The 137605-nt window shown below is 43.1% G+C and overlaps 10 protein-coding genes across 20 annotated transcripts in view; 7 read left to right on the plus strand and 3 right to left on the minus strand.

Annotated features, from left to right (window-relative positions):
• Nucleotides 1-3031, minus strand: part of leng9 (leukocyte receptor cluster (LRC) member 9) — an 11351-nt gene extending 8320 nt beyond the window's left edge. Inside the window, exons 1-2 of one of the 2 annotated variants that reach the window (XM_080767596.1) lie at nt 2990-3031; nt 2460-2576 (exon numbers count right to left, since the gene is read on the minus strand). In XM_080767596.1, coding sequence (XP_080623722.1) covers nt 2460-2565 — 106 coding nt within the window. In that variant the 5' untranslated portion in view covers nt 2566-2576; nt 2990-3031. Of the gene's footprint in view, nt 1-2459; nt 2578-2989 lie in introns of those variants that run through there. The other variant, XM_080767597.1, reaches the window with a different exon arrangement.
• A 122-nt stretch (nt 3032-3153) lies between these two features.
• Nucleotides 3154-27109, plus strand: flcn (folliculin). 3 transcript variants are annotated; one of them, XR_013964442.1, is made up of 13 exons: nt 3154-3440; nt 4578-4784; nt 6038-6196; nt 6696-6917; nt 8937-9103; nt 12879-12970; nt 18053-18219; nt 19122-19235; nt 23155-23278; nt 23947-24075; nt 24210-24312; nt 25618-25906; nt 25990-27109. XR_013964442.1 is itself a non-coding variant. In XM_080769177.1 (12 exons), the coding sequence occupies exons 2-12, from the start codon at nt 4578-4580 to the stop codon at nt 25835-25837; spliced, it is 1704 nt and encodes a 567-aa protein (XP_080625303.1). In that variant the 5' UTR covers nt 3154-3440; the 3' UTR covers nt 25838-27109. The 3 variants fall into 3 exon arrangements, 2 of the variants coding, with proteins under 2 accessions (XP_080625303.1, XP_080625304.1); XM_080769177.1 differs by having other exon boundaries at nt 25618-27109; XM_080769178.1 differs by having other exon boundaries at nt 6038-6184; nt 25618-27109.
• Nucleotides 27110-29037: 1928 nt separating this feature from the next.
• On the plus strand, nt 29038-34440 carry LOC308318068 (uncharacterized protein). The gene is made up of 5 exons (XM_080767445.1): nt 29038-29637; nt 29974-30086; nt 30410-30478; nt 31117-31263; nt 32601-34440. The coding sequence occupies exons 1-5, from the start codon at nt 29625-29627 to the stop codon at nt 32961-32963; spliced, it is 705 nt and encodes a 234-aa protein (XP_080623571.1). The 5' UTR covers nt 29038-29624; the 3' UTR covers nt 32964-34440.
• Nucleotides 34441-37734: 3294 nt separating this feature from the next.
• On the plus strand, nt 37735-47668 carry grwd1 (glutamate-rich WD repeat containing 1). Its single transcript, XM_080769251.1, has 7 exons — nt 37735-38059; nt 39932-40049; nt 40461-40632; nt 41084-41294; nt 43317-43462; nt 44958-45149; nt 46801-47668. Exons 1-7 carry the CDS (start codon nt 37798-37800, stop codon nt 47107-47109), a joined length of 1410 nt encoding a protein of 469 aa, XP_080625377.1. The 5' UTR covers nt 37735-37797; the 3' UTR covers nt 47110-47668.
• Nucleotides 47669-48414: 746 nt separating this feature from the next.
• cdc42ep5 (CDC42 effector protein (Rho GTPase binding) 5) lies at nt 48415-53066 on the minus strand. 2 transcript variants are annotated; one of them, XM_080767783.1, is made up of 3 exons: nt 52924-53066; nt 52224-52302; nt 48415-50507 (listed from the first exon to the last, which is right to left on the minus strand). In XM_080767783.1, exon 3 carries the CDS (start codon nt 50503-50505, stop codon nt 49498-49500), a length of 1008 nt encoding a protein of 335 aa, XP_080623909.1. In that variant the 5' UTR covers nt 50506-50507; nt 52224-52302; nt 52924-53066; the 3' UTR covers nt 48415-49497. The 2 variants fall into 2 exon arrangements, with proteins under 2 accessions (XP_080623909.1, XP_080623908.1); XM_080767782.1 differs by lacking the exon at nt 52224-52302.
• Nucleotides 53067-58547: 5481 nt separating this feature from the next.
• leng8 (leukocyte receptor cluster (LRC) member 8) lies at nt 58548-82049 on the plus strand. The gene is made up of 16 exons (XM_080768548.1): nt 58548-58654; nt 58807-58930; nt 61704-61842; nt 63502-63690; nt 64274-64351; nt 65722-66223; nt 66881-67037; nt 68305-68475; nt 69013-69285; nt 70316-70480; nt 71838-72150; nt 72940-73041; nt 73397-73465; nt 75026-75155; nt 75710-75917; nt 76589-82049. Exons 2-16 carry the CDS (start codon nt 58893-58895, stop codon nt 76749-76751), a joined length of 2697 nt encoding a protein of 898 aa, XP_080624674.1. The 5' UTR covers nt 58548-58654; nt 58807-58892; the 3' UTR covers nt 76752-82049.
• A 5097-nt stretch (nt 82050-87146) lies between these two features.
• Nucleotides 87147-104441, minus strand: rbfox1l (RNA binding fox-1 homolog 1, like). Of its 5 annotated transcripts, none has more exons than XM_080768809.1 (13): nt 103975-104441; nt 98759-98998; nt 94036-94218; nt 93596-93649; nt 93378-93470; nt 93029-93098; nt 91608-91673; nt 90852-90993; nt 90196-90235; nt 89718-89788; nt 89065-89146; nt 87922-88627; nt 87147-87845 (listed from the first exon to the last, which is right to left on the minus strand). In XM_080768809.1, exons 1-12 carry the CDS (start codon nt 104059-104061, stop codon nt 88583-88585), a joined length of 1173 nt encoding a protein of 390 aa, XP_080624935.1. In that variant the 5' UTR covers nt 104062-104441; the 3' UTR covers nt 87147-87845; nt 87922-88582. The 5 variants fall into 5 exon arrangements, with proteins under 5 accessions (XP_080624935.1, XP_080624931.1, XP_080624932.1 ...); XM_080768805.1 differs by having other exon boundaries at nt 87922-88678; nt 103975-104440; XM_080768806.1 differs by having other exon boundaries at nt 87912-88678; nt 103975-104440.
• A 1911-nt stretch (nt 104442-106352) lies between these two features.
• rps9 (ribosomal protein S9) lies at nt 106353-109261 on the plus strand. Of its 2 annotated transcripts, none has more exons than XM_080767534.1 (5): nt 106353-106376; nt 107361-107473; nt 107750-107872; nt 108064-108250; nt 109013-109261. In XM_080767534.1, exons 2-5 carry the CDS (start codon nt 107377-107379, stop codon nt 109188-109190), a joined length of 585 nt encoding a protein of 194 aa, XP_080623660.1. In that variant the 5' UTR covers nt 106353-106376; nt 107361-107376; the 3' UTR covers nt 109191-109261. The 2 variants fall into 2 exon arrangements, with proteins under 2 accessions (XP_080623660.1, XP_080623661.1); XM_080767535.1 differs by lacking the exon at nt 106353-106376 and adding an exon at nt 106421-106466.
• A 575-nt stretch (nt 109262-109836) lies between these two features.
• mboat7 (membrane bound O-acyltransferase domain containing 7) lies at nt 109837-121686 on the plus strand. Of its 2 annotated transcripts, none has more exons than XM_080767114.1 (9): nt 109837-109953; nt 110491-110574; nt 112127-112256; nt 112961-113087; nt 113662-113818; nt 114973-115168; nt 115760-115912; nt 116298-116474; nt 117609-121686. In XM_080767114.1, the coding sequence occupies exons 2-9, from the start codon at nt 110499-110501 to the stop codon at nt 118051-118053; spliced, it is 1461 nt and encodes a 486-aa protein (XP_080623240.1). In that variant the 5' UTR covers nt 109837-109953; nt 110491-110498; the 3' UTR covers nt 118054-121686. The 2 variants fall into 2 exon arrangements, with proteins under 2 accessions (XP_080623240.1, XP_080623241.1); XM_080767115.1 differs by having other exon boundaries at nt 109852-109953; nt 110494-110574.
• Nucleotides 121687-123943: 2257 nt separating this feature from the next.
• Nucleotides 123944-137605, plus strand: part of tmc4 (transmembrane channel-like 4) — a gene marked incomplete at both ends in the record, with an annotated part of 29598 nt that continues 15936 nt past the window's right edge. The window contains 10 exons of the mRNA XM_080768347.1: nt 123944-123992; nt 124800-124980; nt 126262-126410; nt 127058-127210; nt 128866-128951; nt 129825-129970; nt 131093-131240; nt 131840-131998; nt 133504-133661; nt 134613-134739. Of these exons, the coding sequence (XP_080624473.1) occupies nt 123944-123992; nt 124800-124980; nt 126262-126410; nt 127058-127210; nt 128866-128951; nt 129825-129970; nt 131093-131240; nt 131840-131998; nt 133504-133661; nt 134613-134739 (1356 nt within the window). The remainder of the gene's footprint in view (nt 123993-124799; nt 124981-126261; nt 126411-127057; nt 127211-128865; nt 128952-129824; nt 129971-131092; nt 131241-131839; nt 131999-133503; nt 133662-134612; nt 134740-137605) is intronic.

The following is a 137605-nucleotide window of genomic DNA, read 5'->3' on the forward strand; positions in this document are numbered from 1 at the left end:
GATTCATATGTAGCAGGTGAGGGGGGGAGGCAGAAGCAGCAGTATTATGAGCACACCTCACATCGAGGCAAAAAAAGGAAAAAGGATGGAGAAGACTTGTCAGACTGGGACTCTGACTGGCATCTGGTTTATTAGCCAGGCTAAGGGTCGATTCATACTCCTATTTTAGAGCCGAATAAAAGTCGGTTCGGCGCTGTAGAGCCTACAATTTGACGTCATTTGAGGTTCGGGGGGGCGGGTACCGTCCTAAAGTCGGCTCTTCGGTGCTACTGAAAATTTCTGACGAGCCGAAATCATTTCGGCACTACAGCGCCGAAACAGGAGTATGAATCGGCCCTAACCCCGACGCTCGCCCCACCAAACCGCTACAGTGGTGGCAGAGTAGGGGTCAACAGTACCGTGGGGATTTCCATGCTGAGCAGTAGAGCTTTAATTTATTTTTAAGTCTGTTTATATTTTCACTTTCTGCAGCTTTATTTTAGGGTATTTCAGTGTTTTCCAGAGATGGAAGTTACTCACTCGACTTGAGTGCTACAATTTATAATGCGACATAAATCTCATTCAACACCCTACCACAGAGTTCAGAGGGGTGTGTTTCATCATCTAAGCAAGCAGCTTATCAACATGGAAGTGTATGGCAAGACAAGGTAGTCCACTACCAAGTGAGACCCTTCAGTGTGGTCCAATTAATCAACGTCCTTGAGTTTACATTCTCTCTCCTGTGTGATAATAACACACACACACACACACACACACACACACACACACACACACACACACACACACACACACACGTCAGTCCCACTGTCTGTAAATAATATATTATTCTAATTCTAATAAGCTGTTGCTTTTTAAACAAGTGTATTGTAAATCACATCCCACCATCATAGCCTCGTCAACAGTTTGCATAGCTTGCTGGGAAATTCCCCAAGAAAACCAAGCCTAAACATTTTTTTTTTATTACCAACTATAAAAGCGTCCAATGGCTGCCAGAGTCCACTGTTTCCCCTAACGTCGCCTGCCCCTCTGACCCCAAATGTTAATCTTCTGCAAGGTGAGGTAATCTGCAAGGTAAAAATATGTCCCTTCCCGACTCCACCCCAAAGTACTTGAGCTCACCCCCCACTCCATTAACCCTCATCCATCCAGAGCCATAAAAATACTGTGTAGACTAGAGAATCACTTATTTGGCCATTATTTGCATTGTGGTTTGCGTGTGTGCCGGACTGCCGGTGAAACCCTCGACTGATTGTGTACTTTCTTTTCCTGTAGTGTACAGGTTTAAAACCGCAGGAGGGGCAAAACATTACAGGCTAATTAATCAATGCAGCTGCTGGGCGGCTAATACAATTAATAATGGGTGTGTTAGATTTAGGAATGCCCAGAGTCATGGGGGTTTCAGTGAGAATGTGCAAGCATGGAAATGAAAGATAGAAAATAAAAGGTAAACAAATGGGTCTGGGGTATTCCCAGGAGGTGGAAATTCCGCATCTGTTGCCCAGCCTACATACAGTAACAAAACATTCAAATGTATGCCAAAATAGTTTCTAACCCACCCTGTTTAGTGATTGTTTACAGAAAATGACTGTTAAAGAAAGCTGCAGTCTGTAAATATCTATCATGTCCTACCCAAGATACTAACCTGGATTCACCGTCCAACTGACTACATTTTTACTCTTAAAGTAAGTTTGGGTCCCCAAACGTTGTCATTTCAAGGACCCCCTTAGCTCTCAAGACTTTATCTTTCCGGTGATAAAATGGCCACCAAAGAACAAGATTCCTATACAGGATCTCCTCACTGGTCAACATAACACACCTTGAAGACCCTAACAGGAGCCCTCGTACAAGGAGTCTTCGACTATGCATGCACCTCTTGGTACCACAGCACCTCAAAGGCAGTTAAAACAAGGCTCCAAGGGGGCACAGTTGGTAGTGCTGTCGCCTCACAGCTAGAAGGTCCTGGGTTAGATTCCCGCTCGGGACGCTGTGGGTGCTGGCGGCGTCTTTCCTCCTCCGCGTCATAAGCGCCCATACCAGAGGCGGGTGTAAAAATTATAGAGAAAAAAAAAAACAAGGCCCCAGACTTCCTAAAACAAACTGGTCAGGGGCCTAAACCTGGCCTCACTCCCCTAACCCACCTCACCCCTGCCCACTTTGACAGGCTGGAATGGCTTAGGGTTGACCACGACAGAGTACAGCTCAATGTTTGCCTTTTAGCTCATCTCTACTATGGCACCACATCAATAAATACAGCATGCAATTGTGGACAAAATCTTATCCAACAACAAAATAATATATACCCATATTCATTGTCCCGAATAAATATAAGATTTTTTTTAAAGGTTATTTCCATTGGAAAAAAATGTAGTCTTATATTCTGGCCAATAGGGTATATATATAATATAAGTTTTGGGTCTTTGAGGTTAGATCTCATCTGAAAAGGGTTGAAAACCACTGACCTGAAGAATCATCTGCCTGTGGGCTGGGCTGGCTGTCTTCTCCAGTCCTTTGCTCTGGTGCTGATGGATCCAAAGCCACTGTGCTGGACTCATCTTCTGAAGACATACTGACTGAACCTAAAGACAGTACATACAAAAAGGTGATGTGAATGCAACAACACTTTAATTACAGTGTAATACCTACCTACCATATTATGCTCACACTGGCTCGTGTGTGTGTGTGTGTGTGTGTGTGTGTGTGTGTGTGTGTGTGTGTGTGTGTGTGTGTTGGGGGGGGGGGGGGGCAGACAACATAAAAGTAGAAGAGTAGATACAAATAGAACAATGATATGCAAAAACTTATAAGGAAGTGGCTGGCTGTCTCCCTTATAAAGAAAAGGCCATCGAATTGGGGAATAAAAACACAAGCTAAAAGAAAATAGCCGAATTCCGCTAATGTGCGTTTGTTTCCAATGATACTGTATCATATTTAAATGTTAGAAAAACAACGGCGAACGAGTTTTATTTAGCGAAGACGGGGCGAACATTACCTGAAGAAGCAGTCTGCCACTGACTGCTCTGTACTGTGTAGTGTTGCTATCAGGCAGGGCGGCGCGGGGCATCATGGGAAATGTAGTGTTTGTTTGGTCGGCGAGTTCCGTCGTCACGAGTGCGTGACAGGAAAGAGCGTGACTCCGCGTCACGTGATCCCGGGTGTTGTTGCCCAAACTGACTAGCACTGCTGCTGCAGCTTGTAAAGAAGAATATACAATACACACACAAATGGTATAACCACCGAGGATTGGCAATTATGGGATTTCGAATAAACGAAGGAAATTAACTATTTTATTTTTTAGAGAGTGTACTAGTGTCTCTGTCTTGTCAGTTTTTGTCTGATAACATTTGGAGTGATGAATGTCCTTCGCTGAAGTGTCACGCGGCGGATCGCCTGTCATTTGGTCAGTCTGAGGCTGAGTGACCGCTCCGGTTCTGGTCCTGAAGGTACGATAGTTGTTTAGTCACAATCCACATGTACCCTAAAAATATCCCTATTGTGGGCTTGATTGTGATAATAGGCTAATTATAGGCGAACATTCAGCATATAGTAGCAGATCTACAGGCTCACAACATTGCACGGGGATGCCCCAGTAAAAACTCAAAGCCCCACCCCCCCAAAGACCTCTTTACTATACACATTATTTATTTTGAGTTCTAACCGTTTGTATAATGTGTTTTTGCATAGTACTTTATATTTGTATGTCGTTGAATGTTCAGAATGAGTTGAATATGAGGAAAGGACCCTTTCTTGGGCTATATTAGAAATCCTCTTAGCAGATGGCTTGTATTGAACTGTACTTTTCTGTGCTTTTATCTCCTGCAAACTGTTAATAAAGTATTCAATCAATCAATATAGTTAATTCGGTCAATCAGCTTGTAGAACGGCAATTTTAGTCAAAGAGGTTTGGAAAGGAGGAGGGGTCAAGTATAGATCCCTGCGTGGGGGTCAACAAAGTACATAATGAGAAGGGTTTAAGAAGTGATTTAAATTGGTCTAATACACTGTAATGATGCAGTTATGGTATATATATATATATATATATACACACAATATACACACAATAACACAACTGTCAATCACAACGGCCAGGTCAGGAGTCATCGATATGTTCATGTAATTTACATAGCATGTATGTAAACATAGTACTAATATCTGTACAGTGTGAAGCTATACAGAGCGGACAATAATATTACCAGAAACGCATAAACTATAGAGCTAGCCCTGATGACCATAACAGGTCTGTAACTCTTGAGAGTGAGTGTACAAATGTGTACATTTGCACAATCTCAGAGTTATATGGGAATACAACGTTTACAGCTGGAATACAACCACCAACCAGTGGACTCCTATATGCCATAGAGTCATAGTAAATCACTGTCATACTGTACATATTCTGAAGGAAACCCGGAGACTTGACATTCAGTATTTGCGTCTTAATAAGTACATTATAATGGTGTGTAAAGAAGAAAATCTAAAATGTACCGCGGACATGTCTTTGCCAGAGACACATTTGTCTGTGTACAGATGCTGATGAGCCCGGGCCCTGACCCAACTTGATTGTCATCTCTTACCCCCCACAGATGAATGCCCTGGTGGCTCTCTGTCACTTCTGTGAACTCCATGGCCCTCGCACTCTGTTCTGCACCGAGGCCTTGCACACACCGTCCCCTCCCCCGTCCCACTCGGGGGGCCCGGCGCCGGGGGACCGAGACGGGGACCGCGAGGGAGAAGGACTGACCATGAGGGCCAACAACACCTCCGCGTCACAGAGGGGTGACATGTGCGAGGTGAGGAGCCCGAGGAGGACAAGACTGTCCTCTCTGTGACAAATGTCAGCTGGCCTCCGCAAGGTCATGACTTCATTTGACTTGAATTGAATATGTGCTCTCCTTTTGTACATGCTCTACAATAGAGAAAACCGCATGGACGTCAATTGTAAATTGTGCAAAGAAGTGGGGCATGGTTACAGTTCAACTTCAGAAAATGTTTGGGGATAAATAACTCTTTTTATTTTCTTCCTAAAACTATCATACCAAACGTTGAGTCAAGGAGAACAAAATACTCAAATTTTACATCACAAAACATTACCGCTTGTGCGTTTTGGTGAATTCAATTACATGTTATTATTAAAGTGCGCGATCACAACAAGTTGTCTAAAGAGTGATACACTTGTAGAGACCTGACATTGTCCCACCCTGAGCAAGCAATTTATGTGATAGTGGCAATGGAAACCTCCTCCTTAACTGGAAGAAACATCAGGCAGGCTCTAGGGTGTGCTCAACCATGTCGGGAAGAGAAGATAAGGAGAGACGATAATCGGAAGGCTCGCTTTAAAACACGATCGCTCGCCCTTTTTATTTATTTTTGTCCGCCGACCGCACGCCGAGCGCTTGGTGGGGCGGTTCTTGTATTCATTCATGTATTTGTTTTACTGAGGATAAGGTTATATGACTACGTTTAGGGTTAGGCATAGTTTTACCGGGGTTACGTTTAGGAATAGGGTTACGTAGGTTTTGGGCAGTGTTTTACTGAGGCTATGGTTAGGAATAAGGTTTAATAATTAATTAATTAATTAATTAATTTAATAATTAATAAACCGTTTAGGCATAGTTTACTGAGGTTATGTTTCAGAATACCAGGTAGAGACCATTCTACAGTTCTGCCGGATTAACGCCCGAGGCGACTGTGTTTTGAACGAATAGTTTATTTCGGTACTTCACAGTTAGTTAGAGAAAGAGAGAGACGCAAGCGATGCCTTTTTTTAAATATATTTTGGAAAATATCTTTCCTAGCACTCCAATGAAGCACAACCTCTTTTTCGAACTATAATACACCATCTTAGTCTATAATTGAGTCTAGGCTTTTTTTTTTTTTTGCTCAAGGGCATATTGACACTGAATGTTGTACAGTTCTCGTTCACTTTGTCCAATGAGACCTGTCCTCGCCACTCTTGAGGACTTTGAACCAACAGCGTGTCAGCCAGCCCCCCACGGCTTATTCGTGTGTAACATGTATGTCTTTTTTTGTTCTCGTCCCACAGGGTTGCCGGTCACTACCTGCGTCTCACCCTGGCTTTGTGAGCGTGGACGACGAGACGGGCATTCGCTTCCTGAGCCACCAGCACCCTCGTCAGCCGCAGCTGTTCAGCGTGGTGCGCCAGGCCTGCGTACGCAGCCTCAGCTGTGAGGTAAACGACAATGTACGTCTGTGTGTGTGTTGAGTGAGTCCCGTGTCTTTAACCCCTTTAGACCCGAGAGGACGATTCTACAAGTGTCTTCTAAATCCTGACGGTTTTATGAAAAACCTCACTTTTCCCATGTGTCAGTCGTTCTCAAACACTATACACAAAATATATGAAATTGTGCCGCCGACCCCCATCTGAAAATATCTTGCGCGGCACTCGGTGCTGTGCTATGTGAGCTTGTAGATCTGCTATGTTTCAATAGCTAAAGTATAACATAATGCTTAAAACACCTAAAAGGGGTTCCCGACCTAAAATGGATTAATTGAGTTACGTTTACAGAGGAAATGAAATGAAAGAAACTACCGGCTAAAAAACAAACAAGCAAGACAATCAGAGAGACTCTTTTTCACGCTGCATGTGCTAACTCCCTCCCTCCCTCCCAACCTCCTCCTCCCCTTCCAGTCCTCACTCACACTCCTCTTTTTTTCCCCCTCGTTTTGTGTGTTTTCCTCAGGTTTGTCCGGGCCGGGAGGGTCCCATCTTCTTCGGAGACGAGCAGCACGGCTTTGTTTTCTCCCACACGTTCTTCATCAAAGACAGCCTGGCCAGGGGCTTCCAGCGCTGGTACAGCATCGTCATGGTGGCGATGGACAGGATCTACCTCATCAACTCCTGGCCATTCCTCCTGCGGCATCTCAGACTCACCATACAGAGTCTGCAAAGCACGGCCCTTAAGGTAGCCACATGTGCACGGTGCACGCCACGCACGCACGCACACACACGCATGCACGTACGCACGCACACACACGCATGCACGCACACACGCACGCACGCATGCACGCACACTCAAATTTCAATTCATTCAGATGGCCCATAAAGCTGGCAGCTTTATTGGCGGGCGTCTCTAAATGCTAAAATAGTTTGTCAATGGTGAGTCAGCATAGAGATACGCATCACATTTGTGATTTATGTACAGATGGTGCGCCTGTTGCGGCCACTATGTCTGTTCAGCGATGCCGCATGCTGGGGATGATTTAAGCTCTGTTCGGATGGGAACTCGCTTGAGTTTGAATTATTATTACAGGACAGCTCCTGGTATCAGCGACCACTTCGCACAGGATGAGAGTTCTCTAGAAATCTTGCCAGTGGTTATGAGTATGACTCTGAGCTGGACTTGACCTCAAGCGCCTGCTGCGCCTCCATGTTTGATGAAAAGAGAGAAAGCAGGTGTGAAAGCTCCTTTCCAACGAATGGACACATTCACACAGGACTGCTATTGTCAGCCAGGGCTTATTTTTTATAGGTCAAATACACCTGAATCTTTACTGGCATCATGGGAGCACGCCATCCATTAGAATGTCTGACGTGACCAATTACAGCAAGATTAAGAACCACAGAGATGCTCTGGTATTAATTACATAATTGTGATTGATTGATTGAAATATGTATTAACAGTTTGCAGAATTACAGTGCATTTCAAGCACAAACTCAATACAAAGACTGTTAACTGTGAGTGGACGACCCAATTAAGCATTACACTTGTTTACAAGAGGGTCCACCTTGTTCAAGTCATCAAAACATTTAGAGACGTACAAATAGACTATATAGTCAAAGCACAGAACAGGAATTCATCATAAAGGAGGTAAAAAGGGGAAATAAACATATACAGTGAGGGGAAAAAGGGGTGGGGGGGGATTCAGATTTTACGGGGGCCAGTTTCAAATTGCAGCCGTCCTTAGGTGCCCTTTGAGAGCGTCTTTTTGTCCCACCACCTCCCCTAATAAAACTAGTCCCTTCCAAATAGGGCCAAAGTCAGTTTTACCTCAACGTGGTCAATTATTAGCCCGGTAAACCACCCCGCGGTCGCGGAATTTAAATGTAATTAGAATTCCGCGACCGGGGTGGTTTACCTTACCAGGCTAGTAAATGATTTGAATGTTGCTTTGAAAGTGGAATTTCCCTTGAAGTTCTAATCTGTAGTACAAATACTTTAGAATAGATAGTTGCAGCACCTTCTCCTGATGAAACTATCGGGTGAAAAGAAGCGTCTGGTGATTGTGTAACAGAGGAGGCATGCGGTGGTCAGCGTTTCCCAAACACTGGGTCAGGCAGGAGTCAGGACCCATGTTTGGGACGCGGACCAATTTTGGGAGGAAAAAGCGGGAATCTAAAGCCTTGAGCTTTGAGTCATCGCAGTCTTTCATACTCCTCTTTTACCGCTGTAGTGCCGAAATGATTTCGGCTCGTCCGACATTTTCAGTAGCACCGAAGAGCCTCAAATGACGTCACATTGTAGGCTCGACAGAGCCAAAGCGACTTTTATTCGGCTCTAAAATAGGAGTATGAATCGCGCCTTAGCCTGGCGTCCAGCCGTCCACCTATGCTTTCTATGGCATAGGCAGATCCCGGCAGGATCCGCCGGGAGAATCTAGACGCAGCTGCATGACATGACATGAGACTAATTAATTAGACCGACAGAGAGAGAGAGAGAGAGAGAGTGTGTGTGTGTGTGTGTGTGTGTGACTGTGTGTGTGTGTGTGTGTGTGTGTGTGTGTGTCTACGTGTGTGCGTAAATTTAACAAAGGTGCAGACGATCAGAAATCAGTAGAGACGCTTGCGCTACTCAATGTCGAATTGAAGTGGAACTCGGCCCTAGACTTTTTTTTTCTCCTACTCCCTGGAAATAAAAACGGCTATCACAGTCTTAACCCGGCAACCTGGCATCATGGTGCCTGTCCTGTCCCGTCTCTTCCAGGTGTTTGACAACGAGCAGGGCGTCTGCCCCCAGCGAGCCGTGAGGATGAACAGCGTGTTCTCCCCCGCCGTCTTCCCCCACCAGAGGAGTGGCAACGCAGCGCGCTCTCTGACCTCGCTCACCCAGCACCCGAACCTCTGGGCCAGCCTGCACTCTTCCTTCAGCTGGTGAGTGCACTGGTTGGAACTGGTTGGAACTGGTTGGAATAACGTGTTCCAGGGACCCCCCCCACCCCCCCTGTCAGGTGAAAAGAAGCGGGCGGCTTGGACGCTCATGCACTGAAGGAAGCATGAGGTTAGTCCGTTGCTCTCCCCAGGTAGGCGGAGGGAGTGTATAGAGCCCAGGATTACATTAGATAATTGACACTGGGTGACAAAAATGGGTTACAAAATCGTTGGGATAAAAATGATAAAATAAAAGAGAGAGAGAGAGAGAGAGAGAGAGATGAGAGCGGGAACACGGTTAGCCCTGTGCCCAACTAAGCCTGTCACAAATATTGCATAATCGCCTAATCACAATTATTAGATCGTCGTAATCGTTTCCATGTTCAGATATTTTCATAAAATAGAGGAAATAGCCGATCTACAACCTTCTTAGACTCTTAGAAATCTGAGTAAGGAAGCTGGCATTTCCGTTCACAAAAAATATATATTTTACAATATCTTTACATTACATTTTTTAACCTCTTTTAGTGTTTTATATGTTATACTTTTAGCTATTGGAAAAATAGCAGATCTACAAGCTTGTAGCGCGGCACCGAATGCCGCGCCACGAACTTGTGGATCTGCTATTTTTAAAGAATCGTGAAAATGTGGTGCAAATCTTTGAATATATATTCTTTCAGAGCGAACGTTTTAAACTAAAATCTTAGCTTCTGGGGGGGGGTCCCTGGAACAACATATTTTCAGATGGGGCTCGGCGGCATATTACATAAAAAAAATTGGGGTCCTTGACATGAAATATTGACCACCGAAATAAATAACATAAGTATTTCAGAAAACTGTCAGGATTTAGAAGACATTTTTTTTATTTCGACGTCAGGCCTAAATGGGTTAATATCCATTTCTACTGCTAAAAGCAGCAAGCTGTATAATGCTTAGATGATTTTGATTTATACTAGGATGAATTTGTGCGACTGTAAAGACGAAATATAGAAGGAGCCGAGGAGGCTTCCACTTTCACTTCCATGATCCAAGCTTCTGTGCTCCAGACCGTACTGTATAAACAGAAACATTTGAAATGTGTGGGAGGCAACAGTATGTCCACGCCAGACTAATCTACATGCAACACGGCACGTTTTGAGCTTATAGATTGGCTATTTTGGGGCGAGGGTATTTGGTGTAGAGCCGAGCGAAAAGAGGAAAGGCCCTATTATAGAGCTCTGGGCAACTTAATATTTATAACAGGTGGCCCCGGACTGCTGGCTTAGCGGTGACTCATCATCTCTCTCCCCCCCCGTTTCCTGCATGTGTATTAAAATCTTTGATTTATTACTATTCCATTGCCATTCTGTTTATCGCTTTCGCTTACTTTTGTGTAATATATGAGCTCCTGAGATTGCTGCTTAATTGTAGCCTGATTATCAGACTGTAGCTTTCTTGTCCACTCAGAGAGTGGGGTCTTTGGGCTGGTTCCAGGCTAGCTTAATTGGGCATAGTATCAAGACAGGCTAGATTAGACATTCTGAACCATTTTTGCCCCATGTAAAAAGTTATATATTCCGATGAAATGCATTTGGGGCAGGTAAGCAAAGGTTATACTTTTATTTTACACACAAACGGTCAACTTGGAAACTCTGAATCCATGTAATTGCAGTCAGACAACATGACTGTCAATATGTGCTTTCTGGATCACATGTGTTGACTTGTCCTGACAACAGAGTCACCAGCTACAGTATACGACTGCTGATAATGTCCCTGGTAGAAACTTCCTATCCAATCCGGTACACTTAAGCTACTGATATGATATGTCCCGGTAACCGGAAGGCTCACCCCAAAACACACAGTCACACCCCATTTGTTTCTCCGCCGACCACACGCTGCTAGGGCATTCACTTCTAGTACTTTTTGAGTGGTGCAACCACTCCTACAACCAGCAATGTCCGTGTACCTGTGTGTAACGGCAATGTCCGTGTACCTGTGTGTAGTCATGAGCACGAGTGGTGTGCGCATGCGTGAAACTGACTTATTAATACCAGTAGGGGGCGCCAGAAACAGAGAGAGGGGTAGTGCTGTGCCTGCTAATGAGAGAGAGAGAGGGGGGGGGGGGGGGGGGGAATTGCACCACTCAGTTGACGGGTGTGATTTTTACTAGTTGACTAGTTGCCTAGTTTACTAGTCGATTAGTTGTTTAACTACCTATTATGTAAAAAATATATATATATTTGTACATTGTACTGTGTACATTGGTGACTATAACTATAGTCTTTCTTATCAACTAGTCAACTATTACCAACAAGGTCGACTAGTGGATTTACTATTCGACTAGTTGAATAGTCGACTAGTTGAATAGTCGACTAGTTGCTTAAAGACCTACCACACGCGGGGGCGGTTCTTGTATTTGTTTCACTGAGGATAAGATTAGAACAAATTTGAGGGTTTAGGCTTAGTTTAACTGAGGTTACGTTTAGGAATACCAGGTAGTGACCGGCGTTCCGAGGCTGCCGGATTTGCGCCCACCGGGGCGAGTGTTTTGGTATTCCATGTCCCTGGTAGAAAGTTAGAAACGTCCTATCCTATCCAGTCACCCCACGGTATAATTTGGCTAATTTATCCCTGGAAGAACCCTCGGAATCACATGGCAGTGTTGCTTGCCAAAAATAACTGGTTTCATGTCTGAAGGCTTCAGAGCCACACTTTATTCTTGTATCAACTCTGGATTTCAGTAGTCTCCCTCTACATCTGAGGACAGCTACTTGTAGGCACTTGTAGCTTTTAAGTGCCTATACTCAAAACATACTTTTATTTTGCTGAGGCAGATATTTCTATTGCATTAATATTCTGTTAAATTGTTGCCCTTTTACATTTTGTCTTTCCCTTTTATTATCCATATTGTGTTTGCTAATGTGTCCCTTTGGTTTGTTTGTTATATTCATAATTTTCTATTTCATCTGTGCACTGATAACAAATTGTCTTTAAAAAAATGGAAAATAGCAAGGGTCATCAACAAGTCCGTACACGAACAATTGTGTCCGCAATACCACTTGTGGTACTCAAATGTTTTATTTGCAAGGACACCCTTAACTCTGAGAGTGTACACATTTTTGTACACTCTCAGAGTTACAGACCTGTTGTGGTCATTCAGGGCTATCTCTTCATGCCTTCCTGGTTATTCTCATTTTGTGTGTCTGTCTGTCTGTCTGAGGCAATAATAGAATCGTAGTGTATGTCATTGTGTAGTTGTGTACTTAAGTTAATGTTTCCTGAAGATTCTTGTAAACCATGTATTTTCTGTTCTATGGACCCTATAGAACACATAAAAAACGGTTTAGTGTTTTTTTGTGCATAAAAGCTAATGACCTAATAACAATAGCTAAAGCTAATAACAGACCTGTTCTGGTCATTCAGGGCTATCTCTTCATGCTATAAGCCATTTTGGGAGAGATTTTTTTTTGGTGTTTTAAACATTATGTTATGCTTTAGCTATTGAAAAATAGCAGATCTACAAGCTCCGAGTGCAGCGCTACGAGCTTGTAGGTCTGCTATTTTTGAAAGATCGTGAAAAGACATATAATTCAGGGCGTCCTTGACATGAAATAGTTTGAGAACCACTGACATAGAAACATAGGGTTTTTTTCAGAAAACTGTAATGATTTAGAAGACTTCTGTAGAATCGGTCTCGGTCCAAATGGGATAAGCCAACATGGCGACGACGACGACCCCCTGGTAACCCAGTGATAATAATAAGAATCCACTTGGTGTGCTCTGCTCTTTGTACGCTCAGGTTGCTGAAGGCCTGTGGAAGTCGCCTGACTGAGAAACTACTGGAGGGAGCCCCGACCGAGGACACTCTGGTCCTCATAGAGAGACACACAGGTAGGGCTGACAGGACTGCTCCTCACAGAGATAAGGGAGTTATTAAAACAGTTTAAGTTTAAGACGAGCTGAATCCAATTATGCACTGATTGCCATGGACGATAAGACGAGTTTTTTTTTGAAAAAAATTCATATTTTGAAAATTCCTCTAATCTGGTGTACAGGTGATGACATGCACATTACATGCATAATATAATTACATTTTCTTTCTTTTTTTATAATTTGCGAATTGGCAACCAAAGCCTAAACTGGTGACCACCAGGTGGCGCTGTTAAGGCCCCATTTACACTGGCAGACAAATCTAACCTGGATCAGATCTGTGCCACATCGAGATTGAAATCCCGAATTGGTTTAAATGAGTCCAGCATGTCACATATGACTCATTTAAACAAATCAGATTCCAATCTGAATGTGGCTCAGATCTGATTCAGGCTGGATTTGGCTGCCAGTGTAAATGGGGCCAAATTTAGTTCACTTGAACTAAACTAAATAACAAAAACTAGAATTAAAAACATAAATAATAATGAATTAGTTCACTGATATAAAAATAAATACAAAGCTTTACAACAACAACAAAACTATAACCTACTCGACCGGCATTGTGCGTTTATAAAACTAACTACGGTAAAAGCATTGAGAAAATGTCCTTGGTTTTAGTCTTTGTGTTTATAAAACTAACTAAACGCATTGGGAAAATGTCCTTAGTCTTTGTCAAAAGAATCTGCAAATGCTGGCCGCATGTCACATATAGGGTTATAGGCGCATGCTGCGTGTTATTTATATCCTATCAATAAAGGCAAACCCACCCAAAAAATTAAAATAAAATAAATAAAACTTCAAATGTGACATATTCAGAGCTTGTAGATCTGCTATTGTTTGGAACTTGTTGAATACCGCCGCGCCCCTAACTATTCCATCTATAATACAATAATAATAATAAAAAAAAACGCTAAACATTTTGAACTAATAAAAAAATGTAACTAAAACTAAGCCTTTTCACAAAATAAGAAATAAACTAAACCTAAAAAGGAATGAAAACCAACTAAATTGAAAATATGAAGTGAAAAAAACGAATGAAAAGTAAAAAAAAAAAACCGAATGTAAAATGTATGTATCACCTTGCTCAGACAGACTTGATTCATACAGAGAGACAGACAGGTAGACATACTGTTCCCGTAGTTCCAGTGCTCATAGTAGACACCTGACCGTATAATGGTCATAGACTGACTGAGTGTGAGTGCTGCCAATACATGCACTTGATCTCACGCAAATCGTCCAAATGAGTCGTGAGACATAATGATTGTACATATTTTTAATTTGTTCTCTACAGAGACTCGGCCTGCCCCGCTATGAGTAAACGGTTGACAACAGTGGGAAGGAATGCCCGTTATTTAATGCATTCTTCTTGCTAGCACTTCCACACAGAGGTTGAGTCAACCGCACTATACCAGAATATTGAACAACTTGCCCTTATTCCTCCCTAATAAATCCCCATCATCATTGCTAGACTGTTAGACATTATTATGTTAACTCCTGCTTTTTATGTTGCAACACAGACTGCAATATCATCACGATGACAATTCCTTCAAAACCCGTTCAGCTCTAATCGCATTAAGCCTGTTTCAAAGTAATAGTGTCTTTCTTTTATCATGAGGAATACAAATCAAAGCAAAGGGGGTACAAATGTATATCTAGTGAACTACAGAATAGTGGTGCAAACTGTTCAAATATACTTTTAAAAAAACTCCCCATTGTGGCGGTAACATTCCTGCCTAAGTGTTTTGGCGTGACATTCTTTTGTCTTGACCACAATTGGGAGTTGTAGCTTTTTACTCATCGGAAACGGCCTCGGTTCGCTCTGTAAAATGATGGTAAAAAGGCTGAGCAGCTGCAGTTGCTCCCTTAATACAGAGGAGGACGGAGAGAGAGTAGGATTCTGAGGGATCCGTTGTCTTGTCTTTCCGGGCAGAGATTGGCTCGACTCCTTGAGGTTCATGATGTCATTCCATGTCATGTGGTGTGGACAGAGGACCAAGAGTTGAGACATCAGACTGGACACACGTGTGTGTGTGTGTGTGTGTGTGTGTGTGTGTGTGTGTGTGTGTGTGTGTGTGTGTGTGTGTGTGTGTGTGTGTGTGTGTGTGTGTGTGTGTGTGTGTGTGTGTGTGTGTGTGTGTGTGTGTGTGTGTGTGTGTGTGTGTGTGTGTGTGTGTGTGTGTGTGTGTGTGTGTGTGTGTGTGTGTGTGCTGTGCACTGCCTCTGAAGACTTATTCACAGCCGTCAAAAAACACCAGAAAAGACGGTGATTCACACCATGACCAGTCGGTGACCGCCGCTTGTTTTCCCGTGACTTTCCTGGGATATTCCCAAACCGTCCCGAAGCAGCACAGTATAGGAATGACTGGTTTCCCAAACGCTGAGTCGGGACCCGTTTGTGGGTCCGCAGACACATTGTTTATGGGCCCCTGTTATTCTTATTTTGTTTTTAATTATTTATTTCAAAACATTTTCAAAAAGCATTCCCCCCCCCCAAAAAAAAGGAACATCTTTCATGAATTAAAAACAAAATTCAATTGTTTTTTTTCAGTAATTTCACAAAGATATAAAATCAAAATCAAAGAAATTTGATTAATTGAAAAAAACAAATGTTTAAGAAGTGATGAAAATAGCCGATCTACAAGCACACAATGCGATGCGAATCGACGCGTTGTGAGCTTGTGCATCTGCTATTGTCACTAGTTTGGGTCCCGCCGGGGCAAACGTCTAATCTCTCTTTTGCGTCTCGACCAGAAATGTTTGTTGAACCACTGATATAGATCAGGAAAATAATACTGTACATTGGTGTGAAAAAAAAATGCATAAATACGGTATGCTACGGGGCGGCGGTGGCTCAGGGCCAGGGGGTAGAGTGGACGGAAGGTAACCGCAAGGTTGCCAGTTCGAACCCGGGCTCCCCCCAGAGTTAGTGTCGAAGTGTCCTTGAGCAAGACACTGAACCCCTAATTGCTCCTGATGTGCTGGCTAGTGCCTTGCATGGTTTCCGCCGCCATCGGTGTGTGAATGTGTGTGTGTGTGAATGTAATGCACAATCTATGTAAAGCACCTTGGATAAAGGCGCTATATAAATGCACCATTTACCATGTATTTACAATTCATGCTACCCTCTGACCAATAATGGTATAGATATTCTCTAGACATGGTTACAGTAGTTCTGTCGCATCATGTGTGCAATATGTGAAGTTCCCTGGTTTTGCTTTCGTAACATTCCTTTTTGTTGACATAAATAATTTAGCAACAAAGGGTGCCAAAAACAACAGGAAATAGGAGGCTTAAAGCATTCCGTATTTTTGGCAAGGTGCAAAGCAGTGTCATGGAATTTCACAACCGCCGCGTGCTGACAGTGCTTGGTAAACCGAAACCCAACATGTTGTCTTATTATCCCATTCTGGGCGGGAACCCCTTTTGGAGTTATACTCCAGCTATTGAGAAATAGCAGATCTACAAGCTTTGTAGATCTGCTATTTTTGAAAAATCGTGAACATGAGGCACAAATCTTTGAATATATATTCTTTCGGAGTGTTTTAAACTCAAATCTCTGCTTCTGGGGGGGGGGGGTCCCTGGAACAACCTATTTTGAGATCCAATTACATATACGGTATAATTCTGGGGCTCCTTGAGTTTGAGAACCACTGATACAGAAAGATAGGTTTTTCAGAAAACTGTCTTGATTTAGAAGACATTTTGTAGAATCGGTCTCGGTCGAAATGGGTTAAAACCCACAGTTGTTGTTACTCATTTAGAAGTATGCATTAGAATTATTCAGTACGTTTCATTAATTTCATTAAGAAAAACAGTTTGGTGTTGGTTTTCAGTGTATTCTTTTCTAGGGATGCACGATTAATCGGTAGCATAATCGGAAAATGACACGTATTTATTTTGAGGAAAGCCTCGATTTATAGAAAATGAAAAGGGTAGGATGAAGGAATGCATGCCATCTGTTGGGAAAGCTATAGCGAAGATTCTATTTAATTTTTTGTTAGTTAGTTTTCTGAACCTGGGATTTTCAGTTCATTGTCCGTTGAAACCGTGTCAGACACTATACAGACAGTTGGAAAGCTGTAAAACATGCGGCTCGAAGGAAATTGAAGCTTTGATCTGGAAGCGTGTGACTCCAGAAACAGGAAGCCGGGGAGGACCCAGTGTTTATCTTCCTTTAGTTTAACCCATTTAGGCCAGACGTCAAAAAAAAAAAAAAGGCTTCTAAATTCTGACGGTTTTCTGAAATACCTCATCAGTGGTGCTTAATATTTCATGTCAAGGACTCAAAAAATTATATGTAATTGGCCTCCGACCCCCATCTGAAAATATGTTCCAGGAACCCCCCAGAAGCAAAGTTAAAAACGTCCAAATTCCAAATTTGCGCCACATTTTCAAGACTTTTCAAAAATAGCAGACCTACAAGCTTGCGCTTGCGTAGATCTGCTATTTTTCAATAGCTAAATTATAACAATGTTTAAAACACCAAAAGAGGTCCTCGCCCAAAATGGGTAAATATTATTTTCCACCAACCTAGTGTGGGCATACCATTATAGGAAAACAAGCCAAACATATTATAAAATGTGAAAGAAATATTTTTGGAAAATAGCCGAACCACATTTGTGCTTGTAATTTCATCGTACATATGAAATAGAGCTCAAGCATTTAACCCATTCAGGACGGGAACCCCTTTTGGTGTTTTAAGCATTATGCTATACTTAAGGTATTGAAAAATAGCAAGCTAGATCTACAAACTCATAGCTACGAGCTTGTAGATCTGCTATTTTTGAAAAATCGTGAAAATGTGGCGCGAATCTTTGAATATATATTCTTTCAGAGCGAACGTTTTCAACTCAAATCTTTGCTTCTCGGGGGGGAGGGGGGGTCCATGGAACAACATATTTTCAGATGGGGGGGTCGGTGGCTATAAATTACATTAATTCGTTTTGGGGGTTCTTGACATGAAAATGTTTGAGAGCAACTGACATAGAAACATGGGTTTCTCAGGTCTAAATGTTCAACACAGTTTCATGTTTGTTCCTGAAGAACAAGAGGAGGAAATGAGCTGCTGGGAGGGAGCTGAAGAAGGCGGGGCCAGACCACAGCGCCACCAATCAGAGACGGATCTGTACGGGTACTTGCTGTCCGGCGACGACGGGAAATTTGAGGACTTTCCCGGTCCAAAGTTCAGGTCCCTCAGACATCTGAGGCAGGTGGGGTTACTGTTCTCGTTATACTGTTTGTTCTCTGGTTATTATACCTCAGTGCACGCATGTTGTGCACGCATGTTGAGTCATATCACGTCAAACATTGTCCATTGTCTATTCAGTGCTCGGCTCACCGTCTCGCGATAACTACATCAATATTTTTTACTGTGTGCGTGTGCGTCTGTCTGTCTGTCTGTCTGTCTGTCTGTGTGTGTGTGTGTGTGTGTGTGTGTGTGTGCGTGTGCGTGCGTGCGCGCGCGCGCGCGCGTGTGTGCAGGAATGTTATCAATATTGTGCTGTTCTGCTGAAGCCTATTGCCTATTGGCCCATGTAGGACTATTAGACTAGTAATACGACTGTACGTATGCGTGTTATGATCTTATTGAGGCATAAAATTAAGTGGAGAAGAAGGAGACATCATGTGAACGACACAGGAGAAGAGGTTTTGGTTTTCAGTGCTTCCCGAACATTTTAGTTCAGGACCCAAAAAAGAAATTAAACGTTTGCCCGACACCCAAACTAGTGAAAATGGCAAGATCTACAAGCTCACAACGCGGCGCGAAGCGGTGCATTGTGAGCTTGTAGATCGGCTATTTTCACTACTTCTTACACATTTGTAATTTGTGGGATTTCTTAGATTTTTCTTTGATTTCTTCATGAAATTACTGAAAAAAACATGTTTTTAATTCATGGAAATTTTAGTTTTTTGGGGGGGGGAAAGTCCTTTGAAAATGTTTTGAAGTAAAAAATAATAAAAAACTAAATTTAGCAAACAAAAAATTAAGGCACAGATTAAAAAAAATGACCCACAAATGGGTCCCGACTCCCGAGCCAGTGTCTGGGAACCAATTATTTGACATGGACGTTTACCAGCCTCACGTCGCTGCTGTCTATTTGATCCCTGACAGGTCCTCGGGGCGGCTGAGTTTCGTCAGCTGGCGTGGCACGTGCTCATGGGGAACCAAGTCATTTGGAGAGGCGCCGACCCGGGCCTCATCCAGTCGGCCTTCATCACGCTGAAGGTATAACTGCCCCATGCCATGCCTAGTACAGTACCTAGTACAGACCTACAAGCTCGTAGCGCGCCACTCGGTGGCGCGCTATGAGCTTGTAGATCTGCTATTTTTCAATAGCTAAAGCATGACATAATGCTAACACCAAAAGGGGATCCCGCCCCAAAATGGGTTTTAAAGGAGAATGTTTGTAATGTGGCCAAATGTTCGATTTATGGATTCGGTTTTTCCTCTACTCGGAATTGAAATGCTCAAATTCTCTCAACTTTCACATCAGCTTCACGTCACTTCATCATAAAAGCAATTTGTCATTCTTTTGAACAAATTACAAAAGCCTTTTAGCACATTCACGCAAATGATTATTTACAATTGTCTGCTGTTTCTTACATTATCAGTTGCTTATGTCATAATTATGCAATATAATATAAATCTATAATGGTGCATAACTTCCAGGTATGACGATGACGTCACGCGTAAAACCCTCTATTGACAACATGCTGTAGCATTTTGACTATCTTGTTAGTAAACAACGATGCATTGACCTGCCATTCGATGTCACTGACATGTTTGTTGACTTTTTGAGAGATAACCACTCACTCATAAAAGACATGAAACAAAGTACAAAACCCAAAAAGCACAATACAAATGGCCCTGGGTGAAATATGCAACACCATGGCTGAAACTCTTATCAGCAATATCAAATGACACACTAGATAAAGTGCTTCCAAGTGTCTCAGAAAACGCTGCGCCCTATTGCACAAATATTTGACCTGTTAAGTGGCCTGCAGTGTTATATTTATAGTCTTAGGAGGCAATCAGTCAAAGACGGCTTCAGGGTATGTGTACCACTACTGGAATCTGGATGTTCTGGTTCGGAAACAACTTTCAAAACCGCATACTTATTGTTATTGTGTAGGTGTAGAAGAATGCTCTGATAATCCACTGTTTTACAAACACTGGGTCGAGACCCATTTGTGGGTCACGGACAAAAACTCGTAGAGCGCTTTTTTCAGTAGTTTGGGTCCCGACTCCCGGGATAAACGCCTAATCTCTCTTTTGGGTCTCGACCTGGAAGGTTTGGGAACCACCGTCTACTCTAAATCTAATAAGTAGACACCAAACAATACAGGATTAGAGATTGAAGCAGAAAACACTGTGAGACATTGTAAGACCTTTTGCAGATTCTAAAACAGAGTCCTATCGTTCTACTGTGAGATGGACATTTTTTTAAATCATACATAGAACTTACCAAAGCCTATTGTGTGTTGAGAGCTTGCTCTGGATTACCCCTGCTTGCCTAAGTGAAATGGAGCATTTACCGGTATACATAGTTTTGAGGTTACAGAGACGCCCTTTAACCACTTAAGACCCATATACTTCGTTGTACAATAAATAGCTATGATGCATGCATCATACTGTAAGTCTGTGTGTTAACTGGTATGTCAACACTACCATAAAATGAGACGGGTCTACTAACTAGCCTATATGAAATTTGAAATATGACTTAGTGGTTTTGGTCAGTGGGGATAGTGAATGCCTTTGGCACAAGGGGAAAGTGTGAAAGGGTATGGGTTTGGTGAGTTTGCCAGCCAGAGGTGCTTGACATGTAAACAATTGCCAGTGAATGTATGCAATGGTAAAATAAATACTTGTTTTACTGAATTCCATCATACATTTCCTTGTGCAATGCTATATCACATATTTTCTACACTAGGGGTGCATACTGTATACCTTTTTAATAATAATAAATAATTTTTTGGGGTCCTGGCTTACATGAACTGGAGCTGGAATCTGCAGGAGAATCGATTATTTACTACTATATTTACTTGAATGAAATTGAATGAATGAAGCAGTTGGCGATTGCCAACCGTAGAGGTGTTTTGCATATTAACCCATTTTGGGGCGGGATTGCGGGAACCCCTTTTGGTGTTTTAAACATTGCTATAATTTAGCTATTGAAAAATATCAGATCTACAAGCTCGTAGCGCGCCACTCGGTGGCACGCTATGAGCTTGTATAGGTCTGCTATTTTTGAAAAATCGTGAAAATATTTCTTTCAGAGGTCAGGCCAAAGTGGGTTAAAAAACTGCTGGTGAAAAAAGAACCTGCTGCAAAGGTGATATTCGTGTACAGTATGTAATGTTAACCCGGGACATAGCTATGTTTTTTCTTTCTTCCTTATTTTAGAACTTTTAGGGTTTAGAAGGCGTTTGTAGAAGGCATTGCTTACACACATTTCATAATACGTTTCCATAGAATCTATGTACGTAATCGTATTAGCGTTGTATTACAGCTTTAGGGTATTTCCAGGGGATATAGGAAACCTTTTGTGTAACATCTTGAAAGCAGAAGTACATGTTGTGTAACGTAAGGTAACTACGTTGCCAGTATAATAACATAATAGTCTGAAGGCTCTGGAGCCTATACCGTTTTTCAAAAGGAGAGGGTCAATTATATAAGAGGGTCATCAGTTTCAAGTAGAATGCTTCGGGTTCTATATGTACAGGCTGTTGTCAACGGACCCGGAAATTAAGACCCGGCCCTAACCCGGCCTGGCACGACTAATTAGCATTACATTTTGGTTTGGGTTTGAGCAGAATTTGAGAACTCTTATCACAGAGTGAAAGTGAAATGCCCAGTCAGCACCGTCTTCATAACGGATAAATACACAGACGGAACAGAATTATTATTGTTATTTTTAATGTCGGGTCGGGTCGGGTTCAGTCAGAATTTGAGAACTCTAGGTTATAGGCTAAATTTGAAATGTGTGTTTTGGCACGGTGTCACAAATGGATTGATAAACACGCGGAAAGCTACAATATTATCACATTTTCGAGCACTAGGGGATTCTCCCTAGATGGTAAATTTGTGGTCTCAGATCAGGGGTTGACTCGTGACCCCTCGGGGGGTCGCCAAATTGTTTTGCGAGGTCCCTACATTATTTTATTTTTTTAAGAAAATGTAATTGCATGTAATTGTTTTTGCAAACTGAATGGCTGGGGAAATGGAAATGAAGAGTTTTCATAGTACACTGTACACATAGTACATGCATAAACTTTCCTTAATGATTATATCTGGTTTCAGTATTCATTTATGATATATTTCCTCTATTATTAAGGTTATTTTTACAGTCAGTTTGTATTGGGTGGTGGGGAGGGTGGGCGGGGCGGGGGTCGCGAGACATGGCCCAAGCATTTCCGGGGGTCCCACCAGCCAAAAACGTTGAGAACCCCCTGTCTTAAATGACAGACTACATGAACTGGGGGTGGAACCTTCATGATATGATATTATTTATTTATTTATTAGCGATTCTGCAAGCCATAGAGGTGCTTTGCATGAACGTGAAAAAAAGCCCCTACTGCAAAGGTGATGGCATGTACATTATGTAATGGTAGAATTAAAGTTATCCTATGCATTTACTCAGAATCTGTGTATGTATAACACTATTAAATCTTTGGGTTATTTACAGTGTAAATATTTGTGTCAAGGCCGTGTCCACACCAATGATTCACAGTACTTACCGTAGTTGCAACTACTTGCATCATCACTCATCAGTCCAGAGTAGACCGCTGCAATTTCCTTGCTTCATCTTTCATGAAAACAGAAGTGCATACTGTGTAATGTATAGTCAATATGTTGCCACTGCCAGTAATAGATGACATTTCTAGACCATGTCCACTCCACACGTCGTACGGTCTGAATGTGTTAACCACTTCAAATCACATTTCTTTCTGAGCTATTTTGCTTACCATTTTCCAAAGAGAAAAGGCTCAATAATACGATGTCGAATGCCTCATTCCATTTAATAATAGTGTGTTTTCGGCATGTGGTTATGAATGGAGAAAGTCACCACTGCTGCAATGCTATCACATAACGTTTATTATGTTACGTTTGCAATATTAACTAACGCGCACCTGTGTCCCATCAGGCCCTGCTCCCGGTTGGCTGTGTGCGCTCGGTGCCATACAGTGCCCAGTACGAGGAAGCTTACAGATGCAACTTCCTGGGTCTCAGTCCTGACGTGTCCGTCCCCGCCCACGTCAGTTCATCAGGTACGGGGAACAACAAAGGTCTTTCACGTCAGAATCTGGTCATTTACGGCGGTAGCTGCTCTCCTGAATTACCTCGGCACAATTCAGGAGAGTAGCTACTTTGCACTCGTGCGTCGCTGATGGTGGTCAGTACCTGTCCACCATCACAGAGAGAGTCCAGGGGTTGGAAAGTGATGTGTCCAAGGGGTTGGCCGAGTGTCTACACTACACGAACATAATTGACAGTGTGGTGAAGATTAACCCATTTTTGACCTGAGATCAGATTCTAAAAATGTCTTCTACATCCTGACAGTTTTCTGAAAAAAATGTTTCTATGTCGGTCGTTCTTCGATTTCTTAAAAAACAGCAGACCTACAAGCTCGTAGCGCGCCACTCGGTGGCGCGCTATGTGCTTGTAGATCTGCTATTTTTCAATAGCCAAAGCATAACATAATGCTAACACCAAAAGGGGTTCCCACCCCAAAATGGGTTAATTGGCATAGTGGCTAAATTGGGAGAATGAAGGGTTAAAAAAATACTTTGAAAGACTTCATTCCAAAAGACAAATATCTGTGGAAGAAAAAAACGGAAAAAAAACAATCTCAATTAATATATAAAACTGATTTCAGAGCATTTTGTCACATCGTTCGGGGGTAAAGCTCTTGGTTTGTGGTGTTCCTTCCCCCCAGAGTTCTCAGTGCTGGTGGATGTGCTGAACGCAGAGAAAGGACGTCAGTACCTGGCCATGTGTGAGCACGACGTGGCCTCCGTCTACCAGTTCGCCATCAGCAGTGCCAACACGCAGCCCACAGACAGGGGTGAGGAATCCTATACATAAAGTACATGCATGTATCGATGGTTATCTTTGGTAAAGCTCCTCTGTTGCTCTCAAGGTCTACACTCCAAAAGGCTTATACAGTATGAGTAACCTCTCTCTCTCTCTCTCTCTCAGGTCCTACATTGTTGAATAAGCTGGAGGTGGCGTTGTCTAACGAGAACCTGTCGATAGACGTGGTGTCTCACTGTCTCCTCTGTCTGAAGGAGGAATGGATGAAGTGAGTCAAACTAAGCCTCTGCCTCCTCCTCTTCTTTTCACAGAATAACCCATTCTGACCTGAGATCAGATTCATACGAGGTTTCCACGGGACACACACTGGTCTGATTAACCCATTCTGACCTGAGATCAGATTCTAAAAATGTCAGTCGTTCTTCGAATTTTTCAAAAATAGCAGACCTACAAGCTCGTATCGCGCCACTCGGTGGCGCGATATGAGCTTGTAGATCTGCTATTTTTCAATAGCTAAAGCATAACATGATGCCAACACCAAAATGGGTGCCCGGTCAGAATGGGATAAAGGCGCCTTTCTTTGTGAAGAATATTGCGCCACGCCCGTTTTAAGATGTCTGTTTCACTTAATCGCGACTAATACAGCAGACTGTATTAAACGGTATTAATCACTCCCCCTGGCCAGCCGTTGGGGCGGCTGTTGGAGGGGAAAGGAACTGGTTGGAATAACGTGTTCCTTCCACGCGCTATACGTCCAACCAGGGAAACCCCCCCCCCCCTGTCGGGTGAAAAGAAGCGGCTTGGACTCCTCATGCAGTGAAGGAAGTATGAGTTCCCGTCCGTTGGCAGAGGGAGTGTAGCGCCCAGGATTACATTTAGATAATTGACACCTGGTGACAAAATGGGGTTACAACATTAAAAAAAGATATGAATCACTTAAAACCTACAAACAAGCCGAGTGTTTGCGGGGGTTCATGTGGTTAAATATCTTGTCGTTTTTTTTTTTTTTGTCTAGTCTTTTTGCACGTAACACGTAGGATTACAGTAAAGACTTTTACATTTGATTCCACGTGACTCTTCACTCACCATGTATCTCTCCATTGTCCTCTCCTCTCTCTATCCCTTCACCTGTATCTCTGTCCCCTTTCCCCTGTGAACCACCTCCCTCCCTCCTCTGTCCCTTCACCTGTATCTCTGTCCCTTTTCCCCTGTGAACCTCCTCTGTCCCTTCACCTGTATCTCTGTCCCCATTTCCCCTGTGAACCACCTCCCTCCCTCCTCTATCCCTTCACCTGTATCTCTGTCCCCTTTCCCCCTGTGAACCACCTCCCTCCCTCCTCTATCCCTTCACCTGTATCTCTGTCCCCTTTCCCCCTGTGAACCACCTCCCTCCCTCCTCTATCCCTTCACCTGTATCTCTGTCCCCTTTCCCCCTGTGAACCACCTCCCTCCTCTATCCCTTCACCTGTATCTCTGTCCCCTTTCCCCCTGTGAACCACCTCCCTCCTCTATCCCTTCACCTGTATCTCTGTCCCCTTTCCCCCTGTGAACCACCTCTTCCCTGCGAACGCAGCAAAGTCAAAGTGCTGTTCAAGTTCTCCAAGGTGGACGGCCGAGGCCGGGAGGACACGCAGAAGGTGCTGGCCCTCCTGGGGGCCACGGGCCCCGGGGAGGAGGACAACGTCCGGCTGCTGAAGTTCTGGATGACGGGACTCAGCAAGACCTACAAGAGCCACCTGATGACGGCCGTCCGCGGCGGCGGCGGTGGCGGCGAGCGGAGCCCCAGCCAGTGAAGAAGAAGAGGTGGAGGAAGGCGGTAGAGAGAGGCTCAAGAGGCTCCGTCTCATTTGGATAGGATATATGTCCTCCCTAACACCTTGGTAGCGAGTTAGGAATGTTTCTACTTATACTGTGCGCAGTCCAAAAGAACAGCCTAGAAAGTCAGCGTCATGTATTTTACCTAAGACTCAATCCCGTGTCCGGTTTTCCATCGCGAGACAAGCCTCTCTTGACGCAACAGGCGAACTGACCGACACCAAAGCACGCCGATGGCAGACATATACCGATACCGATACAAATGCGACTGTCGATGATGTTTTGAAGCTTTTGACCTAACTTCACTTTATTGTGGAGAAGCTGAGGCTAAGGAAGGGGACATTTTATAAACCATAAACCTGCTGTAAGGGATGGCTGTTTGGCCGCACGGCCATATGAGACATATTTGATGTTTCCTCAAGCATTTTGCCACATCGAGAAACCTCACTAGGATCAGGGTGTACCCTATTCTTCCTACTGACTTAAGTGGCCATATTTCCTTAAAAAAAACGCGGTCTACCTGGGAAGCTTCCTCACAAATAAGAGGCCAAAGACTTGCCCCGGTCGACCGAAGAGGTCAAGGGGTCACTCCCCACCACAGCTGTTACGGGAACGTCACGAGGTCAGCATTGGAGTTATGACTGGTTCACTGGGTTATTAACTTTAATTAGGTCACTGCCTCGGTCCCCACACAAACCGGCAGCGCCAGGAAGACGGTGGGAGACGTGGAGGAGGGGTAAGGGAAAGTGGCAACAAAAGACATTCCCGTGTCGGAAGGGTCACGGGGGGTCGCTCACTGTGGTCCTGTAACTTAGTGGTACTAGAGAGGTGTTTTTGGTTAATCACAACGATGTCCCATCATGAACATCTGAGCAGCTATCAGCTGGGTGAAGATTAATAAATGTCAGAATTTTAAGAACATGCGATACCGGCCAACAAGGATGAGATAGCGGAGAGAAAAAGGAGGGAATGATTCTTTTATCATCACTTGACGAGTTTGTCAATGGAAACAGAAGACACAGCTGTATCAGCTTATCAGTGATTCTCTCACAAAGTCTTGAGAAATGCATTGAACGTGAATGTGTGTTGAAATGCACTGAATTATATCCCATCGCTATATGTCGTTTAATTTCCTATGCGATTCTTATAAAATGTGTGTTTATACTAAAAAAATGTAAGTTATTGCAGAATAATGAATGGTTTGTTAACTCACTGTACATAATGTTTTAAAATTAAAGTAAAAATTGCTTAGTCACGCTCCTGTTGCGTCCTCTTGCTCTTTATGGCGCCACCTGGTGGAGAACTGAGGGAATGGGGATGGTGGGAGCAGCCAGCGCTCACTCATCAAGCCAGAATGTACATAGTCAAAATGAGCAGATCTAGAAGCTCACAATGTGTCACGTACGCCACTCATTATGAGCTTGTATCGCCTTTCCTCAGGCATTATATTTCCCTAAACTTCTTAAGGGAACAAGTGGGCCATCGGCCAGGAAATTCTTAAGCAATGAAAGACAACTCTCTCAGGTCTTCTGGGGTCCTGAAACGGTCGGAAGGGGCCTTTGTTGTGTAATGAGCTCTGTCTCGCTGCAACGTTCTTGAACCGCATCAGCAGGGATTCTGTGCTTTTAACAAGCCAGCAACACTCTGTCCCTCTAAATAGCTGCATAGTTTTAGGATTTGTTTTTGCTAGATATCTGAGCCTGTTGCCTTGCTGAGTGTGCACAGGTCGGACAATAAAATTCACCGGTATGCAGCTCGTTGTTTAAATTGATGCCATGCTAGCCCCCCAGTCCCCTCACCAACAACTTCATGTTTGCAGCACTGTGCATTGGGTTTTGTCTCATTGCACGGTAAGGGGGAATTTGGTGGATATCATTAAGGCTGACTCTTGACCCGTTAAACTATAATGTACTATTGAGCATTTGCAGAACAGCAGTGTCAGGCTATACTTAACAAAGGGTTAACTGTTACTGGTGTCTTTCCGGCTTCCCACTCAAATATGACAGCTGCATTATGCAAGCCTCTGTAATACAAACAAGAGAACAAGAAGAATGTATTCCAGTGCCAGTAATCAGTTGCACATTTACTTAAAACTGTCTTGGCTTGGGTTAATAAGCAACTGCATGCAGCAGACTTTCTTAAGGGACATAGTGGACTTTCGCTTTTCGGATATAGAGAACTTTCGGTTTTGATGATACCTCGGGGAGCGGCAGAATGCTGTGTGTTCTAGTTTGTCTTCGCTATAGGGACTTACCCCTCTGGAAAACCACTGCACTGCTTGTCTTGGCAAGCGTCCACCACTAAAAGAAGGATATACTCTAAAATGTATTTAAGATTGACATACAGTAGGGGGAAACACCTTTCGACCTTCCCTTCTGTTGATGAACTTGTTGTATCTCCCTGAAGTACAGCTGCGCGTCAGCACAACACAATGGGGCAGTTTCAAAAGGGCTATATAAATAACCAGACAGACAGACGGGCAGGCCCGGGCCCGGAGCCCGGGGAACAAGACGGGGCAGGAGGAGGAGGAGGAGGAGGAGGGGAGTGCATGGGCCACGGCTGCGCACCAAGTCGTGTTGTCTGTGAATTATAACTATGTCATCAGCACATGACTCTAACATCACACCCGCAACTGGAGCTCCATTTGAACATGTTGACTCCTCTCTCTCTCTCTCTCTCTCTCTCTCTCTCTCTCACTCGCTCAAGATTAAGATTTATTAACTGTGGCTGTTACTGTAAGTTACAATCCTTGTCCCGTGTCCGTCCGTCCGTCTGTCCCATTTAAAAGACCCGTTTCTCTTGTCATGGAATGACTAAACAGGATGGGTAATTTACTCACGGGCACTGGAGGAGGAGGGGGAAAAGGAAACACATTGAGAATGGAGACCCTCGTGTCGCAGTGGTGTGGGACGGTGTGGGGGTGTTGAGAAGAGTCCGGAGGCCGGTGGGGGGGGGGGGGAGAGCAAATGAAAAACATACGCTCCAAATATATGACTAAGCCCTAGGTTGGGGGTGGGGGGGGTTAGGGGGGTATAAAGGAAAGAGAGCAGGGGGGAGGGGGCTAGAGACAGTCAATGGTGAGGTAAAACGTGTGGCGGTGGGAGGGGCCCACACTTAAGGGGCTAGACAAGCGAGCAAGCAAGCACTTTCACTTTATTCGACCAGCCTCTGTCTCTGAGTGAGCACGCCACACTCACACTCTCTCCGGGCTGCCTAGAGGGGAAGAAAGAGGGAGAGAGAAAGAGAGAAGAGGAGGTCTGTGTGTGTGTGTGTGTGTCTGTCTCTCGCTCTATCCATTAACAACTTGTCTATAGAGCGAGACGGAGAGGAGTGACTCGAATTAGGCCGGTCTGAAAAATACTGGGTCAACAGGGGGAAAGAAAACAGGGACACAGATAAAGGGGGTGGAGGGGGGGGAAATGAGATAGAAAAGGAATTGGTACTGGGAGAGTCTGTCTGTCAAGCTTGAGTTGGGTAAATCCAAAGTCTGGAGGAGCAATAAGAAGATAAAGACTTGGGAAGTTTCAAAGGAACAAAAGGAGGACTGTAGATAAAGACATGTCAACAACAGTGCTGGGGGACGACTGAGAGGAGCAGCAGAGAGAAGAGACGCACGCAGCAGCAACGATCTTTGTGTCAAAGACCTCACCACCACTGAGGAGGAGGAGAGGGGAAACCAGACTGACACCGCAAAGAAGCTTTCTGCAAAGCGGCGACACGCGACAAGAGACATGGACAACTGTCCCTTCTTATTCAGATAAAAGGATGTTACTGCCAGGTGAGAAATGATTCACGTTGTGCATGTTCACAGCAGGGTTTGCAATTTTTTTGTTCTGCAGATGTATGGAAAAATATTAATAATGAAAGTTGCATTAACTATGTTTTCATATATATATATATATATATATGCCCATTTTATTTGCAATTTTAACTCCATTAGTAATTCCAACAAATGTGTATTGTAATTTAAAAATATATATACATACAGTAGATGAAGCAGGGAGTACTTTGTGTGCGTTTACCATGTTGCAAACCACAGAAAGTTTCCATTTACCCTATCTGAAACTCTCTCTCTCCCCATCTCTCTCTCTCTCTCTCTTTCTCCATCACACAGTTTTATTGTTACTATCACTCTCGACAGTCCAATGTGGGGTCTGTGATTGGGACCCCGACCGGGAGAGTTTCGAAAGCATGAAGTCAACCATCGACTCCAACCTAAATGGATTTGTAAGTAAAGTGTGTTTTATCATTTAATGAACAAGCAGGCCAGCTCTGTTATCTGCCATCTTTGTTATCTTATTGTATCATTGTAATTTGTTATCTGAATACGTGTGATACATGCTGCTAATGACCACTCCCCCTAGCCTAATAGCAGAAGGTCATGCTGGGCTATAGGGTTGGAGTTAAGACACATTTTGGCTGAACTCTGTGGTTTGATTGCTTCCTTCCTACTTCCTATAGTTTACCAAAAATGTGCATGTTTTTCCACTTGTCGTGCTCACAGTGTGAACATTTTACCTGATTCTTCTGTTATCCGTTTCCCCGTCTAGCGGACAGTGTTTCCTAAAGATTACCATGTTGACCACCACTACAAGGACAGCATGCTGTGTGCTGACCGGGTAAGTTTATAATTAATTGCATGTCAGCTGCTGTTAAGCAGTAAATACATGTGAAATGTCATGCTTGTGCCTTTGTGTGTGTGTGTGTGTGTGTGTGTGTGTGTGTGTGTGTGTGTGTGTGTGTGTGTGTGTGTGTGTGTGTGTGTGAGTGTGTGTGGGACCGGGTGTGGTGCGAGTGTGCATGCGTGCGTGAATGCGTGCATGTGTCACACTTATCTTGAGGAATGTCGGGGCATATCACAATAGTTAATTGCTGCAAATATTACTGGAACATTAGCCGATGCCAGAGATGAATGTGAACACAACACTTAATGTAACGTATGTTCTTTTCCTTGACCTCATATAGGGAAAGTATATGTTATCTCTCGCTAAATGGGATCCACGCCGTCGACTTATGGGAATCGTTCTCTTCCTGTCGTTCTCACGCCAATGTCCACTTTAGCACCGTTTGTTTTCTCCGGGGTAAAAGAAATAAATATAACACGATTTCACACAGGAAAACAAGTTACGCATAGACATGCTGTTTCTATGTGCAAGGCAAGGGTCGAAATGGACAATATTAAGTGCAGAAAACAATGGGCGAGTCTAAATTGTGTTTGCGAGTGTGTCTTAGTTTGGTGCTCTTGTGTCTTCTGCAGTGCTGCGTGTTCCCAGCTGCGGTTATCCTGTCCTATTCTTGGCAGACGCTCCTGAGAAACCTCTGGGACGAGCATCTGAACCACTCCTTCATCCTCGACATCAAACAGTCACTGGATAAAATCGTACAAAGAAACGTTCACACAGAGGTATGTCTTTAAAAGAAAGACCTTCAGGTGACAGTTTAACCCGTTGTTTCCTCAATTGAAACTACTGCAACCACAGCTTAATTTGACCTGAGTGTTTTACTGTGCAACACAATTTGCTTTATGTGATCAAGTTGTTTCATGTGATCCTTTCTGTTGTGATCGGTGTATGGATTCAATCATGACGGCTTCTTTGTTGACCTGTAGATCAGTGTCAAATATTGTGACTTGACTCTTTGTAGATTATCTCAAATATTTTATAAGATCAGATAAAACTTTATTGACCCGCAGAGGGAAATGCATGTGTCACAGGCTGCAGCAACAGCGGTGAGAATGAGACGCAGGGAGAGGCAATAAAAAATATATAAGAGTAACAGACAACTATAAAAGCAAGATAAATTAGAATAAAAAGATAACATACTGAGCTGCTCGCTCCTATATGTAGAGTGAATGACCACATGAACAGCTATAGAATAACTATAAATGTACGGCGAATATATGAATGGATGGATATACAGTGCGTCTATTGCTGTGCATCTGTCTATCGCCGTTTGAATATTTGAATGAATATATTTTATGTACAGTCTATCAACAAGGAGTAGTATACAGGTGGTCTATTAAGCCTGCAAGACCCGGATATATTTCTAGTTGCAAAAGAGAAATTTCAACCTTACTACTACTTTGTATACTACTAGGACTTTGCAGAGGAAATTATGTTAAAAAAATAATAATAAATTATGCATAAGTATAGGAGGGAGCATCCGGATGAATATCGAGTACAATCACACCAGTGTTGTTTTTGGCAGCAAATTTCTATTTTAGTTTAGTCATAGTCTTTGGACTGAAACTTAATTTAGTTTTAGTCACATTTTAGTCACCTGGAATGTCTTAGTGTTAGTCTAGTTTTAGTCGACTAAATGTCATAAGATTTTAGTCGAATAAATCTACAGTTGATTTAGTCGACTAAAATGTATTTTGGTGGTTCTTGATGCCCGTAATGAGTGTTTTTACACTTGCTGAAAATAGCCGATCTATAGTAGATCAGCTATTTTCAGTGTAAGTGTAAAATGACTTCTACTGGATCTCTTGTCCACTAGTCCCTTCCTAACATTTTAGTCTAGTTTTTATTTGTCGACGAAATTGTCAGTATATTTACTCTTAGTTTTAGTCATCGTAGCTTAGTTTTCATTTGTTTTTGTCAGTGAAAATAGGTAGTCGACGAACATTTTTCGTCTTCGTTTTAGTCGACGAAAACCACACTGAATCACACACCGACCGAGCGCATTCCTCAACCTCTCTGCCCCCCCCCCCCTCCCCCCCTCCTCCTCCTGTCCCCACAGAGCTTCCAGGAGGAGATCGGAGATCTCTCCGACCTGCGTCCGGTCCGTTCCTCCCCGGAGGAGCTGCTCCGTCTGACGTCCCGGCTCCTCTCCAGATGGCTGAACGTGAGCTGCGAGTCCTCCATCGCGACGTGCCCCATCCCCAGCTTGGCCCCCGCCGCCGCCGCCGCCTACGCCTTCGAGAAGACGCTATACACCGCCCCGAGAGCGAGGCTGCTCACCACCCGGGAGGTCCACACCGTCCACGACGTGCCGGAGAGACTGTCCAACGGCGCACGTCCGCCGCCATCATCCCTGACACTTCCGGATGTTTTTTCCGCCTGGATTCTCTTGCTCTGTGGACGCCACCTGTTGCTGTGGTAACAAGAAAAAAAACAAGAAGGACTCGGTTATAAACTGCCAGGTGCAGAAATCTCTATTTTTATGAACATCTGCAGTGTAATCAGTGTGTGTGTGTGTGTGTGTGTGTGTGCCACAGCCTCTGCCATATCCGCTCACGGCTTCACGTTTGCGGCGTTCAGAGTATGGGTTTTATGCCGTTCGGACTATGGGTTTTATGGGCAAGTCTCCCATTGGCTTAGAGGCAGCCAATCATGAAAAAGTGTCCACTACGGTCGCTACTAGAGGTGGTAGCGAATGTAGTCCAGGCGCTGGCAAAAAAGAAAAGGCAGAAAATTAGGGGTGTCTTCTGTGACGCACTAAATGCCGAGTGCGGCGAGCCTGACGAACATGTAAATTACCACCTGCCTCTTATATAGACTACGTTCAGAAGCCTGCCTTTTCGGCGGAGGACCAGAGATGAGGGCATGTACATACACATGGCTACGAGACACCGACTGGCCATCTGACGACGATGCATGAGAGAAGACGACGACGAAAAATGCGGAAGAGATTTCACTGAGTGGCACTGAGTGATTTGTCTTTGATTATACTGTGTGCATCTGTGTACTCATAATGCGTCACCCAAGCTTTAATATGAAGTGAACATGCACAGGTTACATTAAATGTTCAAAAGGTAGTTCAAATTTAGGACACGACAGCAGCGCTCTGTCAGGGTCGACGTCACAGTTTAAATTTGCATATCCACACTGTCCAGAGTAAGCCATGAAATCCGCCTAGCTAAGCTTTTTTCTGCGCTAACAAGCTGAGCAAGCCACTGCACATAAGGCATTGTCTCTTTCGTGTGAAATGCATTGTTTACAATGAATGTCATGTAAATGTACGTACGTGTATAAGACATTTTGGACTATGAATGTATAATTTTGTACATACCAGTGTACATACAAATTAGAGCAATTTACATACAAATATTGTCTGTCTGTTGCTTCTTTGTAGGTTTAATAAACCCGCCTAAACACTTAGTTGACCGGCGTTGTCTCCCCAGGTGTCTATAGTAGGCCCTTTCCCCCGGTCCACTAAATACCAGAAAATAGATGATTTGCAATCTCACAATGCGTTCTATGACTGTGACACATTGAGAGTTTGCAGATTTTTGCCCCAGAATAGGTTTCATGCAGGGGTTAAGCTGTCTTTGCATTTGAAGGTAGTGTAAGTGATGTTTTTTTATTTTTTGTCAAAAGGTTAAAGCTCTATATTGTGATGGTAATCATTGCGAGTTTGTTTAGTAAACCGTTCTCGCCAGCTATTTAATACAAAACACATTCTCTGGGTGGGTTGCCGGCCGCTGTCAGTTTCATCCAATTGGGATAGCGTGCTCAAATCAGTCTCCCAACTGAGGCTCCCAACTGAAGCTGACAAAATGTCAACTTCAGTTACAATTTTGACAGCTCATTTCTGTCACCACTTGTTTATCCTGTATCTTGTATGAGGTCTCTCTCCTGATTGGATGAAGAAAATGCATTTTCTGTTTACTAAACGGGCTGGCTGGAAAGAAAGGGAGACCCCTGTCACTGAACAAAACACTCGCAATGATTACTATGAGAACGTTATGGAGCAACTGTATCACTTACCAAAACGTTATCACATAATGGCACCTTTCGCCTTTTATTTAAACACATCATCTAATTCATTGTTTCCCAAAGACTGGGTTGCGGCTCGCGGGTGGGTCGTGGGAGCTGTCAATTGGTCACGATTTTTTTGGGCCCTAGGCTTCATCTGTCGGCCCGGTGTGTCAACTGGCCAGCCCAGGCCTGCCCAGTGTATCCGAGACAGACTAAAACGCCTGTGGTCCCCGAGGCTAGCTAGCTACTGACGGACGGAAGTCTGAAAGACGGACCGCATGAGGGAGGACTGCACTTCACATGAAATGTGGCTGTGGACCTGCGACGTGAATGCTACCACAGTCTGCTACACAAATACAATCTGCAGCACTTACACAATACACATGCATGCACATGTGATGATACGTTAATGTGATGTATGTCACGCACATAATATCTTCACGGGCGCTCCCGAAAATACTGACTTCAAACACTTCCCCTCAAGCATTTTATGTTGAATTGTTGCAAAAGATTATTGAGAGGAGGAGACTGGATCAGTTATATACAGTATGGTGTGCTGTGACAGGTGCTTTTGCACTAAAGTTGGGATATTTTGACTGGATTTACTGAGCAACTATATTGTTTGCCTCTGGCATATCTTAGGCCTCTTCACCCCACATTGGCACCAGTTAATTAATTACATTGTAAATATTGGCCAGATACAGTTATAGTTTACATAAACCTCATACATAAATAAATAAACAATACACAAATAATAATCATTATCTAAACCTAACTATATCAATAAAGGCTTCCTAAGATAAAATAAAAGAATAAGATTATAAACTTTTATTTGTATACAGCACTTCATACATGACATCCACAAACAAGCAAAGTGTGTAAAACACAATTATAGGCGATTCAACCCAACGGTAAGTACATTGAAGTAGAAATAGAATGTAAGAATGAACACAGTCTATAGAAATTAGTTTTTAAAAGATAAGCTATGATGTGTTGTCCGGCAAGCAGTAGTATACTGGTATGGCCTATGTACATTCTGTACATAGGCCTACAATATGATATACAAATAAGCAATTTCTTTAATTTTAGGTTATTATTCTTAGCCTATTACTCAAACACCACATGAAATGTTCAACATTTAGCAGTAGGCTATACCAGCGGGATGAGTGGGCATTAGTCTATGTTGTCCAAAATGTTTTTAAAAAAATGTAATATTTGGGATGTGAAGTACGGTATACAAACATGATTTGAAGATGATTGAACATTCGACAATTAAGGCCTATAATATTTCTACAGTCGCTGCAAAACCTGTATATTATCCAATTATTTTGGGCATAAACAAGATGCTAAGGGTTGGTCTGTTCACATCATGTATACTTAGTTTACATTACTTCATACAATTTTTCAAATATATATAGATTCATTCTTTTTTTATTATCATTTTGACAAAATAGCCAATTTTGCATCAAAGTGCCTACTTTTCCTTAGTGCCCAGACTGCCCACTCTTCGAGTTATGTACAATAGGTAGCTATACTAATAGGTAACACATTATGTAGGCTACAGTAGTTAACAGTTAATCACCTTTCCATAACTATGCCAGGAATAGGCCCCTTTCACACTTGTAGCCTAGAAATGAAAGTGAAAGTGGTCACACACACACACACACACACACACACACACACACACACACACACACACACACACACACACATGCAGTATGCACTTTCATTGGAAGTGGGGAGAAAGCAAGGGGCTTTTATTCCCAAGGGGGGCTTTTACTTAGTTTTCTCAATGCATCTCCATTTTTCCTGTTAGCGGGGCAGGGGCTGGACCGGGCTGGATGCGCCCAGCACCATTGTCAAGCAGTCAGCTGAATTCCAGTAAATGAAAGCGGGCGGGAGAGGCAGAGAGAGGGTTGGGGGGGGGGGGGGGGGGGGGGCGGGGGAGTGAGAGAGGAGGGGGAGAGAGAGAGGGAGAGAGAGAGAGAGAGAGAGAGAGAGAGAGAGGGAATGACATGTGAGTAAAGGGCCTGCCCGGCCTGGTGACGAGAGGTTAACATGGGAGGGAGCAGGGAGGACAGGAGAGAGATGGGGGGGGGGGGGGGGGGGAAGCTGAGGATGTTTAACCACTTAAGCTCTGTACTTTATTGAGAGTATAGATCTGATCTACAAAAAACAATAATCATTTGTTTGACATTATTGGAAATAATTATCCTATGCCACCAAAATGTGGAACGCCCTACCAACAGTCATTAAGACATGCAAGTCCCTTGACTCCTTCAAAACCGCTCTCAAAGGGCACCTATACGGACGGACGGCTGCAATTCGAAACTGGCCCCCGTAAAATCTGAAGCTCCCACGGCCCACCCACCCCTTTTTCGCCTCACTGTATGTTTTCTTTTCCCTTTTTATCCTTTATGAATGATTTCCTGTTCTTTGGCTATATAGAAGTGTATATTTTTTTACGTCTCTAAATGTTATGATGAATTGAACAAGGTGGACCCTCTTGTAAACAAGTGTAGTGCTTTATTGGGTCGTCCACTCACAGTTTTTGTATTGAGTTATGCTTGAAATGCACTGTAATTCTGCAAACTGTTAATAAATACTAATAGTATACAGTACAATAGTGCAAATGTCAGATGAGATATAATGTGATTTTGTAGTTATTTTATTTTTGGAAATTCTGGGAGTGCCGGAGGGGGATTGTTTTAATTAATTCATTAATTAATTAATTCATTCATTCATTCATTCATTCATCCATTCATTCATTTGCAACGATGCCAGGAAAAAGTCCCAGATCAGTAGGCTGAATAGCCTCGGTCCCAGTCTAGCCTCGGTCCCAGCCTTACTCATCTGCTGGAAGATGATTGATTGGCTTCTTGGTTGTCTAGCAACAAAGGACAGCCAGAAAGCTCCGCAGTAGAAAGCCTGGTTTCAATGGCATCTGCAGATCCGATCTAGAGCCCGCCTACTGTATCCGCTAAGTTTCACACACACGGTTCCGTCTCCGCTCTGGACCGGATCAAGAACTTACAACACAAATTGAGACCAAGACAACCCACCAGGCTAGCCAATCACCACCACAGATATGTGAATTCTGGCCAATCACAGCGTCATTCTCTGCCAGGGCTATGGGATCACTATGACGTTTTTAAACCACGTGGAAACACGACAACACCACCAGAAGTCAGCAAACTGCTGCAGGCAGCTGTTTCTCTCTCTAAATCCAATCCAAGATGTCTGCGCCCGGGAAAGACACGTTTAGCGAGGAGCACGGCGGCGAGGAGATGGACGAAGTGGACGACATGGACGACGGTGACACTGGCAGCAGCGATGAAGAAGAAGAAGAAGAAGAAGACGAGATGGAGGAGCAGGAGACCAAGGAGGGGAGAGACCCGGACGACAAGGTGTACGTCCCCGGCGTACAGACGCTGAGGCCCGGACAGGAGCTGGAGATGGACCAGTCTGCCTACCGCATGTACCATGAGTGCCAAACAGGCGAGTCAGTGCATGGCAGCGTGGTGGAAGCTAGAATATGTAGCGGATATACTGTCTGTGAAGACAGTACACAATGTTTCACAAACGGTGGTCCGGGACGGCGGGACCCATTTGTGGGTCGCGGTTGCGAACCTCCAGTTTGGTTACCACTGAACTAGAGCATAACCGAGGATCGAACTTAGCCCCTGGTCCAGTGCGTTAGACTAGAGACTCGCTACAAATGCTGCTCTAAACTGCTCTATAAAATTGTAGTAGACTAGGTTGTGTTTGAAAGTTGTGAGGGTGAACACTGGGACTTTCCCTATTCCCTTGCCTTAGTGTGGCTGGGAGACTGTTCCAATTCATCTACACAGGCTGTAGGCCTACTACTTGTTTACCAGTCTAAGAAAAAGAAAAAAACACACCAATACAACTGCCATTAATGGGAATAATGGTTGCGAGTATAGTTGCAAGGAGTTGCATGGCGACCCTCTCGTGTGGTTAGGGCTTGAATTTCTCAATGGAGTAGAGAGGGAGCCCTTACACTGCAGATGGGCTTGTAACAAATGTAACCAAATTACTAATTTGTTACAATTGGTTACATTTGTACACTGTAGGAGTTACACATTGTTTTAAATAACATTAATTGAGGCTTTCACTCTTACTGAAGTAGGCTACTTGCATACCGGTATTTCAACTGTTATATACCACAAGGCCCTTTCTTTTTATTTCAAGGGCCACAAATTTGATATTATGCACCAGCCTATTTGAAGTTGAACTGATCAAAAATAGACATTGTGCATTCTCTAGTAGTATTTACCAGTGCTGGATCCGCCTGGGTGACAGCAGACTGCTGGGCGAGCACTGGCGCTTTTGCATGGGGAGCCAGATCGACATATGGAATCAATTCTGTACTGGCCACATATGGAGCGTGTCTTGAGTGTACAGGGTTTGAGGAGGTCAGATCAACATATGGAATGCCAGAACGGGTCAGCTCCATATATGGAGATCTAAGGCTGACAGCGGGGGCAGTGTCTTGTACAAGGTTTGATGAGGGCCCAGGTGGGGGCAGTACTTAGTTCAGACTAGTCATTGGTCCGACAAACGGCAACCCACCTCAAACCCTAACCTAACCACAAGCACGGGAGCAGCGCATGTTCGACATGCGGAACGCATGTCTGAGTAGTGCTCCGTCGGAAATCGGAAATTACGTGCGGATCCCTGCTCGGGTAGGACCGGGCCTTACTTTTCAGGCCTGTTGACGTGTTGAGATTCAGAACGTAAATATTGATGACATCAGGAGGTCGCATTTACTATGACATCGGGGATCTTCATCACTGATGATGTCACAAGACCTGGGCACCATGGGCTTTCCCATGTATGGTTGATTTTGAGTGATACACTGATGGACAGGAAATGCACGATTCCATAGTTAACTTCGACCTTTGGTCGCAAATACTTGTAATAATGGTGAAGATTAACTATCCACCTTTTAGCTGGGGGTCCCAAGACCCGATGTTGAGAACCACTGCCATTTTTACCCTCTCCGAGTTAAGGCTCATTCATACTTCATAGTCTGGATTTTCGGTGGTGAGGTGACCACCCCTCCGGTGGTGAGGTGACCACCGGAGCTGAAATAACATTGAGCGGTGGTCACCCCTCCGGTGGTGAGGTGACCACCGGAGCTGAAATAACATTGAGCGGTGGTGAGTGAAAACAGAGAAGGGCTGGAGTGGTGGTTTGCTCTTCACCGCGGCTCGTGACGTCATGTTGTAGTTCGGTGGTCACCTCACCACTGACTAACGCTTTACAAAAGTTCAATGTGTGGGTATTGCGCCAATGGGTATCACCAGGAAATCATAATGCTGTTAATTGATTGTTTATCCCTCATAGGTTCTCCCTGTTTGAGCTTTGATGTCTTGAGAGATGCGAATGGAGATGGCAGGGAACAGTATCCCTTGTCAATGCTGCTCTGTGCTGGCACTCAAGCTGACTCTGCTCTCAGTAATCGGTAAGATATAAGACTTATTTGTAATAATAATAGTAAGTAATGCATGCGTAGGCTGTTTTCATTACTTAACACTAACACTTGACAATCAACATTGATTTGGCCATGATGATGGCCAACTACAGTTGGCTGTATTTGCAGCTTCACTGGAGCAGTCGCTAGTCAACCTAGTACCCCAGATATTCTGTATAGGGTTTAAGACAGTGGTTAACAGATTTCTTTATTTCTGTTTCATACGTCATCATTACTTTATCCATTTAGCAGCTGTAGCTATCTTGCTACTGGCCAAATGTCACCTCGGGGATCAATACCGTTTAATGAATGCGGTTTTATTTAATCTTGAGCTTTTCTATGACCGTCCTAAGCTGTACCTGCTCTGCTCTGCTCTGCTCTCTCTCTCTCTCTCTCTCTCAGACTTCTTGTCATGCGCATGCGCAACCTCCACGGAACGCAGGTGGAAAAGGAGCAAAAGGACGACGACGAGGAGAGCAGTGAAGAGGAGAGCGAGGACGAGGAGGAGGAGGAGAAGAAGCCTCAGATGGAGCTGGCCATGATGCCTCACTATGGAGGAATCAACCGAGTCCGAGTACGTGGTCCCGCCCTGCCTCGTCCCCCAGTATCCACACCTCACGTCGTCTGCGTTTGCTTAGTTGTGCTCTAGAAGTCTAGGTTAATTAATGTAGATGCCAAGTATAGATCAGTGCTGTCCAAACCGTAGAACCTTTTCACAGCAGACATTTTGACAGATGAAGGCAATGTAATTATTTGTGTATACGTTTCATTTAGGCGTTTCTGTGTGCCAGGCATGGAGTTAACTGTACAGCTGTACAGAAGCTGTCCATTGCTGGCACACACACACACACACACACACACACACACACACACACACACACACACAAACTATACCCACAACAACAACTATAATATTAATATGAATGACAATTCATTGTTGAAAATGAGCGTACCAAAACAAAAAAAAGTACGCGTATATTCCTGGATCATTCCGTCATAAAAGCGTTCTGTCTTTTTGTATCCAGGTGACGCAGCGTGAGGACCAGTCTTTGGCCGCGGTCTGGTCGGACAAGGGTCAGGTGGAGATATTTGACCTCCAACCTCAGCTTCAGGCGGTCCACAGCTCTGTCGCCATGGCGGCCTTCATCAAACAGCAGAAGGAGGCCACTCCCCTCTTCAGTTTCTCTGGTCACATGACGGAAGGCTATGCGATTGACTGGTCACCCAAAGTACCCGGTAAGTGGGTTTGGGGGCGCTACGTTGAAAGTTGAAATGTTTTTCATGCATTCTTGCATATCTAGTAGATTAACACGAGAAAGACCCGCTTGAAAATCATAAGTGTTCGCGGCTCGTGCATGTTTAACACATGCTTTAGACAAGTATGCTCGTCCAATTATTAAATCAATTATACGTGAGGCGCTCTTGGCGAGTATACAAGTCTTAAGGCATTTAATATTGATATAAGAACGCCTCGCTGTTTTCCATTTTTGGAATCGCTCCGGTTGCTAGGGCCTCGCTTGCACTGCGTCTGTGCGACCCAAAATACGGCGCTGGTGTTTTCTGGTGTAAGGATGGGCGTCGCCTTGCCTCACTAGCATTGGCGTTATTGCTATTAGCACGCGCGTCATGGTGGAATTGCTTCTCATCACGTGGCACCCAAGTGCCCACCACTTTTGATTTGTGAGCAACTTTCAAAATGATCACCTCAACAAGATCTACCCACCAAAAAAAGTGATATCCCTTGCTGAAAATGTATAGCGGCACATTTGGGATGGGAAATAGAGGGGAGGAAATGGAATTAGTAAGGTTTTTTTTTTATATGTAACTAACTTGATAATGCAACTGACGTCTGCTCAACACTCTTTCTTAAGTATAAGTATTGCATTGTGGGTTTGAGCTGACGGGCCCTTTTTTTTAGGGGCATGCCATGTGGTCTACCTGCACAGCCTTTGTGATCACGATCTACCTTTTGGGCACCCCTGGACCATTAAGATGTCTAATATATTTCTAACCTGTGTAAAGAGTACATTTCAGTTCACTATACAATTGCAAAATGCCCTAAACCTTTTCAACACATGATGCAGCTCAACACATGCTGACACATGTTGCTCTAAAGAACAAAAACAACCCGAGTGCGCTCGAGTTCGGTTAAAGTTCAAAAGGTGCCAACTCCAGTCCAGGTGGTAAAGCGGTTTTCATGAAGTCAATAACAAGTCCTACGTGTAAGGAACCCAGTTTTTAGTTTTTTTTTACTTTTACTATTGAGTCAATCACATGTACAAATCCTTGTTACAAATACATTTTCTTTTCACATTTGTTTCTCACATGTTTCATCATGTCACTGTTGTTAGCTGACTTTGACCCATCTTTTCCCCCTTTTTTTGTGCATACATACAGACATACATACATCCCTTCACCTATTTCAAAACACAAGAAAACACAAAGATATTAAAAGAAAAAGAGAAAAAAGAAGAGGGTAGGCCCATGTTAGACTAAAAACTTTAATTTAATTAATTTATCTGTAGACCTATAGGGGTAAGATACATTTAATGCAAAATATACAGACAGAGAAAAAACTAAATGAAAGGAACCCTGTTAGGCAAACTTTGTGAACTCCAAGCATACTCCAGACTGGTCCATTTAACCACACGCTGAGGAAGACTCATGCGGGTCGCTTTCTTAAACCTTGACCTAAGTTTTCAGAAAAATCTTGCATTCAGCATTCCCCACATTCCCGGCTTGAAAGGTTTAGCAACGTACAGGTGTAACTGGTCTAAATGGGTTGTTAACCTATGGAAACTGGGAAAGCGTCTTACTGGGATAAAATCGGATTTACGTGATTAATCAAGAAAGACGACACTTGTGCCATATCACAGATATCCTCACGGTGACACCCAGGTGACATTTAGTCTCATATCACATTATAATATATATATATTACCAGTCCTAGTTTGTCATGCCCATAGAAATTAAATAACGGATCATAAACCCTTAATTAATAAATTGGTCATCTTATCTCGTGTTTATGGGGATTAAGCTATGAATGCAAATACTGAATGCAAACATTCTCAAACGGGTAAAGAATATCACCTCTGTGATTGCTGGCCCTGAGAGGACTAGGAAGTCTTATTAGGTGAACTCCATGCACACTCCTCCACACTCCATGCACAAGCAAGGAAAACAGTTTTTTTTCCGTTTGATTTAAAAAGGCAGTATGGTTGATGATGTGTTGACTCCATTGCTGTGTTTAAACAACAGGCCGTCTGGTCAGCGGCGACTGCAAGAAGAACATTCACGTGTGGGAGCCCCAGGAGGGGGGCACCGCCTGGAAGATTGACCAGCGGCCGTTCAGCTCACACAGCAAATCTGTGGAGGACCTGCAGTGGTCGCCTACAGAAGCCACGGTACGTCGTCGTACGCTCAAGAAGCAGCTGCTCTGATTTATCCCATTCTGGGCCGGGAACCCTTTTTGGTGTTTTATGTGATTATATGTTATGCTTTTAGCTATTTAAAAATAGCAGATCTACAAGCTCATAGCGCGGCACTCGGTCTGCTATTTTTGAAAATGTAGTGCAAATCTTTGAATATATATTCTTTCACAGCCAACGTTTTTGAGTGGTGCAACCACTCCAAGGAACAGCTTTTGTCCTAACCTATGTGACTATGTCCTGATGTTTAGAGTACCAATGGGGGGTGCTGTTGCACCACTCGCTTCAGACTGTTCTGATTTTTAACTCAAATCTTCGCTTCTGGGGGTGAGGGGGGTCCCTGGAACAACATATTTTCAGATGGGGTTCGGCGGCGAATTACATATAATCTTGGGGGTCCTTGACATGAAAATGTTTGAGAACATTGGTTTTTCAGAAAACTGTCTAAGGATTTAGAAGACATTTGTAGAATCGTTCCCAGGTCTAAATGGGTTATTATAGCAATGGATCATGCTTCTAGTGTTGCTTAGTTTCTACCAATAGCACTTGCCATCAGATGGCACTGTTGCCAACTTCCATTGGTAGATTCTAAATCCTTTACCCACCAACCCCGGTGTGCTCCACCCAGTTCCAATATCTCTTAACTATAATCCAAGACGGAAATAGCAAGACATGCCATCTCTGGTTTACTTCCCGTATCTGCGTGGGTGGACACCTTTTTTTTTTTTAAGGATATGGGAAGCAGGTTGGAGTCCAATGGAAGAGTGAACGTGAGCACAGCTTCTGAATCATTCTTTAGCTCCATGGATACTGAACAAAAATATTGGACCCTGATCATCACCAGCCACACGACATTCTTAAGCTTTTCATACAAAAATGCCTTTTTTTTTCTCCAGAGAGACAAATCATGAGAAAACCTACTGTATTATAGACCTTTCTCTGTCCCCAACAACACACTATTTTCTTAGTGTGAGGCAGCTTGGTGTGCAAGTACACCTCTTGAACATGATGATGTTATGTCACAGGACTCAACTCCCAATCACGCCCGTGCTGGATGCCATGCAGGGAGGCACTGCGTACCATTTTTAATAGTCTTTGGTATGACTCCGCCAGGGATTCACTGCAAACCTCCCAGTCCCCGGGGCGGACGGTAAAGGATCACACATGTACCATGTTGAGCATTGTCCATCACTACTTTGGTGTAGTCTAGTTGACTTACTTCCTGAGTCACTGGTATATATATGAGAGACGCCCCAGAGCTTGTAGTCAACTTTTCCAGTCAGACGAAATGGGTTGGAAGTTGGTTTAGGTGGAACTAAATGCACTAAAACTAGATTATGTGGAATGTTCATCCACGTATTGATGAGATTCAGTTCCTTGTTTAGGATGGCTAGGTGAAAAGCTACAGGGTTTGTTTTTTTTGCTAGGTGAAAAGCTACAGTTTTGTGCTACTCTCTCCTTTCGCTCCCAGGTCTTTGCATCCTGTTCAGTGGATCGATCGATCCGTGTCTGGGACGTCCGTGCCCCGCCCAACTCTCAACTTTCGGCCAATGAGGCACATGCCTCAGACGTCAACGTCATCAGCTGGAACCGGAGTGAACCATTCATACTGTCGGGAGGCGACGACGGCGTCCTAAAAGTCTGGGACCTTCGGCAGTTCCAGGTAAAACGACCATTGACTCTCATTGTAAAGTTACATGTCAAGAGGGTATAACACCATACGATATGTGAAGCAGAATTTAGTGGAGGTACTTTGGCCTTGTGGCAGTGTGCACAAGACATTTGACAGTGATCGGTCCAGTGGTTTGCAAGACTGGCTCCGGACACACATACAGACACACACAGACTGACCCTCACCTCTCATAGATGGCTAGACTCCTGCAGAATCACCTTGCATCAGATATTTGTAACAAAGGTTTGCAGAGACTATTTCATCCATCTCCAACATACTGCTCCTGACCCTGGGTTGTTGACACAATGGGCTATATCTTGTGCCAACCCTTGACCCTAAACTAATTTGCCAATTTGCTTTTAAAATAGTTCAAATAGCCGATCTACAAGCTCACAATGTCTCGATGTAGATCGGCTAGTTTAAATATTTTAAAATGTTTTTCAAAATGGTAATTAATTGGCAAAATGCGTTTTAGGGATAAGGGATAAGGGTGGCGCAAGATGGTGCCCAATGTCTACACCACGATCTAATCTCATCATCTCTATCTCTCTTGTCCCTGTTACTCAGTGGTTTAAACACACAGGTCCCCTGTTTCTATCTTCACTTGCCATGAAAACATGATAATCGTGAAGGGCGTAAGGTTGCAGAGTTTCAAGAAAGCCAGTCCCCAGATAATGGTCTCTCTCACTGCACGCAGCGGGAAAAAGATGGAGAAGATATTGTCCCAGTCGGTTTATCAGTCTTGATCAGTTTAGGTGTAAAGCCCAGCTCGGAGCCTAGCTGGAGTGGAGTGAAACTCCCTGTGGCTTATTTGAGTTGAATTCATAATGTAGGTCCTAAGGATAGAATTAGTAGCAGTAGCAAGTGCGAGTATGTCCACTCACTATTAACAATAATGTTTTTTTGTTTTGTTTTTGTACAAGCTGTTGGTCCATTCCGTTCCCATTGTGTATGACGTAGAAAGTGATTTGGTCGGGGGACTGCATTCAGTGATAATAAGAAATATAAACACATACAGTATATTAGAATATTTCAATCATTTGTTAGTAAAACATTCCTGTGTGAATTGAGCCTCTTTTCATCCTCCTGTTTAATGCATTAGCTTGTCTATCAACAAAAATGTAATTTTCACATTTTAACTGAAAATGGTGTCGAATCGAACAGATGGTCTGCAAAAAGTGGACCTAGGTTTTTACGGCACGTCTCTTGGGAGGCGAGCTGTCTAGAAGTGAGTCTGTCTTTCAGGCTACCCTCGCAAAACCATTGGACTTATGGGAGTATGAGTCAGTGCCACATTTATTTTGAATGGTGCAAGTACCTTAGTGACGAAGGTACTTGCTCTGTACATTTGCAAAATGTGTGGACTAGTACAAGGCTTATTCCACACATTTCTTTTTCATGTTTAATATTTTTTTTAATAAGTAATTGGATCAATTTGAGTATGGATGAAAGTCATTGTGGCTCGGCTCGGGCTGAAACCTTGCCCAAACATGGAGTCATGTGCCATGGATAAATTAGAGATGACTGATGTCATAACTTGGCCCTATGCAAGTATGAGATCCACATGGAAGCCAGTCAAACCATCTTTAAATAAAGATGTCTGTTGTGTGTGTGTGTGTGTGTGTGTGTGTGTGTTTTTTAGTCGGGGCGTCCCGTGGCCAGCTTCAAGCAGCACAGCGCGCCCATCACGTCGGTGGAGTGGAACCCCGTGGACTCCAGCGTGTTCGCCGCCGCGGGCGCCGACGACGTCGTCAGCCAGTGGGACCTCTCCGTGGAGTCGTGCGACGTGGGCGCCCGGGCGGAGGGCGTGAGGAACCTGCCGCCGCAGCTGCTGTTCCTGCACCAGGGGCAGTCGGAGGTCAAGGAGATCCACTGGCATCCACAGCTACCGGGGGTCATGATATCCACGGCCCTGTCAGGGTTCAACTTGTTCAGGACAATATCGGTGTAGTGTGTGTGTGTGTGTGTGAGAGAGAGAGAGAGAGAGAGAGAGTGAGTGTGACAGAGAGAAAGTGATTGTAAATTCATGCCAGCAAATTAAGGTTTTGAAGTGTGTGTGTGTGTGTGTGAGAGAGAGAGAGAGATGTGCGCATGCTTGATAATATGTACAATATTGTTGTATCATATTGGAGCTTATGTTTAGTCAGTCACTGCCTGGCTGTCTACACTTATACTATACATTAGAATCTTCATAATATTCAATCTGAAAGTCAACAATGATTGAATTATGAATTGTCTTAAAACGCAAAAGGTTGTTACTGTCGTTTTGGTTTCACAGGACAGGATAAGTAAACGCATTGGCTCCAACTAACATGTAATGTATTTTTACATTAAAATTAAACACTTTTCCAACACTATTCGGTTGTGTGAAGAGCTTATTGTACCTGGAGGAGTGCACCTTCCCTGCTTTTCAGCATTATGGCTTTGGTTTTATGGCCACGGCCCACAGGTACGTACTTTGAGTAGGGCTGAAGAGCTGGTTTAAAAACCTGGAAGAATTCCAAAGGCCCCTGTGGCCCATAGATGATTGTACTTTTTATGGATCGTTACTTTGCTGATGTAAAATGTGTTTCATGTGACGGATTTCCACGACATCCTCGCCGTAGAATAATTCTGGTTCAAAATCCGTTAGTATGTTTCCCTAAACAATTTAAGCCCTCGCTATTAGTATCAGACCAATAGTGAAAACGGCCCGTCTACAAGACCACCACAATGCAAAGCATTGCAACTAGTGATGGGAGATTAATCAGGCAAACACATCGGTATCGGGCGATTTGAGTTTTTAGATTAATCAGACCGATTAATTGGCCTGTCTTTACAGATAAACAAGCCCAAAGGAACAGCTTTGACAGATCTACAAGCTCACAGTATTAAATGTAAAGGGATTTAAGTTCAATCTGATTTGCCTAAGCCTGCAGTGCAGATACATATATCGGCCAAAATGTCTCATCGGCACATCCCTAATTGCAACGCTTTGAGTTTGTAGATTGGATAGCTTTTTTTGTAACAGCAGGTGACATGCAGCAAATGTTACGGCTCGTAAGGAATCGAACCGGAGCCTTGCCGTCAGGCATGTGATTCCATTATTGGGTCTCCGGCGCCGCCCTATTTTACGTTTTGACATGCCTAAAATCGTAACGGCAGGTTGAAAGTGGGCAGTGTTGGGAGCTTCCCCGCGTAGACACGTCTATCCAGTGAGGTATGCTTTTTGTTGGGACAAGAATAAAGACATGGTAAACCAGATCTATTACCAGTTCTGTTGTTTTATTGATTCGATTTCTTTTCCACCCACAAAATAACATGTAGGAAAAGGCACCATTTCTCCAGCATAGAAATACTCCCAGTTTGCCAGCATTCCCAACTGGATCAATTGAATGAGATGAACATCGACTGTTCAAATGGTCCAAGAAGAGGCATCATGTGTAAGCTTGTGCAAAAATAAGCGCACTATTGGTCCCGATATACAATTGAACATTGTAGTTTTACAGATTACTTTGAGATTGTCAGTGGTCATATGTGTTACCTACCCACCCCAAAAAGAGAAAAGCTTTGTTGGGCCATTTTGGTAAGTCTACCAAATGCAGGCAGACTGATCATGACTCAAGACTGCACACAGATTTAGAATGTGACTAGTTCACAGTAATATAAAATACACAGGATATCTTTATTTTATGTAATATCACTTTTTGGTTTGAAAGTCACAAAATTGGAAGGCTAGTCGACTGACACAAACATTCTCCAATCTGGACTAAGATAAAAACATGCAATATGAAAAGAAACTTAAGACAACATAATAGCACAGTACATAATACAGCTCCCTTTAAGGCACATTATATATAAAAACTCTTTTGAAATAAACTTTAAACCTGCTAAAAATGAAGCACAAACACTAGACCTGCTTCTGACTTTAAAATGTCACAAGCATCATTCAATTTGCCTGAATCAAACTTTCCACTGAGCATCAGTTCTACAGCGAGGCTTCCAGATGCCTGGAATGAATCAAAAGTGCTTACAAAAGCTATGCTTTTGTTCTGCTTTGTTTAAACCGACAGGAGGCAATACTTTATATAACGTCTCTTATCAAATGTAAAGCTTGAAGATGTGTTTTCCAGTTGAAGAACTTCGTCTGCACGTTTGAAGGTGAAGATTCAGGTCCCCGTAAAACACCTTTGATTGTCATGTCCAGCTTTGTGTTCGGGAATATTCTCCACGTAAACCTAACCTCCCTTTTGTATGACATGGAAAAATTAGGAATCGAGAAACATAATGCTACTATACTATACAAGATTCACTTTTGACAGCAAAAGACGGCTTTTCACGAGAGCCACGCGGATTCCCCCTATAGGCCGATCTCGTCGTCAAACTCGTCCTCAAACGTGTAACCTCTGCTGTCGTCCCCCCCTTCCCCCTCCTCCTCCTCGTCGGAGTCAGTCTCTGAGTGACAGCTGTCAACCCTCCTCCTGTCCAATGGCGTCACTCCTTCATATTCCGAGCTGTGCGACGACGAGGCGGGACTGGGTGGCACTTCCGCTTTGTGATTGGTCGCCTCCGCGTCGCCTACTCCTCCTCCTCCTCCTACGCTGCTGACCGGCGGGGGGTGAGTAGTAGTACCGCGCTTGACCTCCCCCGGCACGGTCGGACTGCCGCACTCCAGCTCGCCGTCGTCGTCCTGGAAGTCAAAGCCCTGGCCCTCCTCTTCCTCGGAGGCCTGGCGAATGATCTCCTCTCTCTTGTCACTGAATCTCACCTTCGGCCGCAGCCCCTTCGGCTTGGTCCCGTTCTCCTCCGCTGTCCTACCCCCGTCGACCGGCTCGTCGTCGTCCACCGGCTGATTCCCGTTCAGCTCGTTCTGCGCGCCGCCCATCGTCGACCCCTCGTCGGACGCCGCCTTGCACGGATTTGTTTCAGGCGTGCCGGCGGCACCGCCGTTGGGAGTGAACACCTCTTCTTCGTTGGTGCTCGTCCAGTCAGAGTCGAGGCCCAGTCCGTCCATCACCCCCAGAATGTCTCCGAGCATAGACGGGCCCAGGTCCCAGTCCAGGTCATAAGTGAAGGAAGACACGGACCCCGAGTGCTGAATCCCGTCGCCTTCCAGGCTTCCAAGGTCATCTGCCGCTTTTGGACCGTCGACGTCGACCGCCGTCGTCGTCTGAGAGTCGATGGCGCCCGGCATGTTCCCCGGAGCATTCTGGTCGGGGCCCGCCGGGCCGTGACTCGACAGGAACGAGGTGTCGCCGAAGGCGTCGCCTCCCCTGCCGATGTGCATGGTGTGGCGGAAGTCGCCGAGGGGGGCCGAGATCATGGTCGGGTCCAGGCGAGAAGCCCGGGACGACTTGTGGAGTGGCATGACTGGAGGAACAGAAAAAGGGGCATCATGAGTAAGGTCACAAAGCAAATTGTAATAGTGTACGATAGAATGTGTTTGAAATAATGGACTTCAATTGGATGACGAGTCTGTCGAAGCAATGTAATGCAAATCAGCAATACACAGTTTAGACTGTTGCTCAATATATAATGTGATGTCAAGGAACTCTATCTGCTCCAACACGTATTCTCCTGCTGTTATGTTTGGCTGAGAGAGTGCACTCCCACGGTTTTCCCAATACGTAGTTGCGATTGTGCCATAAGGTAGACATGATGTATTGTGAGGTCTATATTTATTTGAGATAACAGCAGTAGAGAGGACAACCATCCTATCACACCTATCTATATTAAAAATGGCTATTATGGGAGGGCGAAGGTGCGAGGGCTGTGTGTGTGTGTGTGTGTGTGATACTCTCCATCGGCCCAGACTCTAGATGCGAGGTCTGCATAGCGAGCGGCCCAAACCTCTAGAAGGCATGTCACATGGCATTACGTCTGTCTATCTTCTTCGGAGCGAGAAAGAAAACCAGTTGCTACTTGCTATAGTAAATGTTATATACTTGCTGTCTTTGACATCACACTTCACAAACATGCCGTTAGCAACAGTCTAAAAAGACTGTACCCACCACAGACTGCATTCCTTTGCTTTACCAAGCATTGATAATAGTGTTGAACTTTTGACCAGAGACCCTGAAATAATTGCTTCCACATTGATTGATCCAAAACACATTCTTTTCTTTTGATGGGGGCAAGGGGTATACAGAGGGATAGAAGAAATGCACGCGCAGAAGAATATTATAAAGGAGGGGGGGGGCATTTCTGGCTGGAACATAAAGTTCCTACGTCGATGACAGAAGGGAATGAAGCTATTTTGTAACATCTGTGTTTTCCCATTATAATTAAAAAAGGTCAAAGCGTATTCATGCAGGCCCAATGCCAGGTTTACTGAATTCTCTCTCCCCCCCCCCCCCCCCCCCGACAAGATCAAAGTGCAATCTGAAAGTTCAGAGTCAGACTAGGGTCTCTCTACAGTAGACATTGTCCTGAATTTGCACACCTGAAATAACAAAATTGGATCACAGATATAGGCTACAGACAGTAGAAAGAACGCAAAACCATTACATCTGTACTGCACGTCTTCCTCCATGATCTTTATAGAATCACAGATGCCATATGGCTCCGAACCACACACACTCCTTTCTCTAGGATTCCAATGATGTTAAGTTCCTCTGGGAAGCTAAATATATTAATGCCATGTAATGTGACATCACGGTAGTCCAAAGACCACAAATGCACGTCTCTTGAGCTTGGGGGGGGGGGGGGGGGAATGAAACCCTTAACCCTAGACACTGCAGTATTCGTGTTCGTTACCCACTGAGCTACACAGGAAATTATCTACTATATATAGTACTGTTAGCTTATTGTACGTCACTCCGAAATGTACATTAACTACTGAAATAATGAGTGGCTGTGTTTCAGAAGAGTGTGTTGTGTGAAACTGTTGCAGCAGAGCTGGACAAATTGACAGCCATATGTTAACTGGCCTGGCTGCAATGCAGTGACAGGCCAGCATGGAAACATCAAGTATGTTGTGCAAGAGTGTGTGTGTGAGAAACCAGAGAGCTTTGTGGATCTGATACTGCTGTGAAAACCATGCTGGGACTTGTACGTGAGACACGCGCATGCAACGCAAGCACATACTTCTCTCTGGATTGTTACCCCGAGGGTCTATAAGGGAGAAAACAGGAGACGAGGCCTTTTCGCTTCAAAAGACTATCACCTGGTGGTAATATTAGAGCCCGTATTAGGTAATGCAGTTAGTGTGTACCATCTGTGTTGTCACATTAGGTATAGCATCATGTGTGATCAACATCAACTAAACATACAGCCTTTTAGTGTCAAGGTAAGAAATAGAAAGCACACCATAGTGTAAATGATATACGTCTATATGACATAACCTAAAACAAAAAAGTTTAACAAAAAATATTTACCAGTCAAATTGTGTTGTCAGAATGTGTCCATACTCTGACTCTGTACTACTGTACTGTACTGTGTAGTGTACTTGACTACTTGTGTCTCTGTCACAGTTGTGTGCGTGTATTTTGGGAGGGGGGCTCATTGCTTAGTGCTTACCCCCTTATCCTGCCCCCCCACGCCCACCCCCTTCTTTCCCCGCTCCCTCCCTCCCAATTCCATTTCTCAATCAAATACCCAAAGGAAAGACATACATGATAATATATTGTACAACTTGGATGCGAACCACGGAGCACTACTACTGTAACACTTAAAGCATGAGAGACTCATAGGAATAATCGGTGGAAATATCAAGTTACTGTGTGTGTGACTGTTTACCCCCCTAAAAAGAGAAAAAATAAACACTGAAAGTTTTGGGAAAACTTACTTTGAAGTGTGTACTCTGGTATTTGGCAGCCTTCTTCTTCGATATCCCAATTTTCATCTGTCTTTTTGGAGTGTCTTTCTTTCTCTTTCCTCAGACTCGGCTTTTCTCTCTCTGCTCGCTCTTTTTCCTCAACGTCGTTTCACTCTCTGGGTGAATTTTCGTTTCTTTTTTTCCTAAGGGATGGGCAAAAAAGGCTGAAGCCGGATTATACTTCGCGGCGGGGCGGTATCTTGCGCCGAGAATAGCCGATCTACACGCTCACGACGCGTTGCGTCCGCGACGCGTCGTGAGCTTGTAGATCGGCTATTGTCGGCCACGCGACACCGCTGTGCGACGCAGTATATAACTTAAAGGCTGAGGAAGTGACGCCGACATTTAATAGGGAGTGAGTAAGAAAGTTCTGAACTGTTTGGAATTCTCAGGCCTATAAAATGATCATGAGCCCTCCCTTGGATTATTTTATTTGTACCAACATACATAACTGCAACACACATAACTATATTATTGTGTTGTTAACACATTTACTGTTTTTGATTGTCCTTCTTTGACTCTCATCATGTTCTTTAATTATTTCCAAGCCTTTAGTCAGTGTATTCTTTCTTGCACATGTATCAACATGCATTATGCTATTTATATTATGTAATACATTTTGTACCAACATACCGGTAACTGCATTATTTAATTTATATTTTGTAATATATTTATTTCTTGTGTAATGTTTGTGTTAATTATTTTATATATTACAATAATGTAAAGCAGTGAAAGTACTTATTTGCAGCTCATGAATTAAATGTGTTTTAGTATAAAGACTAGTTTAATTAACTGATTAATTGATCTAGATTTAAAAGTCATATAAAACAGGATAAGCAGTTTTCTCAAAACATAGCCTTACCATTATTGTCTCAAATTATTAGTGTATATAACTTTGACAACACTTGCATGCTCACTTGAGTTTATTTATAGCACTATCTCAAAACAGTGAATATATATTGTCTAGCTAACCTACTACTCAAACACAACGTTTTCCTGTAAAGTGTTGAATACCACTGGGAAAGATGGGCCCAGAGGATTATTGTACTTTCCCATATCCTGTGCCTAGTAATCACAGATCGTCGTTCACAGATGTCGTTATGGATAAATGAGAGGCCTATGGAATTTTAACTGAGGGTGGATATATATTGAAGAGACACTTCACCAAAGCTATATATATATTTCAGTCCATGGTTGAAGCTTAATGTTATAGCAGAAAACCATGCCAATTCTGAGAATCTCACATAGGCCTAATTACTTGGGGTTTGACAAGAAATGGACTGCAATTATGCTTTATTTTTTTCTGGAACACTGTGAGTGAAGTGAAGTTTACCAAAACCACTCAGTGACAACAGCACAAATTTTGGTGTCACTGCAGGGGTCTAATTAACACTTCACTGTCAATAATTGGAGGAAAAAAAAGGAGGGGGACTTTGAAGAAGTCCTCAGTCCGGGTTTAGGGTTAGACTGGGTGATCAAGACATGACTACTTTAACCCACCTGATTCCAACTTCCTCCCATGGGACAGGGATAAACAATAATGTGAGCAAAGCGCTCAAACCCCAGCAATCCGTACAATGGTGCAGGGAAGTGAGTCATTGTTTGTCGGGTAGCCTCATGCATACTAAACATATTTGTGTGATGATGTGCCCAGAAATACTATAGTAGGCCTACAGTAGGTTCATTATGATGAATTCCTGTTCTGTTCTTTAGCTACATAGAAGTGTCTATTTGTATGTCTCTAAATGTTTTGATGAATTGAACAATGTGGACCCTGTTGTAAACAAGTGTAATGCTTAATTGGGTCGTCCACTCACAGTTAACAGTCTTTGTAATGAGTCTGTGCTTGAAATGTACTGTAATTCTGCAAACTGTTAATAAATATTTCAATCAATCAAACTCTATTCCACGACACAGTCACGTACGGGACGTTTTGGAACTAATATACTTTTGCTATACTGTATGCTCTTTCTATTTCAACAACTATATAAAATGTATGGATTTAGTATATACTGTAGGAGTTCTTTGTTATCTGAAGGTATTGGGCAGCAAATGTAAACTTTTATTTCTATTGTTATACCGGAACGAGTCCTGCCTGTCTTCATTACATGGGCCTCTCCTGTTCCGTGTTACTCTCTGCTGTCTGTCTGTGTCTGAATAGATTAGGAATGTCCTCTGTGATTTAACCAGGGGCGTCGCCTATATTCTGAGGTGAACCCTCAGTGAAAATATCCAATCTACAAGGGAGCTGACAATGTGTTGTAACACCATGTGTTGTGAGCTTGCAGTTTGGCCATTTCCAGCTAAAGATTTGGTTTAGTAGAGGGAACGAATAAGGACCCTGGGGGGTGGAAGGATTCAGTCCCTGGGGGAGTGGGACCCCAGCCAACAAAGTAGGGTGAGGAGAAATATAATAATAAATAACCATGATAGGGGGTGCATTCATAACTTAACCACTTAAGCCCTCCCCTATATACTTTGATGAATAGCAAATAATGACAATCTATTTACAAGCTCACAAAGACCTGGAAGCTTGTAGATCCCATTTCTTGAAAAAGGCAATAATGACATGCCCAGAATAAGGATTAACAGAGGTATAGTAAGCATGCTGACCTTTATACTTATCATAAAAGGTGGGATTAGTTTATCTTTTTGTTGTTTGTCTGGCAAGGAAACATGATCACTGCATGGGCTCCCTGACAACATGCTACAAGAAGAAAGCAATTACACTGCAGAAATATCTTAAGCTAACTCACAGTTACGCTGGTGAATTAGCTGAAGTGAAAGTATGATTGGCTGTCTATCAAACATAGTTTAAATTAAATTCATTAGGCCTTTATTGATTTGACTAATTTCCTTCTCTCCAATTGAAAGACAAAGCTCAGCACACAGCACTTATGGGTTTGAGACTGGAGTAAGATTAACCCTAGGAAGCCCCGTACTGCACTGCAACGAAACACATCAGAACACAGTGTTTGGTGACTTAATTTTACCTTCTGTACACTAAAAAGACAGACTGAGTAGATTGATTAGTAACATCCGTTTGATATTCATTAGGCCACGGACCCCCCATTTTAAACAATATATTTCTGGGACCCTGTGTACTACACTGTACTAATATCCTCAGTGTTCATTTAACTATGAGAGTGTACAAATGCCCGGATAAGCGGTTTAAGATGGATGGATGATACAAATCATAAAAAAAAAAAAAGAGTTACAGACCTGTAAGGGTCCATATGGTTCCCAACTATCAATCGTTTAGCTGGGGATCCCCTAGCTGGAACCCCACTGGGGGTCCCGTGACCACACTTATAAATAAGCAGGGCAAAGGTTAAAGGGTCACTAGCCAAAAGAAGAGCACTAGGGGTGAAAAGTAAAAAGAATACTAGCTTACTTATAGGCCCATGTCTATAGAAGTTCCATCATGCATTAGTTACAATTTAGTCAGCCAATGACTTAGAATTCCTTTTTATCCACGAAAGAAAATTATCTTTTAGTTTTACAAATGATTTAGCAAATGTGCTACTTTTTCTTAATCAAACCATTTGAAGCTGCAATCTGTGTAGAACACAACAATGACATAATTTGCTGCATAATAAGGTCTCTATCCAATCTAATAATATAGCCTTTCAGTAATCAAGCCTATCTGCCTGTTTGCACAGAGGCCCCTCTGGGCTGGCACGTGACAAGGATGATATTCCGAGGGCTCCAAAATTTGAATGTCCTCAATTTGACATCTTCAAGGACTCCTTTGCTTTAATAATCACGGTTTTCTTACCCTGTCTTCTCTCAGCTGCACACACACACACACACACACACACACACACACACACACACACACACACACACACACACACACACACACACACACACACACACACACACACACACACACACATCCTGCAGCTGTGCTACAGGAAATTAGAATGGGAAATGAAGAGTAGAGTTCTCATCAGGCCCGAAAATTGAGGCCCGGCCCTAACTCAGGCCTGAGGCCCGGCCCGAAATTAGCATAGATTTTAGGCCCGAAAACGTCGGGTTGGGTCGGGCCTGAAATAAAACGTCCGCGTTTCCGAGGCTAGGTCGGGCCTGGTCGGGTTTGTGGAGAATTTGAGAAGTAAAAGTGAAACGCCAGTCAGCACCATCTTCATAATAGATAAATTAAATACACAAACGATTATTTTTATTATTATAAACAGATTCAATATATATATATATTTTCATGGAGCCCAAGGCCCGGCCCGGCCCGGCCCTAAAACGTCGGGTCGGGCCTGGTCGGGTTCGGGCAGAGTTTGAGAACTCTAAGAAAAAGACATCAAATGTCCACAGTAGGCTATAATATAGCGGCCTACTGTGGAAAGCTATATTATGGTCTTGTAGCATTATGTCATGAATTAAAAATATTAATAAAGAACATTTATAGTTTTATGTTATTAGTGCATCAGGTGGAATGTAATAGTAGGGGCGGTTCCTAACTGCCAAGTGATATAGTTTACCAGAGGGGGGGATCAAGATTATTCCACATAAACATAATGAACTAAATGACAATGTTCTTGGTGATTAAATGAGGTTGAACATGCAGGTTATTTGTCTGTCATTCAATCAATCACAATCAAGTCAGTGATGACCTTACTGAAATACATAGGGTAACTCTTGCCTGCAAGTTAAGTCTTTCAACACTTCCTTTGAACACTTCCACAATTAGTGGATTCTTATTTAAATATGTATATTATTACTACTAATAACGATTCATAATAATATTAATTATTATTATTATTATTATTATTATTATGCACAGGGAGCCAGGCAGCCAAGCAGGCACGTGTAACCCCTTGACTGAAAGCCAAATGTAAAACAAAAGTTACGTTAATAAATAAAACATGTTTTCTCTGTTATATTCATTGTGATTTTAAAGTCCGTTTGAACTGGTCACACCTGTAATTTGTTGTAGAAAGCATAGAGATACTATTATCAGGCCCGGATTTACCATTGGGATAGGGTGGGCTGCAGCCCGGGGGATGATGAAATTGAAAGTATTGCAATCCAATTCAAGTGAAATTTGTGTTTAGCTACTACTGTAAAGTGTGTGAATCCAAAGTCAGAGTTCATGCCCCCTCTCCGACTGCCTTATCTGTTGTATGAGTATGACACTATTATTATTACTATTATTTCAATATCCTGGCTGATTAGTGGGTAGACAGACTAGACATAGAATATATATAATGGTAAAGAGGCTTTCTGGTAATCAGAAAGTCACTGTCTGAAACTGAATTTTCAATAAAAAATGTACCGGTATTTGAATAATAATAATAATAATAATAGTAATAATAATAATAATAATAATAATAATAATAATAATAATAATAATAATAATAATAATAACAATAAGCCCAATATTGTTATTATTAATAATAATATTATTATAACAACTTACCTTTAATTTAAAGTTTCAAACCAAACTGTACACTTGAAAAAGCCACAGCCCATTTTAAAGTAAGAATGAAAGGCAAAACAATTACCCAATGTAACGGAAGGCGTGATTACGTTTCATGTCTCTCTCTCTCTCTGCTGCTCTGCTCTCTGCCATTTTGTGCCACAGACACACACAGCCCAGAGAGGGAAGTTACTTACTAGTACGCGTTGATGAAGAACACAACTAAAATAATTAAGATTTGTCGTCATTTTTACCTCATTTCAGATGGTGCGTTTTCATCGGAATATCTCTTAAGTCAGTCCGTTGATATATTTAGTGTTGTAAATTTCGGTAAATTATAGATAATTCTGGTATATATATTTTTAGATAACTAGAAACATCGGGTCGGGCTTCATCTTGTTTACGTTTCGCCATTGCAGCAGCAGCAGAGAAGCTAGGTTAACGTTAGCCTGCTAGCGTTGATCATCCAGCACTGACTCACTGCAGCCAGCAGGTCGGCGGTGAAATGGCGGCCAACGCGACCAGCGCGCCGACCGCAGCCTGGTAGGTGTTAGTTTTCAATGTTTTGTCGTGGTTGGTTGTCAATCATCATCCAAGCATTATTATTAACTAATAAACAACAACACACACATTATGATTAACTATTTAAATCCCCCGCTGTGTGCTTCCTCGTACGACGGTTTCGCGCAGAAATAACGAAAACAGCCGATCGGATTCTACAAGCAAGCCCACGAGCGGCGCGTCGTGGGCTTTACTTGTACTTTTTTTAATTTTATTTTTAAAGCTTTATTTTGTTGTTTTGCTTGTGTTTAAACTTGTCTTCCCTATAATGACATGACACCATGGTTCAAAGTGGTTACATACATATTGCTCTGGGTCGTCGTATATTTTCACATTCCATGTAAACGGCATTAGTTTTGGTCGAGGCCCGACGTTGGCTATACAAATTACAAGGCCATGACTATCGCTACTCGCTAGAGAGAACCAACATGGCTGAGAGGAAAAGCCCTGACTGACTTTCTGGTAAAGTCACTTTTGTTTAACAGTAACATTTAACTTAAGGCCCAATCGATCGTGAAACAAATGCAAACAATGCCGGGTTACTGACACCACCACAACAATGAAAGAAAAGGGAATGGCACTTGAACTTGATCCAGATTATTTAGATTTCTTGGTAGTTTCTAGTAGTGATTTGTTACAAAAAGCAACACTAGTTGGACAACAGTTTACAACTGTATTTTCTGTATGGTGCTCCGCTGTAGTCTATAATAATAGGTTTATTTATATTGGTGAGGTTTGTAAACAATAAACATTGGAGCCTGCTAAAAGCAATGTTGATGCCAGATTTTACATATATATATATATATATATATATATATATATATATATATATATATATATATTTCCCATCTACAAATCAAACTGTCAGTGTGAATGTAAGCCTAATTTATATACCCAACAACATGTATGACTAAGCTAGGGCTTTTAAAACGATGAAAGAGTTCAGTTGTGAATAAACAAATTATTTAACATTATTTAAGTTAATACTGAAAAATGTTGACCTGCTATTTTGGTACTGTAAGAAACAAAAGTAGAAAGAAAGTGTAGTAAGAAAGTTGTGAAGCACTATTAAAGCCTAAGTTACCGGTAGGTGATAAGTGATTCGTTTTTTGGCTTAAAACGTTTTTTTTGTTAAAAGGTTAAATCACTATATTCTGATGGTGATCATTGTTATATAGTGTTTGTTCAGTAACGGGGGTCTCCCTGTCACTCCAGCTCTTTCATAAACGGAAAATATTTTTTCAAATGAACTGGTTGGAATAAAGTGTTCCTTCCACGTGGTTGGCTACGTCCAACTGGGGACACTCCCCCCTGTTGAAAAGAAGCGGCTTGGACTACTCATGCATAGAAGGAAGCATGAAGTAATTCCGTTGCTCTCCCAGGTTGGCAGAGGAGGTGAGGAAATTGACACTGGGTGAAAATATAGTTTGGATAAAAAATTATAAGATAAAAAAAAGAAAATACATTTTCAAATGGGTCCCATAAAAGTAAGAAAGAAGGCGGTGCCAGAAAGTAGTAACATCCACAATTACACATCCACCCTGAGTAATAAAAGTAAGAAGCGCTATTGCTAATGTTTTTGGGACATTTAACTAGATGCCTGAAGAAGGTCTTTGACCGAAACGTTGCCTAATAAAAGTGTTCATATTGCAAGTCCAGACGGAGTGCGGGTCTTTGTGCACTTTATTTATTTTTTAATAACTACTTACTACAGCTTTAAGAAAGAAGTCTGTGGATTGCTGAACTCGGCTCATTGATCTTGCTGATTTGAAAGTTTGGCCTGAACAGACTAGAGCTGAGATTCTCAACCAGGGGTTTGTAAACCCTATGGGTGCTTGCTGATACTGCAGCGGGTTCAGGAAATGTTGAGGAAATGACCACCTGAAATGGTATGGTGGTACTGGTACACAATTTCCAAAATCAATGAAGCCAGGAGTTTGAACCAGTGCTATTTCATTGACAAATTGGCCTTCCCAGATCTTTACCCTGATCGTATTAGGTAACCACACTAAACCCTACTTTAACAGTTTGACTGTGGAATTAATTACATTGCAATGCCACATTCACTGCCAGGATTTCACTAACCTTTTGAAGAACGACCATGCCGACATAGTTCCTTTTCATGAAAATCCGCTTTAAAATGGTGTAATCGCTTGTCGTGGTGTTGGAAAATAATCCAAAGTGGCGATCACAAGTTAGCGGAGGAGGAAAGCGCCCACTGCGTGCCACCGGTGCCATTGGAATGCATTGGGCCTCAATTTCCCAGAACCCTTTGCATGTGACGGATGTTTTTCCGATTAAGTCATCAAAACGCGTCACCTATCCCACTCTGTCCGATGGAAGCCTCATAAGTCTTAAAAGTTAAAACTTATTAAAAACACGAATTAAACAATGAAAACGTAACTCGTGTAACCCAAACGTGAATAATTCTTGATCTATCAATATCCAATTCTAACCAAAGATTATGTTTTTGACGGCCCATCGTGGTCCCGTCGCTTGTCGCGTTAGAAGTAATCATACTTCAACCCGATCGCCTCAGGGGTGTTTTGGCTAAATCTAGCTACTTCAGCTACATCCAAGATGGGCACCTTTTAAATGGGCCCTGAAGAAACAAATCACTGGACGTCCTGATTTTAATGGTTACAAATACCCCCGGGTGTTCTAGGTGTTAACTCGTGAATGGGGGGGGGGGGGAGTGTTTTAACAAATGTTTTGGAACCTTTTGACTGATCTATTTATTTGTTGTTAATGACAGGTCCTACGGAGATGGAGGCCAGGTCCATGAGAACCCTGAATGGGAGAAAGCAAGACAAGCACTAGCCTCCATTAGTAAAAGTCAGAGCCAGAGCCTGTCTACCAAGCCGCTTGCACCGGCTGACCGGACCCCAGCAGAGGTGTGTGTGTATGTGGGGGAAAAGGGTGTTATGTCTCCATCATTTGGTGTGTTTCTGTCTTGGAATGATCACAATGTTGCATCACCTATACCTCTGTTTCTCAAATCACAATAAAAGTACAATTTATAATCTATATAAAAAAACAAGCCCAAATTGATTAAATCAATAATTACCAGCTGCATTATTATTATCTGTGGGTCTGCTGCTGACGTTATGCCACTTTTTTTAGCTGCGCTCCGCTGTTATGCTCAAATTAGTGACCCTAAAGAATTCTGAGGCAACATGGCTGGAGACGAGGCAGCCAATCAGAACTGCTCGACTAGCCATGCCGTGCAGACGATGGGATGTTATGGGTTGTTGCCAGTGGTGGCAACTGTCGTGACAGAAATAAGCTAAGCAGCCTCCAAAAACCAAACCAGGCAAGCCACTGTGAATGAATCCACGTTAGGCTGTAAATATGCAGGCTTGGCAACCAGTGTTGCCAACTGGTGACAGAGCAGGCTCAGCAGAAAATTATCTCCTGTCGATCTCCAGTGTATATCTACCAGTCGGAACTTTGACAAGCTAATATTGACCAGCTTGCAGCTGGTAAAAATAGGATAGCAGCTGATTTGATAGCACACTATCTGTTTATCTGTTGACTTTGAACAGTCAGTCAGTCCATCACTCGGGGTTACACCAAATGTGCTGACCCATTGAATATGGTCGAATGATTACGCAACTACCACCGCACCGACTGCAAGGCATTGGTGATCGGTCACTGTAACACCGGGGCAGTGTGTGCTTGCCAGTGACATTATCACTCTCCCACTTGAAAAACATTTGATAAGTTTTACATTTTGAAATGGCATATTACATATTCTTTTATATATTAATAAAATAAAAATATTTTTTGATTTTTATTTGAGTCGAGATGAGCATGAGTCAAATCGACTCAAATCGATTTTTATTCACATCCGTACTAATATGATATCAATAAGCGTTTGAAAATTGTGCTCAATACAGTACAACCCTCATTCGGAGTCGGCATGTTTTACACTTAATGCAGATATATTTGATTGAAAATGTTATTAACATGATTATGCTGAGGAGGACGTTTCGCATCGCGGCTAACCATTGTGCCGTCTCCTCCTCAACAGGATCATTCCTTTTCAGCGTAACTTTCAACTGTACCACTTGTTGTAAGGGTTGAGAATGTTCTTGGTCACAAGAGCGGAGAGTGCTGACCAGGTGGAACTCTTCTGCAGAGTGAGGTCTTGGCGATATCTTTAAAGATGGACAAGTTAAGAAAAGCTTAAGTTGTAAGGCTTTAGGTTTAGACTCCCATACAGACTTGATTGAAGTTTATAATCTGACAGAGAACGGTTCTGGCAAGATGCCTTATATAAGGAGGGGATGACGTCACAACTAGGTAGCCGTGACATCAGCCCTGACACTTGTACAGTTAGTACAAGTAGTACAGTAGTACAGTTATGCTAAAAAAGGATAATGCCAAAAATCCCCAGGTGCTTGTTTCCATTGTGATCGCCACTGCAACGCAAGTCACAATAACCTCCACCTCACAGCGACTCAGGGCCAGGGTGCAACTAATGCTATACATGCATCGGTGACCCTTTTGTCAATCATCAATCCTGTTCTGTCTGTATCTCTGCTTTCCAGGCGGGTCAGTTTCAGCCAGCAGCCACTGATTCCACAGCCGTTCAACAGCAACAACAGCAGCAGCAGCAGCAGCAACAGCAGCAGTACTATCAGCAGTGGTACCAGCAGAACCAACAGAACCAACAGCAGTATCCCGGATACGCATATCCGGCGTACAACAACTACTATTACCCAATGGCTCCAGCTCCAGTAAGTACAGTATACAGAAACTTGTTTTTTTTTCCTGATGGCTGCATAGATAATTTAGATTTCTACATTTAACCCATTTAGGCCTGACCTCGAAATTAAAAAAAAAAAAAAATCTTCTAAATCCTCCAGTTTTCTGAAATAAATATTTTCACGGTTTTTCTAAAATAGCATGTGAATGTATCTTAGTGTACTACCGTAAATAACTTCATGTGTTGAAGTTATTTAGAAGGAACTTTTAGAATCGGCCATGGGTCTAAGGTATATTCAGTGATTTCACTCAAAAAACCTTAGGTTTCGTTTTTGGTGGCAAAGTGGCAAAGCCCTTGGTGGCAAAGCCTTTCATCCAATCAGGATAGAGAGCCAAAAACGTAACCTAAGGTTTTTTGACCCCCAGGGGTTAACTGGGGACAGGGAGGAACTCCTTATATGGTCAGCACACTCTATAGTAGAGAGGATTATCACAACAAAACAAAAAAATAAGTTATATTTGAATTGAATACTATACCTTTAAGGCAAATAAAGTTCTATTACATTGCAATTAAGTGAACTGAATGCCTGTCTCTTTCCCCTGTTCCATTCGCAGTATGGCGGTACCTATCCTCCAAATCAATACGGTGCACCTCCTGCCGGCTACCCAGGACCCCCTACTCACAACGGACAGGTACTGTTACTGTACATGATACAAACGTGACCTTTAAATAAATTAATCAATTTTGTTCTACGGAGACCTTGTCTTACTCCCAGAGGCTATTAATGGCAATGATGACAAATTGAGGAACTCTCTTATGCAAATGGTATTTTTGTGAATGTATTTATTATGGTCAAAAAACTGTTTAATATTCCTCACGGGAAGGTTAAACCACAGTCCTACATCAAACAGATTTGCGTTTGTGTGTGTGTGTGTGTGTGTTCTCACAGGATGTATAATTGCTGTTCAGAGAGTTGTGAGTTCAAAGAGAGTTCAGTAAATGTGTTTTTTGAAACGAGATAATGGGTTGTATATAAAGCAAGACTGCCCCTCGCCCACACACAACACTTAAGTGCAAAGGAGTCGTTTCATCCTTTCCCTTTTTTCCTTTAGCATTCCTGTTGCATTTGGCAAGAGAATTTTGACATCTGTGGTTGATACAGACCTCCATTTATGGCCCGGACATTCCCTCAGTTGGGGTAGGGACTAGGGCTGGGCCATAAGATCGTATTTGGTAAAATACTGGTTTATAAAAGCCAAACAAAAAACATTAGTCCATTACAGTCTCCTGAAAACTCTGCCGGTAAACCTAAATCCAAAATTGTTCATTTTCGTTAACTGGAAGAATGAAAAACCTGTCTTAATATGATGTGAACGGTAGCATTGCACTATAAAAACATATTTGGAGATGCAAGGTTTTCAGTTGACAATAACCACATTATGCTAAATGACGTTGCTCATCGTGACACCGGCCTGCTGCTTTTGCTTTGAATGATGAAGGAAGGCTGGAGGCAAAAGCATGTGACTTGATATGACATATGGATGTTATAGTTTTTCAACCTTTTCGAAGGGGACAACTCGCAACCGCTCAGTGTGGAATGCTTTTAATGACTACCAACATGAGCAAAGTGAGGTTGATGAGGAGAGATTCTAATGACATCGTTATCTATACACTTTACACTCAGTTTACTGTCCAACCTTCGTAAAGTAGTGCTGCACGATAAGTAGTGATGCAAAAAATGCATCATTTCTAAATTTGAGAAAGAGAAATTTGGCTTTAGTTCATTTTAGTTATGTTTTTGCTATAAGAGAGAGACTTTAAGAGCGGTTTTGGTCAAGCATATTGATGTTTGTTTAACCCATATCGTGAAAATATTTATTCAGAGGATTTAGAAGATTATTTTTTTTTATTTCGATCGTGCAGCACTAGCATAAAGCCCCGGAGAAATGTCAGCGCAGAGTTCCAGTGAGTCCACGTGTCATGTGCTGATCACACAATCTGAGCGCACGGGTCGGGGTCACGACAACCCCAACCTAAGCTGTCGACCTTCTTGTGTTCACAGCCTCCTCCGGTGCCAGGAATAGACGACCAGTCGTCCAGCTACACCGGTCCGCCCCAGCCACCTCCCCCTTCCTCCGCCCCTCAGCCCCCCCAGAGCCCGACCGCCTCGGAGAAACCCCCTCCGCCTCCTCCGCCGTCCCTCCCGCCCCCGCCGAGCCCGGGCCAGTACCCCCCCTCGCCGTCCCAGAACGTGGCCTACGGCGGCGGCACCAGTCCCATGCCGTACCCGCCGTCCGGCGACCCCAACCACATGCAGGCTTACAGCCACCAGGGCCAGGGCAGGCCTAACTACGGACAGAGCTACCAGAGCCAGAATGCCTACCAGCAGGCCGCCCAGAATAACTCCCAGCAGATGCAGCAGCAGCAGCAAGGCCAGTACGGGCCGGGCATGGGCAGAGGAGGAGGAGGAGGAGGAGGAGGAGGAGGAGGAGGAGACGCCAACAAAAACAAGAACCAACAAAAACCAGGAGGAGGAGGACAACAGCTCTGGCACAGGATGAAACGTACGATTATTTGGAGTTTGTTTGTAGTTTGTAAGGTCGTTTCTGGTATACGTGTGGTTGAGCAGCTGGCTCAATGAAGGCAATTAACCGAACGAGAAGAATTGGTTGCGCGCTTCCACAATAATGAATCTCATTGCTTACATTTAACCACTTTCAACCTGGCATCCCTATTTTGGCATGTCATAGGTGAAAATATTGTGATTTTTGTATATTCCTGCTAAAATATATAGCTATTAATCAAACAATTTAGTATACAGGACCTAATTGGTTAACCCATTCTGACCGGGAAGCCGTTTTGGTGTTAGCGTCATGTTATGCTTTAGCTATTGAAAAATAGCAGATCTACAAGCTCATAGCGCGCCACCGAGTGGCGCGCTACGAGCTTGTAGGTCTGCTATTTTTGAAAAATCGAAGATTTCATTTTTAGAATCTGATCTCGGGTCAGAATGGGTTAATCAGACCAGTGTGTGTGTCCAGTGGAAACCTCGTATGAATCTGATCTCAGGTCAGAATGGGTTAACGCAATGAATATATAGAGGCATTCGTCTGAATTCGTACATACCCAGAATAGGAAACACATGGTTACTTGGCACTGGCAGAGATTAAAACTGAACGAATAACCAGCTGTTTTATATTTGTGCGTGTGTGTGTCTACAGAGGCGCCCAATGCAGGTGCTGTGAAGTTCAATATTCCCAAGAGGCCTTACGTGATGACCAATCAGACGTTTCCTCCCGGGGAGCAGCCGTCGGGATTGGCTCCCTCACCCTCCTCCCCGTCCACAGCCAACGCTTCACCAGGATCAGCGCAGATGAGGTGAAAACGCAGCTCTTTTCCACTTATTTCGCCTTTAGTTTATTTTAGTCTTTAGTCCTATCAATCACTGTGGCAGGTGGTATGCTGCATTATAGAATCCCAAGCCAGACTATCTCTTCCACAAGCTTAGCATGCTACCGAGAGTCTGTAATTCTGCCTCTTAAACGTTTGAGAACGAGAAGCTGTCATCTGCCCAGAGGGGTATTCATGGCACAGTGTTCATGAAAATATTTTGTGGACAAATTTGACTGAGGGACTGGATTGGATTTTTTTTTTTTTTTTTGAATTTTCGTTTTTTCATGTCATATGAAAGCAGGGAATCTTTTTTTTTTTTTTATGATCAGTGCTTTATTTTAGATTTTTTACAAACGCATAAAACAGAAAACCTAAAATACAAACACAAGCAACAACAGCAGAGTACGTATTCATGGGCAGACAAGATAGATAAGATTTTTTTTAAAAAAAGGAAAAATCAAATTAAAATTTGAAAATAGTTTACATTATTTACACGACCAAACGCAGCATCATCAACCGTATCATAATGTGTAGTAATACAATAAACAATCAAGAGGGCATTGCCTGACCATGGATCACACCAAGGGACCTGCAACATGACTGAGGAACACGTCCCACTTCAGATCATATTTATCCAACTGATTATTCATCTTAAAGGATAACCTCTCCAACGCAGCCACAATACCGAGCTGAGTGAGAAAGCAGGGAATCTTAGCTTCACATTGACATATTGGTTGTTCAGTTCTTGACCCACCAGTTTTGGCTTATAGAGTAATGTCTGCAGAAAATAACGAGTTGAGAAAACGGCCTTCATTGAAAGGTGCACTTCTGTGGTCTCTAACGTTACACCTATAGCTACATGTTTAAGCATTTCTTTCATATTTACATGTCTATTTCAGCTCTGACACTTATTTCAGACATGCTCTAGTATGTGAAGAGTCTGCCTGTGCTTTTTCTCCTCTGGTGAAAAGCTGGAGGTTGCGCGATGGCAGGCTCTGGGTGAAAGCAGCTAAATTAATTCCCAACACTTCTGATGTTACAGACTGTTAGATGGAAGCGTTTGAAAATTGCGGGAGCCCACACATCTCTCGAGAGACTAGTTTGATTGCAGGAGCCAGTATGGGACGAACAATAAAATGTGTCCAGTTTTGATAATTACTTTCACACTATTCAATTGTGCACGATAGTTGGGGCAGGCCTTGTTTCTAACCTTTGCCCCTGTGTGTGTGTGTGTGTGTGTGTGTGTGTCCAGGCCCCAGGACTGGCCCCAGGCCATGAAGGAGTACGTCCAGCGCTGCTTCACGGCCTGCGAGACGGAGGAGGACAAGGACCGCACCGAGAAGGTGCTGAAGGAGGTCCTGCAGGACCGGCTAAAGGACGGCTCGGCCTACACCATCGACTGGACCCGCGAGCCTCTGCCAGAGTACGCTTTTAACCACATTTACCCCCCCCCCCCCCCCCCGACGTTCATTTCTTTAAATGTTTTCAAAACGGCTTGTAGGCCTGCTATATATATTTTTTTAAGCGTGAAAATGTGTCGCAAATCTTTGAATATATATTCTTTCACGTTTTTAACTCAAATCTTTGCTTCTGGGAGGGTATTTTCAGATGGGGGGGGGGTCGTCGGCGGCCAAAAACAGATAATCTTGGGGGTCCTTGACATGAAAATGTTTGAGAACGTAGATACATAGAAACATGGGTTTTTCAGGATTTAGAAGACATTTTGTAGAATCGTTCCCAGGTCTAAATGGGTTAAGAGTGTAATTTGCGTTCGTAGCGAAAAAATAAAGGGTTGCTCTGTCGGTCTTTTCCGTTGACAAAATGAGCCACTGCATTGGTGTTAAATACCTTTTCTCATTTGTATATTAAAATGCAAAAAGAATGTTGTTCATTATGTATCCACCACCAGCTTTTATTTATTTATTTGATACTAACAGACGTTTTGTCTTGTTACCACCAGACTGAAGGCCAAGTCGTCTCGCTGGGAGAACATTCCGAGGACGGTGGACAACTCGGCGAGTCGAGGAGGAGGAGGAGGAGGAGGCGGCGGAGGCGGCGGCGCGGCGGCCAGCGCACGGGGCCGCGGCCTGGGACACCGGCTGGGCGGATACAGGAACGTCTTCTCCACGCGGAGTCCCACCTCCAGCTCCTCGCGCTCCTCCTCGCGCTCGCCGTCGCCCTCGCCGCACGGCCGACACACCCGCGACCGCAGCAACCAGAGACACAGGCGCAGGTAAAGGAAAGAAAGATGCAATGTGTATTACGAAGGAACGAAGTGCCTCTCTGACATCATAACCGGGGTCGGGGTGTCAGAGGTGACGTCACTCTGACATACCTCTGACATCTCGACGCTATAAATATCGGTGCCTGCGCGAGCATAGATGGATCTGAGCTAAGAACCGACATGGATACGCCGACCTAAGGACAGCTCGCCTCAAGAGACCTTCGACGATACTTTGCTAAGGTTGGGCATCTCTCGGCATTATATCCCAGACCCGATCAGCCCTATACTTGGGGCTCGGTTACACAATGCAAACGCCGAGCGCTGCGCATGGAAAAGGATCCGAGCTAAATTGACTGTAGTTGCATTTTTTGTAAAGGCCAGTGGGTAACCTTAACCAAATTAATTAAATGTATACTTCCATTCTATTGCCAGAATCCAGGTATTAAAATAAAATCACACCCGTGTGAACTGAGTGGTGAAACTCCCCCCCCCCCCCCCCCCCCTCCTCTCCTCTCTCTCTCTCTCTCTCTCTCTCTCTCATTAGCAGGCAACAGTGCAGCACTAATACTATCTCTCTCTCTGTTTCTGGTACAACAGCGCCCCTACTACTGGTACGGTAGTCATAGTCATACTGGTGCTCATGAACCAACACATACATATAGGCACACACACATAGGTGAACACGGACATTGCTGTTCCTTGGAGTGGTTGCACCACTCAAAAAACGCAAGGCAATGGGTGTCATCTCTGTCGGGGTGGACACCTCATACGTTACTTTTCATGGATTCAAATTCAAAAGTAAGACTATTCACCACCACCGTTTTCGAGCTTGTAGGTCCGATACTTTTGTGTGACCCTGTAGTATGATCAAGTAGGGCATTATTCATGTACGAATAAACGCAACAAACGTAAAAAATATGGAGGGATATCGGAGGTTTCTGACCCGCCGGCAATGATATGCAGCGGGTTTGGATTTTGACGCCTCGTCGTGGCTTCTCTAAACACGCATACATACATGGTTGTGTTTTTTTCCGTGCAGCGACTCCGGCTCCCAGTCGGACAACAGCATCTCCAGCGACCTGCGGCCACAGCTGTCCCGGCGCAACCAGAAAGGAGGCCGCGGCCGTGGCCGCGGCAACGACCGGGACCGGGGCGGCGGAGAGAGGGGGCGGGGCAGAGGAGGACGAGCCAACCGAGGAAGGAGGTAAAAAGTCCTTTCCACGGTATAGCGTTGGAACATTCCACTCTGCCGTTATTCTGGGTGTTGTGAATTCATTCATTCGTTTAATGAATCCGTTTTATAACCAGGGCTGCACACAACATTTTTTGGTCTAGTACTCAGAGGAGCACCCTGGAGGAGTTTCTTGGTGCTCCTAAAATGCGGCGCCGGATGGATAAAAGGGGGATGAATAATTTATAGCAAAGCGATATTTATTGGATGAGTGGGGAGTCAATGGAGCGTATTGCAACTCTAGATTTAGCCCTAGAATGGCTCTTGTTGTAGATTCATCCCATTATTAAAAAAATCTAAATTTGCTCAAATCTAGGTCCATGTGTGGTCCAGCCCTATATGGAATGCATATTCTAATAAAAACAACGTAATACTTCCTACGGATAATATGAGCATCAAAGCAATATTTATATAGGCAGTGCCAGTCCGCAATGCTTTAAACTCTTCCCACTCCACTATGTCGGAACTAAAACCTTAGTACCCGTAAAAAGTGGGTGGCCGGTGCCTAGGCTGTGAGTAGCGTGAGAGACGGCATCGCACACGAGCAACCATGCTGCTCCAGCACCCAGAAAACAAACACAAGCACAGCGGCAAATGGGAAGGAGTGCAAAGCATCCAAAGCATGCCCTTTTACACCGGGGACTACGGTAGTTTGCTATCTGAAACGGAGAAGACGAAACTATTTGTGTCAGGTTTTCTCGTAAACTCCTGTCCTCCTGTCAGTGTCAACCGCCCTCCTCCCACTGCTCCCAGCAGAAAACGGCATGGAATCCTCCCCCCTTTTGAGTAAGGACGTGCTGTGATTGGCCACAATGGCCAGTGCGCTTGTGTAAGACGCGCTGTGATTGGCCAGTAGCCACTTTGAGTGGCAGTCGGTGGAAAATGCTCTCGCCACAGAATTTATTTACTAGTATTCTGGCCATAATAATCATTCTAGCCGGCGGCCCCGGCTGTTGGTACGCAGAAGCGCTTCCCGGCGCTTGATTGACAGCGCATTTTGAATTTTGACGACGCATGCGCGCTGGCGCACCGCTTATGTGCAGCCCTGTTTATATCGTAATGTTTGTTCGAAATTTGTTTGTTCGAAATGTTCGAAAAGGAGTAGGATGGTTTTGGAATTTTTGGGCGGAAAAATTTAATTTTGTACGGAATTTCTGCAAAACTGCCCAATTGACTCATTGGAGCAACTTAGTAATTTAATATTAATATCTTTTGTGCTTTTACACAGTGATAGCACACCGGTGCTTAGTTTTGCCGTGGCTACAGGAACACGGTCTGCGTCGTATGACTAAAGCGTCTCTCTCTCTCTTCTCCTCTGGGCCTATAATAGAAACATGGACGACTCCGGCTCCAACAACACAGGGGGCACCAAGAAGAGGAAGGGCGGCAACGCCGGCCTGGACTTCCACGACCCCAACCGCGAGGCCAAGAAGCAGAGCCGCGCCGCCCGCTTCCACAAGCAGCTCCGCACGGAGCCCCTGGTGCTGTCCATCAACAGCCTGGACCTGCCCAACAACGCCTCCACCCAGGAGGGCCTCATCAGCTGGGACGACTGCCCCGTCGTCGGCACCAGCCAGGACATCACCAAGATCTACCTGAGGCTCACCTGTGCTCCGGACGCCTCCACCGTTCGCCCTGTGCACGTGAGCCCAACACACACCCCCTTCATTCTCCATCTAACAGCTACAGACTGGGGTTATATCAAAGAATCCTTTTTAAATAATGGGGTTTATATTGCTTAAGCTCTTAAGTGCTTTATATACTTCATCATAAAATGGATATAATTGTTTTCTTTTATTTTTATTCATTGAAATTAAAATAGTTTGCCTAATGATATGCCTACACGTTGAAAGTGGTTAAAGGTCAAGGTTCTAATGTCCTGATTGTCTATTCTATTTTGATACGCTAGAGCTAGACTGACTAAATGAACATTATGAACAGAAAATATCACCAGGAGGTCTTGTTATTCACTCCAGAAGATTTGCCGACCTTTCTAGTTTCTGTGAAAATCTGTAGCGAGTTATTTTATAAATGGGAAAACTGGCCAGCCTGGAGGGGAAAGGAACTGGTTGGAATAACGTGTTCCTTCCACGCGCTACGTCCAACCAGGGAAACTCCCCCCTGTCAGGTGTAAAGGAGCAACTTGGACACTCAGGCATGAAGGAAGCATGAGTTCAAGTCCGTTGCTCTCCCCTTGTCCCCCATATATGGGGACTAGGTTGGCGGAGGGTGTGTAGAGCCCAGGATCACATTAGATGATTGACACAGGGGTGAAAAATGGGTTACAAAATCGTGGGATAAAAAAATATATAAAAAATAAATAAATAAAAATAGGAAGACGTAACAAGTTGTTGTTGCGTGCCTCAGGCTTCCTGTGATAAAGACTGCTGGGAATCGGGGCAGACGGTGATTGTGTGCACCTGTGTTTCCAGGTGCTGAGAAAGTCTCTGCTGGCGGTGAAGCTCCACTGGAAGACCCACCAGGACTACACCTACGCCTGTGAACAGATGAAGTCCATACGGCAGGACCTCACGGTGCGTGATCCATAATCTATGAATCGATTTTATTTTCCATTAATTGTCGTGAAATGTCTACACACGGAAGAAAATGGCTAACTAGTGGCCCCATGACTCGTCAACCTGAAACTATGTAATGCACTCTTGTCGAGGTGCCAACTTGCGCCTTGCACACAAGTAGGCCAATAAGGGAACACCATTCTTACCCCGACATACATACATACAAACGTACCTTAGTTACGCCATCAGCCAATCCCTGACATACGACCGACATACCCAACCGAGTACAGTACTTGTGCGCTCTGCTTGCGCAAGTAGTAGTAATAATAATAATAATATGTCTCTGCCTGGTGTCTGTCCTTTGCTCCCTCAGGTCCAAGGAGTGCGTACAGAGTTCACAGTGGAAGTGTACGAGTGTCACGCACGCATCGCCCTGGAGAAGGTGAGCTTGACTGTTTCAAAACGACAACGTATTCACCTCGTTAGGAAACGGTTGTCCCCGATTTTATGAACCTCACCTAAAATGTTACCATTGTGCACATTTATTTTAGCAATGCTCTGTATCGACCCACTCCATAGCCAGTCTACAAGCTCACAACGGCACCACTGTGCGGCACATTGCGAGCTTGTAGATTAGCTTGACAGTCGTGTGAAGTGAGAGGCTGCCACATTATGTCGCGAGTGGGGTCCTGTGCTTTTTTTTTTAAGGGGCCTTTCCGAAATTACGTCATGTGGCGGCCAAGTCTATGGACTTTTAATGTTTGTTTAGAGCCCAATTAACAATAACCTGTCGCCAGCCGATTCTATGGACTTTAATGTTTAGGGTAGGTATAATAAAAAAAATTGCCAGCCAAGTCTTTGGACTTTTAATGTTTGTTTTTTGGCGTACAAGTTGACTGTCCTACAGCGACGATATACTGTGTGCAAAAGGTATGGCAGTAACATCTCGTGTCAAAGACTGATAAGGAGAAGGTAATAAAAGAGCACGGGGTATGACAAACTCCAAAGTCTCAATTCTGCATGAGTGCAACTAGACTTGGGATCGCCACACAGTGACAAGCAAGTTTAACTCACCAGAAACGAAAGTCTACTCTAAACTAAAGCCTCGTCAAGCCTTTTGAGATCGGACCAATCACGACAAATACAAACAAAAGTGGCTCGTCTTGACTCGTGGGAACGGCAAAGAAGAACGGAAGCTAAAACAAACTACTATAGGACCCAGGATCTGCTGTCGTCTGAGAACATGTCCGACAGCCTGCAGCAGCAGCACGGCCAGCGGCAGCAAGCCGTCCTGTGTGACATGTGCACAGAGGAGGACCGGAGGCCGGCACGGAAGACCTGCATGAAGTGTGAAATCTCCATGTGTGTCCAACACCTACAGGCCCACCTGACCGCCCCCGTTTTCCTCAGTCACCCTCTGACCGAGCCCCTGGCCCCGGGGGAAGCCGGCCTAGGCGGAGCCACCAAATGTCTCCAACATGGCAAGGTGCTGGAGTACTACTGTCTGGACGATCTGACCTGTGTGTGTGTCTCCTGTGCCATCGAAGACCAGCACCGTCTGCACAACATGAAGACCAACTCCAGAGTTTGTGACAAAAACCAAGCGTGCTGCAGCCATTCTGAATCATTCGGAGAGGTTTAAGTGCACATGCCTGGAGGCCAGTAAAGAGTTAAGTTTTGATATGACTGTCTGGATAAGGAGCTGGGCTGACTCCTAAACGGGCAGAAGCTTATGAACAAAGCAAAAGTATGTAGCACTATCAACTGTAGACCACTGAGGTGCAAAGGGTAATCATTGTTTTAATTGGTTATAAAAAGTAATCTATCAAATAAAATCTATTGTTTTCAAACATTTAAAGTCCATAGACTTGGCTGCCACATGACACTGAAAGCCAGACGTTGGAGGGGTTAGGGTCCCCTCCAAAAATGTACAAAACAAAGTTGACAATAGTATTGTCTGTGGCATTTTATTCTAATGAAACGGTGAATTGTGTTTTCCCAGGGGGACCATGCGGAGTTCAACCAGTGCCAGAACCAGCTGAAGGCCCTGTACAAGGACAACCCATCGGAGAACATCGGAGAGTTCACAGCCTACAGGCTGATGTATTACATCTTCACGAAGAACTCTGGAGGTAAGGAGACGCCGGATCCACACCTCCGTGTACGAAACAAGACACCATTTTAAACCATTTTGGGGCGGGAACCCCTTTTGGTGTTTTAAAGCATTATGTTACACTTTAGCTGTTGAAAAATGATTTCATGATTTCAATGATCATGGCTCAAGCTTGTAGGTCTGCTTTTTGTTTTTTAAAGGTAGAGTAAGTGATTTCACTTAAATCAAATATCACTTCTTTTTTTGTTTTGTTGTGATAATCCTCTCTACTATAGAGTGTGCTGACCATATAAGGAGTTCCTCCCTGTCCCCAGTTAACCCCTGGGGGTCAAAAAACCTTAGGTTTCGTTTTTGACTCTCTATCCTGATTGGACGAAGGCTTAGGTCCCACAGCCAAAAACGAAACCTAAGGGATTTTGAGTGAAATCACTTACTCTACCTTTAATCGAAGAACGACTGACATAGAAACATAGCTTTTTCGGAAAACTGTCAGGATGCAGAAGACATTTTATTTTGAATCTGATCTCAGGTCAGAATGGGCTAACGATGCTCTCCTCCTCTCCCCCTCCGCAGACCTGACCACCGAGTTGGTGTACCTGACTCCGGAGCTGCGGCGGGACGTGTGCGTGTCTCACGCGCTCGCCCTCCGCGCCGCCTGGGCTCTGGGCAACTACCACCGCTTCTTCAGGCTGTACCGGGAAGCCCCGCGCATGGCCTCTTACCTCATAGACAAGTTCCTGGAGAGGGAGAGGAAGATCGCACTCAGGGCCATACTCAAAACGTAACGTTTGTTTCCTTCCATCCGTTCCCTCTGGTTGTATAAACGCATCAGTGTTCCTCCACTCTTCCTTTTTTTTTTTTAAAGATGTGCTTCTGGACATAAATGAATGCTAGGAGAAAATCGAGTGCCCGTGCGTGACTTGTCTTTGAGTTAACCTCATTTTGGGGCGGGAACCCCCTTTTGGTGTTTCAAGCATTGTGTTATGCTTTAGCTGTTGAAAAATAGCAGATCTACAAGCTCATAGCGCTATGAACTTCTAGGTCTGCTATTTATTTTTTTTATCGTGAAAATGTGTCAAAATCTTTGAATATATATTCTTTCAGAGTGAACGTTTTTGACTCAAATCTTTGCTTCTGGGAGGTCCCTGGAACGACAAAATTTCAGATGGGGGTCGGCGGCCAAATACATTTTGGGGTTCTTGACATGAAATATTGAGCACCACTGATATAGGAAAACTGTCAGGATTTAGAAGATTTTTTTTTAAGAATCAGGTCTAAATGGGTTAAAACTAGTTTTTCAGGTTCCTTTTCTACCCTGTTTGGGGGGGGGGGGGGGGGGGGGGCACACAATGTGGCTGAAGAGTTCCTACCATGATGATGTCTTTACCTGTCATGTTTTCTCTCTCTGAAACACTGACCCTGTGACCTCCTTGTGTTTCTTCTGTCCTCCAGGTTCAGACCCGACTTGCCGGTGCAGTATGTGCAGTCCGCTCTGGGCTTCCCTTGTTTAGACTCCTGCATGGCCTTTGTTACTGGTCTGGGGGTCACTTTCTTCCCCTCTGACCCCAACAAGATAGACTGCAAAGCCAGCTCAGCTTCTTTGGCTGCTTCCTGATTGGGGGGGGGGGTGGGGAGGGTGGTGGTGGGGAGAGGGAAATGGGCAATAGGGATGGGATTCCGGGGTTGCTCGTGGGAAACACGGTAAAAGGGACACCCATAGGGAGTGGTAGGGAGTCGACCCCCCCCCCCCTCCCCCTTGCCCTATAGTATAAATGCACTGCACTTCAGCATACCTCAGCTAGTGAAGACGAGAGTTGTGGCTAGACTAGCGACGTTGGAAGTGGCCATTAGCGACAGGTGTACACCAGCAAACTCCAGTACCAGACATGAGTGTAGGCGCTCACTCACCGATTCACCCCCCCTCCCCCCCCCCCCCCCCCACTGTCACAGATATGGATGAGGGAGGGCACCTGCAAGCATACACTACTCCTGCAACGGTGTGGGCTTAGCGCGTAAGCGTCCCACTCCTCCTTCCGCATTCATTCAAAGATCTTACATTAATCAGACGAGAGACAGTTAGCGAAGATCTCAATGTCAGGCATTCGGTCAGGAATTCCCAGCAGCAAGTGACGAGTCAAATCAGGGAAGAGCTCACGCCCCCTCCTAACCCACCCACCCCCTTCCATCCATTACCCCGCCCCTCAGATGTCAAAGCTAACAGTGTTTTGTTATGTTTCTTTTCCTTCCCCAAGTCAACAGCTCTCTAAAGCTCCCGAAGACTCGAGACCTCTTCCCTTCCTCGGGCCAAGTGAAAATACGGGAAAAAAACTCCTCGACGACAGCTGCAAGCCCCTCAAAGCCATCGTTCAGAGGGTCGTCGTCCACATTAAAGCCTGGCCTTGGCGGGGGGGAGACCGGCCCAACGTTCAGAGGGTCGTCGTCCACATTAAAGCCTGGCCTTGGAGGGAGACCGCCCCAACGTTCAGGCCACGTTCCTCCGTAGAGACTGTGAAAGCCCCCGTTCGTTCTGATGTGGCAGCGCTGCCAGCATGTCGACCCCTGAAGAAGAGCTGGTGGTTTGTATGTCCTATAGTCCCGCCGCCCCCCATTTCCCCCCTCAAAGTATCTACGATTGGCTGATCTTGTCCCGTTTCCGCCCCTGACGGCATTCCGCTGCCATTGGAATCCATGGACTGAGAAATGTTGAAAGCCTGGTTCCTGGTTCAGTTAAAATGTTAGCCACTTGCCAATTACACACCACTTGTTAACCGCTCGTACTTAGCAAATTGCTGGCCAAAGAAGTCGTTGCCTGAAGGTCCCCCCCCCCCCGGCCCCCCCCATCCAGTAAATCCCTAGTCTCCGTATCGCATATCGGTCCAGTATGTATTGACTTTATTTATAGTAATGGAAAAACGGGGGCCAACGCTCTACTACACCAGGATGGTCCGACCACACAGTCTTGGAGCCGGGAGGGGATTCCCTATCGCTAACCCCCGTCTAGGGCCCCGTCCGGCGCATGCAGAGGAAGGAAATCTCCCCAGGTTGAGGTTTCCACTAGACGTCCGTCCGGAGTAACCCCCCTCCCCCTCGTTCACAGCCTTTCCTTCAACAGCACCTCCCCCCCCCCCCCCGCGGTGGAGCGACGGCCGACCGCCACAGCAGAACGCGCCCTTCCGTCGTAAGCTCCACAGGCGTCCCCGCCACCGCTCTACAAAAGGGAGCAGCAGCAACGGATCCTCTGCCCGGCGGCTGGAGGATGAGGTCCTTCCCAACCGTCGTCGGCGGCCCAGGGTTTCGACCACCCTGACAAGGCCTTCTGGGTGGTGGAACGTCGAGTGGTTTGTATGCTAACCAGGCTAAGGAGTACGTATGTATGTAATGGCTGGTAAGAGAATTGGACATCTGTTGCAAGGAAGGAGTTGGAGGCACGACCCTGCCAGGGTGCTAAACGGCATTTCCATTGAAGTAATGTGAATACCACAATAGCGTCCATCTCTAAAGTGAGAAGGGTTATATCTCATTGTGGGGTGTTTATTCCCCCCACCCCCCTTTATGGACAGCAGTATTGGCTTTTTGTCTCATCACTTTTGGAGTGGTGATAACCACCAAAAAAAAGAAAGCAGCTTTATCAACCTAAAACCAACTTCTAAACATGGGTTGAATAAGATATATAAATGCCTTCCACTGTTTAAATAATTACAAACACAAGTATTTAAAGTTAAGTATGTGATGTTTAATCTTCATGGCCAATCCACAAATTGATCTACATGCTCTCGGGTTGTATGAAATATTTCTAAATTGGGGAAATGCATAAACGGATAATGTCCCGTGGTCCACGAAGCCTCCCTTGTCAGTGGCGGTGGCTTTGTAACGATGTGAGGAGCTTTGGTCAGTTAGACGTTGTTTATGATAAACATCATAAACCGTGTCAGGTTGAACAATGCGAGTGAAATGCCGAATGTTGCATGTTCTGTGATCGCCCACAGATCAGACAAAAGATATTAATTGATTCCAATGTTCCAAAAATTATTGGCAGTCCACATAATCCCGGCGTTTGGTGGCAGGTTTGTTTAGAATTATTTGAATGATATTGCCCTGCAAAGCATTAGAAGGGAAACCCACTCGACATCATTCCAAAAGCCACCGGGAACTTGCCACTGGATTGGAGGGTTCATGTTGTGCGTGCGACTAGTTTTCACACAATGGAAGAAAAGAAAAAGAATATCTCTATGTGACCGTTGTCCCCTTTTTTAGAATAGCGTGCTTCCAGGAGAGATTTTCATGAACAGTATTAAGCTGGAAAGCGCCTGTGGTATTGGGACTGGGGGGGGGGGCGTACATGGTGTCATTGATCAAAGGGGAATGGGGTGAACACAGGTGTCCTGTCCGATCCACTCGTTGATTTACAGAGAATATTTATATTTTTGTACATAATGTATTATATTGCTGTGATTTACTTTCAGTTACCGTGTGTAGCGACCTTTTTTTTTTTTGTTTTGTTTATTCACACAGGGGTAAGTGTGTGCTTCTCAAGGCAACTCTTTAGACCTTGTGGTGTCGATATGTACAGTACAATTTGAATAGAGGGGGTCGTTGATGCTTGATAAGACTGAAACGGGGTGGATACTTACCATGCTTCCTTTTGTGTAGCTTGTAAAGTTTCAACTTAATTAATTTGTTTGATTACTTGCAAATTATCAGTCAAAAGAATTCAATATACACATTTATATGCTCTCCTAAACCAAATCTTTGTCAAATGTCTCCTAGAGCTGTTTTGATGCATTGTTCTTGTAGAGTTGTTTTATAGTTGAGATCGCTAAAGCTATAAACTATACTGCAAATATAGTAGCTGATTCCAGTGTTGCAAACCGTTAATCCAGTCACGCTAAATGAAGACACCGATGGTTTGTAGTACAAGCTGTCCTGAAATCAATTTTTGATATTTCCAAACTGGATTACTGCATTGGTAATGTCATGTGCGCAAAGTTAGCGGTCGCTTCAGGCAAACGTAATTTGGATTTTTCAAGCCGGTTAAGACTTCTGCACTTCTGCAACACAATTAGATTCCATCAAGGCCTGGGCAATGGTTGCAAAATCAAACTGTCTGTTGAAAGTATTCAGTGTTGGACCTTTATCACAGAAATATCATTGTTGATAACTGTCATTATTGAAATAATCTCAACATGTTCTCCTCTCCCTCCTTTCAACTTCCTATCCCCTTCTCTTCCGTTCCCCTACATTCTCTCTCCCCTCTCTCTCTCTCTCTCTCTCTCTCCCCCCAACACACCCCTAGTCCTCTTCATTTATTTTTCTTTTTGTAGTACTGCATTGCAGGAGCAAATGGAGTGGTTTTAAATGGGAGCGTCTCCTGAAGCGAGCCGTGGAGACAGAGAGAAGTGTGCTAAACACAAGTCTTGGTTTGAGCCGTGAAGTTCAAGCCATACCACTGATTGATAAAAATGCATGGGAGCCTCACATCCTTATACCAATCTTTCTGACAATTTGGAATCTTTTTTTCTTTCTTTTTTTACTTTTCTTTTATTATGTTGTAAAACTCAGTCTAAAAGAAATGTTGTCTTTCCCACTTGGGCCAGCTATATCAGTTAATCAGCATAATTTCATATTTGATGTAGGTATTGCTAAACCTCCAAGTAAAGCCAGGATGTTGTGGTATTCAGTTTGTCCAGATACATTTTTAGTCTGCATTTCAGGCTCCCATCTTTGCACAGATAATAGATATACATTACAAGTTGGCTAAATTCTAGTTATGAAATTGTGTTATTGCATGAGAATTGTTAATTTGCTAGGTATACTAATTACTAACTCACATAGCTCCTTTCGAGATCAAAATGAGTCTGGACATTACTGAATGCATTCTTTCCATATCCCCCACAATACAACCATGTGTTGTTTGACACGAGATGTGTTTTTTCCTTTTGTTTGTTTGTCCGTTTAGCTTTAGTTATAGGCTGTCTGAAACGACATTAGAATAGTGTCTGTGTGTGTGCTCCCATGTTGCCTTTTTCTCTCTGACACAAGTTGGTTCACTGATTGATGATTTACACTGTTTCCCACTGATTCTCTTCCATGTGAAATGTTTAAAACACAGGATTCACTTTTACGTGTCAATAGAAAACTTCACTCCTGAGTACTAACGATCTATGTTTTGTCCCGTGTTCCTTCTGATGATACCCAGTCATGTCGTTTGGTAATTATTTTTGCTCCCCATGTACTGTTCTCTCTTCATCCCCCCTTTTCTGTAATGCCTCCCTTCATATTTACACGTCAAGAACTCTCCCATGTTCCTTCACTACGGCTCCCATTTCTCTCCCCATTTTTACTTATGACTCGTCTCTCGACTGAAATCCCCTCTCCTTTTCTCTGCAGACTTCTTGCATGTTGTGCCTAATTTGTGGCGGCGTGCGGCGGTGTCGCGTGCTCTGCATAGCGCGCCTACAAGGTCTCGACGCGTGGCAACTGCGACGCGTTGTGACCTCGTATCTCGGCTGTTTTCGGCACGCGACACAGTCGTACGACTACGTATAATTCAGGCTTTAGATTCCCCATCCCTTCTTCTTCCCTCACTTTCTCACTTATCTCTCTATCTAACTAGTATTTGTTCTGTCCTTTCGTTTTGCCTTCATCCTTTTTTATGTTGAGTATGTTGACAGTTTTGTTTTTCGTTTTCTTTTTGCTGAGTGCCACTAGCCACTCTCGGTAGTAAGTATTGTACTGCTTTGACAGTTTATGTTGCAGCAAACTAACAAAAACATTAAATTGCAACGAACCCCTTTTCCGCAGTCTCTCATCCCTCCACAGATTTGGTATGAAACTGCCATTTTGTAAATATTAATGTGTATATTGTACAATCTACTCTTTTTGAAGACCCTAATAAAATTCAAGTATAGCGGTATTTGTTTCACATTCTTTTTTTTCCCCCCACCAAGTAAAACCTCCTGCATAAAACGTGTGTTCCTATGTCATGTACCATATAAGTTATATTTAGTCACAAGCTCTTTTGTTCGTTAGTGAATATAAACCCTACCACTTTGACTTTCAAAAGTTCACCAATAGTGAATTGTGATCTTGTAGATCGGCTGTTTTTGCTCCTTTTTACTATGAAGCAGGAGATTAAGTTCCAAAGAAACGTATAGCCTAAAGTTGAAATATGGAGGAGAGTTTCTGCCCAACAGCAACAACTTGTTAAATGTGTTTAGTGTCATGATTAAGTTGAACGATAAGCCATGGAGGTGGTACCAGAAGAGTTTATTGTGCAAGTACAGAAGTGAAATGACAAAAAAAAACAAGAGAGACACCTGTAATAAAACGAGAGACACCTTTGACAATGCTAGTCTTAGAAATGGACAGTTTAAAAAATACTAAAGTTCTATAATTCATGCCACCTTCCCATCCACATCTTAGAATTTCAATGTATATTTAAAGGTATGAGACTTCGTGATATGTCAACAGCAAAGAATAGGTTCAGTTGAGAAAGACTGGGACAGTTTTACAAAAGAAAGGAAGGCACACGGATTATTAAAAAAAAGGTAAAAATTATAGAAACAATTAAAGCTAAAGGAAAAGTTAAAACAGAAATAAATAGCAGCAGGAAAGGAGATGAGCCATGCAAAGCATAAGGTATAGAATCAGGAAAATCGAAAAGGTTCAGCACAAGTAATAAAATGACAATACAAGTCAACTTTATACTATTACTACATTTACACCTACATCTACCGGTATTTATTAGCTAGAAATTAGAATAGAAAGTTTAGGCCGAAAGAAAAAAGGTAGAAAAAGGCATTTCAGAAAAAACGGTGCAACAACAAAATGCAAGAGATTAGTTGAAAAGTACAAAGGTAATAATTTGGCAACACCATTGCATAGCTCTTAGCACTAGGACTAATTCACAGATATATTGTTAAATAACAATATTCAGCGTTTTAATTAAATGCAAAATATATAACGTTAAATAGGCCATTGCACTTATTTAGATGTTTGCTGTTTGTGTGTGTTTTGTTGTACACAATGATCAGGCCCTATAAGCTTAAAATTGAAATACATTTTATAAAATAGAGTGGACCAGTTTCAGAAACACAGAAGAGAAGGCAAGGAAGGAAAAATATGTGAAGAGAAATAATTAAGAGAATAAGGAGAAGGAGATGGCTATGACATTTTGCTGTAGAATAGATACTGAGTCAAATAGAATATACAAAGTAGAATAGAACACACACACACACACACACACACACACACACACACACACACACACACACACACACACACACACACACACAGTAGAACAGAATAGAATAGAAATAGAGTACAACAAATAGATACAGAGAATAGAATAGAGTAGAATATATAGGCCTAATGGATTCAAAGTAGAAGAAAATACTATACTGAGTGTAGAGACTGAATAGAATAGAACCTACAGTGTGAAATAGAATAGATACACAGTAGACCAGAATAGATTAGAGAGTGAAATAGAATAGAGCAAACCAGATGAGACAGCAAAGGACATTTAGAACAGAGATATATTAACTGCACCTTAAGGACAGTGAAAGACAAGGAAATCAGAAATAAGAACGTGAGAGACCGGAGAATGAGAATGTGCAGATTAGAAACAACAGAAGAGCACAGAGGGGAAAAGGAAAGAGGGAAGTCATTATGGAAGCAAAGATAAAAGAAAAATGAAAGCAGAAAAACAACTAATATAGCAGCAGGAAAGGAGATGAGCCAAGCAAAGCATACAAGATTATGGAATCTGGAAAATTAAGAAAAAGCTGAAGCAAGAGAACATAAAAGTATAACAATATGCTAAAGTAAACAATTACACTACATCTGTTTACTAGCTAGTATAGAACGTTTAGGTTGAAGGAAAAGGGTCGGAAAATAAGCATTTCTGAAAACAAGGTGCAACAAGAGATTAAAATGTTAAATTACGCTTAAAATTACTCAAAAGTGATTTGCACGTATTTAGAATTTTGTTGATTTTTGGGTGTTCATGTGTATTTTAAATTGTTGTAAATTGTAAATGTTTACCCTTTGTAAAGGTAGAATGTGGAATAGACAAGAGAAAAACAAAACAAAGCCATGCTTAAATAGTAAATACATTTTAGAAAGTAGAGTGGACAGTTGCAGAAACGCAGAGCAAAGAACAGAACCAATAAACTGAGGTAGAAGAGAAGTCTTGAAGTCAAGGGCAAGGATAAAACAGATTAGATTAGAAAGCATGGATCCGGCATGGAAGAGAAGAAAAGAAAATAATACAAAGGTCTAAAGAAAAGAAAAGAAAAGAAAAGAAAGGTCTATAGAAAAGAAAAGACGATAGAATAGAATGGGGAGATAAGGCAAGAGAGAAGAGAAGAGAAGAGAAGAGAAGAGAAGAGAAGAGAAGAGAAGAGAAGAGAAGAGAAGAGAAGAGAAGAGAAGAGAAGAGAAGAGAAGAGAAGAGAAGAGAAGAGAAGAGAAGAGAAGAGAACCCTCTTTTCATTGAAGTACACAGCAAAATCCAGAGTGAAACTCACAGAAAAGATACAGAGTAAAATAGAATAGAAACACGCACCGTAAAGAACAGAATTGCATTAGAGTAGAATAGAGTAGACACAGTATAGAATAGATACAGAGAAGAATAGAGTAGAATAGAATAGAATGGATACATGGTAGAATGAATAGATACAGAAAATATATTGTAATAGATACTGAATAGAAATAAGAAGATATATACAGAGTTGAATAGAATAGATACACAGTAGAATAGAATAGCTTAGATACAGACTAGAGAGTGAAATAGAAATACAGTAGCCCTTGGTGTCAGTGAGATATTAACTGCACCTTATGACAGTGAAAGATAAGGAAATCAGAAGAAAAAAATGTAGAGAGACCGGAGAATGTCCAGAAACAACAGTATATAGAGTATATAGAGGGAAATTATTGAAACTAAAAGAAGATAAAAGAAAAATGAAAGCAGAAAAATAACTAATATAGCAGCAGGAAAGGAGATGAGCCACGCAAAGCATAAAGAAAAATGGAAAATTAAGAAAAAGCAGAAGCAAGAAAAGGTACAATGCTATAAACATTACACCAGCGCAGTGAGAGAAGGGAAGAGAGAATCTGAAGAAAAGAATAACCCTACACTGCCTGTTGAGTTAAAACTCATAAATGGAGCATGGATCTTCTACAAGACACCCCAGACAAACTACATCTCCCAGGGTGCATCAGCTGCAAGATGGATGCTGGTGCTCATTTGACTGATTGAACACCTGTTAAAGGCTGGTGGTGGTGACATTCACACAACTAACAAACAAGCAAGCTGAAGGTCTACCCAAGAAAGAGCTCTACCCCCAAAGACCCCCAAAGGTCTGTTTTGTTTATTCAACTTTCATTGAAGTACACAGCACACACACGCACATGCACACGCGCGCGCGCGCACACACACACACACACACACACACACACACACACACACACACACACACACACACACACACACACACAGTAGAAGCGAATGGAATAGCTTAGATACAGAGTAAAATAGAGGATAAAGATAAATAGATAGATTGGATTCAAAGTAAAATAGATACAGAAATTACATTATAATAAATACTGAATAGAATAGATACACAGTGGAATAGAAAATAATAGATGTATACAGACTAAAAGAAAATCAGATGAGAGAGCAAGGGAATGACAAAGGAGCAAACAGAAACCACACAGAATTGGAGAGGCCCTCTTTCAATACAGAAAAGGGCAAAATAGAATAGAATAGAATAGCAAGATGGTGAAAGAAAGGAGAACATACAGTAGCCCTTGGTGTCTGTGACATGTTAACTGCTTAAGGAGAGTGAAAGCTAAGAATGTGCAGAAACAACAGAAGAGTAGAGAGGGGAAACGGAAAGAGGAAAGAAATGATGGAAACAAAGATAAAAAGAAAAATAACTAATATAGCAGCAGGAAAGAAGATGAGCCAAGCAAAGCATAACAGAATATGGAAAATTAAGAAAAATCAGAAGCAAAGCAAGAAAACATAAAAGTATATATTATATATATATATATATATATATATATATATATATATATATATATATATATATATATATATAAATAAACATTACACTACTACTACTACTATCTATTAACTAGCTAGAATAGAACGTTAAGGCTGAAGGACAAGGGTAGGAAAACAAGCCTTTCTGAAAACAATGAAGTTGCAACAACAAAAAGCAAGAGATTAAAGTGTAGAATTAAACTACAAAAGTACCTCATCATTTGGTAACGATAGCACTTACCACAGTGACTAATTCACGTAGATACATTTTGAAATAAAATAATTTTGCGTTTCAATGAAATGCAAAAATATTTCAAAAGTGATTTGCACTCATATAGAATTTTGATGATGTGTTCATGTGTGTTTTGTCATAAGCTGAAGCTGAACCCAATGATCAGAAAGAACCCTTTGTAAAATTAATGAATGTGCAATCTCATAATCTCATAATGTATGATTATATTAATCATGTTGTGAACCATGGTTAATGAAATGCGTAATCTTACAAAAGAAAGAATCCGGGAATAAGGCAAGCAATGCTACTTAGAGAAAGAGGAAAAAACTAAGCTAAATGGTGTAATGCTGGTCAGCAGAAGTGGATACATAGTAGGCCTACCATTTGTATTACTTTTCATTGCTAATTATCCTAATTAGAAGAAAGAAGGGTATAGAAGAGAATGGACAGAGAAGAGAAGAGAAGAGAAGAGAAGAGAATGGGCAGAGAAGAGAATGAGAAGAGAATGAGAAGAGAAAATAAATTATAAAATAAGAGAAAATAAATTAGAGAATAGAGTACAATAGCAAGACATAAAAGGGAGAGGAGAGAATGTAGTTCTAGTAGAAAATACTGTAGCCCTTGCCGTCGGTGGCATAATAATCTACAGTGAAAGATAGGAAAATCAGAAACCAAAAAAAACGACGAGAGACAAGAGAATGTGCAGAAACAACAAAAGAGTAAAGAGGGGAAACAGAAAGAGAGTTTTATTCAGAGGTAAAAACACCAAACTCACATCAGTGAAGACGGAACAGAAACAGAAAAGTGAAGAAACGGTCTAAAGAGGACATCAAGAAAGTCTCCACAGTTTAACTCAGAGAAAGAAAAAAGGCACTCTGAGAGAATAGTCTGAAAGAGGAAAATACACATCAAGGTGTTGTTTTTTTAAGCCAAGTGTGTCAATGTGGGTTAAGGATATACAGTAAGGTATAATTATTTCCCCACATTCCAGCACCTTCTTGTCTTTGGCCAACAGTAGAAAATAAACTACAAATGTATACTTGCAAGGTTCCCGGCCTTGTCTACATGGACGTCTAAATACTGTATACAGTATGTGAAACAATAATCGAAGAACACAAATCGGGCACTGAATAGCGAACAAGAATTTGAGTGAAGGTATCCGCGAGAATACAGGAAACGAAAAGAAGAAAGAAAATGCTGCTTATATATAGTATACAGTATATATATATATATATAGCCCAGAAAATAACTACAATTGAGCCCTGTAAAGGTTTAAAATGTAAGAGAGGTAGATTGTTAAAGAAGCAAAGATTTAACGCAAATCCAGTTATGTCCCATTTCTCCAGGCAAATATAGTAGTGTCATAGATGTCTCTGTTTTATGAACAATGATGATAATTACATTCCCATTGTTTCTCTCTCTCACCCCTCCTCCACACGCGCACGCACACGCACACACACACACACACACACACACACACACACACACACACACACACACACACACACACACACACACACACACACACTCACACATCTTCCACAAAAAAAACAGCTTTGATCAGTCATCAAAACCATTCAATATTTTATAAAATGTTCTCCAGTTTAACCCGTGAAACTTGAAAACGTCGGATGTGACCCATTCTAACAGTCTATTGCACCTCGACCAGTCAAACATTAAAAAAAAGAAAAAAAATCCTTAAATGCCTTATTTATGCTCCGTCATCATCAGATGAAGTATAAATCAGGGGAAAAATGTATGGCATACTGAGCCGTCTATTAAACGCCATCCACGGGAAGATCTCTTTTAAGCCACAGTAAGCTCTTCAAAACTCTTCAAACGTCACTCAGTGGTTAAAAAACTTAATGTTTTGAACAACCGTCTATAAATTAGGAAGAAAAAAAAACAACCTGCACCAGATATACTAAGTATTCTTCAGCAGAATAAATAGTGGATTCACTCCTATGGCATTTGCACATAGCAGTCTGTTTTTTAGTCTCTCGGTGGAGAGAGTTTGCGATGCAGACAGGAAGTACGTGGAGGTCCTCCCCCACCTGTTCCATATTAGCTTAATGATTGACCTCGTGCGCACCTGGGCTGCGGCGTCCATGACGGTCCCAGACTTTAAGGAGAGACTTCAAAATGTGCTTCCGGCCCGGCCCGGCCTTTAGTAAGGCGTAAAGCGGTTGTATCCCCCTCTGTACAAACTGGCCTGAAATGGAACGGATAAATAAGCCCCGAGCTCCTGCAGTGCTGACGTGCTCTATAGGGATGGGATGATATGAAAGTTACATTACACATAATTGCGATTAACGACATTATCGCGATAATAAAAAAAAATATGTGTAAAACTTGAAAATGCCACTTTTGTTAACCACGTGAAGCCGCCGCCCCCCCCCCCCCCCCCCCCCCCCAATAGCCAATCTACAAGATCACAACGCGTTGCAACATGTCGTGAGCTTGTAGATCTGCCATTTTTGGCGATTCGACTTGTGTAGAGTGAAATAAGAGCGTACTGAATGTTTTTTTTATTTATTTTTAAAATGACGATAAACGATAATAACGATTATCGTCCCATCCCTGGTGTGCACGCTTGTGTCTTGACATTGTTAAAAATGACTGCGAAAAGTTCCGACTATTATTACGTACCATCGTTCCAACTCCATATGCGGCTGTCGGACCCACTGAATGGTGGTACGGGTCTGCAGCTGCTGTGTAAACACGGCCATATCTAGACAAAACGGAAATGGGCGATACAAGTTCTTATAAGGCCTTTTTTTCATAGTCCAGTTTTCGGTGACCAAAACACAACGCTCACACAACACATCTCTATTATGTTTTTACTAACCACCGTTTCGGTGGTCACCGAAAACTGGACTATGAATAGGCCTTTACAGTTATAGCACAAACATTTTTAATTTCACCTACACTACAGTCAGTAGCCTATACAACAGTCCCAGTTTAGTGTCTTTTTAGACACAAAATAGGTGTATTAAGTATATAATATTGTTTTCCTTAGGCCTGAAAACAACACAGTAGTCAGACTGCTTCCGCGTGTACAACCTGTACGAGGGCGTGACAAACGCAGCCCTCTTGATTCTTGATAAACAACCGCGCATACTAACTAGACCGCCTTTGTTCAGAAACCGAAACGTCTGCTCCTAAGGAATGGAATGGAATCACTCTTAACGACAACAATTTAACCTCAAGGCCGGGCAAAGTGTTTTCAAGCCTCAGCTCACACGCTCCATGACTTTATGAGCGTGATGTCATTCTTTTTGAAAGGTCGCCTGGCTGCTTACCCGTCACTGTAGGTTGCCGTGGCTGCGGATGCTGATTGGGCCATTCTGTAAGCTGCAGCAGGGTAGCCTCCCTGATTGGACGGAGATCAACGTGTCATGTGATATGTCTCGGACGGCAACAAAGAGACTTTCTCAAAGGGCCACGTACTTCACCCCTTTTGCAACCATGATCTTATTTTTTTAGGTTGTTTAGGACAGTGGTTCCCAAACGTTTTCATGTCAAGGACCCCCAAATTGGCACTCATTATCCCAGCGGGACCCCAATTTATATTGCAAAATAACAATTATGGTCGTTGTAGGAATTCAACAATAAAGTCTGTCCGTAGAGTGCACATTTCAAATTGTGTTACTGTAATCTACTACAGATAGTATTAATATTGAGTGATTGCAGTTTCTTCCAGGGGTGAAATGGCCTTTTAAAATTGAAATAAAATACTTTAAATAAGAATTTACAAAACATGCCCTTGAAGACACTTACGTAGACTTCTGCTCCATACAATCCATCTTGGTATACCACCCTAATAAAACATAGAATATATAAATATATTTAGTATGAATTAAATCAGTGGTGGAAAAAGTACTCAAAAGTAAAAGTATCAATACTGCAACATGGAAATACTTTGTTACAAGTAAAAGTGCGGAAATCAAAATGTACTTGAGTAAAAGTACAAAAGTATTGGCATGTACTTAAAGTACCAAAAGTAAAAGTACTTATTATGCAAAATGTGTCATTTCAAGTTTCCAAATGTATGCAAATGTTTTGAAAATAGTAGATCTATAAGCTCACAAAGCGTCGCATCGTGACGCATTGTAAGCTTGTAGATCGGCTATTTTCAAGTGGATTTTCAAGTGCTTATACAGTATGTTTTGTAATAATAATCAAAATCTATCTGGTAACTAAAGTTTTCAAATAAATGCAGTGGTACAACATTTGCCTCCGAGATGTAGTGGAGTAGAAGTAAGAAGTACTGGAAATTGGAAATACTCAAACTCAAGTAAAGTACAAATACCTCAAAATTGTACTTAAATGCATGTACTTAAATAAAAAGTACTCCACCACATGAAATGAGCACATTAACTCTTAATTGCCACTTTGGCTAAAGAGGACCCATAGGAGGCGGGGCATGGTCCTACCCAGGGTATCCAGGGACGGCGGTGGGCGTGGCTGCAGCGGCAGAGGAGCGAATCGTGTTGTAGACGGCGCGGCCCCGCCCCCGCAGCGCAGCGCCGCGGTAGGCCAGCGTGGGCGTGGCCATGGGGTAGGGGAAACTGGCCACTGAATGTACAGGGAAAAAACAACAACAACAACAGCAGAGAGAGAGAGAGAGAGAGGAATGAATATAATAATATCGTGCTGTAAAGTCACTCAGCGGTAACACAGTGGGTAGCGGCGGTGGCCGAACGCCGAGCGGTTTGCGGAGCGGTCTTGATATCGGAAAGGTCGCTATCGTTCGTATATCCCCGGACCGGCACGTTAAAATGACCACCGCTGAAGTGCCCTTGAGCAAGGCATTGAACCCCCTACCATGAAATGTTCTATGAGCAGGGCCTGGCTGTAAACAAGTTCTTGAGCTTAGTCCTTAGTTACCCTGGGTAAACATAGTAACTTTGCTTTGCTTTGCTTACTCAATAAAACACAAAGTTGGGACAGATTGGGACATTTCCATTAAATTAGGACTTTAACTTCAAGGAGAACCATGCTGGGTTCTTACACGATATATACCATATTACCATATTGACATGAAATGGATAACATTTGACTCATTGTGACTTACAGTCAGAATTGCGGTTCCAGTAAACATGCAAAAACGCCATTATGGTTATGGTCCTTCACCTTTTTGAAATAATGACGTGCATTGACTGGGTTGGGTTTGTATTTATTATCCTTACCGGTGTAGTTCAGGAGTTCAGGTGCGTACATGGCTCCCATGACTGGGTTGATCTTCCATCCAGAAGCTACAGCGAAAGAAGAAAGAAAAACAAGCAGAGAGAGTGCGTGTTAAGCTGGGTGTGTACTATAACATAGAGACTACAGTACACGGGCAACTGGTGGCCCGGGGGCCACGTACGGCCCCCACCTTCACTTAATGTGTCCCTCATGTAACCCAGGTTTATAATTGTATGTCTGTATTTGTATCTGTTTGTATGCATCAGTATGCATGCATTTGTATGGTCACATGTACCATCTGCATCAGTTCACAGCTCATCACACCGATCACTCACTCACTCAGTCACACCAATCATCACCACACCCTAGTATAAAGCACAGCCATTTTGTCTCAGTCAGTGAGGTGCACATCACTGGCTGTGGCAGGTCTGTATCCCTTTCCTCTACAAACATTTTACCATTTTTACTTCTTCCTTACAATTCATGATATTAACACTGATACTGATGATTGGTTTTAGACCTCCAAATACATACTGATGAACCGAACTGATGAGCTGTAGCACTTGAACTGAATTGGTGAGTTTATTATTTGAAATGTTTGAAGTGTTTGAACTGTTTAGTTTGGTTTTGTTTATGTTTGAAACGTAAAAGATGATTTGACATTTGTAAATGCTGGTTTGCTTGTATGCTGTTGTAGATCAGCTAATTATTTTGGTAAGATATTTAATTTGGCCTTTTTGTGTTCAGGTTTCTCCCTTTTAGTTCATGAAACCCCGAACGACGATGATGATGAACACAATGGCGAGCTAAGTCTAAGTCCCAGAGCGATCCCCTGTTTCTGTCCTACCTGGACGGTAGGTTCTCTGCTTCACTCACACACACACTATGTATAGTATATGCTACGGGTTGCTGAACTGCCCACAGAGTAGAACAAAATTGTGCCATTTTATCACGATTATTAGTGATATTATGATTATATGAAGTGGTGAAGTGGTCCTTTAATATCGGAATATTTATATATTATTTATTTCAGCTGTTACAATTCCCAACAATGACCCGTTTTAATTACTTCAGTCTAAATTAGTAGCCTATAATGACTAGTATTAAAATATTTTTGTCTTTATGTCCAACGTATTTGTATTTAGTTCATAAAGTAACATAATTATAATTAAAGGCATTTGAAATTACATAAACATTTTCAGGATTCCAATTAAAAAAATAATTCAGGATTTCAATTTAAATAAAAATAATAAAAATAGCAGATCTACAAGCTCAAATTGCGTCGCAGCAAAGCGTTTTGAGTTTGTACATCAGCAATTTCTGCTATACGACAGTAATATGCAATGTTGGCCCTCTGGAGTGAGTGGCCCATCCTGTACTATAACAAATGTTTTCCCTGAACAATACAGAAAATGTGTCTTACTTGGAACTTCACCATTCCCTAGAGGCGTCTGGGGCTTCTTCGTGACCACTCTGGCCGTGGCGTTATTCACCTGAGGACGCGAGAAAGAAAATGCAGTGGAAACTATATTATTCTGCCGCAGTCTGAAAACTCACCTCTTCAGACTCCACCTTAGCCCGTATTGCACTGCCATAGCACTTGCCCTAGCCTCGACGACGTTGCAGGCGTAGCTAAAATATGTACATAGTTTCATCATGCAGATATTCTACTGTTATGAACGTTATGTTCTCAGTTTACTTATCCTAGATGACTATCTATGCATTCCTTTTGTGTTCTAAATTAAGTGCACAAACTGTGCGGACAGACTCACCTCGATTTTCCTCCCTTCCACAATGGTTCCGTTCAGCTTTTCTCTCGCTCGGTCAGCTTCCATCGCACTTTCAAAGGTCACGAACCCAAAGCCCTGCAGGTTAGAATGGTGAAGAGTGTTTACATTGCATTTACAGGAGTCGATGGTTTATCACATGGCATTATTCTTTCATCTATTCTAGTAATACTTCTGTTTCATTATTGAGATATTAAACCCACCTTGGATCCCCTCTCATTGAAGATGATTTCCACATCCAGAATCTTACCAAATTGCTAAAAGACAAAAGAAGAAAGGAAACGCATTTTGTCATGCAATCTGTAGAAAAACGTCTAGTTTCTCTTTAGCGTTTCTAGCTAAAAGGTTTGGGAGCCACTGCTCTACCACACAGATGAGATTGGTCAAACTAACATTTTATTCACAGCAGCTTTACAGTAAATTAACTAGCATCATCTCGTTACCCCAGTGGTTGGGTCCCATTTCTACAGTCTTTGGTATGAACCCCCGACCTCCCAGTTTCAGGGCGGACACTCTAACCACAAAGCCACTACTGTCTGGTCAATCAGAGGCTAAATGTCATCAAATGGTGGTCTGTGGCTCAAATGCCAAATCAATAATGTGGCCTTGGTTACGGAAAATGGTCGAAAAGCATTTGCTTTACCCCAAACATCTGCCTGAGGTCCGGGTCCCGGAACCTGAAGGGGATGTTGGAGACGTGGAGCCGTTTGGGCTGGGCCTTGCCCGAGCCCTCTTCATCGCTCCCGTCGCCCGCTCCGCCCCCGGACCCCACAGACACGCTCAGAGACTGGGGGTCAGAGGTCACGGGGACCAGGGCAAGATCGTCCTGATGAGGAGGAGGAGGAGGAGGACAACGAAAAGGGGAGGAAGAAGAGGAGGAAGAGGAGGAGGTAGAGACGGGCAAAAAAAAGGAGAGATGATAGAGGGACGGGTCGAGTGGAGAGGAGACGAACACGGAGAACACAGAACGTAGAAAGGGGAGGTGGGAGGAGGTTTGAAGATAAAAAAACAAAACAAGATTTTCAATGAAAGGAGCAGGCACAGCTTTGATGCAATTATAAACAAATCTAAAGAACAGACGTGAGTGTATACTTGTGCATGCAGGAGATCACTTGTAGCCGACTGTCTTATAGAATCGGTTTGTTGGAAATCTCACTTGGATTTCTCCGTCAAATTTATTTTCTGAAATGTGCTGCGTTTTATGCAATGAAAAGGTGAATTGAATGAGAAGTGGCATTAAGCTTGATTCATAGTCCATCCGTACGCGGCGTCGCTCGCAGACGAGACCTGATCTTGTCTGCGAGCGACGTATGCTCGTACTCCGGAGTATGAGTCAGACTTTAGCACAATTAACACGTTGATAAACTTTCACAGAGTCAGGTGATCAAAACCAAGGTTCAACCAGCATTCATCAGCATCCAGTGCTTCTTCTCAGGCAAACTGTGAGGAGGCGTGAACGAACAGGGCTCCCATTTTAGTTAGGCGTCTATTAACATGCCCGTTAGAGAGAATAACAACCGTCATACTGCGTATGCTGCTCTACCAACCAAGGAGATTAGACAGACCTGCCGCCACCTAAAGGTTATAGTTTTGTCACTCTGTTGTAACGGATACGATTTAATTGGGATGGAGCTCGAAACCCGATACCTGAAAAAACCCGATAACAAGCTTATTGAGTGCCCGGTATCAATAGGCTTTGGGCTTATCAAGCCTGTTATACAATCAAGACAAGAGGCAATCAATAAATAAATCTAATCACCCATGCTGGCACGAACATGTCTGTAAAGTGCATTGGTGCCTGACAACCATCGCTGCCCGGGTAAACAAAATGACGCTTTTAATGTGACGGTACACACATTAACCAGTCAACAGTTTCTTCAATATTATTTTCCAAAAGTAAAAAAGGTCAATTTGAATTATGTCTGTTAGAAAACTACTGTATTTGAAGGCCCTATAGTATAAGATACTGGTTCTGTTTCGAATTTATTGTCGTCTCTCGTCTTTCCACAAAATAATAGAAAATGCTCGAGTCGATAGTGGGCTGGATAAGAACCTGTGTCGTTAAGCCTGATCAATAAGGTGCTAACGAGCTCCATCCCCAGATACAATTCAGACGTATAAGCTATATCAAGCTTTCTCTGACAGGCAAAAACCAAAGTGGTGAACGCTATAGCTAGCCTCCTTTTTACCTTGTTACATGAATATATAACACATATCTACGCAGTAGTGATACATGGTAATACACTCTGTTGTGCTGCACAGTGTGAACTGATGATATCCTCATGCAGAACAATTGTGCCAAAACCAAAAAAACACCCAATCTCCCACAATGCATCACGATGCCAGTGTGTGCGTGCGTGTGTGTGTGTATGTGTGGAGGGAGGGGGGGGGGGGTTGTTCATCATCCTGCATTATCAAATGTTGCAAAAAGATGTTACGGATTTTGTTTGGGTCAAAATCGGAATAAGAAAGTGGAAAAACGGAAAGGGGGGGAAATAAGGCAAAAATAAAAACAGAGTGAGCTTCAGCAGTGTGAGAGGGAGCAGAGCGCAAGTGAAAGGAAAATGTTAAGAACTGAAAGGATACAAATGCTAAAGTAGAAAAATATGCTGGAAATGGTTTTAATTCCATGTAATCCTTGCATCCTATCCTATTATACAAAAGTAGCTAGCTATATGTTTAAGTAGATACAATATACAGTAGATACAGTAGTATAGAGAGAGAGAGAGAGAGAGAGAGAGAGAGATATATAGAAATACAGTAATAAATAAATAGAACAAGGCAGGAAGTAGTGCAAAAAGCTTGAAAAGTAAGAGGGGGGGCAAGAAGTCAAAAGAGAACGTTCCAAAGGGTCAGTCTGGGGGTCACGGTGCTGCAGTTTCTGCCAGGGGTTAAAAGGTGGGTGGGGGGCATCATTAATATGTGGGGGACGGGGACGGGGACGGACAGATACAGAGGGGGGATGGCACAGACACACATTCACACAGTGCACACAGGCTACTGTATTGCAGTACGCTGGCTTGCCATCGGCTATAACTACCAGGAGACAGCAGTGTATCATATCGTCACACACCAATACATTCACTCGCACAAAAAAAACCCAGACACAGGCTAAGAGTGTGGGTGGGAGGGGAGGGGAGGGGAGGGGGGGGGGGGTAGGGGGTAGCCCCACCTGTGACTTCCCCCCAATAACTGTAGCTCGGGGTCACATAGTGCTACTCCACGACTGGGGGGCGCCAGGCAAAAGTTGTGTTTTTGACTTATTGTCCGATGTTGGGATTCAAATTTGAGGAGGGTATTTAATCAGTGCAAATGATTAAATGCAAATGACTGTAGTAAAATGATATGTGGTAAAACGATCTGTCAAACTATGTTTTCTTTTTTTTTTAAAGCTTGTGCCGAATTTCAGACAGAATATTGCTCGTGCTTCCACGTTTCTCAAACGAGAAAGAAATTCTGCAAAAAGAAAACAATCAAAAACCGTGCAGAGAATACACACTCAATGTTTACCACAGCTTTTTTGTTTTCAATTTGCAACATGAAAATAAGTTAAAAGAACTTTTCGCCCGGCCTCCCCACTCCGGGATAGCGACGTCACTATTATGGGCGAGTTCGGAAATAGCACACTGAGCGCACTGTGCAATGCAATCTAATAGGTGAGTGCGCTCCGGTGCGGTATTTCCGAACGCGCCCTATGTGACGGAGTCCCGAAACGACGGGGGGGGGGGTGTCATAAATGGGACTATGGGTGGGGTAGAGGGATGGTGGGTGTGGTTGGGTTGGGGGGGGGGGGGGGGGGGGGTGATGGTGTTGGTGGGGGTGTCATATCATATGTCACGATGCATGGGTAGTTTTCTGGACCTGGGTGATATTTCAGAGGGGGAAGGGGGGTCATCCAGGCCGCCTTTGACCCCCCCCTCTCTCCGTGGCGGCGTCTCAAGTTTTCCCCCCGAAAATCAGGACGGACCTTGTAGGCTGTACAGGCTACTAATGGAATATATAAACGGGGCCACAAAACACTTGGTTACGAGAGTATGAAGAGGAATTCTGCGTAGCCCCCCGTGCATGCTCTTTCTCTGTTAGCTTGCACTGTGTTTCATTTGTGCTGTAGGAGGAAATGGTGCTTGCTTTCGGGTGCTGTAAGCAGTCATAAGTCACTGTTGTTTGAAAGCGGCAGATTTTAATAGCTCATTTAAATGTTAAAGCTGCTATAAGCAATAATATGTCAACATTTTAATGACCTTTTAATTTATTTATTTTTTGGTATTCCGACAGCCAGCAATGGGTAGAACGCTCCCAAAAACAATTTAGTCTCCGTGACACATCTATAGGAGCCGCAATCTGCATTCAAAGATTTTCCATAGAAGCTTTGTCATTGGTCGATTTGCCTGTCTGCTTCCTGATTGGTTAGTCATTGCGACCGGGTTTCTTTCGACCAATGAAAAAGCCTCTAGGAACATCTTTGAATGCAGATTGTGGCCCCTAGATGTGTCACATGCAGAGACTATACTTTTGGGGGGGGGGAGCGTTCTACCCATTGCTGGCTGTCTGAAAACCAAAATATATTATTGCTTATATAGCTGCTTTAACGTGTTAAAATAGATGTGATGCCCCAGATCCAGTACAGGATATATATATATATATATATATAAACAGTTCATCTATTTTTGTCTGGTTCTTGTGGCATTTAGATGCATCATGTTGCTCTGAAGGAGGCCCTGACCATGTGTTGACATTAAGGGAAACAACCTAGGCTACTAAAGTACAATTCTTACATCACATAACTTAATTTATGTTCACCTATAGACCACGTATCAACCCAGTGTATAGTTGTCATGAATAAACATTATCATTATGTTGTTGTTACAGCATAATGTTGTCCGGTAACACATGATACCTATATAAAACTATTACTTTTGGGATGAATCTTATATAATGTTCCTCAATTTTCACCTGCAGTGTAAGTGAAAGATTCTTTCAAATCACACAGACAGATTATCACTTTCATTCCCGGAAAAGTTAGACAAGAGAGAAGTATAGTATGGTGGTGGGGGAGGGGAGGGGGGGGGGGTCATTTTCAACAACGGGTCTCTCAGCTGTCCCCCAATTTTCTCTAACGAGTGTCAGGGGTCATTCCTTGTACGGAGACAGAAGTGGAAGTGCAGGGCTCTAAATAACGATCTAAGAAACCTTATCTTGCCATGTTCCTTTACTAGGAGATATGCATACGCAGCAGGCTATAACCTCACTGAATATGTATTAACCCCAAGGAGTGCATACCAATTATTTATGAAATAAGTTAAAAGGGGGGGAAAAATATAAAACGTATACCTGCGTCTCAGAGTTATCGCACTATTGTCCCTTACCGCGCTATTGGACGACAGAGTCTCCACCCCCTCGTGCTGCTGCGGCCCCTGGTAGACCCTGAGCTGGTGGTGCTCCGTGTATTCGGCCGCGGGATGGGCGGGGCTAAAGTCGAGCTGAGGCACCAACCTGCCCGGGGCCGTGGCCTGGGCCTGGCCCGGCGGATAGGCGGGAGGCGGGCCGTAGACCTGCGGCATGGTGGGGTCGCCGCCCCCCGGACCCCCATCTGGGACGGGGCCTCCCTGTGGGGGGGGAGAGAGGAAGAGAGGAGTCACATATCACAAATCTAAACAGCTGTCACGTCCTGTCCTATAGGACGTACCACGCCTGGACCGCCGTCCCTACCTTTGCCCCTCTGTTGCCTCCCTTAATTCCTGGCTGATTGTGAGACTGTGTCCACCTGCTGCTTCTAAGCTGAAGAGACTTTGATTAATGAGCATGGAGGTATATTAGGGACTCTGTGTTATGGGTTAGGTTGCTCGATTATAACACTGAGTTTCCCAAGAGTGGGACTTTATGTTATGCCCTGGGAGGGTTTTCTGAGTTATAATAAAAGTGCTTGCATGAGTGCAAGTCGTTGTTGCCTGGATTATTCTGCACACGGGTCCAAATACTGAGGTGTTCCTGACACAACCATTAGCATGCCAACTGCTCTTCAAATGACATTTCACTGCTCTTAAATCTGACACAGCGTAGACTATAGTGTAGTAGTGCACCCGTTACAATTTCATTCCCAATTTCATGCTGGACTATTAACCACATCAGGTCACGAATGGAAGTCTGAAGTCCTTGCCTGAAGTCTATGGACCTTTTTACAGCAGCATAAATGCACAAACTGCAGAGTGAAAAGGTCTACAAGCACAATCACCCTCCAAGCTTGGATATTTACCTCAAGTTTAAAAGAAGGTTTACTTCAATTGAATAGGGTTTTCTAAAAAATTCACAATTCAACCAATACATGTTTGTGTCCATAAACAGTAAGTGGTTCAAAAGTAGGCTAAAGGTTGTGTGAATCAGTGATTCTCAAACTCTTCCAAGTCAAGGTTGCCGTAGTAGACGTCCGACTCCGGGCACCTATAGGCTGCTAATTATCCAGCCTGGCAGCGTATCGCGGGTTCAAATCCCGATCCCGACAACCTTTGCTGCGAGACATTCCCCATCTCTCTCTCTCTCTCTCCCCATGTCCTGGGCTACTATAGGTTCACAATACGATATTTCACGATTTTGTAACAAAATCCCCTACACAAATCTTTACACACATTTTTGCCTCTTTTCAATACAGTAGCAAATGACTGAAACTCATAAAGGATCCTGTGTTTTCTTCTCTTTTTTTAAGCGCCCTCTGCTGTTTGCGTCACGATTCAAATTGGGATTTAATCACGATCGATATTAGTCGATATATCGTTACACGCATTAGAAATGTTTGATTTAAAAAAAGATATTCTCACAAAAAGCAGATCTACAAAAAGCAGATCTACAAGCTCATAGCATGTCACTCCGTGACACACACACACACACACACACACACACATAGCTAAAATCTAAAATTACACTTTAAATTATGCTTTGCTGGTTTTAATGGGTTAAAAAAACAGTAAGAAAAACAGACCTCATCAAGTCCTCATCGCAATGTCACACAGTAAGTAAATTTAAACGCAGCAAAGCTAGAGGTGAACGATGCAAATCTCCATAATAATACACACGAGAAGAATCTCTTACCCCGTTGTCACTGCATTCCTTGTTCTCTGTTGTATTGTCCAACAACTGCCTCATGTTTTAATGCCTGTGCCAACTACCCGCCCCCCCCCCCGACAACATAAGTTCTACTCATCCACCAATCACCATCAACAACCACACAGGACAGGGGGGGCCACACGCCAGCTGTGGTCACTTGCACCTGCCAATCAACCTCAGTGCCCGGCTGCTTGTCCCTTCCTTCCCTGCACTTCACACTTCACGCACACACACACACACACACACACACGCATGGCGCACACACACACACACACACACACACACACACACACACACACACACACACACACACACACACACACACACGCACGCGTGTGACTGAGACAGAGCTCTGCCTTTAATATGTATGTATGTTGTATTTACGAATGTAAATACTTTTTCTGTCACTGGCCAGTATATCAGCCAAAAAGGTCACCTCTAAGAATACCACAGTATCTAGACAGAGCTATGTACCTTTTTCAGCTATCTTTAGCGAGCCACATGATGTCCACTTCCCTTCACTTGCACATCTATCATAAATTATGTTTGCTTTCCAAACTGACAGAGACACACTCTGAGAGCACTCTTTGGAAGGTCAATTCATGTTCATCCGTTCACAGCAGCACTATAGCAACCACTGAGCTCAAACATCATTCTTTGAATTCTGTCGCCTGATTTTCATTCAACATTTTCAAGCCTGCATTGCAGGATTGTTGTCTGTTAGCTCTGACCTTTGACCTTTGTACTCCTTATTATAAATTGCCTCCGTATATCGAATTGTATTGCTTATATGATCAACGAATTGACGCTTTTTCCTCAATCCATGATTTAAAATATGTGCCAGCACTGCCAGCAGTGTTAGTATAGTATAGTATCACCCATAGGCCAAAAGTTTCTAATAAACGATTTGACATGAAGACGTCTTTCTCCTGGGACATTTTTTTGTTTTATTAATTGGACAGTGATGAGAGAACCGGCTCAAATGTGCGACCTGGAAACATGGGCCGGACTAAAAAACCTATAGTGACATCTTTTAACCAAGTTGTTAGCATGCTGAGCCACAAGGATTCTAGCCTATCAGAGTTAATTCTGCATTTTACTACTGCAAGGCGAGCCGGGGAAACGCATCACATGGTAATTAATCCCACTGTGAGCTTTTTGATCTAGAAAGGCTTCGGCGTGATTAACAGCTCCGTCTCCCGCCCATATATATGTCCATCAGCTGTTGCTCTCTAAACTCTAAAGAGTTGGCACTAGGACTTAAAGATATAGATACTTAGACACGTGGACAATAAAGGACGAAGATGATTGACCTGGTATAATATTATCTATACGCATTTCTTTTCCTGGCTTGAATGTATACTCTCTTAAATCCTCATGCATCTTCTTGCCCTTGGTTTCTATCTGTGCTGTCTGAAATAAAGCAGAACAATGCAGCCAGCACACACACACACACACACACACACACACACACACACCCACACACACACACACACACACACACACACACACACACACATCAATTAAAATCTAATTGATCACACATGGCATCTTTCAGCCCTTTTAGAAGAGAGCCGTAACGTCTCAATCCAGTCCTGTTCAGTTTCAGTGTCACACCTATACGTTATGTCTGTGCTCTACCCAGCAACCAACCAACCAACAACAGCTGCACCACCTCAAACTCCACGGAGACAGAAGGGCGACAGAGAGCAGGAGATAACAGAATGCATCTGGTGATATCATAGGCCTATACCACTGCTAACCCATATCTCCTTCTTTGTGTGGTCTCCCACTTATCTACCCCCAAGTCCCTGTATATACAGTATCACCGTGTCAGCAAGCACACGCGGCGTGTCTCGTCTCCTCCTCGTCGCCCCCTGTCTTTTTCTGATCACCATTTGTTACCACTTTCCTTCCTCCCCCTCCTCAGCTGTCAGCTCTGGGGCCACAGGTCAACGGTTCAGAGCCAGGTGCACGCCGGGACAGCTGCCGGCGGATTTACTCGGGTGACAGGAACTGCAGATGTGGCCCTTTTGAGTGTTGGCCAGTTTAGCACAAAAAAACCATGCATGGCTGCTGGAAAATACGAGCTTTCAAACTATTGTGTCCCTATCACGTCATTAAAGGCATGACATTTGTCGTAACCAGACTGCGTGCATGATAAGTAAGTAAGTCGATCAGAGAGGCTTATTGTTGCCAATGGTATCGGCCGTGAACGAGGGTGTCTAACTGACATTATTATCACTTACAGCAAGCCCTAAGATTTCACTGTGTAGTAGTATAGAATACATGTGGGTCAGAGGAAAAAGGTACGTGGCCAGACAATATTCCTGCGATGCTTGAATGGTCATGTCACGTGAGAGAGGGTCCAGGAACAGTATGCAGAGATATAGTACAGTCCAAAAACATTGCGTTCAACTTGCACAATAGTTCAATTAGGGCAATTATATGTGCTTCTCTCCATCCGAAGCATCCATAGACTGCTAACTACAGGCAACAGAAGCTGGACACCGTGATTATCTACCCCGGCAAAGGAGTTCTAAAAATACAGCCGGAGTGAACAGAAGAGACAAGGTAGATGGATTCCAGACACATTGTATCAGTACTGGTATGTCTGAGACCTCTTACACAGAGAGGCGTTAACACACACACACGCGCACGCACACACACACACTCACTCACACACGCACGCACGCGCATACATACATACACACACATACTTACATGCACGCACGCACGGCACACGCACGTGTGTGCAGCATGTTGGCATCGCAGTGCAGAGACCAGTGCACTAAAGATAACCCTGTGTCCTTGAAATGAAATAAATAAGATCTGTTGAAATGTGTTTGGTCCAGCCGGCTGTCATCAGGCCTTCTCCGGCTTGTCACTACTTGTATGGGATAATATATCCCATGCATGCTTGGGATATTTGTTATTCATCATAATGCATCTGAAAGCTAAATTAATTAAAGGCCATATGCTTGACTTGTTCTAAGGCATCAACAAGCTTTTTGGGATCAGATCACAGTTCACGGATAGCTTATCACCCAAGAATGAATGCCTGTTCCACCATGTAAAAACAATTCAGTTATTTAGGTTTATTTCGATACTCAGATTATCATACATGTATTCTATTTGACTTTTTCTGTGTCTTTGGCCACACTAGCCCATGGGACCGTGAGTCACGTTAAGCCAGTGTCTTAATGTGATAAATGAGACATCAGCAGGTGCATTCAGGGAGAACAACAGTTAATCCACATGCTGCTTTTAGCGTGTGTAGAATGTAGTTTCATATTCATGTTCATCCGTTTCCCATGGAGTCAAGTCAACAGGAACTTTAGCTTCTTAACTTTAGAGATGTTGTTGCCATAGCCATAGGAACCGAAGGTTACTCTACAGTCAGTTACACATGTTGAGACAGCCAGTGGGGGTTAAACTCAAATGTAAAGCGCTGTAAGAAAAGCAAGTGAAGGTGTGTGTTTACCTGAACTAGGCCGGGGTAGCATGAGGCTGTCTGTGGATAGACAGGGAGTCCATAAGGCTGGAGGATCACAGTAGGTGAGGAAAGCATAGCCCCCCCACACTAAAAAATAAATAACTTATAAAATATGTGCGAGGAAACAGGGGCCGCTGGGGGAGATGGGGGGGAAAAGGATAAACGACAAGGAGAACAGGGGGAAAGGAAGGTGGTAAAAAAGCACACTGCACACAGGAGAGCAAATCACAGTCAGAGAAGAAAGAGGAAAAAAAATCTGAAGAAAAAGCCAAATCCAATAGAGGGGGAAACAGGTGATCCGAAGGAGTGAGATTAAAGAGTGCAGCTTCAGGAGAACCAGTCAAGCTGAAGGATTTTCAGAGAGAGAAAAGTAAGACACCTAACAACTCCTCCACAACTGAAGCTGTCCTGGAAGACAGAATATAGAGTAATGAAAGAGAAAAGAAACCAAGTGACGACTTGTGTGCGTCTGTCAGTTGGTCGTCCTGACAGACAGAGACACATGCTCTGGGTCCCATTTCAGAGTTATATAAATAGTCCCCCTGTCCTTCTCTCTCAGATTGCCACCTTACCACTCTCTCTCTCTCTCTCTCTCACACACACACACACACACACACACACACACACACACACACACACACACACACACACACACACACACACACACACACACACACACACAAACACTTCCTCCTAATTCGTGTTTTTCCTCGAATGCTTATATTTTCAATTATCTATTCTATTTTCTGATTTCAATTGAGGTCACATGTCCCCATGAGTCCCCCGCAGAATGACATTTCAACATTTTCCTTTACAGTAGCCTATGTTTTTCTGTCCTTCTGTTTATATTGACTTGAATACACAAAGGACCTCAAATTCTCAAAAAAAGGTCCCCAGGACCTTTTTTGTGCTCCTTTATAGAGTTCTATAATTTAATTGCACTAATTTACGTGGTCTAAAATTTAGACCAAGTGTAATAAAGCATTCAATCAATACAAAATAAATAAGAAATCAATCATATTACCTGCATGGCCTATAGTAGACCTACTTACAGTAAAGCACATCCTGATTCCACTGCTCCATTATGTAGTGTGCATTGATTGTAAATATGATTAGGATCAGGCAGGCACTGTCTCAAAGACAATCTGGTCACACTAACCTAATCTATCTAATCTACCGGTAACTATAAATGCACCATAAATCTCTGTACGCACTACGTACGCCTGTAATCCATGTAACTCGAGCACCGTTTGCCCCACCGACTCCAAATACGACACACGTGTTCCACCCCGCCACAGGGGTTGCAGTGCCCGGTGTGGTGTCGAGTCGGTCGGACCCACGGTTGTCCAGAACCACCCCAAAAAGGCCTCTGCCCGGGCTCTGGACATAGGGCTCTGCCCAGAGTCCATAATTATATGGAACTGGCCTGTTCTGACATCATTCTGATGTATGCATAGACTCCATATGAGCATGCCTGAAAAATAACTCCATATATGGGCATAAAAGGGACACAGACATAATATCTGGGTGGGGCATACTTTTCCAACTTGCATCGTTCCAACCGCCACAAAAGGCCTCTGCCCGGGCCACAGCTGACATCACAAGGCCTCTGCCCGGGCCAGACTCCATATTTGGGCATGCCAAAATACGGTTTCTGCATAGACTCCATATTTGGGCATGCCTGACAAAGAACTCCATATATGGGCATGAAAGAGGATACCGCTGACATCCCGATGACTTGACCAGCTTAACAGAATGATAAATTGCTAGCAAACAAGTACCGTGAAGGAAAGTTGAAAAGAAGTTTGAAGAGAGAGTTCAACAGGGCGTGAAACCGTTAAGAGGTAAGTGAACTGGTGGGGTCCGCAGTCTGCCCGGAGGACCAAGCCCCCTCGCGGGGGATCCCTCCGGTGCTATCCCGTAGGTAGGAAGGCCGCCCGGGGGTCCCCAGACCCAGTCGGGCACACTAGGTGGTCCCCGGAGCTCTGTGCCTGGGCACATGCGCACGCAGGGCCCCTGCCCCTGCCCAGGCTCCCATGGGCACTGGCCCCCCGGGCACCACTTGTTCATAAAGATGAGATGCATAGTATTATCAACACATTTCTATTGGGCTAGCCTCGGTACCCAGGCTTTTATTTTGGGCCTATTTTTTTAATTTCTGAAGTTTGTTTCGGCTTTCGTAGTCAGTTGCTGTTTTCAGTTCAACCTATAGAGGGTACTGCTGGCAGCGGCACCATCGGTACCGAGCATAGAGCCTGTTGCTAGTGTTGCTTCCGTTTCCAGCAGACATCCAGCATTGCATTGTGGGACATGTTGTTCATGAAATCCATATAAATAAACTGGGAGCCGCCCACAATTTCCTCTTTCCTGCAACAGCCCCAGACAGATAGGTACGAAGCGGCGCTGTTCTTGTGCTTTATTGTCTGAAACTCTGAATGCCATTATAGAAAGCCACAGTCAACTGCCAATACAGTTTAATAGTATTATAGAACGTATTATTTCTCCGCCAGAACCATGTGGCTTCTGTTGTGTTCGTGGAAATTGACACATTTTAACTACTAGCTAGGAAGCTAGCCATAGCTAAGTGAAGACAGTCGGCACGTGGGCCCGTATAACAACTCTATGGCTGCGGCAGTGCGGCTCATTCACGGGCTAACGGATCAGAACCAAATGGACCCATCCGTTCCTTAAACACGCATGCATACTGTGCAATGTTTTTATCTAGTTTGTGCACTGGTTTAGTGACTTACTGCGTTTTTTTTTGCATCAGGGGGCAGCTATTAGGCTACATGCTAGCTCAGCTACCTTGCTTAGGTCAGCTGACGTGAGAAATTATGAACATTGAAATGTACATTAATTATTTTAATTTTAAATAATATTCAAACTTAAAATTATTTATTTTGGCCTTGAATGTAAGTATTGAGATTTCTTTTTTAGTCAACTCAAGTTATTTCCCGATTTAGTAAAATGTTGGGCTGCAGGTATCTGGTGGAGTATTCATTGAACTTAATGTTTCAACATGGTTTGAAGGCCGATGATTTAAATGAATTCCTCAGATTTCCTGTGGTGTCATGAATTCCTCGTCAATGAGGCCCGTTACCTTTTTCACTGGACAAACATGTCCAGTGTCCACAAGAGATCTTTGGTTTCTTGCTAGTTTCCCCCCCATGACCTTTAACCTATTATGAATTGGATGAAGGTGCAAGTAAAAAAAAGTGAGAACTCCAAAGTGAAGTTATTTGGTAACAGTTTAAAATGTAAATTAATTATTTAAATGTAAAATGATTTAAAATTTTGATTGTCCCGATTTAGTAAAATGTTAGGCTGCAGGTATCGATGTCTTATTTTTTTTTAAATGTCAAACGTGTCCGCAGGCTCAACTAAGCCACCATGCCCGTTGCCAGGAGCTGGGTTTGTCGCAAGACTTATGTCACGCCTCGTCGTCCATTCGAGAAGTCCCGTCTCGACCAGGAGTTGAAACTCATTGGTAAGACATGACGCCATTTATTTTATTAAGCACATTGATGTCTCAAGACACAATCGGTAGCAGCTTGCTTTTGATCTACACTGGTACTTAATCCAAACTGTCTCTGGATGTCTTGAAATCCTTGGTTGTGGCCCTGGGCATTTTCATTTTCAAGATAATGTCATGAACTGATGTGACACCATGAGCTTGTAGATCGGCTATTTTCACAATCTGTTATGTTTTGATTAAACATCTTATTGCTTGCAGCCCCACTAACATTATTGTCTTGTCTTTCAGGTGAGTATGGCCTGAGGAACAAGCGTGAGGTGTGGAGAGTCAAGTTCACCCTGGCCAAGATCCGTAAGGCTGCCAGAGAGCTGCTCACCTTGGATGAGAAGGAACCCAAGCGTCTGTTTGAGGGTATGCATATTGTATTGACTGTTGTATTTAACGCTATCGTTACTGGCCGATGATTTAATATTTCAAAACTGTCAGACTGGTATCCATGGTGTCATGAATTCCTCAACATGAGGCCAACAAATGCTCTGGTGAGAGGAACTGTACCAACCTTATATGCTGGCTCACGTGGTCCTGTGTTCCTTGCCCGTTAGGTAACGCCCTGCTGAGACGTTTGGTTAGGATCGGTGTGCTGGATGAGGGTAAGATGAAGCTCGATTACATCCTCGGCCTGAAAGTGGAAGACTTCATGGAGAGGCGTCTCCAGACCCAGGTTTTCAAACTGGGTCTCGCCAAGAGCATCCACCACGCACGTGTCCTGATCCGCCAGAGGCACATCCGGTAAGTGCAGAGAAACGGTTGACGTCGGGAGCGTTTTCTTCACATGTAACTGTATGGCGTGTACAATGCAGTGCGCTACTCGAGATTGACGAGAAACTTTTCAAAATGCTTTGTCTTTCATCAGAGGTCTACCAAGCGCTATCGCTGAGGTCACTTAAAACGGCGCGCCGCCAGGCTACTTTGGAGCCTAGGTTAATTAAAACATTTCTGCAAGGTCAATTCGGTCTCAAAGCCGTATACCTTGTCGCTAGACATTGCCCAGACCAAGGGAGGTGGCAGACTATCCCCATGGACTTTTGTCTATCAGGTAAAGTATAAGGATAATTGCACCAGTATCTGACTTTTTGTGGTGGAGTATTCATTGATTAACTTTAAGGCCGATGATTTAAATGAATTCCTCAGATTTCCTGTGGTGTCATGAATTCCTCGTCAATGAGGCCTGTTAACTTTTGCACTAAACTGGACAAACATGTCCACAAGAGATCTTTGGTTTCTTGCTAGCTTTTCCCCCCCCATGACCTTTAGAACCTTAACCTATTATGAATTGGATGAAGGTGCAAGTAAAAAAAGAGAACTCCCAAGTGAACTTATTTGGTATGTTTAGGCCCATATGGATTGTATTGAATAAACTTCACTTGTGGATCATCAAGAACGGTGTGGATACTCCTAGTATTTTGACATGCAGTCAAAAACCACAGTTTGGGACTTTGATTAACGCAACATTTCAGTCTCTTTAATAATCTTTCCTCCTGTGTCTTCCAGGGTGCGCAAACAGGTGGTGAACATCCCCTCGTTCGTCGTTCGTCTGGACAGCCAGAAGCACATCGACTTCTCACTGAGGTCTCCATATGGTGGTGGACGCCCTGGCCGCGTCAAGCGTAAGAACGCCAAGAAGGCCCAGGGTGGAACTGCAGGAGGAGATGAGGAGGAGGAGGACTAAACTAAAAGTGTTTTGATTCTTCAGCCTGCAGTTTTTACTGAATAAAAAAAAACTTCGGCTTTGACCATAAATCTGTCTGTCCTTTTTTTTTTATGTCTGCAATTTTAACTGATGAATGTATAATTTATTGTGTAATATCACCTGACTGGGTGGGGCTGGCATATGAAATGTATTATTTTTTTTAAATATGAGCACTTGGTATATTTCCAATAAGATACTTTATTCGCACTAATCACGACACTTATTGTGATTTTGGTAATGGGAGATTCAATCTATAAGTGTTTAACACAATACAAAAGTTCACAGAAGTATCATGTTAATAATAATGTAGAAAGGAGTAAACACTTGCCAGCAAAAACTACCGTCCACGCCCCCAGGCATTGTGGCATGAGCTTTCCAACCAGGAAGTTACTGAGATTGAGCAACACGGCCCATAGGGACATTTTTGCCTTTACTGTAAATTGCTAGCATTTAATACTTTTAAACTGTTGTAAAAAAGCTACAATGGTACAGATTTATTCAAAAGGGTAAGCAAAAATAAGCCCAGGGTTTTTTAGTTGTGGTTATTATTTGAGCTTGGGGAGTAGGGAGTAAACCATTTAAAGCAAATTGAGCCTCATCCTCATGTTTTAAAGGTAGAGAAGTACCTTACACTGACAGCCCTCAAACCAAATAGCTAGCTAGATGGAGCAGAGCTGCTATAGCAGAGTTTGAAGCCTGCACGAATGCCTGGAAGTATTTAAACTGGTGAATTTTTCTAAATGTAAGTAACGTTTGTTTGCCCTCTTACATAGACGTAAACCTGCAGTCGTAAATATAGTCGTAGTAGTAGGCTAACACTTAATTCTGTCTGAGCCAGCCAGGCTAACGTGTCAAGCATGCAAGTCTCATTTCACTGGTTCGTAGTTAGCATTTTAATAGTGATGATGGGATATGTCGGATTATGTATTGATTGTATAACACTACAACTGGCTAAACTGAGTGTTTAATTCCCATTTGCATGACATTAACTAACTGAATCCGACTCAAATGTGTGGTAGCTAGTTTACTGTTGGTTCGGGAGTGTAGGATAGCGTTACTCCAGTCTCGTCTGGGCTGTCAAGAAGTCGTTCAAAATGCAGGCTTCATTCTAATCTAATACACATACCGGTACCATACGTCCTAGGAAATTCAAGTGTGTGTGTATATATATATTCAGTCCTCAATTAAATGGCAGATAGCCAATCGTACATCGGCTATTTTCGAAGTCGGTGATCCGATCTGATCACTGGTTAAAATCATGTATGTGTTGATTTGCTAGCAGAGAGAATGTCTCCTGATGAGCTGGTGTATCTGGCCGTCCTCGCTGCCTCCATCCCCGTTGGCTTCCTATTCCGTTATCTCAGTGAGTATAATTGTGGACTAAACTCGTCTTAAATGAAGACAATGGCATTCAGCAAATAATCTGTTAGATTGCAGTAGCTCTGGACCATAGCCATTTATAGCCATAGGATTTGGATACATTCTTAAGGTGCAGACCGCCTGGTGGCAAGCTAGAGACAGAGTTGTATGTATATCTGGCTGCCTGTCACTTGGGTTTATGCATAAACTTAAACTCACCTGCTAGTTGACATACCGGTAGCCTACTACACAATGCAGTATTTCTCTCTACTAATACTCTCTCTTGCTTTCAGCAAAAATGCCTCACCAAGCAGGTGTTTAAATATTCTGCTAGTGAGCTATTTAGTAGTTATATTTTGTGGTCTGTACCTGTATATAAGAAAGAATATACAGATAAAGCCACATAGGCTTTAGATCGGTTGTCTGTATTAATTATTATATGGAGGCACTGGCTATAGCAGTTTTGTCTAAGAGTGAACAATGGTCATTGACAGCCACAGTACAGTGCATGACACTATCACTCCATTAAAGTATCTCTTTATTCACAAAAATAAATATGACGCTTGTGCGTGCCCAGATGGCTTTTATCAGATTATTCAAAGGGCTTTGTTAGATTTAGATTAAAACCATGGGCCAAAACATCATGCTTTTGTGAATGAAGAGATCAAGTTCATCTAATGGAGAAAATGTTGTGCTTCTTGTGTTTAGTTTTTCTGTAACATGCTTTGATGTGTGTGGCTGGTGGCTGATTTAAGCAGTCACAAGTTACTCACGACTGGCCTCAAGCTAATTGGGTTTTGGTCTGGGTTGTTACTGCATATCTGCTGTGCATCAATCTAATCGATGTGTACAGGACAAATCAGCCATCCCCAAATGCTCTGCCATCATGCCAGCAATGTATTACCTGCTCTGGCTTGTACGATCTTGCCTTAATTCTCTTCAGTAAAAGTTGACCATGTTTGTATCTACCTGTGTCCCCATCAGTGTTGATTTCGTTGCCAAAAAAATAGCTTTTTTCACTGACTAAATATATTGACAATTTCAAATTAAATACTAGATTAAAATGGGACTATATGGAGAAGAGACCTATAAGCCATGGTATTTTATGTTTGGTTGCGCTCGGGTGTTACCCTCTGAAAATAGCAGATCTACAAGCTCACAATGCGTCGCAGCGCAACGCGAGTTTGTAGCTTGGCTATTTTCAGCATTCAGCCATTGTGTAAAATGAGGCATTACGACTCCATCATGGCCTGCCAAAATGCCTTAACCCTAACCCAACACTAAAACACTTTCAGGTGACTAAAATATGACTAAAACTAAATTATATTTCATACAAAAGACTATGACTGAACTAAATCAAAATTTGCTGTCAAAATCAACATTGGTCCCAACATGTGCCTGAGAACGCCCAGCAAAGCCACTGAGGTGCCTCTGCCTGTATCAGACCTTCAATCAAGCACCGTTTTGAGCACGAGTCCTCAATTAGCTTTGCTTCAGAACATGCATCGTATTAACCACGTTGCATTCGCTTTCCTTTGACTATTCTCTTTCTATAGGTCCTCCTGTGAAGCAAGGGGCATCTTTGCTCTTAGGTCTGTCTGTTGCCATAGCAACCTGTCAGATCCACACTCTGCACTCTCTGGTGACAGTGATTGGAACATGGATCATCGTCAAAACCAGTTGGAGGTGAGAGAGAGAGAGCGAGGCCAGTACAGAGTCGAATGTCTTCGTAGAATAGTTCACACATTTGACAGTGCCCGTCCGCATGTCCAGGTTGCACATTGTACATTACTCAACGTGAGTTCTTATATTCCTGCAGAAGTGATGAACCCACAGAGTTGCATTTGAAAACCGCTATGTTGTGAAAGATAACGCAGAAGAGCAGAAGTCTTGAGTGAGATATAGGCGAAGGTACACCATGCTGTCGTTGCCTGCTACAGTGAGAGAAGGGGTTCAGATCGCCCCCCTGCTGTTTGTTTTCAAAACCATGACTGAACGTTATAATAAGCAGAATAGCAGATACTATGTCAGGGTTTCCTCAAATTATACATTGACAGTGAGTGAGAGACGGAAGCACAACTTTTGCAAGCATTGTTTTTGTACTACAACGGCAGGGCTGGCGCGTAGAGTAGACGGATGATGTCACTATCACAAGCTGTGATAGTGTACTTCTTACAGTACGTTTTGTATATTTTGGGTCGTATTGATTTTGTTTATGATGCAAATCCCTTTTTGGCATTTGTCCTGCAAGAAAACATACTTGTGATGTCTTGTCTTGTCTTCCTGTGCTTTTCTCTCGATGTATTAAATATAGCGTTTCACCGGCGGTCTGTTAATCTTCTCTACTGAACTTTACAAAACAATGTTCTATGACTTTGTATGTCAACCAGGAGTGCACCTGCTCTCTCCCTGGCATGGACCTTCCTCTATCTCCTCTTCTTCAGACTGGTCACATGGTTTGGTCTGCCTCCGCCCACACCGTTTGCCAATGCCATCCAGCTGCTCCTCACGCTCAAGGTACCCAAAACTCTGCCAAGTCCGACTGACCTTATTTATCTGCTGTATTTATGTGCTGTATACCTACTCTTCTTTATCCAAATAGATTATAGAATATCCACAGCATATGCCTCCCTCCACATCCTCTGCCATTTTATTGTACTTTATGTTTTTTCTTTGTTCTTAAAGGGGTCAGAAATACTAAGCTTAGGTTGAAATCTAGAGCTCTTCCTGTGTGTGGGTGGCTGGGTGCTCAGCTACGGTCAGTGCTCCATCAAAAAAGTCGAAATGGCCGCACTCCAACAAATGAAAATGCTAGATCGTGCTTTGGCTAGAGCCTGTCATGAAAAAGTGTTTTTTTTTCTTTTTTTTCAACTAGATTTGCTAGAAAGACAGAGCCTTACAGTGGCAAACAACATCTTACAGGGTCTCCAGGTCTTTCTTTTTGTATACAGTAGTACTAGTCATGTGATGTTTATGGATATATTGTCCAGCCCCATGACCTGTAGCATGACCTGTCAATAAAACAGAAATGTCTTAAAACTCAATTTTGTGTTGAATCACGTTTTTTTTTATTTTTATGTTTTCAAACCAGATGGTGAGCCTGGCCAATGAGATCCGTAGTTTCCACCTGGAGAAGAAGAACGAAGTGAGCTCGTTTTCCAAGTCTCCCGTGATCGGGGGCTTATCTCAGGAACCCTCCCTCTACGACATTCTGTCCTATAGCTACTGCTATGTCGGCATAATGACAGGTAAGTCTGCTCTGGGGAACATTAAATGGTCAAATAATAATAAGTGTTTACAGATCTCTATTCAGTTTGTAAAGCTGCTGACAGCTTTTTGCAAAGGCTTTAGTTTTTCTCGAGGCGTTTTTTTTTGTAGAAGACAGAAAGAATCGCCTCTTCTGCATGTTGTAATCACTTAATGATATAATGAAATAATAATAATAGAGGTTATGCGTGTGACATCGTCATCAAATCCGGAAGTTATGCAGGAACGCCTACTGAGTGGCAAAAAACTACTTTCTTTCCTTGACAGCCCCTGCACCCAAACAGAAAAGTCCTATCTGATTGCATTAAACAACATTAAACAATGTTAAACTCACTTTGCATGTTGCTTTGCCACTCGATGTGCCATTCACTTTAAGCATGCGCATACCCTCTATAATGAAATGGCATATGTTGGGACTGGAGCTTCTTTCTGCGTATACGTTTGATGTTTGAAACTTGAGCCATATGTTGTTTGTGTTTGTGCCAACAGTCATTTGTATTGTTCGATGTGATCTTTACGTTTTGCATCCATTTTTAACTCTCGTCTCTCTTTGTCTCGCCTTCTGCCACTTGTTCAATCTTGTGTGAGTCCATATATATATATACGTTTTCACTCTTTCAAATGTGTCCCAGTGTTTTTTCATGTCTTTATTTAATAACTCCAGTAACTCCACCCTTCATCCATCCACCTTCACCCTTCCTCCTATACTGAGCCGTTCCTCCCTTTATTCTGTTCACATTCAGTGTCTCTTATAAATTGTCTTTATTTCCTTTTTAACCCATTTCGGGTGTTAGCATTATGTTATGCTTTAGCTATTGAAAAATAGCAGATCTACAAGCTCATAGCGCGCCACCGAGTGGCGCGCTACGAGCTCGTAGGTCTGCTATTTTTGAAAAATCGAAGAACGACTGACATAGAAACAATAGCTTTTTCAGAAAACTGTCAGGATGTAGAAGACATTTTTAGAATCTGATCTCAGGTCAGAATGGAAAACTCTCAGGATGTAGAAGACATTTTTAAGAATCTGATCTCAGGTCAGAATGGGCTAATCTTATTACTCCTTTCCTCTCTCTCTACTATATGGCATCCGGCATGTCCTCCATCTCCTCCCTCGGTCCCCCCCCCCCCTCCGAAGGCCCGTTCTTCCGGTTCCAGACCTATATGGACTGGCTGAGGCAGCCCAGTCCTCTCGGCCTGCCGGGCTGGAGCCCGTGTCTGCAGAGGCTGAAGCTGGTGCCGCTGTACGGGGCTCTGTTCCTGTCCGTCAACTCTGTCTTCCCCCTGGCGTACGTACGCGGCGAGGACTTCCTGGAACGCCACTTCCTCTTCAGGTATTTGTGTGACGCCGAGTGAGTGCGATGCATGGTGGTGGTGGTGTGTCGGGACGCTGTGTCTCGATCATGAAATGGTGTGTTTTTAGTTGAGTTCAATTGTGGTTTATACTTTGAGGCATTGGGACCATTTGGAACATCATTATAAACGGGCTTTGTGAACAGAAATTGCACATATTTAATCATTTTATATATCTTTGAAATATTTTAAAGATGGAAATTGAATCTACAAGCTCACAAAGCTGACTGTCACATCGCGACGCATTATTTCCATGACATATTTCAGTGTTCAATGAACAGGTGAATCGTTACAGATGAATGGAAACAATTCTGACAATTATTCTCAAATAATTTGCGAATGTGTAATAATCGCGACAGGCCTAGGTGTGTACAGTAACTACAGTAAGACCCCATTCGCAACTTGCGTCAAGTTCTTATCTGGATATGGCGAGGTGAAAATGGGTTGTCGAGAGTCTATCATGAACCGTGGTTGAAATGGTTTTTTTGGTTAGGTCTACATAAAAAAAGTTAAACAAAACACTGATCAATTATACAGATTAACATCTTAAAATCCTCTCTCTCTCTCTCCAGGTTGTTCTACATGGTAGCAGTGTTCTTTGTGTTTCGGATGCGTTTCTATGCGGCGTGGTGTGGTGCAGAGGCTGGCTGTATCAGTGCAGGGTTAGGCTGCTACCCAGAGGCAGCCATGTCCAAACCCGGAGGAGGACCCACCGTGAAATACAGGTACATGTTTTCAATCTCTTATTCAGACGGGTGAAAGTGACTGACGATGGATGCGCCTTTTGGGCAGTGGTGGGGAGAAAAAAAAAAGTCCTCGCATTTTCGTCGATCGCCAGCCCGGACTTGTCTGGTCTGGTCCCGACAGGCTAGCCCGTCGTTAAGCCCTGGGCAGGTGAAAAGCGTTTTCTTTGTAAACACCTGACCTAAGGTCACCATAGAGTCACGAATAATAATAAAGGGTCCATTTGGTTCCATTTGTGCACTCAGTTATGAGGGTCCTTGAAATGAAAGTTTTGAGAACCAGTGGTCTTCCTTTATCAGTTGAAAATGTAGGCCTACAGGTATGTGTTGCTAAAAAACCTTGTTGTGTGTCCATCGGCCCATGCAGCCCTGATCCCAGCGCTGCAGTGGTGTATGACTTCAGAACCATCCAGAACATAGACTGCTACAACACAGACTTCTGTGTGAAGGTGCGACATGGCATGCGCTACTGGAACATGACGGTGCAGTGGTGGCTGCATCACTACATCTACCCCAACGCTCCCTTCAAGTCCTACGCTCTCAGGTCAGTGGTGGCTAGCAGGAGGAATCCATCTTTAAATGGCTTTCACCTTTATTTTATATGTTTTATGGAGGGACAGACAGTAGGCTGACAGGAAATGGGGAGAGAGATGGGGGGAAGACATGCAGTAAAGGCCGTCGGGATCGGGAGTCGAACCCGCGGCACACTGCCAGACTGGATTACCAGCCAAGGTGCCTGGCCCAGGCCTTTAAATGCTGTTTTTAAAAGGCCTGCAGTCGGTGAATCTAAACGATGCACTCCCTCGATTACCGTCATTAGCTTCAGCTGCGTGTACCTGTCAACATGTCTGCGGTAGGGCAGCAGCGATGGGTTATTTTCAATGCAATTCATTTGATGAGATTTAGCCCTGCAGAATATGTCCACATTTCCATGCTGTATTGATGTTGGTTCCATAAAACAAACATTGATCAAAATAACAATTCTTCTACATTCTCTAATTGTGTAGACTTCCCCCCCCCCAGACCAGAGCAGTGTAACGGGGATAGACTCCCACAATCTGGGCCGATATCGACAATAAGCCTCTCTCCGACCTACTTCAGCCCATCACACACCGTCTGCGACCGTCTGCGGCGCGATGCGTTGCCGCGCGGCGCCGCCTGGAAAATAGAACTGTGTTCTATCAGTGCGCCAGGCGACGCGGCGCGGCGGACGGAGCCGGTGTGCGATAGGTTCATTGAAAATAATGGAGGCGGCTGTGTCCGCCGCGCGGCGCACACAGCCGGTGTGTGGTGGGCTTTACTTATAGACTACTAGACGGACATAGCTAACGTTCTGGACACTTTATTTTATATAGTGTAAATATCCATATACATTCTATATACCCTACCGGGAAATACCGCCCTATATCAGCCATAGTAACGGGCAAAGTAACACCTGTGTAGGTGTACAGTGTCAGTACCTTTTAACCCATTTTGGCCTGACGTCGAAATAAAAAAAAACGTTCGCTCTGAAAGAATATATATTATTTGTGCCGCATTTTCGCAATTTTTGTAGCTTGTAGATGTGCTATTTTTCAATAGCTAAAGTATAACATAATGCATAAGCATTATGAAACACCAAAAGGGGTTCCTGCCCAGAATGAGTTAACGGCCTCCCTCCCTCCTCTGCCATGTCCAGAGCCGGCTGGACCATGCTCATCAGCGCCTACTGGCACGGCCTGCACGTGGGCTACTACCTCTCCTTCCTCACCATCCCGCTCTGCATCGCCGCCGAGTCGGCCATGGAGGCGTCCGTGCGGGCGCGGCTGGGGCCGCGGGGCCAGCGCGCCTTCGACTGGGCCCACTGGTTCCTGAAGATGCGCGCCTACGACTACATGTGCATGGGCTTCGTCCTGCTGAGGGCCGACGACACCGTGGCCTACTGGACCTCCGTCTACTTCGTGATGCACGCCGTCGCCGCGGCCTGCATCGTGCTCGGGCGGCTGCTGAAGAAGGGAGGAGGAGGAGGAGCCAGGAGGGAAGAGAGCGGTAAGAGAGCGGGTGGTGCTGTTAAGGACGGGGGGGACGACGACGAGGCGGAGACGACGAGAGAGGAGGAACTCTCTCGGGAGAAGAGAGACTGAACAACGTCGTATACACTGTTAGGTATTGGTCGACGACTTGACGTGGGATGGTTTTGGGTGACGTTCCTTCGGGAAGGGTCAACGTCCGCAAAGTCTTCAGTTCACAACAGCCTTCATTGTGCCATCTTTGTCGCAAACGTCAACACAGTTGTGGTGTTTTTCTTTTCCTGTCGGGGATCGGGAAAGGGTTTAATTCAATGGTTCTATAAAAACCGAAGTTACAATAGCCCAATGGAGATATTTCGTTAGGTGTTGAATGCTTAAGCTCAGTGAATGTTATTTCAAGTGGTAAATGCCTGGGGGGTGGGGGGGGATGTACACCATATACCTTTTATTCATTCTACCTTTTTGTAGATTTGAGCAAATGCACAATTGTTGAAAGTATTTAAACGCCAATTTCCGGTTTTCCAAGTCCAGTTTTCATACAAAGGCTTTTAAACTCGGAGGTCAAACAAGGTTTTTGCTACCTCACAGAGTCATTTGCAACGCTTTCCTCAGTGCGTGAAAGAACACAATTAACGTGGAACACAAGTATTGTCACACGTTTCCCTTTAGTTTCAAAGTCAACACACTGACAAAGGTAATCGAGCCCGTAGACTAGCCAAACCAACTACACATTCCAACAGTTCCCTGCATGGAAACATCTGCCTTACAAAAGCAAACGGCAGTAACTATACCATCTGTGTAGACAACATAGAGTAGCTAGAGCTTAGATTTAATATTGCGTGATTTTTCGACTGGTCAGAGACAAGTCCACTCATTACTTATTTATTTCCGTTTATATTCACAAATGTGACCCCTGAATAATGGAAAATGATATTACTGGGAATCATACGTTAAGTCCAGTGAGTACCACAATGTACTGTAACTCAGAATGAAACAAATTCTGTACATAGACCAAAGCCAATGGACAAGTTACAATTATGTCTACCACTCTGTGCCAGTTAGGGGTGGGCGATATGGAGATAAATATCGCCAGGACGATACATTGTCTCCACGATAGGCCTTTTCTGAGATATCGTGATGCAGTGAATGCACATTCCATGATTTGCAGGTCTATACCTTAATTTATACTTCTGTAGAACGACTGTTTCGTTCGCCAGAAATAATTAAGTATTTTGGTCTAAAATCGTCGTTTACTCCTACTCTTTTAGTTGTGTTACCGTGTAGGTGATTGTGCTGTTAAGTAACTTGAAAAATAACCACAAAATAATATTGTCTATCGTGATACTGCTTGAAACAATATTGTGTTATTATATTTTTCCATATCATCCACCCCTATAGGGCCAGTAGTACTGTACCGTTGACGGAAACAGGAGATGGACATTCGGGGCCATTGGTTTCACTACTGCCACAGTTACTGCTCTTTGGCTTTGTAGGGCAGATGCATTGCATTCCAGGAGTTGCTAAGTTGTCTTAAGTTTATGTACATTATTATGCTCTCATATTGAGCCCTGAAAACACTGTTGAAATGATCGGTAGAGTAGAGAGAGACGTTGTCCCTTCAAAGCTGGAAGAAACAACGGAAAGTTGTGTTGCACATTTCCGTTGCTCGTGACCTACGTATGGCAACGGATGGCCATGTCAGGTCCTGTGCTTCAACAATGCACAGGACCGTCCTGACATGGCCATCCATTGCCATACGTTCTCGTTTTGCCTGCATTATAAAGCCTGATTTAGTCGTCGTTGCGCAGATTAAAATAGGCCATCGACTAGTTCTGCAACACACGCGCTTGTGTAGATTGGCTATTGTCACCGCACGACCCAGGCATGCATAACTGCATGCAATGAAGTATAAGTCATGCCAGGTCCACTTGAGATGTGGAGCTAATGTCAAAACATACGGATAGCTGCTAAATCCCAGCTTAATCCCCCAATCTAGGTTTCGTGAAACAGGCCCCAGGGCAGAGCAGTACTGACTGCTGCCTGGCACCACTGAGTTTATACTATAGTCTTGGTCACTCACTTTTGCACGCTGTACTCTGTCGAACATTCCTGTGTGTGTGTGTGGTGGCCATTTTGTCAAGCATTCCGCTGTGGTGGCCGCCACTCTGTCAAGTGTCAAGCATTCCGGTGTGGTGGCCCATGATGTTCAAAACGATTGTTTTTATATTGACCCTCGACCCACTGTTTTCCCACCGTTGTCTGTCGTTGCTGCTGTTTCAGATGACGCCCTCTGAATCAGGGGACCCTCCCTCCTCCAAACTAAATCACGTGAGAAGCACTGGTATAGGTAGAGAGGGTGTCATCTGAAGCAGCCTCTGCCACAGTTTGTTCACTGCCAAAACGGTACTGCCATCAAGGACCATCTTGGGTTGCGACCCCAAAAAAAGAGATTTAAAATGTGTATAGGCTGCCTCATTTTACTGAAAAACAAACCGTTGGATGAATGTGTTATGGACTATGAATATTTGTAAAAACCCGTCAGTGGGTTGTAAAGCTCACAGGGAGTTAGTTCACCCAAAGAATGACCTATTGTCTATCAATTACACACACCCTGTGAAGCCTTGAATTCATGGAGACTATTTTGTTTTTGTTTGGAAGAAAACGTCTCCTACTGAGTCAACTATTTCTTCTTCTTTTTTTCTGAATTCAAGGCTTAATGATAGAAAATTCGTGATAGAAAATAAGTCCTTTTTTGGGGGGGGGGTTAATTACTCCTTAAAGTGATATTTAACTTTCGAACATGTTTGAAAATGAAATATCAAGGGGGCATTTTCACACACACAATTCATCTGAACTGATATTTGGTTGTAATGCTTCCGATCTAATCTCTCTACTGTAACAGCCTTTTGAAACCTGTATACAGTATACGGGCCCAGCAGTATTACACACATGTGAGGCTTTAGGCCAGAATATCTGTTTCTTTTTACATGTTATGATCGAGATGCAGCTCAAGGCACTCGTACTCTCATAGGCGTGTGCAAAAATAAATCGTAAGAAATACATGTATTGTGGGGAAATGCCCTTTTAGCATCAGCTTTTTTTAGACTGCTTTATCAGAATGTGATAGATGTCACCTCATGGGTTAAAAGGTTATACACCTTCTGTACAATTCTTTGCGTATGTTGTTTTGTAATGTTATCCTTTTTTGCTTTTCCAGTTCCAAATCCTAAATGCAAATCCCTTGCCGTTAGTAATCGTATTCACTGTGAATTATAATTATTGATTTCCATCTCATTCCCAGGCTGTGTATGTTTTGTCCTCCATGCCAGGCAGAAGGACCCACTTAGCTGAGAGAGAGATTATGCAAGGACCCCCACTTTCTTGCATAAAATTCTGTCTCTTTTGCAGATTGAACTTTTTTCATAGATGTCATTGATGGCTTCATAGACTTGCTTGACAGCAATCAGTGTTGTCTCAATTCATGTTTTTGTTAATGTTAACCACTTGAACCCCCCCCCATACACCGAACCACTTTGTCGAAAATAGCTGATCTACAAGCTCGCAACTCCGCACCACGAGATGTGAGCTTGTAGTAGATCATCATCTGCTATTTTCAACTAATGGGGATGCTATAGGGTTGATGAAAGTGGTTAATGAAAAAGAAAAACGCTATCTCTAAGACAAAGATCTGGTGCCCCCCCCCTGTTGAAGACCCCTGCTTTATTTTATTATATGCTATTTTTGTTAATAAATTATGTCGCTAAACAATTTTGCACTTGGTGACAATTGTAACACAACCTCTCCTGTTTCAGTCATGGAATAGAGTACATGTCAATATTCACACGCAAACACTCACTGGAGGTTATTATTCAATAGTTTGTTGGATGATGGTGTGTGACTGTGTGTGTCTCGAGACAGACTGTTGACTCATGCAAATTCAAAGGGAAAGAGGGGGCTGCTTTTCCTTTATTTGCCTAATCAATCTCAGATTGATTAGTTGATTACTAAAAGGTTATTATGAAAGTTACTATGAAATCGTGCATTTCCAGTCAGTCATTCAGTCAGTCACGGGCCTGCCCCAAAGTTAATAGTGCAGCCGTGCCTGGCAGGCCTCAAAAACTATTTTTTTGCGGCAGGCCCGGCCCTGCCCGGGCCCTCATCAAACCCTGTACACTCAAGACACTGCCCCCGCTGATCTCCATATATGGAGCTCACCTTTTCTGACATTCCATATGTTGATCTGACCTCCTCAAACCCTGTACACTCAATACGCGTACACTCCATATATGGACAGTACCCCCCATTCCAAAGCGCCAGCACTCGCTCAGCAGTCTGCTGTCACCCAGGCGGATGCGTGCACACTTCTCGACCTCAGGCGTCTTACTGGTATATTATACAGTAGCCTACATACACTGTGTAGGTCACTCTTATCGTTGGACTAAATTATTTATTTTAGATATTTAGCTTATAAAAAGCAAGGCTTTTGCACGCCTACAGGCGACAGGTGCGTAGGAGAGGGTAAGGTGCCCGACAACAAAGAGGAACAAACACCCTAACCCGCACACTGTCTTCAAATGCAGTGAAAAACTTGAATAGGGAAACGGAAACGTTTGGGCCTATGCGGCCTTCATCAGCTAGCTATCCATAAAGATAGCCTGACGAAGGCCGCAACGTTGCTGTTTCCCCTATTAAAGTTTTTTCACTGCATTTGAAGACCGATATTTAGCTTAAAAAGTTCAATTTCCTTGACTTCAGATTTACAACAAAGGATCCCGTACACATACAGGTTATGCGTACAAGCCAAGGATCAGAACTACTGCCACTCTGCCAGATAATGTCCCTGTATTTCTGCAGTGATCGAGCTCCAGGGTGTTTAAAAGAAGACAGTCTACGGCGTAGAATAAATCTAGTCTATGACTCTACGCTATACGTACTGTATGAGGAAGAGGGGTAAGCATTAAAGAAACCTACTGTTATTTTATTTACTGTACAGAAGAATGTGTGCGTTCTGGTGACGTCAGTCTTCAACATTTGTACTAGCAAATAATTAACACCCCCCCCACACACACACACACACACCCCTTTCCTACATAGCTAATTTGACTGTTTACCTCATAGTTACCGGACAACCCTACTTCATTACCCACAGTCAACAAACTGTGTATGTATGCTCACTTAGACTTATGTAAGTACAGTAAGGTATGTACAGTAAGTAGCCTTGGAAACCGACGCTTCCAGGGCCATGTTAAAGCCTATCTCCTGTTTCTGTAGCAGGAGACGGCATGATGCATGTATTGTAAACCCCCTGGACACGTTATTACAGGCAAACAATCCAACACTTCATGACCAATGTATGTACTGAATAATACAACATACAATAATACAACATTAATATGCATTTAAACAATAGAAATTACTTCCAGGCTAGTTAATTTGCTGAAGTCCCCTCCAGAGAGGAGATTATGTTACATAATGTATTATGTTACATTGTACTGTATAGGTATTTCATTCAGAACTGTTTTTCTTTTAAACAAAGCATGGTTGGCTATAGGCTTCTTTGGGGCACACACCTGATGGAAGGTTACACACCTGTCCAGAACTATAAGTAATCAAAGAGGTCACAGGTGAAAGCACGCCATTATGTTATGTGTCTCGTGTATTGTGTTTTGTGTGTATAGGTAACAGGTCGGGTACTGTTACCTGACCTGCCGCTGCACCCTCTAAAATATGATTCCTTCCCCGTGCAGTGTTGAGTATACCGAAGACATGGCGACAGTCTGCCGCGAGGTAATGGGTTAAGCCTACAAGGAAGTACCTGTGTGGTCAATTCACACAGGGTGTAAAGTCCATGGTTGAGAGAGAGAGAGAGATTCCTGGATGGAGAGCTGGAGACCATTTCCTCATGACAAGTCGGTATACAGCTTATTTGAATGCATTCTTTGTGGAATTGTTTTGGTGATTTTCAGAGAACGGCTGTGGTGGTAATAGGTTTTGTTTCAGGGAAATGGCCAGTGAGCTACCGAGAGGAGGCTCCACCACTGTCGCAGGTACAGGTAAGTTGTGTGGACATTTAAAGACTGACATAATCTCTTTGTATACATACTCGCCTACAAATCAGAATTCACGCATGTTAAACTCTTAGTTTATAGTTTGCCTGTATAGACCGTGCAGTGAATTGAAAATAGCCGATCTACAAGCTGCTCACTATAATACAACCGATGCATTGTGAGCTTGTAAATTGGCTATTTTTACTAGTTATTGAAAAACCTTTGAACATTTTGTAAGGTTTTTGCCTAAGATAAGAAGACATGCTCAAAGTAAGGACGCCAGGGTTCATGTGGTTAATATAATATCCTTATGGATGATGAATCAGTCATTACTCAATCATTGTTTTGGTGGCTGATTTCTGGACTCATTTTAGTTAACTGACCTGTGCCATTGCATAAATGTTCAAATCTCTTGAAAAGCTATTTCTTTTAATAAGATTTGCTTTTACTCTATATGATGTATTTTATCCAATTGATATGTACACATCCAATCAATATATAGGCTACTACAACAGAGTATGAGGTTTGTTTTCATTTGTACTTAAAAAAAAATAGTGCAACCCGTGTATCGCATGTATTCAAACGCCCCACGGCAAGTGTCCGTTCCATTCCCAGACCACTTGCTTGCATATCACTCCCCAAACGCCCTCCACATTTCCCCATCTCTCAGTCGCTCAACACTGTGACATTCAAACGAAAGCATAAAAAAGTCCCCCAAAATAACATAGGCTACGACTGTCCTACATTGTCACGTTATTATATCATAAAGTTGACTTTGCGCGAGTGATTTTCTGCTACTCACTCACACTATAGGTAAAGAGAACGGTTACCACGGTGACCAGCCGTCGCTACGGTTACGAAGGGCTCCATCCAGCACGTCGTCCAATCACAGTGCACCTGGCTTCGACTGGAGTCCTTCGCAGGAGGATGAGGGGGAGGAGTCCAGGGACATCAGGAGCCTGCCCATGCCCATGGCCCTGAAGAGAGCTGTACGGTACGTCACTGCCTCTCAGCGTGGGCTCCGTGCTAAAGGATTCTGTTGGGGAATTAGGAGTTCTGTTACTCTGAGAGTGTACGGATGACTACATTTGACTGAGGGACTGCCTTTTTCTGCCATGAATTTTAGTTTTTTCATATCATATAAAAGCAGGGAATCATAAGCTTCAAATAGAGATATTGGTTGTTCAGTTTGACCCACAAGTTTTGAAGATACGGCTTATAGAGTATAATGTCTTGCAGAAAACAGGTTGAGAAAACAGGCTTGAAAGGTTCACTTCTGTGGTCTCTTAACATTACACCTAGCTACATGTTTAAGCATTTATTTCATATTATTTACATGTCGATGTCAGCTCTGACACTTACATGCTCTAGTATGTGAAGATTCTGCCTGTGCTATTAACTCATTTTGAGAAAAAGAAAAGCTGGAATTTGCACGATTGCAGTCTCTCAGTCAAATCTGGTCACATTTGGTTCCATTTGTTCACTCTCAGGGTTAAATTAATGGAGCTCGATAACCGTTACCCGAAAGAATCCAATAACAAGCTTATTGAGTACCCGTTATCAATAAGCTTTGGGCTTATCAAGCCTTAATTGTTATTGAGCAAATTAGCAGCCCATGATGTCATGTTTTGACAATCCAGACTTGAGGCGATCAAGACATAAATGTAATCACCCACACTGGCACAAACATGTCGGTCTAAATGTGTATCGATACCTGCCGACCAGTGCTGTCCGCGTAAACAAAATTACACTTTTAAAGTGACGTTACACATATTAACCAGTTTTCTTTCTTAGTAAAAAGGACAATTGTCTTCCGTCTGTTAGAAAGGCACTGTATTTGAAGGCCCTTAATAATAGAAAATGCTCGATAGTGGGCCCGATAAGAACCCGGCTCGATAAGCCTGATTGATAAGGTGCTCCTTATCAATAAAAATGAACGAGCTCCGTCCCTACTCTGGGCCATACTGCGACATACTAGTGTCATACCCAGGGGACGTCGTGGTGTACTTGTACATCAAGCTGCCTCGCTCACGCTACAGAAACAGGAGATATAGGTTCCTGCCCTATGGGCCTGATATGGCTTGGCAAGGATTACTATACTTTACTTGCAGTATATGTGAACAATGATGAACTGTGCAACACATTCATGACTGATAATTTATACAGTAGGTGGCAGGTTGCCCAAATGTGTTGGTTTAGTTACCAATAAAAACAATATTTCACTAGTGGTCATAGAGCAGATAATTTAAAGTGTTTTTTTTTTTGTCTGTTCCAGACAGGTACAGATTATGCACATTCCGGTGGTGACCAGTCGTTGGCAGTCGTGGAAAAGGAACAAGGCCAAGTTGCTGCAGTGGCACAATTTTGTCCAAGGATTCGTGGCCTTCTTTGCACTCTGGAGGAAATCCCTGAACAAGATTGGAGGTGGGCTCTGATAGCTACTGTATATATATAGCCTGGAAGGTTACAACAGCCCATTGGGGGTAGCATTATTTCATTAACGTTATAGCTAAATGAATTCACAGGTTTGAACATCACATCGTTCTACCAGCTCACTGAAATCACCCTGAAGAAGAGTGGCAGTTATAACATTGAACCGTAACCCATTTAGGCCTAACCTCGAAATTTATAAAATGTCTTCTAAAATAGCAGATCACGATTTTTCACGATTTTTTCAAAAATAGCAGACCTACATGTTCATAGCGCGCCACTCGGTGACGCGCTATGAGCTTGTAGATCTGCTATTTTTCAATAGCTAAATTATAACATAATATATGTAACCACCAAAAGGGGTTCCCGCGCTCAATAGTATACTGGAAGAGTGTTCCTAATTCCGTGTTGTTCCGATTTATTTTTAAAGAAAATACAAAATAAAGTGAGGCTTAGGGAATTGTAGTTAAATGACTAGCACACAGGTGTGTGTAATTTATAGTAACATTTATTGGCCTCAGAAATGTGGTTTTTCATAAAAAATATATATTGCTTTATGGAAAACCAAATTAAAAAAAATGTGTAGAATCGGCCTCGGGTCTTAATGGGTTATAAAACCAAAAACCTTTGACCTTGGACAGGAAACTTTGGTGGTGGAGTCCAGTCCTTCTTCCTGTTCCTGAGGTTCCTGGTGGTTCTCAACTTCCTGTCTTTCCTGCTGCTCGCGGGGCTTGTCCTGGTGCCCAGCATCATCTTCAGATCTGTTGGGAACTCCACTCCAGTCCACTCCACTGGTAACTAAACACACTTTTATTTTGACACTTGGGTGAAATAGAAAATAAATCACACCTGTGTGAACTGAGTGGTGCACTATTTCTCTCTCGGTTTCTGGCACAACAGCGCCCCTACTGGTACTAATTGTCATACTGGTGCTCACACAGTCACATAGGTAGGTGCATGGGTGGGTGGGTTAACATCACATAACGTGGGTGAACACGGACATTGCTGTTCCTTGGAGTGGTTGCACCACTCAAAACATTGTAATCCTGGGCGCTACACTCCCTCTGTCAACCATGGGGAGAGCAACAGACCTACCTCATGCTTCCTTATATGCATGAGGAGTCCAAGCCGCTTCTTTTCACCTGACAGGGGGGAGTTTCCCCGGTTGGACGTAGCGTGTGGAAGGAACACCTTTAATATTCCGACCAGTTCCTTTCCCCTCCATCAGGCGCCCCGGCTGGCCAGGGGGAGGCAGTTTAGAGACCAGATTTACTGCATGTTTTCTTCAAGGTTTTAAAGAAAAGAATATTTCTATTTTACTTTTATTTAGAGTCATGTTATTTTATCAATAAAATCTTAGTGTGTTGCCAGTTGGGGGCCCACCAACTAATTGGCCAACCAGTGGCCCCAAGCCTACAGTTTGGGAATCTCTGCCATTGTTGTTGCAGTGGCATTATGATCATTTGGTCTGCAGTACAATTACTATTAGTTTATTGACTTGTACAATGATAAACCACAGGAGCCAAATAATGGATTAGCACGGTTAAAATGATAAATAAAATAACAAATTAGCGTTCAGAAATACACCTCACCACAAAAGGAACGTAATGAAGGAGAAAATAAATTAAGAGGCTGTAAACAAACAAAAACCTGAATGTAAAGTAAAGTGTAGGATGGGAAATCAAACGGTGTTCTTCTTTTGCAACAGGTTATTCCATTATCCTCTTTCACTTAGCTCAAGATGGAGATCTATTCTTTTCATATGTATTTTCTATTTTCTCAATGTGAAGGGATGCCCAAATCTCTTTATTATCGGCAGGATGCCATCTCACAGCGCCAGGCAGTGGTATCCTAGCAACACGGATAGAATCTCAGTAGCAATAAGTGAACCAAAAACAAAAGGTGATTTCTATTCCCTCTCGTTTAGGAAATGCACTCTTTGCTTTGATTCTTGAAAGCAGCAGAGACAAAACTATTTTGCCTTGATGTCGTTGGTGTGATGGGGGATTAATATTAAATCTCCATACTGTATAGTTTATTTGTCCCCACTGTTCTCAGGACTAAATAAAGCTATAAATAACCAATAATAAATTAAGACGTTTAACAACGTTAGGTTTGCACAACTAAAAGACAACCCAGATGATAGGAACGTTGTAAACGTACCGGTATTCGTACACCTGGTCCTGTGGTAATTATTCCCTAATAAAAAATATAAATTTACACAAAACAATGTGTTTTACTAAGGCAGAATGAACAACAGAGGTTTCAGCCACAGACTGTCATCGGTGTTCCTGCATTTAAACTCTACCAGAGCCTCTCACTATAGACTTAACTCTCACCTCTCCTATACTCTGTTTCTCTCTTTGATAAAATCCTGACACAACAGCAATCTGACTACGACTACATGTCCATTTGTTTCTGTGGTGGTGGTGTTGGTGGTGGTGTTCAGGTCCAGAAGAATGCATGGCTTATGACCCCAATCCTCAAGGTCTGGAGCCGTTCTACAACTACTTCCTGGACATATTGTCTGGAACGGTGAGAAAACAACAGCAGACAACAAGATTAGATTGACAGAACCAGTATCGGTCACCTAGAGATGTACATGTTCCAGACATACATACAGGATACAGTATAATTATTATTTTTTTCTGTCAAATCTTGTTATTGTTGTGTCCATGAACTCGCCTGGATATGGTGTTCTCTCCGGCATCCTGGTGCATGCAAAATGTACATTTGTACTTTTTTGTGGCAGATTTTGCTGTATTTAGACGGGGTAATTGTGACCGACCCCCGATTATTTGCAGGGTCATATCTGTTGATACAGATTGATTCTGACTGACTGTTCTTGACTAATATGACCGCCGCGAACAACTTGCATGGGAACTGTGAACAATTCTCTATCGGGGTCGAAATACCCGAAAATGACCACACCCTTTTAAAAATTAAATTCAAACATGGCTCTATCTTCTAAACCGTTGGAGCTATACAGATATTATGAGGTGCTCAAAATGTTCAGAATAATCATGTTTGTTGAATCCGTGCCCGAGCCATCAAAAACTATGTCGAGTCGTGACAAATCATGACAATAAACACAATGTTTTGGGCCAAACAAAGAATTCGAAAGTAGAAAAAAACTGCAGGTTTTGTTGTTTTTCTTCTTTGTAATTATTTGCTTGGTCCAAAATATTGTGTTTGTTGTCATGATTTGTCACGACTCGAGTTGGCTTCGTACGACGCTTAAAAGGTCTTTAAATAAATACCTTTTGAAATGTCTATGGGAAAAATGCATTGGGATTCATTTCCTGGGCCTGGCGTCGTCATGAAAGGGACTGCGACGCTCTATATGGTCATCTATTGTATTAGCACACACCTTGTTGATCCAGTGTTTCTCTTCCTATATGCATATAGGGCTTCATGGAGTATTCCTGGCTGTTCTATGGCTACTACAGAAACACCTTGGTATCTGCTGCAGACTTCTCCTACAACATCCCCCTGGCCTACCTTTTCACAACCGTCTTCTACTTTGCCTTCTGTCTCATCTGTATCATTGTGCGGTATGTACTGTATATATTGATGTCCAAGAAAGCACGCGCACGCATGCACGCACGCATGCATGCACGCACGCACAGACACACACACACACACACACACACACACACACACACACACACACACACACACACACACACACACGTCGTGCATATCAGTGGGAAGCCATAAAGTGGGTCATAAGTTACTCTGAATCACTTAAATTGAGGAACTTTATATTGAGTGAAAGGTTTCACCTATATGGTCTTTAGTTCACTAGGTAAAGTATATATATATTTTTTCTTTCTTTTTGATTGATTGATTATTTTATTACACAAAAATAAAATAATGCAAACAGTACAGGGTACAGTCAAAGCACATTGGTCCAAAAGGACAGCACCGAAGAAAGACCTTGCGGTCTTGTTTCCATTCGGGTCCCATGCATTAATTCACAAACACAACCATGACTAGTGAATAGTCGAGATATCTCAAAAGCATGATAACTATGTACAGGTCGAAGTACAAATAAATCAAAAAATACAAATAAATCAATCGGATGGGGGTATAACTTAAGGAGGTTGGGCAGTCACCTTCTCTCCTTCTGACCCGCTGAGATTGATTTTCTTGTTTTGAGGGAAGGGGGCAGGGCATTCCACACCTGAGTGGCAGTGCTGTGGAAAGTGAACTTACCCATATTTGTTCTATTATGTGGGTGGCACGACCAGATCATTATTATTCATGCTCCCTCTAGTGTTGTGGCTGTGAGAGTTGCTCACCTTTGTGAGGTAATCAGTTGTGAGGTAATCAGTTTTTATTTTAAAGTCCTACTTCATAGCTACAGTATGTGGCATTATTGGCTAAACAGTTTTAGCTTTTTAAAAGAACATGGTATATTAGACGTGCCTATATGACGGTATAAGAGTCATTCAATCTCATGGTTGTATTGTATGTGTGTGCATGGTCTGTAGTATACATGTTGCGTGCATATGTTTGTCTCTGTGGTTCTGGTCAGTTATTGTATGGCAGAGAGATGTTGAATGTGACACACCACACAGGAACATAGAAGACAGAAAGGCATACTTTCGATTGATCTCTGATCGACCGCAGCTGTATTTAGTACCCCTCCCCTGATCGGTCGTTCTTTGCAGCATGGGGACCGCGGCTCGCGTTGCCGTAGCGACGGGAGGCGGGGCTGCCGGCGGTTACAGCAAAACGGTGTTCACGAGCTGGGACTACGGTTGCCAGGGAGACCGAGCCACCAAGCTGAAGCAGAAGAACGTCCACTATCAGCTGCAGGTCAGAGAACTGTGTCCCGACATGCTGGAGAATGTGACCGGATTTATTATACAGCATTCGGTTTGCATGCATTGTGTCACGAGTTTAACGTGCATGGGCTGTTCTTTTTGGACGTATGGCATACATCCAAAAAGAAAAGTCCTACCTGTCATTATTTTTTTCCATTTTTTTCCATCACTTAATTACTCATTATCATTGTCAAAGATATGCTGAAGTTATGTCATATACAAAATGCCTAATAAAAACAGTATTAAAAAAACCTATCTGAAACAACATTAAACTCACTTTGCCACTCGATTTGACACTCACTTTATGCCTGCGCATACCCTCTATATCTATAACTTCAAGAAGGAAGATACACAGATACTGTAGAGAACATTTGAGACATTTTTGTTCACGTAATATACAGTACATAAATATATGTACAACATGCATAAATATACTGCACAAACGTGCTCTTCGAAAGCATCTTTGAGTGTTTAGGTCAGGACGTCGCTTAGTTTGATTTATGTAAGTTTGATATTATTAATATCATTATTATTATAAACTGTAAATAAATAAGTAGAAAATCTCCCCCTCTCTCTCTCTCTCTCCACTAGGTGGAGCTAGAGGAAGAGAGGATAAAGAGAGAGGCGGCCTCTCTGACGTTGTGTCGTAAGGTCTTCCTGTATTCCCTGCGCTTCGTCCTGACTCTGGTGACCTTTGCCCTCATCGCGGCAGCCTTCGTCGGCATCTTCGAGGCCACCGTCTTCAGCCAGGTCAGCCACGCCCACGACGTCGCTGTCTCCCAAACCGTTTTTTCCAATTTCCCAATTTGTATGGGTCACGACTCACGACTTGAAATGTACCTGTGACTCACGAGTACATTTCAAGACATTAAACGGAGAGAACCCCTTTTTGTAGCTATACCTTTCAAGACGGGAACGGGAACCCATTTAGGGTTTTTTAATTTACAGTATATAGCAACATGCATTTTTGGTCATTCTTTAATACATATTTGGAGGTTTTCAGAAAACGTATTTGGCGTTTTTAGAACCGGCCTCAGTCCTAAATGGGTAGTAGTGCAAATAGCTGATCTACAAGCTCGTTGTGTGCTTTTTTCACTAGTTTGTGTCTCAGGCAAACGTCTAATTTCTCTCGTGGGTCTCCAGATAAAACGTTTGGGAACCGTACTGCACTACACAGTCAAGATGTGGATGTGCACACTGTACTGTATAGTGTACAGTTTTATGTATGCTGCTATAATCAGTGCTTCTCAAACTCTTTCATGTCAAGGACCCCCCCCAAAAAAATATATTTGGCCACAGACCCCCATCTCAAAATATTTTGTTCCAGGGACTCCCAGAAGCAAAGATTAGATTTTTCAAAAACATTGCAGATATACAAGATCATAGTGCGTCACTTCGTGCCGCACTATGAGCTTGCAGAACGGCTATTTGTTTAATAGCCCCCCAAAAAATATTTTAATGGATTAAGACCATTGTGTTTTTAATAAACGTATGAGGAAGTTTGACCTTTTATAAAAGTGGCCCACAGACTGTAGCTGCTATATTTGACGAATGCCCTCTGTGGCATTTTTAATGTTTGTGGGTGTAAAGCCCAAACCACACCAAAAGGCTGGAGACGGGACGAGGCGGTTTCAGTGTTCGTCCCAGCGGTGTGATGTGTCCTGGTGTTGTTGCACGTCGACCCAAGTGATTTCAACTGGTTCAATTCAATGGCACAAACCACCCCAGCGGGTCACCGCGCAACTAACTGTTGCGAGGACTTGCATGGCGACCCTTTGGTGGGGTTTGGGGCGTGGCCGGGACACCGCTCCACACGTCCCAAACTCTTCTCCCTTCTGGCTCCTAAACTGTGGAATGCACTTCCCATCACAGTCAGAACTGCAGCCTCACTCCCAATCTTCCGCCGTAGTCTGAAAACCCACCTCTTCAGACTCCACCGTGGACTGTCTATGTAGACTTAGATAGTATTTTAGACAGACTTATAGCTTGTTACGTAGACAGCACTAGAATTGCATTTTATGTAGTCATAGCACTTTATAGTACACATGTATATTGTATGTATAGCTGACATAGATACTCCACTGTTACGTTCTTAGTTTATACATGATTCATGATAAACTACTTTTTATATATTATGTGATGTATGCCCTACTTTTGTTTGTAAGTCGCTCTGGATCAAGAGCGTCTGCTAAATGCCTAAATTGTAAATTGTAAATGAACGGTTGTTTGAAGTTTGACCCGTCTTTGCCGAACAGAGTAAGAGCGGACAGCCGGGGTTCCGGGGGTTGTTTTTCGAGTACCTGCCTTCCATCGTCATCACCGCCGGAAACTTCATAGTGCCGCTCCTCTGTGACCAGATCGCTGTGTGGGAGAGATACTCCCCCAGCACCACTGTCATTCTGGCACTTTTAAGGTGTGTGTGTGCGCGTGTGTGTGTGTGTGTGCGTGTGTGTGTGTGTGTGTGTGTGTGTGTGTGTGTGTGTGTGTGTGTGTGTGTGTGTGTGTGTGTGTGTATGAGGTTATTTGCATAGAACTGATATAACACAACACAACACAGAAGATATGATATTAACTTTATTTGTATAGCGCTTTTCAAAAGTTCCAAAGTGCTGCACAGAACAAGATTGAAAACAGCAAGAAACACACAATAACAAAATGATAATGGCACACAAAACAATAACAAGCATGTATGTACTGTACAGTTGGCTATTAAGTAGTTAAAAAACACTCTGTATTCAGGCGTGACTTAAATAGGGGGACGGATGGTGCTACCCTAATGTGCACTGGCAGTGCGTTCCACAGTCTGGGTGCCCGAGCGGCAAAAGCCCGGTCACCCCGGGTAACTACGTAGGTTTGTACGAGGGACACCCAGGAGGGCCTTATCCGAGGATCTGAGGGTGCGCCCCGGATTTAGGGAGGGATATAGCATCTCACAGATGTAAATAGGGGCCAGCCCATTTAGGGCTTTGAACGTGATTAATAGAATCTTAACGTCACATCTGGCGCTCACTGGCAGCCAGTGCTGCAGATCTGCTAGTATTGGTGTTATATGGTCCCGTTTCTTTGTATTAGTCAGTAGTCGAGCATGCAGCAGATTTTTGTATTAGTTGTAGACGGGATGTAGTTTTCTTCGGAAGGCCAGAGTAGAATTGCAGTAATCGAGACGTGATGATATGAGGGCGTGAATAACAGATAAATAATTAAATAATTTGCAAAAGCTGAGATAAACAAACCTCCTAGAAAAACATAACTCTTCAAATAAAGAAAATAAACAAAGTCATGACAAAACCACTAAAGGAACTGGATAACAGAAACCAGCCACATGATAACACGATGATATTGTGTTATCTGTGTCTCCCGTCAGGTCGGTGTTCCTGCGCATGGTCAGCCTCGGGGTTCTCCTCATCACCCTGTGGGGTCAGGTCACCTGTGCTGGTGATGTGACTAACGAGAAGTGTGCACTCTGCCACTACAACCATGCAGAATATCCGGTAATTAGACCGCAACTACTGAAAATGATATCCTCTATATCTGTGATTCTCAACCTTTTTTTAAGATTAAGTTTAGTTAAGATTTGGACCTCTGAGACACTCTAGAAATTATTGAATATTCTCTTATTGTGATGTTCTAGATCTTTTTTTTGTGTAAATTGAATATTTGACATATTGGAAGAAACAATGTACCCTCCTATTATATAGAGGGTATGCACATGCATAAAGTGAATGGAAAATCGAGTGGCAAAGTGAGTGACAAAGTGAGTTTAATGTCGTTTAACGTCGTTTAATGCAATCAAATACAACTTTTCTGTTTGGATGTATTGGCTGGCATGGCCAGAAAGTAGTTTTTTGCCACTCAGTAGGCATTCCCGCATAACTTCCGGAAGTTCCGGGTTTGATGATGATGTCACACACATACCCTCTATTGCCATAATAACACATATCTCCGCTGTCGGGAGGAAACCTCATAACTCCAAAATGTACATTTTTCAGGAACAGAAAAATAATATAGCTGCGAGCAGCGATAAGGCGGGACCAAGGAGAGGGAGAGAGAGAGAAGGGTGGAGAGAGAGAGAGAGACAGAGAAAGAGAGAGAGAGAGAGAGAGAGAAAGAGAGAGAGAGAGAGGGGGGTGGAGAGAGAGAGACAGAGAGAGAGAGAGAACAATATGCACAAAAATGAATCACGGGCTGAGTTGTCGCTACCCGGATTTGAACCAGTGACCTTGTGGTCCAGACATGAGAGCTCTACCAACTGAGCTAAGCAGACACAGTCAATTTGCTCATTCTAAATAGTAACATCATACAGTATTCATATAGGTATTAGATGCAGAAGAAGTTTCACAAAACAGCAATTTTCATCGGCTCATAAAAACTACATTTTTTCACTTAGAAAAAATGTGTTACGATTTTTTGTCCGTATAGGTCCAATGTTCACGTGTAGACGTTTTTGTGCACTTTGATCAAAGATCCTGGGAGAAGATACATTTTAAATGGTTTTCATATAATTCAAAATGGCGGGTAATCTAAAGGTCAGAGGTCAAAAGTCAGAATATGGAAGTTGTTCGGCATTAGGAGACGCATATGTGTATCAAAGTTAAATTGCAGACGGTCAAACAGTTCATGTGCTATGTACGTTCAAAGTTTGTATTTTCAATTGAATGTTATAGCGCCACCCTTTGGCCAATGGTCATGGGCTTCGCATAGTCATCGTTTGGCATGGTCCTCTAACAGAATCCCGCGTTTCGTGAAAACCGACTGCACGGTTCAGCCAGAGCTGCTATTTCTGGTGGTTAGCTGAGGTGTAAAAGAAATACCTAATATAGCTGCGAGCAGCGATAAGGCGGGACCAAGGAGAGGGAGAGAGAGAGAAGGGTGGAGAGAGAGAGAGAGAGAGAGACAGAGAGAGAAAGAGAGAGAGAGAGAAGGGGGTGGAGAGAGAGAGAGAGAGAACAATATGCACAAAAATGAATCACGGGCTGAGTTGTCGCTACCCGGATTTGAACCAGTGACCTTGTGGTCCAGACATGAGAGCTCTACCAACTGAGCTAAGCAGACACAGTCAATTTGCTCATTCTAAATAGTAACATCATACAGTATTCATACACGTATTAGATGCAGAAGAAGTTTCACAAAACAGCAATTTTCATCGGCTCATAAAAACTACATTTTTTCACTTAGAAAAAAAGTGTTACGATTTTTTGTCCGTATAGGTCCAAAGTTCACGTGTAGACGTTTTTGTGCATTTTGATCAAAGATCCTGGGAGAAGAAACATTTTAAATGGTTTTCATATAATTCAAAATGGCAGGTAATCTAAAGGTCAGAGGTCAAAAGTCAGAATATGGAAGTTGTTCGGCATTAGGAGACGCATCTGTGTATCAAAGTTAAATTGCAGACGGTCAAACAGTTCATGTGCTATGTACGTTCAAAGTTTGTATTTTCAATTGAATGTTATAGCGCCACCCTTTGGCCAATGGTCATGGGCTTCGCATAGTCATCGTTTGGCATGGTCCTCTACCAGAATCCTGCGTTTCGTGAAAACCGACTGCACGGTTCAGCCAGAGCTGCTATTTCTGGTGGTTAGCTGAGGTGTAAAAGAAATACCTAATATAGCTGCAAGCAGCGATAAGGCGGGACCAAGGAGAGGGAGAGAGAGAGAAGGGGTGGAGAGAGAGAGGGAGAGACAGAGAGAGAGGGGGGTGGAGAGAGAGAGATAGAGAGAGAGAGAAAGAGAGAGAGAGGGAGAGAGAAAGAGAGAGAGAGGGGTGGAGGGAGAGAGAAGACAGAATACACTTATTACACTATTACACTATTACACTTATTACACTATTACACTACTATTACACTATTACACTATTAGACTTATTACAATATTACACTATTACACTACTATTACACTTATTACACTATTACACTATTACTTATTACACCATTACATTGCTGTTACATTATTACACTATTACACTATTACACTAAATAAACTTATTACAGTTACTAGACAGAATACACTTATTACACTATTACACTTATTACACTATTGCACTTATTACACTATTACACTTATTACACTATTACACTACTATTACACTTATTACACTATTACACTATTACTTATTACACCATTACATTGCTGTTACATTATTACACTATTACACTATTACACTAAATAAACTTATTACAGTTACTAGTATCTCTATTATTGTGATGTCATGTCCGAGAGAGAGAGAGAGAGAGAGAGACAGAGAGAGAGGGAGAGATAGATAGATATGCACAAATAAGAATCACAGGCTGAGTTGTCGCTACCCAGATTTGAACCAGTGACACTGTGGTCCAAAGGCGAGAGCTCTACCGACTGAGCTAAG

The sequence above is a fragment of the Protomyctophum bolini genome, assembly GCF_963924005.1.
Source record: "Protomyctophum bolini genome assembly, chromosome: 7".
NCBI lineage: Eukaryota > Metazoa > Chordata > Actinopteri > Myctophiformes > Myctophidae > Protomyctophum > Protomyctophum bolini.

Coding starts and splice junctions, on each gene's coding strand:
- flcn (XM_080769177.1), top strand. CDS start 4,578: ATGAATGCCCTGGTGGCTCTCTGTCACTTCTGTGAACTCCATGGCCCT. Junction 24,076..24,209: donor CACGCAGCCCACAGACAGGG/GTGAGGAATCCT, acceptor TCTCTCTCTCAG/GTCCTACATTGTTGAATAAG. Junction 24,313..25,617: donor CTGAAGGAGGAATGGATGAA/GTGAGTCAAACT, acceptor CTGCGAACGCAG/CAAAGTCAAAGTGCTGTTCA.
- LOC308318068 (XM_080767445.1), top strand. Junction 30,087..30,409: donor ACTCCAACCTAAATGGATTT/GTAAGTAAAGTG, acceptor TTCCCCGTCTAG/CGGACAGTGTTTCCTAAAGA. Junction 31,264..32,600: donor AAAGAAACGTTCACACAGAG/GTATGTCTTTAA, acceptor CTGTCCCCACAG/AGCTTCCAGGAGGAGATCGG.
- grwd1 (XM_080769251.1), top strand. CDS start 37,798: ATGTCTGCGCCCGGGAAAGACACGTTTAGCGAGGAGCACGGCGGCGAG. Junction 40,050..40,460: donor GACTCTGCTCTCAGTAATCG/GTAAGATATAAG, acceptor TCTCTCTCTCAG/ACTTCTTGTCATGCGCATGC. Junction 45,150..46,800: donor GGGACCTTCGGCAGTTCCAG/GTAAAACGACCA, acceptor TGTGTTTTTTAG/TCGGGGCGTCCCGTGGCCAG.
- cdc42ep5 (XM_080767782.1), bottom strand. CDS start 50,505: ATGCCACTCCACAAGTCGTCCCGGGCTTCTCGCCTGGACCCGACCATG.
- leng8 (XM_080768548.1), top strand. CDS start 58,893: ATGGCGGCCAACGCGACCAGCGCGCCGACCGCAGCCTG. Junction 66,224..66,880: donor GCTCTGGCACAGGATGAAAC/GTACGATTATTT, acceptor GTGTGTCTACAG/AGGCGCCCAATGCAGGTGCT. Junction 67,038..68,304: donor CCAGGATCAGCGCAGATGAG/GTGAAAACGCAG, acceptor GTGTGTGTCCAG/GCCCCAGGACTGGCCCCAGG.
- rbfox1l (XM_080768805.1), bottom strand. CDS start 104,061: ATGCTTTCCTCACCTACTGTGATCCTCCAGCCTTATGGACTCCCTGTC. Junction 93,099..93,377: donor TGGAAGGGAGGAAAATCGAG/GTGAGTCTGTCC, acceptor TCGCGTCCTCAG/GTGAATAACGCCACGGCCAG. Junction 90,994..91,607: donor TGAACTCCTGAACTACACCG/GTAAGGATAATA, acceptor CTGTACATTCAG/TGGCCAGTTTCCCCTACCCC.
- rps9 (XM_080767534.1), top strand. CDS start 107,377: ATGCCCGTTGCCAGGAGCTGGGTTTGTCGCAAGACTTATGTCACGCCT. Junction 107,474..107,749: donor CCAGGAGTTGAAACTCATTG/GTAAGACATGAC, acceptor CTTGTCTTTCAG/GTGAGTATGGCCTGAGGAAC. Junction 107,873..108,063: donor ACCCAAGCGTCTGTTTGAGG/GTATGCATATTG, acceptor CTTGCCCGTTAG/GTAACGCCCTGCTGAGACGT.
- mboat7 (XM_080767114.1), top strand. CDS start 110,499: ATGTCTCCTGATGAGCTGGTGTATCTGGCCGTCCTCGCTGCCTCCATC. Junction 113,088..113,661: donor AGCTGCTCCTCACGCTCAAG/GTACCCAAAACT, acceptor TTTTCAAACCAG/ATGGTGAGCCTGGCCAATGA. Junction 115,913..116,297: donor GGACCCACCGTGAAATACAG/GTACATGTTTTC, acceptor CGGCCCATGCAG/CCCTGATCCCAGCGCTGCAG.